We start from the raw sequence: 136,066 nt of genomic DNA, 5'->3' as shown, positions 1-136,066 counted from the left end.
CAATCACCAAAACAGCTGTTTTTCCAACCTCGTTTGTTATCAGGGCGCTTCCTCTCTCTCCTCCAGACACATTCTCGCAGTCGGACATCTGGGCATTAATGACGTCACCAGCCACAACAAAGTGTCGCCATATTGAAATGGGGGCAAAACACGAGTCACAAGTGGTTGCTCTGTCGTGCATTGTAGTATAAACGCGTTGAAGTTTTGTCTTATTTGCATTTTTTTTCCCCCGTCGGAATGACTAAAAGTTGCCGTGTTGCGGGTTGTAACACAAGGAAGAGTTCAGAGCGACATTTGAAGTTATTCATTCTTCCTCATGAGAAGAAAAGGACAAGCTAATGGCTGAAAGCAATCAATCGAGGAACAATAAAAGAAGACGGTTCCGTGGACCATTCTCGCCAGTGGGAACCTAAATCTAGGCACATTTACGTTTGCAGCCGACATTTTATTAATGGTGAGTAAACTTTAATCGATTTTTTTTGCCCCAATTTGCTGCTAAGATTCAATAGACTAGGTAGTGGTTATTATTACCGTAACCGACAACACGCAAAGCGTTATTTTTCTTTTGCCGTAAACTGCTCTGATCGGTCAATCGGTATATTATTGGTCTGGTGGGAATTGGTTATTTTGCCGTGACGTGTTCACGGCTAAATAACGCTTTGAGGCGAATTACCGGTAACGGCAGGAATAATCACTCCGTATATACAACCAGTTTTCTTAGTTCCACACAGTACATGTTCCACGTAATTGATAAAGGTCAACTTACTGACTTTATGAGGTAGTTGTAGATGTTTCCGAACTCCACTGCAGGCAATTCCTTTGGATTATTTATCCATCTATCAGCTACGACTTTGTATGGGCAGATTTGCAGGCCAATACATGCTAATTTTAAGTTGTATCGCCTCCTCGCGTCTTTGGGCAGTGACTCGTGATAATAAGTCATGTCTAAGACGTTTTTATGAAAAAAACGCAAAACACAGCTGAAATATATGAATTTCAGACAACGTTTGTCTACGGCTGTTTACCCGTGCGTGCCCCCATCTCAAAATGGCAACACGTTGCTAAGCGAGATGACGTCATCGTGACATCACGTCGACTCCGAGAATAAGTAGATAGATGAATGAAAAAAAAAAAAAAAAAAAAAAAAAAAAAACAAATAAACCCCCCAAAAATTAATGCAGCCTCAACGGGACACAGGCCAGTGTCCTACTTGCACCGGTCCCAAGCCCAGAGAAATGCAGAGGGTAGAAAAAAGCCTGCATTGGGGGTGCCCCCTCAAGATTTCTTAGTGCCCACTCTGGTGGGTAAACCTACCTGTAGATCCGGGCCTGTTTTATATACCATTCAGGTTAAAACCTAAAATTTCATAATCAATTTAATAATCGTATTAGTATATCATTCCAATTCTTAATGAGCATTATACAGTGGGGCAAATACAATAAGTATTCAGTCAACCACTAATTGTGCAAGTTCTCCCACTTGAAAATATTAGAGAGGCCTGTAATTGTCAACATGGGTAAAACTCAACCATCAGAGACAGAATGTGAAAAAACCCCAGAAAATCACATTGTTTGATTTTTAAAGAATTTATTTGCAAATCATGGTAGAAAATAAGTATTTGGTCAATACCAAAAATTCATCTCAATACTTTGTTATGTACCCTTTGTTGGCAATAACAGAGGCCAAACGTTTTCTGTATGTCTTCACAAGCTTTTCACACTGTTGCTGGTATTTTGGCCCATTCCACCATGTAGATCTCCTCTAGAGCAGGGATGATTTGGGGCTGTCGTTGGGCAACACGGACTTTCAACTACCTCCTCACCCCGTGGCATCAAAATGATAACAAAAACGGTGAGCAAAAATCCTAGAACACCACTGGGGGACCTAGTGAATAACCTAGAGAGAGCTGGGACCACAGTAACAAAGGCTACTATCAGTAACACAATGCGGCCCCACGGACTTAAATCCTGCACTGCCAGACGTGTCCCCCTGCTGAAGCCAGTACACGTCCAGGCCAGTCTGCGGTTCGCTAGAGAGCATTTGGATGATCCTGAAGAGGACTGGGAGAATGTGTTATGGTCAGATGAAACCAAAATAGAACTTTTTGGTAGAAACACAGGTTCTCGTGTTTGGAGGAAAAAGAATACTGAATTGCAACATACCCACTGTGAAGCATGGGGGTGGAAACATCATGCTTTGGGGCTGTTTTTCTGCAAAGGGACCAGGACGACTGATCTGTGTAAAGGAAAGAATGAATGGGGTCATGTATCGAGCAAGGGCATTGAAGATGAGACGTGGTTGGGTCTTTCAGCATGACAATGATCCCAAACATACAGCCAGAGCAACAAAGGAGTGGCTTCGTAAGAGGCATTTCAAGGTCCTGGAGTACCCTAACCAGTCTCCAGATCTCAGCCCCATAGAAAATCTGTGGAGGGAGTTGAAAGTCCGTGTTGCCCAACAACAGCCCCAAAACATTACTGCTCTAGAGGAGATCTGCATAGAGGAATGGGTCAAAATACCAGCAACAGTGTGTGAAAAGCTTGTGAAGAGTTACAGAAAACGTTTGGCCTCCGTTATTGCCAACAAAGGGTACATAACAAAGTATTGAGATGAACGTTTGGTATTGACCAAATACTTATTTTCCACCATGATTTGCAAATAAATTCTTTATATATATCCCTGTTCTCTGTCCTGCTGTGGGCAGTGAAGGAAACAGTGGTTCCAGTAGTGATCGGGACACTAGGAGCAGTAACCCCCAAGCTGGATGCATGGCTCCAACAGATACCAGGAACAACGTCCGACGTCTCCGTTCAGAAGAGCGCAATCCTAGGGACAGCTAAGATCCTGCGCAGAACCCTCAAGCTTCCAGGCCTCTGGTAGAGGACCCGAGCTTGAAAGGAGAGACCATTCCGCCTGGGTGGGCGAGACAACAATTTTTATATATATATATGGCGGAAAACACAGACAAGACTGAAAAAGCAGTTTCTGCTCCTGCACTCCTCTTTAAAAGAAACTCCTGTATTTTAAGCCAAAATAACTGTTGTGTTTGAAAGAACTATATGTCTATATGCTGCCATAGCAGATTCATGCCACATTAAGCCCCCGAACTATTTTTAATTTGTCCATTTTACCCTTGAAACCCCTGTTTATAGACGTCACGCAAGTGCTTTTTTTTCAACTTAGCCATAAAAAGAAGGGAAGTAATCGTATTTATTATTCGAAATGTCTGTCATTCTTAGCTTAGAATCTTTAATTGATGTCTAATATTTAGTTTAGAAAAAACAAACGACTTTAAAAAATTATTCATTCGCATATTTTAAACTTTTAAACAAATTACGTCACAATGAAAAAATTGGTGTCTGTAAAAAAGTCAGATATCTACCTCATAACTATCGCTTCAATGTTTTGTTTTGTTTTGTTACTCTTGCATTTTCTCAGATATGTTAGATGATAAATAATCGATCCAAATAAAGAAAAATTGAAAAAAAAAAACGGTTAAAAGGGTAAATATATGAAAAAGAACATCTCTACCACTCATTGATGTCTGCGATTTCTGCATCGCGACCCTTGTTATTTTACCATATTTCACCCATAAAATCTCCCAAAAATCCAGCTGTGGCCATTCACAGCTGTGTCTTGACACTCAGTGTGATACATGCTACATGGAGTTTTTGGAATGAAACAAGGTAAGTACGCGCTAATATCTGGTTAAAGTCATGGCGTCTGTAATTCTGCTCTCGCGTGCTCCCACCTCCAGATAGGGTTTTGCCGTTTAAATTTTTTTTGTTTTTTTAAATGCCCTCCTGTTCAAAATTTTTCTTCCCCCAGAAAAATGAGATTTTAAGGTTTCCAATGACGTATCACAAATGCATATCGGACAATTTTGAAAGTTAGCCAAATTGGGGGTCTCAGGGCAGAACTTCAAGTCACCTGAGTGTTTTCCGCCATATATAAATATGAGCATATATTACTTTGTATTGAGTAAACCATCCAAAGTGCATCCAGCTCTCTTCAGGTCATTGACCAGCTGCTGCCGTGTAGTGGTAGGCTGAGCCCTCACTTTTCTCATCATGAGTGATGCCCCACGAGGAGAGATTTTACATGGAGCCCCAGTCCAAGGTAGATTATCAGTCATGTTTAGCATTTTCCACTTTCTAACAATTGCTGCAACTGTAGATAATTCTCACAAGGCTGCTTTCGAATTGTCCCATAGCCTTTCCCAGCTGTGTGGAGCTCAACAATTTTTTTCTCTGGTATCTTTCAAAAGCATGGTCTGGTCTTTCCCATGATAGCAGTTGGATTATGAGATTTAGGGGTGCACAGGTGACAATATTGAGCTCAAATGGGTGGCGGTTGGGTGGTTATACATGGGGTAAAGGTGGACCTTTTTTTGTTTTTTGTTTTTTAAAGTAGACTGACAACTCTTTGTCATAATTGTTGCTGATTCTCAGGGGAACAAATACTTATGAACACCAGTAAATTACAAATATTTTTTTTAAAAAATCATACAATGTGATTTCTGGATTTTTTTAGATTGTCTCTATGATTGTCTCTATGATTGGAAATGCATTTATGATTGAAATTTCAAACCTCTCCCTATTTTCGAAGTGGGTGAACCTGCAAAATCACAAGGAGTACTAATACTTCTTTTCCTCACTGTATATTTGTTTATTTCACCGCAAAGGCGTGGCCTCCATTCTTTTAACTCGTATTAAAATTGTTTTTCAAAAAAAGTTTATTGAATCCTGGAATGATTTTATGTTGTTAAAAATTACGCAGTCCTTGTTTAAAGGAGATGTAATGTTTTTTTTTTTTTTAACATAGAAATGGTTGGTTTCTGTATCTGTATCTGATTAGTGGAACCTACTTAGTTGCTTGCTCCAATAGTTGGACGCTATGCATTTGACTGTGTCCCCAACATGAGCCACACGAATGAATACACTCATTGAAAAGTGTGAATACTGCGTTTACTTGTGAAAATAAATGTAAAGTCTTTAAGACGTCTTGCGTTTTTTTTTTTGTTTTTTTTTCCGCTTTAGTCAGTAGAGTCACCATGACTAATACTGAAGTGTACTAAACAAGTCAGGATTAGTTAAGCAACAGAGTGTGAAGTCGCTCGTTTCTTTGAGACTGATCCTCGACCTCATTAACTGGCTACATTCTGGGAGGATTTAAAAATGTGTAAATTTTAGTCTTGGCTTGTTTTGGAAAATGTATACAACAATTACAGTAAGATAATACACCTGGAAATTCATTCGTGACCAAAAATATCGTCTCCAATGTCCAGAAAGGGCATATGCAAATGTGTCATTAAAACATCAATTCAATGTTTTCCGTTGAGTTTATTCATTAAAGTAAGTGACGATCAATGAACACTAATTTTGTGAAAATTTAATTTCCTTTTTTCTGACCTTAGTGCACCAGCTTTTTTTTTTCTTTTCTTTTTACACAAATGTCTGATGATCAACAGTTTAAATACCATATGTTTATTGGCCTTTACTAGAATTCATGACATAAAATAATCCTTTCAGGAGGAGAAAAAAAATTATATCCTTGACAGTAGCAAAGAAACAAATGAGGCTTTTTTTATGCCTGAAATGGACGGCATTCATTATGGTGGAAGTTAAGGCCTTTTTTTTATACTGGAAAACACATAGAAAATAAACCAAGTGCATGTCACCATTATAACAGCAAACAGTTGTGCATGACTTTAAATGTGACCGCTAGAAACACAATGTCAACATGGGCAGAGTGTTAAATGTTTATGCAATTGTCATGTTGGTGACCTCTAATTGATAAAAACAGGGAGCAATGTGTTCTTTTAAACAAAGTCCAGTTACACAAACCACTTACTAATTTTCACTGTATTAAATATTGATATTTTAAAAGGGCGACAGCAGTGCAATGCTGAACATTAAACAACATAACTGGCCATTAACCCGGACATCCGCCACACTTACATTGTCAGACCCATTTTCCCCGGTTTTTGACATTGCAATCTGAAGTTGAAATGCATAAACAACAGAACTTTCACACTCAGCTATGTAGGTCTATGCTCTCTAAACAAATATAACCCCCAAGACGCAGTCAATATCACAAATTTTAAAGAAATGGATGGAAAATTGATGAGCAAAATACATCCAAAGGTCAAACAATGGCTGCATCACCGGCAAAATGGGCAGCTTTGATTCATAAAATAAAGTTGAGGTAAAATACTTTAACATGCAAGAACAAAAATGGACTCTTTCAAGCAAATTACTCACTTTATCCTTCAACTAGGTTGATGTTTTCTCATACAAAAAAAAAAAAAAAATCTTGCCCAAAAAGTAAAGCCATTCAATTGCACACAACACTTATGATAAATGCTAGACTATTTAATAAAAAGTATTGAAACTAAAATGACCTACCAAACAAAATCATGTTTCCTACAAGACATGCATATGCAAAATACACCAATGGGAATATTAGTATTACAGTATATACTTATTGCATCGTACTATGCTTTGTAATGCGTGTATTTACATATAAAGATTTCTGTGTACAAACGCAACATTTGGAATGCTGCACAGAAAACATCTAATAGCGAGTGAACGTGTACCAGCTAAGTTGGTAACATGCCACGGCTGAGGTCCGTTAGGTGGTCATGCGCGGTGAGGCCGAGGTGCTCGATGCTGAAGTGAGTGTTGACTGATGCAAAAAAAATAAATTAATGAAAATAAAATCCATCAGCCAGCTCCAGTTCAACAACATCTTTCACCCCCGCCTCTGTAAAGGTACAGGGATGCAAGGCACCACATTACTGCTTCAGTTCTGAGGTCTGTTTTATTTCAGTAAAAGTCAGATCCTAAAAGTTGAAAAGAGAACTTTTCAAGCTAAGCATGGCACAAAGATGTGGGGAAATTCCCTGGTGTCCTTTGAATATTGAAAATTGGAGATAAATTTGATGAAAACTGTAAACTGCTGTCTATAAGCACATAGGTGAAGATGAAACCAGTCGTAAGAAAAACCCAAGAAAGACTAAACTACAGGATCGGCCACAAAAAAGTAAAAAAAGGTCAATTGAATTATGTGTCTGTGCTGCTGGTGGCACTTGAATCAAAAGACAAGATGTTCAATGAGTGCTCTTGGGAAAGAAAAAAGAAAGGTAGCTCCACACTGCTCTTCCCGGGGGGAAATAAGCAAAGTCCTTTCTTCATCTGACCCTGAGGGGGTAAAACTGATGCTTCAGTGTGTGTGTGGATTCTAGAAGGGACTGTAGTCTGCAGGGTACATAACCGGAAGCCAGTTTTCAGTAAAGGTGGCACAGTGCATCCATTTGAGGTGCCGCATGAGCTAGAAAACAAACAAACAAACAAACAAACAAACAATACAATAAGTGAGCGCAAAATAGTTGAAAAGTTAAGTCTGGGTATCAACGAAGAAGCTTTTAACTTGTTTTTGTTCAGTGACATTTTTATGTTTTCTCATACTTGGATGCAATTCTTCATGTTCTCTTTGCTTGGCTTCTCCTCTACCATCTTGGAAGCATATTTTAAGGCTCTGCCATACATTTTGTTCACAAGGGCGTGTTTGTAGGAAAACATCAGCACCTGCAATAAAATAAGAAGCTCATTCAAAAGCAGTCAAAACAAAAAGGGATCAGGTTTGGAGTTGTCGGATTAGAGTGTTAATTTGATCAAATAGTTATTCCACAAATTAATGCGTTATGAAAATTATCACAATTAATTATGAGTAACAGTGGTGGCAAGCCAATGGAAAGACCCATAGGCTATTTGGCCGTGCAGGCGAACAAACAAGGCAGCTCACTCAGGAGCATATCGACAGCTTCTTCTCTTGCTCGCAAGTACCTGGCTACTCCTGCATCATCTGTGCCATGCGAAAGGGCAGCATTACGCTCAGACAATGTAAACAAGCTTGTTTGTCTGAGCAACTGTCTGAAGGAGAATGTTGTCTGTTGTTAGCTCCTGTCACATTAGTTTGGTGTGGGTTTTTGATTTAAGAGGTTGATATTGTAACCCCAGATCCCTTTGGCAAACTATGCCATGTTGTCATGCCCCTGACATACCTTCTGTGTCAGCCCAAATTTGGCCTAAGTACAATAAAAATGGATTTGAAATCTTCTCTTCTTATTGTATGTATCACGTTGTCAAGAGTTAAGAATCTGCATTGGACAAGGTGTTGATGCTGGAACGTTTGTTTGGTGCTGTTCCAGTGAGATTTACAAAGATGACTGCCTGAAGAAAACATCAAAATTCCCTCAGTCCTTAATGATATGGGGCTGCATGTCAGGCAAAGGCACTGGGGAGATGGCTGTGGTTAAATCTTTAATAAATGCACAAGTTTACATTGAAATTTTAGACAGCTTTCTTATCCCTTCAATTGAAAATATGTTTGACATTTTCCAAGATTACAATGCATCATGCCACAGAGCTAAAACTGTTAAAGCATTCCTAGGAGAAATACTCATCCAGTCAATGTCATGGCCTGCAAATAGCCTAGATCACGTCCCTATTGAAAACCTGTGGTGGATATTGAAAAAATTGGTCCACAGCAAGGCTCCGGCCTGCAACGATGATATGGCAACTGCAATCAAAGAGATTTGGCACCAAATTGATGAAGAATACTCATCAAGTCCATGCCTCAGAGACTGCAAGCTGCCATAAAAGCCAGAGGTGGTGCTACTAAATACTAGAAATGTGTTTTGATTATTTCTTCGTTTTGTTTCTCATGATTCCATATTTTTTCCTCCAAATGGAATGATTCCATATATATTTCCCTTCACTTGCTCTGTAAAAGTAACATTTACTGAACACCACAATGTTTTTATTCATTTCTTTTAATGTTTCTGAATGCTAAAGAGTTTCACTTTTGAACTAATTGATTATTTTTTCAAGCTTTTTATCTGAGTTTGTTCTACATGATAAAATGTCTGAGTGAGTGCTCGTCCAAGACTGGTGATTCCATACTTTTTGCAAGGGGTTGTACACTTAAGGTACATTTTTTGACAATTTGATACTGAAAAAAAAAAATCAATAAATAATAATAAATTATTTGATTAGTAACATTAATTCAGAGGAAAAAAATGTGCGAAACAATTTGACCCCCCCCAAAAAATGAATACAACAAAAATGACAGTGTCATTGGACTGCACTGAGCAACCTGGTATGCTACCTTATATGAAGCTAACAGTACTCACTGTTTTACTGATATAACACTCACAAAGCGGGACAATTGTTGGCAATATTTGGCTTGCTTTTGGAAAAAAAAAAAAAAAAAAAATCAAGCAGGTCTTAAGTCTCTAAGTGACGTCTTATTTGATTTGGCTTCATGCTGTCCGTTGCCAACATTTTTAGACACCATAAACATACAGGTCTTTCCTCGTCTCCCACTGTATTAACAGAGAAGCCATAAGCAACATACCCTTCAACATATTTCCTTGTCTTAGCTCTTCATATCTCCGTGCACATTGCTGTGTGCTTTTGTTTGGTTCAAAAATAATGCACACACTCCCAAAATGAGAGCGCCACTGCCACCCACTGAGTGGATGTGCAATTACACTTTATTCTGGTACGGCAACAAGTATGTTCCCCGAGGTCACATGCACCCCTGCCCCCGACATCGATTTGCGCCCCACTATTTGAGAAGTACTGCATTAAAATGAGATTAATTTGATTAATTAATTACAAATCCTGTAATTCATTATTAATAAAAAAAAATGAATTGCCTGATAGCACCAGTTTGGACTTGACCCTAACCCAAAACAAAGTGGAAAAAAAACTGTAACCCACCTTCGAGTCTGTCAGCTCTGCCCACTTCTGGACCTCCCAGAAGGTTTCCGTAAGACTGTTGGCTAAGCTCTGCGGTGCATCGTCAGAACTACTCGCCTCCTTTTCACCAACTTCCTCGGTGTTGGCTTGGGCAGTGGCAACAGCGCCGGCGCTATCCTGAGGTGCGACGGTCACGAGCTGGTCGGCCAGAGCGCAGCCCTTCCTGCACAGCGCATCCAGCAGGGATGACCTCTGCTTCTCCATATCACTGAAACATATAATGCACAAAGAACATTCAGTGAGCTGCAGTTTGCAGTTTTTCACAAATGCCTGTAAAGAATATTATTGTCCATCTATAAGTGTTGCTGGACTGTTTGTGTTTAAATCTGCATTCCTTAAATCACACAATGCATTATATTCTTTGTTTTATGCATACTTTTAGAGTAAACCTTAAGTTGACGTGGCAATAATCAGCTTAAAGCAGGCACTGGGTCACTTTTGTTTAAGTGTTTGGTATCTGATGCTTGTGAAGTTCTGTCACAGCATGCCCTCCTAACTCAAACATTTGCTCACAACTCTAGAAAAAAAAAACATTGGCTGCATTGTGGATCGATTGTTGGGTTGGCAAGTTCTTAATAAATGAAACGTCATGCGTTTTGATGTCAATTTTGCATGAGGTCTTCTTATAACATGGCAAACTCTTTAAATTTTCCAACTTAAAATTATTTTATAGGAACTGTTTCACATCTCTGCAACCTCACTAAGGACCGACATTTGACATGCTGGATTGTGTACTTTAACTGGAGGGTTAGGGAATGATCTAACTTAATGTTTATGGGTCATTAGAATGTCACATACGTCTTAATTGAAGCAGCATCAGGTCGAGGGTCCGTCTTCATGGTGAAGTAAACAGCCAGTCCTGTCTGGTCAATGTGGGAGATGACCATGTCAGCTGCTGAGACCACGTCTCCAAGACGTTTCGCACGCTCCTAAGCAGATAAGGCATTTGATGTTAGATTGAACGAAGTACTTAAGGATTTAAAATATTTAATATATTTTTATAATCATTTAACGTACCATGTAAAGTGTGACCCATTCTTTAATCCAACTCATCGAGCATTTACTTTATCTAGAGTCATTTGGCACTTTTTTTTTAAATTGGTCGGTTAAAATCTATTCGTTTATTTCATGTTATTTGTCAAGATCAATAAATTGGTTAATTGCTCAATAAGAAATAAAATGTTTTTATAGTCCCTTTCACAGCACTGAAACAGCATTAGTCTAAATTAATAACGGCCTCGTTGTAGCTTCCGATTCTGGTTTCTTGCTCTCCTCAACCTCACAGCTATCTATGACACCATTTCTCAAACTATCTTCTTGACATTCTTCCAGTGCCATCACCCACACATGCCATGCTTGGTTTACCTCCTACTTGTCTGACCGCACACTATTTGTTAAATTTAGCCCCTACCAATCCGAATCTCTCAGTCTTCACTGGCGCGCCCCAGGGCTCTGTCATAGGGCCGCTCCTCTTAATCCTCTATATTGTCCCTCTCAGATCCATCTTACGTAAATATAACATCCACTTCCAATGCTACGCGGATGACACCCAGCTGTACATTTCCTAAAATCCAAACTCCCTTCACCCTCTGCTTACAAGACATTAACTCTTGGCTCTCCTCATACTTCATACTGCTCAATAGCTCGAAATCAGAAGTCCTTCTTGTAGATTCCCACCCTCGATGTTCACTAATTACAATAACTTTTATACTACCATCAACAATGTACCCATTTCTCCTTTTACCAAAGTTAAGTCTGGGTATCATCCTCGACAACACGCTCTCCTTCTGTTCCCATATTAATGACATCACCAGATCAGCCTACTTTCATCTTTGTAACATTTCTCGGCTCCACCCTTCTCCCACCCCCCACACAGACACCATTCTTGTCTTAAGTCTAGCCACCTCCCGTACTGCAACTCCTCCAAAACTCAGCAGCATGCTTTATCAGGCCAACCCCCAGAATACACCACATCCTCGTTCAACTTCATTGGCTTCTAGTAAAAAAAAAAAAAAAAAAAAAGAATTACAAGATTTTCCTCATCACCTTTAAATCTCTTCACGCCCTGGCCCCGTACTATATATCTAACATCCTTTGTATTAATACTCCTCCCCATCCACTTCGCGCTTCTTCTACCCTCCACCTTTCTGTGTTATAAAAGGTGCTTCAAAATAAAATTATTTATATTCTAGTAGTCAAATAAACAATTTAATATATCAAACACCCCTATTAACCTGCAGAGGAAAATGATTACTGAAAATGGAAGCATGATGAGTATTACCTTTTCAGAGTCCAACTGATGTAATCTTTGAACATGCAGTGGAAGATAATCAGAGTACTTTTCCCTCAGCTCATCATAGAGTGAGCAGGAATCCAACCTGACAACAGAAAGACAAATAAATATTTGTGCCCTCCAAAGCCCCTCATCCAAAAAAATGCTCACTTTGTCATCCACTGAATTTTCAAATCTCTCATCGCTTCAGCAAACTCCTCTTTGAGGTCTTTTTCTTTGTCAGCATCCTTATCTTTCTCCTTCCCTCCATTCTTTGTTTTGTTGGGTGTGGGGATTAAGTGGTAGATGACTGAAACAATATCCTGCACAAACACAAATAGTCGCAACATCATATACCAATTATGTACAAGTTAGCATATGGAGGTCTAACTCCCATACAATAAACAAAAACTAGTTAGCACAAGCATTTTATATTATTAGTATCCCTTAACTCTTTCAGTGCCACTGACGATAACAGAATTCTGCAATCTGTGGCTCAGGAGCCACTGTGGCTTTTTTCATCCTTCTGCTGTGAACTTAAAATACCGTCAATGGCAGCCAATGAGTTAAGTTGAGACATGCACAATGACATGTACATTCTGGTATTGGTCATGTCATAAAAAGAGAGTTAAGGACAATACTCCCTGAAAACCTGGGCACCCTGTACAACAATGTCTGATAATGTGGATCTTGCAATCTGACCTCACCTAGCATCTTGGGCCTATCTAATCAATAAACTAACTAATCTTCAGCAAGGGAATAATCCCTTTATTTTAAGAAAGCTCGCATACAGAAACCAACCGTTAGCTCTGACAAGAAGGAGAAAAAATATTGGGTGTTCATAATGTCAGTACTGTAATCATTTTACTCACAAGTCAGAATAACAAAAAAAAAAGGGACATTGACATTCTGAAAACAGATCGAATGGAAGTAAAAACAAGTCGAAGTTATGAGTATCAGAGCAGTAGGCTATGTTGCACGAAGTTTCTAGCTCAATCAGTACCTTTTTAAACTTTCTTTGTCGTTTTGCAGAGGACTGCCCCTGGTGGTCAGAATAACACACAGTAAGGAAGAGACAACACAAGCATACCAAAAAGGATTTTTTTTTCATTTTCTTTTGATTACATTCTGTCCTCACTTATGGACTGGAAATCCAGCAATCTACCTGGTCGACTTAAACCTTTCAAATTTCATCACCTATCCTCAGACCCACCATATATGAAAAAAAGAAACACAGAGCACACCTTTTTAGTAAACACAGAAAAATGAAGTTGAGCGTTTCAATGCAAACAATGCTCTTGCATTGTTGCCACTTTGAACTTAAAAGAGTGATCCTAAAAATATTTATGGAAAAATTGAATCTACTAATACAAATATAACGCTATTGAATCTTCATGATAGAAATTTGGGGGGGTTCTATATTATAGATATATACTTATATAAGTGATTTGCGACTATGGTTGCAGCACAATGTATCGTGTGAAATCATAAGACCTGCTGTGGTAAACGATGACAATTATAAAATGAAAGACAGAAAAATTAAGTACCCTTTTAATATATGGTCCAATTTACCGGTGTGTCCAACCATGGCCATTCATACATAATGTTAATGTATTTCTTTAATAAAGCTGGGGAAACACCGTTTTTCTACAACATTGAACTTATTTCCTCAAATGTCCTATTTTAGAGGTGATTCCCCATGTACCACACCAACTCCAACAAAGTTGGGATGTTGTGTTGAACATAGATAAAAACTACAATAATTTGCAAATCATGTTGTACCTAGAGGTGAGTAGTGCCATACTCATGTATCAGCGCATGCGTCGAGCTCACTGGGCGAAGTCTCTTCTCGTGCACATCCAGTTTTTAGAAAAAGTCACATGACTAATGCAGTCGCTGAATCACTTGCCAAGCGAGTTCTCAAACTAAACCTAATACATAGGAAGCGCATTTGCCAGCCATCAATGGGATGGATAGTATCAAAACTACTTCTGAAGTCAAATGTAAACAGGTTGGTGCCATGATTTGATATAAAAGGTGCTTCCCGGAATTGCTCATCCACAAGCTAAGTTGCAGTGAGGGTCACCTTTTTGTGAACAAAAACGTGGCAAAATAGTCGAACAGTTTAATGACAATGTTCCTCAGTGTAAAATTGCATGGAATTTGGGGATTTCTTCATTTATGATCCATAATATAATCAAAAGGTTTAGAGAATCTGGAGAAATCACTGCATCTAAGCGACAAGGCTGAAAAACCATTCTGGATGCCCATCATCTTCGGGCCCTTAAGGCACTGCACCATGAACAGATATGTTACTAAGGCAAATCACAGAATGGGCTCAGCAATATTTCCAGAAAACCATTGCAAGTGAACTCAATCTACCATGCCATCCGCCACTGAGGGATGAAACTACAGTTAAAAAATGAAGTCATTTCTAAACAGGACCCAGAAGCACAGGCTCGTTCATTCAAATGTAGTGTGCTAAAGTGGAAAACTGTTCTGTAGTCAAACGAATCTCGATTTGAAGTTCTTTATGGAAAATTGGGACGTCATCCAGACTAAACAGTCCAAGTTGTTATTTCAAAGCCAACATCTGTGATGGTAATGGGCTGTTAGTTCCAATAGCATGGGTAACTTACACATCTGTGAAGGCACCATTAATACTGAAAGTTACATAAACGTTTTGGAGAAACATGCCGTCATCCAAGCAACATCTTTTTCATGGACACCAGTGCTTTTTAGAGCAAGACAATGCCAAACCACATTCTGAATGTGGCAAAACAGCATGAGTTTGTAGTAAAAGAGGTACTAAAAGAATAATAGACTGCCCTGTCTGCAGTTCAGACCTGTCTCGCATTGAAAATGTTTGCCCCATTATGAAGTGTAAAATACAACTACAAAGACTCCAGAAAATTGAACAGTTGTACATTAAGCAATGATGGGAAATAATTCCACCTTCAAAGCTTCAACAAATATTGTTCCCACTTCCCAAATATTTATTGAATGTTGTTTAGTAAGGTGATTTAACACAGTGGTAAATATGCACCTTTCCCAGCTCTTTTGGAACATTTTACAGCCATAAACTTCTAAGGTAGTGATTATTTTCTAAAAACAAGGTTTATCAGTTTGAACAATTAAAATGTCATGTCATTGTAGTGTATTCAATTAAATATCGGTTGAACATGATTTGCAAATCAATGTATTCTGTTTTTATTCATGTTTAATACAACGTTCCAACTTCTTTCGAATTGGGGTTCTAATATCTTCTCTTTCTCTTCATGACCAAATGAACATTAAGCTAAAGATAAGTTGACAAGTCAAGTTGCCGCAGAAATACAACTAATAATGTGTCATGTAATTATAGCATAAACCAGCAAAACCAGATGGGTTGAGGCAGATGGGCGACAGTTATGTGTTACATCAGATGCCAGGTAAATGAGTAAATGGAGGAAAAAAAGTGACATGCAAAAAAAGCAGACCCATATTAACCCACCGATTCTTGACAACAACAAGCAGTTGCGAACTCTTAAAGAAAACCGCAAAAGCTTTTGTGGATTACATTTCAACCCTCATCCTCAGCATCATTTATTTTGTGATGTTTCATATTTACTGTTATATGTTAATACTCAATCAAAATTCAGTTGAAAATTCTGAGGAGTAGGACTGAGTACTGGCTTGGATGACAGATAACAGACATCCCAAGTTCCAAAAACAAATTTCAGGGAGATGTTTATCAACCAGTGGTGATTGGTCTAAGACGGCAAGGGAAGCTCTGCTTCCCCTAAGGTGTCCAAAAAATAAGTGATCAATTGTATACTGTTGTGTGTACATGTCATGACTAAACAGGTACTACAACGCACCCAACTTTTGTTCAGAATTAGCTTCTAATCACTGTTTACGATGCGGCTTGCTTTTCATTCATTCGCGCAGCTTCAAACTCCTTTAAACAGTCCTGACTGCGCTAAGTCTCCAGAGTTGAGAGTACATTGTTCCACTAGAGCGAAACGAGTCGAGTCATTGGCTAAAGGCTGGGTTTATGCAGCCCATCGGACGATCGGTGTCTCTTGAGGTCTATGGGCACTAGGCGGGGCTCGGCTGGCATGGAATATGCACTTTATGCATGATGATTGAATGATCTGTCTGAGGGTGAATCCCTTTTTGATATACAGGGAAATGAGCGAATCAGCGATATTGTGGTGAAAACGTCCGTGGTAACATTTTTCAATTTTCATTCTGTTGTTCTGAGTTGAACTTTTCCTAACAATCTTAGCGACACTTTCTTTGTTAAAACAGACTGGGGAAAACCTTGCCTGGCACGGCCAGACTGTTCTCCCTGTGTTTTTCACACACTGTGAGAATCGATCGCTGGAACAGCGTGAGTCTGGAGTTCCAGGCTAGCGAAAACCACGCTTTTTTTGTGTAGCTGCTTGTGTTTGGAGACTGACCTTCATCGCGCGGCACCTTCTACCGAGCAGTGGGTGCCACTGAACCTCTCCACCTCCTCACAAGGCAGCACTCACAGGCAGACACACTTTGAGCTTCCCCTCATTGAAAGACCAGCATCCGCCACTGTTATCAAACACCACCGTGCCCCATATATACACGCTTAAGGCCATTTAATTTCTCCATTTTTAAAAATTACTAAATCAATCATAATGATGAAATAAATAATATTTATCAATAAATAATTAATAATTTATTAATGTAACTAAAAAGGCCCATTTTTAATGAATTTATCCTACGTTTTGCTTAATTTTATGTCCGTCTTTAACCTCAGGAAATGAAATGCAGGTGATGGTGTGATAAACGTAGCCCATTTTTGTCTTTTACAATCATTAAGTCCACAGTGGACAATGCTCAAGTCACTGTTACATACAGCGCACCTCGCCACAGCATACATATATACTTTCGTATATTTTGCTGTAGTGTGAGTTTTATATTTTTGTTTCTTACTAGAGCGTTCGTTCTGCTATCTCGCGGGCTGCCCTTATTGAGTGATAACTTCATTGACAAGAGTATTACTGACTAAACCGTGCAGAATCAGCGCGCTCTCTGTCAAGCAGAGACAAGTTATTATTTTATTAACACTCCCTTGCAAAGTTGAAAAATCCAAGTTATTTTATCTGACACACGGGCATCATAGGTCTACTATCAATATCAGGGAGACTTTCGAAACTTCCGGGAGACTTGGGATGTCTGCCATAAAAATAAAAAAAAAACTGAAATCACTCACTGCTTTCTTGCCATATTCACTCTTCGCCACAACAAGAGACCCTGAAAGATAGCATCCTGGACTTGTACCTTTGGGAATCCTGAAGGAAAGAAAAAGCAAGAGAATGAAGACCGAAATAAAACAAGTTTTTACCGGGTAAGTCTGCTAATATAATTAACATTTTCACTTTTTCAGTGATAACTGGTGGAGCGCACTCTGGTTCGAGCACAGTGGGCCTGGTGGTCAGTACATTCATCTTACTGTTCAAAAGGTTTTTCTAATCTGTACAAATACAAAATCAGAATAACAAACCATAAACCAATGTTAGCAAACTTACCTTTCAAGGTGTCAGTGTGGGACTTGATATAGAAATTGATCCGACTATAATTCACAACAATCCATGTGTCTGTCGGATACTAGGAATCGCACAGTTCTCAAACTTTGTGGGAGGGTAAGCCAGAGGAAAAACGTTTTTTTTTTGTTGGGTTTTTTTGTTATTTTTTGGGAGGGGGTGGTCATCAAATGGGCTCAAAATCAGTTAAAATATTATTTTAATATGAGGATTCAAAGTATTCTGAATTAGTAAAAGTATTAGAAGGGTTTATACTATTACTGTACAGGGAACAGTAAAAACATTCAAGAAGTATTCCTGACTTATTTATGTAAAAAATATATATATATTCAAGCAGTAGTCAATCAGCAATAACTGTATATGATGTCAGCTACATGATGGGTGTGTGTTTCTGTGTGGGATCTGAATTTCAACACACCAAACCGGAAGAGCCGCTACAAAATGAGAGCTAAATGTCTAAATCTATACAATTAATACTGATAACTAAAAATAGACAATATTTAATTAATTCATACCTTTTTGTTTAAATACCTTTTCACAACTTCCTTATTATACAGCACCCTTTAATGACCAGCGACCATTGAACATTTTTTCGCAGTTATTTTTTAATTATAAACCGCTACGCCCCAGTTTATTTATGGATTTTAACAGTCTAATGACCTGCATTCGGCACATTCGGCTTATAGTCCAGATCTGTTTACAAATGAACAAATAGACTTCCTTTCAAAATTGTGCTGCTTATAATCTACAAATTACAGTATGTTAACTTCATTCACAGATTTGTTCGCCTGAATATTAACTTACTTGTCATCTGGCAAGGCTGTGACATAGAAATTTTGTGAGGACCCTGGTGACAAAGTGACAGAATTTGCTTTCTTCTTGGCCATGAGCGCCACGCGGTGTGTCTCGTAGACATCGGGGCTGAGGGTGGCAGATAGACGATGGGAGACAACAAACGGCAGGTCTTTAAGGCGCTCTAGCTCACTGGACAACTCATGGCGCACCTGCAGGCGCACTGTGTAGTCGCCCTTTTCCAACTTGAGAGAATACTGAAGGTCAAGAAAGCAAGGTATTTTGTAAAACATTTAGACCTACACAGGTGAGCTGGTTAGGTTAAAGAAAAATATAGTGAAGTCACCTGATGTGGATAGGCATCCCCTGACCCTAGTAGTCTTTTGTTTTGATCAAATAGCATCCACAGCTGACTGTCAAACTCAGACTCATATAGCAGTTCACACAGCAATGGGCAGCTGGGGGTGACCTCACCACTCTTTGGCTGTACAAAGAGAGAAAGTTAAGAATACAACAAGATTATAAAATCCAAAAGTGTTGTATGTTTCAGACATTTGGAATACCTGGTGAAAACTGTAGGTGAGAATTATCTCGTAAAGTTGTCTGTTGTTAGGCAGAACATCCCTCCGTCCCAATGGCTTTATCTTTGAATTTATGGGCCTGGAGGAGGGGACAGTATTAAAACAAAAACAAACTATAGTAATAAAATAAGTAATAAGGTTTTTACTTACCTGAGAGGCTGAACCCAAGACTTGAGGGTGATAGTCGGAGACACTTCCTCATACCTCAACGGCGATGACACATCAAAATTTGTAACACCCTCTGACGCATGCTAGTCAAAGAGAAATAGAGGAGTCTCTTTTACTGTGTCTAAGATGTTATTTTACATATATGTGTATATGTGCCTCACTCACAATGTGCAGTGGTGAAGGAGAAACATGGAGCCCGTGAAATGAGATGTTGTAGTCCACTGTGACATCTCCCAGACTTGCCCACCAACGTGCAATGCACAGTTCAACAACCTTGCCTGACTGCAAGAGGGGGAAGCAAAAACCAAGTAATTAGTAACCAGAACCTAATTTTCATGTGTGGGGTTAAGTTTTAAAGGGGAGGTCGCACGTAAATTTCACTTTAATGAGCTTTTAATCAAGCTATATGGTCATTCCTTGGTGAAAAAGACATTCGGCGCAGTTTTCTGAACCATTCACCTATGTTTGAGAAATCATCTAATGTTTCCTGTCTGCTGGTGAGGGCTGCTGAAATGCTCGATGGTACCTTCCTCCGCATCCTACTCCTACCTCTTCCTGTTCTGACGAGTGCTGCAGTACTCTCCTCCCCTGTGCCTCGCCTCCCCCTCAAGACAAGTTTGCATGTAATGCTTAAGCTTGGCTAACACTTAGCGCTAGGGCCAACTACAAGTGGGAAGAAAAATGCCCATAAGCAGTTTTTTTAATCTAATAATTTATGTCGTTATGAAGGTTAAATAGTTACTTGAATGTGATGTTGAATTATACCATTTACCTGAAAAATAGGCGAGACCCCACCTATCTTTAACATATGTTTTCTTAATGCTGTTCTTTTTTTTGTTGTTGTTTTGTTTTTAATGCTCAGGCAAAGAAAAATTATCCCACTTATAAATTTTACAAACCAGCACAGAGAAGGCCTCAGTTAATGAGCCTTTTTCCAAGAGTGACGAGAACTTGTAGAATTCATTTGCTCGGTACGCTTTCTGTTTGACGAGGTGCACCGCATGCAAAACGAACTTTGAGGACACATCTCCAGAATGAGAAGTCAGCGTGATCTCTGCAAAGCAAACAGCAGGAGACAGAGGAGTGAAAAGCGGATACCAGATGTTTATGCTTATTTTTCTTCAACAACTAGAGAAAGGAGATCATGCAGGATCAACCAGTATTAACCTGCCCAGGAGGCTCCCTGAGGCACAGTGATAAAGTGGCGTTTTATCTGTCCTGGTCTGAAGTGAACATCTTTGAAGCACAGCTCGTAGTTTCGACTCTCATTTACCCTGTCGGATGAAGAAGGGAGACAGGGAAAGACAAAGAGCACAGTGAAAGCAACTTTCACAAAATTGATCCTGAGAGAAGATTCATAAAAATGTAGCACCTTACTTGGTGGGAATAATAACTGTGATGGGGACTCTAAACAGTGGCCCACAACCAGGCGCCGCTGTGTCATAGCCACATACCTGAAAATGATGTGAACACAATTAGCTGTCAGTTTGTAGGATCTCCACTATTTGTGCCTACCTCCGTGTAGTGGACGCCTTCCCGCAGGCCCAATGGATCTACACGGACATTGACATGACGACATTGGTTCATCAGCTCTAAATGAGCTGGGCACTGAACCCATGGTGCTGCACATGTGAGGGCCAAATGTAGCTGCAATGATATCCGCTCAGTGTTTTCTGAAATTTAGCCCAAAATACAAAATGAACATGAACACCTCTGCTCTGGCATAAATATAATAGACATAAACCAATTTAACCAGTGAACTGCTACAATCAATAGCTAAAATGTGTTTCATCCTAATCCATAATTTCTCTGAAAGACAAAATTTTAAAAAGATACGAATCTCAATATAACATGGGCAATGCAGCCAAGATGATTCTTTCAGTATGGACTTTATATGATCATACACTTTACAAACTCCACAAAGAACGGTAAACAATCCCACATGGATGGTTGTTTAGGAGAAAATACCTGTGTTTTCTGGGAAGATCGGTTCTATTCCTACTCCGTGGTCTGAGGGGGACAAAAGTTGCGCTGGTTCCCTGAGGTAGATGCCCCTCTGTGTACCCACAGTGACTGAGAAACCCAGATACCTGGTGGGTAAGGAGGCGTTTTGTATGAGGTAGTCTAATGCCCTGTCCACCTAACAAGAGAAAATTGAATAAGAAAAGGGTAAGACAATATAATTAAAAAATTAAAATAAGAGATAAAGAAAAATGAAAATAAGCATCACCAGTTGCTGCAGTTACCTGAATGATTCCATGGCCCTGTGCAAACACCTCAATGTCATCAACCTTCAGCGATGTGTTTTCCAGTGCTCGCCTCACTCCAGGAACAGAGGTGTGTATCCCTTGCTGCTTTAATCCTGTATCGTACAAAGTAGAGTAACAAACCATTATTAACGGCACCAAACACTAGCGTTTACCATGAACTCCGGACCCACCAGAGAGGATGAGAGCAATGCCTCCACAGGCATTGGGGGATGACATAGATGTGCCATTCATCAGCTGGGTACCACGCAGTGTCCAGTTGGGGACAGATGCAATAGCCCCACCAGGGGCACTTATGCTGACCCCCAGTGCTCCATCTGTACTGGGGCCCCTGGAGGACCAGGTGTACTGATTGGGGGGCAGCTTCTCCCTCAGGGAATACTCAGCCACCATCATGTCTGGGGTCACATAGGCTCCAACCCCTAAGCAGACAAAGTAATTTAAGCGTGTATTGTGCAATACTTCCAAAGAGGGGCATTCAAAAAGTAATGCACTCAAGTGCGTTGCTCGTACAGGATTTTACCAATCTTGTTTATATTTGGCACAAACATGATAGGACACACCTTTTTGCAATTGTTGTATGTGTTTTTCTTATTTTCTTATTTTTAAAGTTTTAGCTAGCTTCCAAAATGGCTGCCCCTCTTGAAGCTTGTCAGAAACAAAGAGCTGTAATCAAATTCCTTGTTGCAGTGGGAGACACCCCTCTGAGGATTCACAACCGGCTGGAAAATGTCTACAAGGATACCATATACTATAGACTGTTAAAAGATGGGTACAGCGATTTAAAAACAGTACTGAAGACCATGAAGAGGGGGGTAAAGCCAGCATAGCCGATAAGCCCCGTAGTGGTCGCCCATCCACCTCTGACGAGCTTCAAGAGGGGCAGCCATTTTGGAAGCTAGTTTAAGCTTTAAAAATCTGAAAATAAGAAAAACACATATAACAATCGCAAAAAGGTGTGTCCTATCATATTTGTGCCAAATATAAACAAGATTGGTAAAATCCTGTACGAGCAATGCACTTTAGTGCATTACTTTTTGAATGCCCCTCGTAAATGTTTTTGTTTACTATCAGGCTGCCTGTCTGTGTGGTCAAAGGTGTGCCAGTGGCTTGCAGTGAGCTTTTCATATGTAAAAAACACTTCAGATTTACCAATGACACTGCTGGTGGTTCCTCCAGGACACCCAACTGTGGAGAGGCAGGGGCCATTGTTACCTGCACTTGAAACAAATATGACATTGTGCTTTTGGACAGCCTCTGTGATAACCTCACAAATCCTCCTGAAAAACAAGATGACAAAAGAAAATGACAAATCACTTCATAGAAGCCCCCCCCCCCCCCAATGTCACAACACTTACCCTGAATTGGGCCAGTGGGTGGCTTCCCCATAACTGTAGTTAACCAGGTCACACTTGTAGTTGATCACTTCAATCATCTTCGGATTGCAATTGTGAACAAGAAAATATTGTAAAAAAATATATATATATTGATTCACTGTCAACGGGGAAAATGATAAATGTCTACATTCCAGTAGCATACCGCTCGAATAAGTCCTGTGCCAGTTTCCATTGTACTGAGTCGGGTGTCTCCAATCTTCAGAGCTAAGATTTGAGCGCCAGGTGCTACCCCATTACGCTCTGGTTCTTCTGGAAAGTACCCTGCTGCGATGCTTGCAACATGTGTCCCATGAGCTCCTATCAACACATTTAAAAAATCAGTGTGGAGCTCTCAAAGATTTGCACAATCCACTTGAAAAGTAGTAATTGATTTTAATTGGTAAATGGTAGCATGTTTTCAAATCCTTTACCTCCACTAGTGACAATGCAGAGTGTGGTTCCCTCATCATAAATATTGACGGAGTAGTTCAGCATTTCAGCATTTCCTAAAGTTGCATACTCTTGTGACTCTCTGTAGGAGCTCAGGACAATGCACTGTGACAATTCACCACACTCAGAGGTGTCCATTACAGCCCTTAATAGAAAAAAAAACTGAAATTTCAGCATATTCTGAAGTATATAAAAAACAATTAACACTGCAAATGTTTAAACTTGCCTCCAGGTGACACCATCATGCCAAAGAACACAGTCATATACAGGGCCAGGATCACTGTATTTTTTTTCTAAAGAAACCAGCAGCTCTGATTGACTTTGCAACTCTTCCTTCTCTAACTTTTCTGCCTGGAGACATTAGGCAGAATAAATGACACTGAGGCAGCTTGAATAGATTATTTCTGCAATGGACCCCCACCCCCACCCCCTCCCCGTTACCTGTGATGGAGTTGGGTGTGAGAGATCAAACTCCTCTGTCCTGCGACAGCATTCAGCTAATGCTGCTCTATGTGCTGGGTCCCACATTTTCTCCTTTCTCTCTTTCTGGTAGTAAAAGGCAAAAGAAAGTTTTTGCTTATGCAACAAGACTGCCCTATTATCTGCATCATTTGAATCACTGTTGCTTGGAAATGCTATCAGAAAGAATTAGGGATGCACCAATAACTCCTTTTTGGACTAAATGCAATTACTAACATTTGAGAACTTGCCATTACAGACTACTGATACTTGATGATGCCAATATTTCTTCTAATTGTGATGTAAAAGTGTTTTATATGAATAATATATTTTTGAAAAACAAAAACCTTCCATGAGTATTAAGATGGAATGTTTCACAAAAATATCTCACTCTTAGGGCAACAATTTATCATTAGAACACAAAATGAAATATGTGACAACTAAAACATTTAAATAACAATGTAATTTCCCCTCTAATCTCTCAAAATACTGCACATGAATAAAAAGATGCACTTTAATCCAGTGTATTTGAACGCAACTCACGAAGACGTTACGTGACTGCTAGTGTAAACAAGAATGCAGTAAGCACTGAACACTAAGCCAGCAGGAATATTAAATTAAAAACAGGTGCACTGTGCAGTGTTCATAGTGCAGTGTTGAGCAATACAGTAACATATATCCTACCTGTATTCTTTCTTTAAGGGCCTTAGGGAAGAACTCATAGCCATTTTTAACTCCAATGTGATACTTCCCTGATGGGTTGACCCAAGCAGGAGGGATCTGGTTGACATAAAAAGATACTGTATGAGGCACACTTCTAGGATACTGCAAAAAAAGTACTGGCTTATGTCAAAATCACAGATGAATACAATATACAGTGGTACCTCGACATACAATTGCTTCGACACACAATCTTTTTGACATCAGACGTAAAATTTGACTGACCATTTGTTTCTACATCCGACAAAATGCTCAAAATACGCCGATTTATGAACAGCGCCACAGTTTCTTTGTTTTGGCACAAGATGGACGCATGGCGGATTTTCAACACGGGTTCCAAGAAAGTTAGTGCAGGTGGTGAAAAAGGAAAAAGGTGACGCTTACCATTGAAATGAAGATGGAAATGATAGAAAAATATGAGCTTGGTGTGCGTATACGTGAACTGGCTCAACAATACTCCTCCGACTTCCGTTCGCCAGTCTTTATAAGTTAAGGTGAAAATTTATTATTGTGGTACCATCGCCAAAGATACCGCCAGCTTCATCAAGATTTTCTGTTCACTGCAGTTGACGCCAGCAACAACAGAACGTTAAAGGAGAAAGTAAAATCTGAACTGCACCTTTCCTCATTCCTTCACGTCAGCCACGCGGTGCATTCAGGTACATCACGCAAAACACATCCGCCACATTAGAACCCGATTCGTTTCATTATTACAGGAATTATCATTATTATTATATTATTATTCCATTTTTTTTTTTTTTTTTTTTTGTTTTGCTATGTGTAATTGCCATTTGTAATAGTACCAGTAATATTTATTAAGGATTTAGTGTTGGTGTTCAGGCTGTGGAACGAATTAATTGAAATATAATGTATTCTTACGGGAAAATCCTGCTCGACATGCGACCGTTTCGACTTAAAAACAAAGTCTTGGAACGAATTAACTTTGTATGTAGAGGTACCACTGTAATAGTTAGTATGTAGGCTCCAGATGAATACAGTCAAATTTGTTGTTGATTTAAACTTAACACAAAAACAGATATTGTCAATTTAGTAACTAGTAACCATCTACAAACCTTCAATATTCTACCAGAGAGGCCAGTTATTGTCCCTTCTTTCGGTTCCACCACTGTGGACATGTTCACGTCACCACTGCCTGTTGTATCAATGATATCAACAATCTTTGGTTTCCCATCAGTTGTCACCTGAATATGACAAGACAAATAGGTGACATAAATTAGAATAAAAATAAAAAAATAATAATAAATAAAAAAAACATTTTGATTAAGCAGTAGAATATCCATAGATTTAAAGAAAGCTATGATTTATGCATAAACACTTTGCATTATCTGAAAAGTAAATATTACATGGTGTGAATTGATAGCTCCCCATTTGTATATTAAAGCAGAGCTGAGCTGAGACATCGCCAATTTTATAAAGGGACTTAAGTTGATTTATTGGAAATATAGAACTTGCGTTATTCATTTCGTACAATTTACAGTAAGTTTACGTCATGATAATAAACAATGGTCGTATCGTGGGCAGTGTTTCCTAACTGAATTTCACAACTTAAAATGACAACAATAACTTTAAAATTCCTTTTATCTAAGTAATTATAAAAAAATAAAAATAAAAAAAAACGTAAAAACTTAAATAGTCAAACAAGTGAGTCACTATTTAAATGCTAAGCTATTGTGCGAAAAGGCTAACTAGATAAACGTTCAGCAAGTGCAGTAGTACTCTGATAAACAAATGTGCGGTTACTGACAAGTGAAGATTTTGTTGGTTCTTTGTGCAAATGAAACTGTCATCCCTATTCTAAACTGTATACATGTTGCTTGTTTATCCTAGCAAGTGAGCTAGCTAACTAGCTCGTGACTGTACAGATTATGTGGCCTTTCGCTTCATTTGCTCACAGTTAGCTTGTAGCTAACTGGCGTTGTAGAGACCGGGTCACTCGAACCTGCATGCCGGGCGCCCCTGGGTCGACGCCCGTGTCCATAATCGCAATGAGAACCCCTCGGCCATCACACTCAGGAAACCGGCTTAGGTAGTTGGCGGCGCCTGTCTCCTTTTTGGGAAGCAGCCCGTGAAAGGGGAACGGCTCTTCTGTCGAATGGGTAGCCATGACTAAAAGAGCGGCTGTGACAGCAGCTAAATGGGAAGAGGCGAGCGTAGTCGGACACAAGCAGAAGATTCGTTTAAAGGGCACGTAGCCGGCACGTGATGTGACTATCTAGTTCGTCTTTACTCAACGTAACCAAACACACTCGAAACACATTCTATCAACTCGTAATGTGAAAAATGACAAAACACCTAGCTAGTAACTACAAGAGTTTAATTAAAAACACCTTAACTCATTGGCACTGAAACATGTATTTTAATCGCCAGCACTCTTCAAATGAGTTAGGCCGTCAACAGCAGTAAGTCTTTTTAACAGTCAATTCCCAAATTTGCATCATGTTTCTGTCAAAATATAATGACTACTTTACACACTTATTTGCAGCGTGCTATTTCTGTAAACCCCTAAAATGTCACAAGATGGCGCCAAATATATAAAAAGTTATCAAGGAAAATAGCAATTGAGGTCCAGGAAGGACAACGAACGCCCAATTTGCGAGCCTTGGGGTTGCAATCTTTGGTATTTGCCTAAAAACTCACTCAGTGGCTGTTTTGTGCTCAAGCCAAACCCAAAACAAAAAAGAAAGTAATTTGGTGTCCTCATAAATGTCAAAATAAAGTCCTCTTGCACTGGCTATTTTTTTAACCTCGTCAATCAAGGTAGGATTGATTAGGGTGACCATATTTTGATTTCCAAAAAAAGAGGACACTCGGCCCGGCGTCGACATACTTAAATTTTACTCGAACTTCATTCAAGATGCCTATATCACTTTAACCCTTTAAGGTCTGGGCCTATTTTGTCTGATTTTGCATGCCTTTGAAGTTGCCTTTATATTTCAAAGAAAGAATTGTTTACGATGACCTGGTTTGGTCCCTTTTTTTGTGACACCTTGAACTTCATGTCCAAACTGTTGTTTCCTTCACTAACCAATTATAAATCATCATTTTGGGCCCAAAAAGACCAAAAATTCCAAAATCGTTTTGTCAAAATTTTTAATATTGATGTCCAATTGACAACCAAACATGCGTAACGAACCGTTTTGAAACTTTGTAATATTTATTCAACATGTTAGGATGAACATTCAACCAAAAAAAATTAGAATAAATAGTCTTATATTTGACAATTCAACATAAACAACAGGTATAGCCATAGGCGTTTTTTGCCTTTATACATGCTCTAGTCAAAACAGGTTATATACAGCAGACCAAACAGTGAAGAACAGTGAAAAAATATATACCATCTAACACAAAAAGTGTTTAGAGGCCATCTCTTTATGAGTTTAGGTATTGCGGCCCATCACCTGATGAAAACTATGTACACACAATCAAGCTTCTTGAACACACATTTATATACACAAATTGAGAATGCTGATTGTGGGGGAAAAAATATATATATAACATTGGGGAAAAAAGTATTTTCAAAAATATTTACAATAAACAAGTTAAATTTTTGTCAGGCTTGCCACTCTGAAAAGCAGTTTCGTCCTGGAATTAGACACAGGGCTACATCACACAGCTCACACTTCCATGGGGTGTTGGTCCTCTTTCCACCCTTCCATTTTCATTTCACTTTACTTTCATTGTCACTATAAATGTACATGAAAAAAGTCAGTATTTATGAAAATAATAAAGTATAAAATAAAAATATATACAGCAATAAATAATAATGGAAATCTATATGTATGACAATAGAAAGAATACCATAGCTGAATATGTGCTACATCCCTAATCTTCATATAGAAAGTAGAACACCACAAATTATAAATTCCTGCCTGGGATACCCACAGTGCACGTACGACTTTGATCTGATATGCACATTTTATTATTATATTCACAAACACACACTTATATTGCATCAAAATTAACTTTGTCTTGCAATATAAAAAGAAACTTTCAAAAGAAACTTTTTCATCATAAAAAAAAAAAAAGAGTGAGTTGGCTTACCTCTGCTCGTCGATGGCGTCACCCACGTGTTCAAATTCACTCGAGGACTCTTCCGAAGAAGACGATGATGACGAATTTGGACCATCCTCTTCCTCAAGTTGATCAAAAAGCACAATTGCCTGCGCTAAATTTAGTTTTCCGTTCATTGTCAAAGTCACACAAAGTCGCTGCTCGAACCAAACGGCCGTCGCTCGCCACCTCGCTGCTTCAGAACACTCCTCCCCTCTCGTTCGGTAGAACCTCGCGCGGCAGTTATATTTATAAAAAAAATAAATAAAAAAAAAACACATTTTTTGCTTCCACTGTGACTTCGAAAGGGTTCGTTTGATTTGTGTTTTTTTCATGGAGCTTCCGTTTTGAAAAAGGACAAGAAATGATGGAAATATAGACATAAACAAATGATCCATGCAGCGTTTTAATGTTTTTTTTGAGAGGACAATAAAACTATAAAACTTAAATGACAATATCTCACGTTCTAGTTGGTCGATTGACTTCAAATAATAACGAGAGTAAACCGCAACTTCCGCACTTTAAAACGAGACCAACCAAAGGCATAAGGGTGACGTAATTAAAACGTGAGGGCGCTTCAAAGACGACATGCGCTGAGGACGCGCCGGCGCGTCCTTCGACTCTCAAGGGTTAATACATTTAAAGCGTGCCGCCTCTGTCTGGATAGAAATATTCATTTTTATTCAAAAAGAATTATAGCCATATAGTATATACCCAAAGACACAAATTCAAATTCTAAGAGGTTACTCAACAGGCTTTATTATTCCAAAAAAATAAAAACGCAAAAAACAACAACAACAAAAAAAACCTTGCAATTAAATAATAATAAAAAGATAATATAATACAAATGTAATCCAGTCAATACACACACACAGTAGGCTATGTACCAACTAAACATTTTTATTAATTACTATCACGACAATTGTCATTGAGAAATTGTTATTCCCTCTCAATCGTTATTCTCATTTAAAGTTCTGACAAACGATTTAACCAGCATGTTTCCAAACCCAGCAGTTTAAAACTATATTTCCCATAATGCCTAGCGCGGCTTAGCTCACTGACAGCTAGCGAGCACCGGTAGCCGAGACAAATATCAAACATTACTATAAAAGTTTACAATCATCGGCAGCATAACGATGCGACGCCAAACGGGATTTTACACATCACACAAGTACAAAGCTCCGACAGAAGTCAACAGTTGCCGAAAAGTAAGTTTAGCAAGAGTACATACTGATAGCATGTGAGATCCTGTTGTGACGAAGGTTTGTTTGTGAATGACAATTGACAGTTGACACTATGGTCATGCCAGCCTGTGACTGCGCACACACGCGCAAATTTGTATCCAAAGTTTAAAAAAGGTATTTTCGTCTTAATTGCTCTTTTGGGTACATGACAATTTGATTATATACATATTGATTGTAATAAAAGTGTTAACAACTGGGCGGGCTCTGTAGGAGCATGTTACAGGCAGCACAGTACCATAGTATTCTGTGCAAAGCATCAGTCAATTTTAACACACGCTAATTGGTCACGTGAACAATAATGAAAACTGGACATTTTCATGAATTTATAAAAACCCGCCGGACGCCCCGGACAGGATGTGAAAAGTGGACATATCCGGGCAAATGAGGACGTAGGATCGATGTAATTTGGAAGGCTGCATTTATCATTAAATGTAATTATTGACACATGAAAGTCCTACATGGACATACTTTAGGCTTATAGTTTGTTGTGTAGTCACAGTTATGTGACTACACCATCCTGGTGTAGTCAGTCATCGGTTCAGTTTCCATTCAATACTGTGATTCAAAACAACTGCTATGTTTGAAAAAATAAAGTTTGATTATTTTCACCAAGAAGTTCTTTAGATTTCCGCTTGGCCTCATAAGGTACGTTTACTGACATGTATGTTTAATCCTCCAATTATCTAATGGCAACCTACCGAAAGACAGAAAACTGGTTTGTTTTTCTGTTGTTTTGGTCGTTGGAGTATAGTCTAAAGCGCCTCCCTGCAGATGCATTGATGAAAACACATAAGCAGTTTAAAAATAACAAATGAGATTATCCTCCTAGCACAGTTCACATTGGTCCTTTTGTTCATCACAGATCAAATCAGATTTTGAGGAATCTACTCTGATTTGTTTCAAGCCCTATATGGAGAATAATACTTGAGAAGATTAACTTGGTACATGTCAAACACCATCTGTTCCATTCCCCACTCAACTATGAAGTACAGTTATGTACATTATGGACAATATGGGGTGCTGTGTTTATGCTAGAATAAACCACAATGGTGTTGCACAGTTAATCTAAGTGTGACAACACCCTCACACGCTGCGGTGGTGGTTGACCAGTATGTATCTTAAGCAGTCGCATACTCACTGACCTGTTCGAATTCAGAAATTAACATTTCTTCCCTGTCTTTGGCTTTACAATTTCAGACAAATATCCATTTTAAGATGCATATTCTATTTTCCCTGTGAAATAGTTGAGATACTTGCATCCTTGTTGTCAAACAGTTTCAGCAAAAAGTGCGCATAATTTTTCACTCACAGGCTTGTGGTCTACCACAGGGCGTAGTCACAACTGCAACGTTGAAATAAAATGTGGTTCGATGCATTATTTCCCTTTATAATGCAGTATGCATCTTAGATGCAACAGGATGTGGCTACATTGGTAAACCTACACACTTACTGTTTTGTTGCAATTGCAGGAATCTGGGCTCACTCATGGTGGTACATTTGGCTGACTTAGGTTCAAGCAATGTGGTTTAATTCCCACTCAATGACCAATTCGCTGGGACAGGCTCCAGCTCACTTACGATTCTTAACAGGATAATCAGCAAAGAAAATGGATGGATGGATGAATGGGGTCTGGCTAATGCCCCTTTTATGCAGCAATTATATTACCAGTATTATTTTTGTTTGAAAATTGACCCAAAGCTCCAGATATTCATGTATACACAACTTTGTAGCCCACTGTTTTGTGGCGAGTGTGATTTTTGCTCTCAGGCATGTCTAACAGGCTAAAAGGGATGCAGCCTAATTAGCTTTAGAGCTTTTCACAAGGAGTTGCTGCTAATCTCAAAACTGAAGCAAACTGTAATTTCTGATAAAGGAGAAGTCCAACTTGTCTTTACACTCACATCTCTGGTTTGACAGTCTGAGTTCATATGCTATGCACCAGTGCCAAGTTATTTTTAGAATGGTTGCCATTATGGTCTTGTAGGCGTGGCCCAATGGGCTCAAGTACAAGTTGATAATAGAACTCCCTGGGCCTTCCACCTGAATTGATCCTTAATCCCTCTCTGACATACCTCCCACAAGTCAAGTCAGCACTGTAGAAAACCTTCCATCTGTTAAATTGCTCCCAATTTTAGGGGCAACAGGAATAGTGGATCACTATCTTGTCAGGGCTCTTCATGTTCTATATTACCGAATTCGTCAGTACTTTATTGAAGTTGATTCAGTACAGTATATTTAAAGTAGGGACGTGCAATTGGAAGAAAGTTATTGAGTCAGATCCATAATATCATCAAAAGATTGAAAGAATCTGGAGAAATATCTGCATGTAATCAGCAAGGACAAAACTAACAAGGAATGCCGGTAAATTACAGGGCATAGCATTCAAGCCCTCTGGCAGCACAGCATTAAAAAGAGAAAAGAGACATAATTGTTTAAAGGATACTGCCACTTTGGCTCAGAAACACCTCAGAAAACCATTATCAGTTAACACAGTTTATCACTACATCCAAAAATGGAAGTTGAAACTCGACTCGAAACTCGAAAGCCAGCAACAACATACATATAGGTAAGCACCTTCTTTAGGTCCAAGCTTATCCGAGCTGCCCTGAAGCAAATTAGAAAAGTGTAATGTGGTCTGATAACTCAAAATTTCAAATTGTTTTGGGAAATCATGGATGGCGTGCCTCCAGGCAAAAGAAGGAAAGGCGATCCAGATTGTTTTTAGTGCAAAGTGCCAAAGCCAGCATCTGTGATGATATGTTTGGTGTTTGTGCCCATGACATGGTTGATTTGTAAAGGCACCGTTTATGCTTATCAAGTATACAGCTTTTGGAGCATTATATGCTGCCATCCAAGAATTGTCTTTTTCAGGGATGTCATTGCGTATTTAAGAAAGTCAACGTCAAGCCGCAATCTGCATGTGTTACTTTGTAGCAAAAGAGTATGAGTACTAGACTGACCTGCCAGCAAACCAAGCCTATTTATAATATATGATACATTATGAAGCAAAAAATACAAAGTTGGAGAGCCAGACTCTTGAGCAACTGAAGATGCAGATCAAGCAAGAATGGGGAAGAATTCAACCAATAAAGCTTCAACAATAAGTGTCCTCTAGCCTGGAACCCCAGACTCAACGCTGTTCCAGCCATTGAGTCTGGCCACCATTCAGCGGATAAAATTTCCAGGGCAGAGCAAGCCACAGCAAACAGACAGTGGAGTGGACCAATCAGCGACGGGCGGACGTGACGTTAGTAAAGCGACGAGGGACTTGCGTGCGGAAGTAAACATACGAGGAGAGCGGCGTTTATTCAACATGGCGAGCGCGAGACAGACTGTTGTCAATGATTTGTGTCTATGTGTTTTTGGTCATTTAAAACTGATTTTACCGTGGATTGGAACATATTCTCGGCTCTCCTGTTCGCCATCTGTTTTGTTGTGGAGAAGACTTCCGACGTGTAAGAGTGACGTTGCTCGTTGAGAACACATCATGCAAATAAACAAATCTGATTGGACGGTTGATTTTGTTCTTGCTCAAAAGGCCGTTAATGGGCTGGGTCCCAGACTATTCTCACAGTGTTGGAAAAATGCAGGGAGAACAGTCTGGCCGTGCCAGGCAAAGTGTCCTCAGTTCCCCAATGCTTATTGAGTGTTGTTAAAAGGATAGATGATGTAACACACTGCTGAATATGACCCTGCCCCAGCCTTTTCTCAACATCTTGCAGACATCAAAATAAAAATGAATGAATATTTGCAAATAAAAAAATATTAGTTTAACATGAAAAAACACATTATAGCAATTTATATAGTTAAATATATACTGTAGGTTCAAAGTGATCCACAAATAATTGCATCCATTTTTATTCATGTATTGCAAATAAGTTGAACTGCAGTTTGTTAATGTATAGGCACATGTGTTTGCATATCTTTTCGCTGTTTAGGAAAAATCTGCAATTGTAAAATACATATATTCTAAGTCAAATGTTTTTTCATGACAGAATACTTAGTTTGGATGAGTGAAGGATGGGGGCACACTGGTAGGCTTTAATCACACCCTATACAATGCAACATCATAATGATGGCTAAATTATATGGACATGGAACAGCCCATAATTATGGGCTTTTCAGAAAGTATAATTTTAGCTGTTGGCAAGGTTGGTAACCATGCCCGCATACTTGAATTTAAACCCATCGCTGAGCTTTGGCAATGAATGTTTCCTGCATCTTCAAGTGACTTGACTGCATCTGGTTGGTAACTATCATGTAAAAACATTTGATTTATAATATACAGTGAAGAAAGTAAGTATCTGAACACCCTGCCATTTTGCGCGTTCTCCCACTTAGAAATCATGGAGGAGTTTGAAATGTTAGGTGCATGTCCACTGTGAGAGATAATCTAAAAACAAAAATCCAGAAATCACAATGCATGATTTTTTTCAAACAATTTATTTATATGATACAGCTACAAATGAGTATTTATGCGAAAAATAAACGTATGAATCTGCAAAATCAGCTGAATCCTTAGTCCTTCTCATCCAACAGTACGGCTGATGAAGAGGACTCCTTCCTCCGTACACGTCACAGCACCCTCTTTCTCAACTCGAGACTGTTGCCGGAAGTCACTCATTTTCATGGCGCGGGATTAAAAAAACTAAATAAATATAGCGATCGCTTAAACACACATCCAAGCGCTCCATATCATTCAGGAGCATAAAATACCACGTGTATTATGAAATAAACATGCTTTTTTGTGTCACAGGCACTTTAAGTTGGATATCAAAGGTATCAACTAAATGCTTAATAGACTTTCCATAGTATAGGACAGCGTTCAAGTTTGATCCATTGCAGGTAATGATTGCAACAAACTAGAACTATACATTAACCTATTCCTTCTTAAATAGTGGAGCAGGACTTCCAAGAGGATGAAATGTGACGCCAGGGGAATGCCTGTGACCCTAGGGAATTTTTTCTTATTTACCATCTGAAAATACAAGTTTATTTGTACATCCACTACAGTGGATGGCAGTGGCACTCTCTTTTTGAGATTGTGTGCTCGGGGTATCAGGCCCATGTGTAGTGTTTTTTCTTTTTTTTTTTTGCACTGAGTATGCACATTCAAAAGATAGAGTGGGACACATGAAACCAAGTGAACAAACCATCATAAGATCATTTGAAAAAGTGCTCAACAGGGGTGAAAAGAAAGTAGAGAGAGATGAAATGAGACAAAGAACTGTTGCCCAAAAGCTAAGATAGGGAAATATTATTTGTGTATTGAGCTTGGCTTCACATTGACTATGGTGGGAGAAGAGGAAAGACTGGTGCGTTCACTGTGTCTTAAAGCAGCAGACAGAATGAAGCCAAATAAATTAAAGCACCATTTACAGACATTAAACCCCATTCATGCTTATAAGCAGGGGTGAAAGTGGCTAGAATTTCTTGCAGGAACTCCCCGACGTGAAGGTCACCACGGAGCCAGAAATTTTGTTTATTTATTTTTATTTATTTGTATTTATTTTCTTTTGGGGGGGGCTGCTAAAACTACTGAAATGCAAATAAAACTGTTTTGGCACAGTTATTTCTATAAAACATACAAAAACTGATTTTCATTCAAAATTGTATTTTTTAAATGATTTGCAAAATAAAAGCTAACAAAAACAGCAACAACCCCAACCTCCATCTCCTAATTTTTATTTTCCCTCATTTCCTCACATACTAAATGCCAAATCTAAATTTTAACTTCTTATGAACATAGAATGTATATTAAAATTGAAGTTAATGTACACATTTACTTTCGCTTTTCTTTTTTCTAATTAATAATAAAGATATAAGTAACATACATTCAGAAAAATACAAATGACTTATATAATGCAGAGTGAAATGGAATATATTTTGAAGATCGCGCAAACACTGACTTGTTTAAATCATAAGGAAATGAATAAGGAGCCTAATATAAATGAGCAAATATAAGTCCAAAGTGCACATTGACAGCTAAGATGTTCTGAACCTCCCCACAAGAGCAAATAAAACTAAATATGATAAATAAGCCTCCTCAACTCTTTCCTTGCTCTTAAAGACTTGATCCATTTTCTGTTGCATTGCCCTTTTTTATGTCGCATCAATTCAAAAAACTTTTTTTGTTGTTGTTGCTTTTCCAGAAAACATGCACTAGCTAGCTAACTATCTCTGCTGATTACGTGTCAGGATGTCAGCCAATTGAACGGATAAATGAGTCCAGGCATTTTGCTTTGCTGCGTGCATTCGCGTATTGACGTGACTCATCATTGTCAGACTCTGACAACTGCAGCAGCTAGGGAAACCTCCATGCCGTCCGTGGATTAAAATAAATAATAAATATCGGTGGAAACGGATTACGCTACACAACCACTTTATTATGCTTGTTGTCAACACTTGTGTATGTAAATCTGATGTTGGTAAATTGTTTTCTTCTTATAGATGAAATGCATGTGTGGCAGCTCAGCATTTATTTATTTATTTATTTACATAATGTTTTGACAGTTGCCGTCATATTTTTGGACGGCCCTGAATCTTATACTGGAACTGCGTTCCTGCCCTGAATCTTATACCGGAACTGCGTTCCTGACCGTTCTGGCCCACTTTCACCCCTGCTTATAAGCCATCCTCGCTTATGTCAAAATGTCTTCTTTACCATGCCAAACTATCCAAATAGGAGTCAAATGGCAATGATTCAGTTTTAGTTTTGTGACGAATAGCTATAGGATTTCAGTGTCTACTATTTAGCTTGTGCATAAGGAATCGAATCCGCGCCTGTGTCTACTTTTTATTTATTGTTTTAGTTCATTCAGTGCACGCATGTTCTCAGTTTTACTACAGAATGTGAGCACGTTTGCCTACTCTAAAACAGTAATATATCTGTGTCAGAATTTCAGGATCCAATTCTAATGTGCAGGTTGTTGTTAAAACTGTACAACGTCCCGCCCTACTTCCACAGCCACCCATTTGTGGGCGGAGCTCGGTGAAGCCACACCCCCGCCGCTGCTGCTGCTGCGTGACGGACGCGTAGCGGTCCTCTTGTTCTCAATCAGTCAACGGCTCGGAGTGTGATAGCTGCTATGTGTGCATAGATGTGCGAAACCTCTGGAATATCCCATAGCTGGAGAGGCTGCAAGCGACCAGCGTGGAGGAACGAGTCTATTCTACCGGCTAGAAGGAACTAAGGGACGGCGAGAGCATGGCGGTAGAAGAAGAAGGTCTGCGGGTTTTTCAGAGCGTTAAAATAAAAATAGGTAAGAGAGAAAAAAGAAAAGAAAGATTCCCTACCCCCAATCTGAGCGCCTCGATGGATGGCTCCTCATTAATGGGCCAGACAGGCACCGAGGGCTGGAGGCGCGGGACAGATCTGTCTTGTTAATGTTATTCTAATTCAAATCACATGCGTTTCTGTGTAGACTGTACAACAAACGACCATGCACTGGAAAAGAGTTAAACAGCTCTATGGGGGACTGTGGGAATGTAGCAGCTGGCATACAGGATCCATCCGTGTACCATTGCAATGCCTCAATTTGTATGCATATTACATTTTTCCACATTACATTCAAACATTCAATGGCCATCGTAAGGATCTCCATTCCCAAACATCCACCACAGTCTAGTCATTGATTGTTGGGACAGCGTGCTATATTTAGATGTCTCCAGTGGATATCCTGGTTTCCAAGAGACATGTAAGTGCATGCACCGTATTTGTTATGAATGAAGCCATTAATGGTGAATGCATCTTGAAAGAAAGCTCTGTTAGAGCTTTCTTGACCCTTTTAGAGATGATCATTCCAGCACATAAAGCATATTTCCCTCATGGCTACATGTGTACCGCATAGCTGTGCATAATAGGTTATAATAGTCTATAATAGCTCCAGTGATAACAGTATAAGGAATACAGCCTTCTTTAATAGAGGTCTGATGTCTGTAAACCAATTCATGATTTAAAAAAAAAAAAAAAAATACACCGGTTATTATATCAATTTGCAATGCATTGAAATATCCTGTTTTACTAAATAAGATGAAATATTTAGTTTAAGCCTATTCATTTCAGTTTTATTGTAATTATTACCATGTCTCAAATAGTTAATATCCCACAAACCCCGAGTGTTTTAACTTTTTTCCCCTATAAAAAACATTTACCCCCCCACCCCCATTAAAACGGTTCATTCATGTGCATAATATTACATGCTACTCGCACAGGGGTGCTCTGATTGATTCTTTTATTCTGTCGGTCTTTTTAAAATGTATTCAACAGCACATTCATTTCCTGCGTATGCTCTAATTGTTATTCCTGGTCAATAAGGAGCAATCTCGCTGACATCTGGTACCCTATTCTTTCTGGCTGTGCTATTCGGATTGTTTTGATTACAAACGTGCGACAGAAGGGAGGCACAAAAAAATAATAAAATGATGAAATGCGCACTCACACCCACCCACACACAAGTAAACACAGACACAACAAAAACATTAGAATGGATATTAGGCAGCATTTGTGAAATGCCCTCCTTCCCATGCTTGAGAAACACCATATTTATCATCAATCATGTGTTGACAGATAAATTAATTTATTTTGGCACAATGCTGCTTGGAAGACCTCCTTCAATGAGTCCTGTCAGTAAAATAGATTATAATCGTGGTTTAACAGTTACACCTTTTTAATAACAAGTATTCCTGTTGTTGTTTTTGTTATTATCACTTCCAATCTCAGGCTGTGTGACTTCCACCTGAAATATCATGCTTTGATGACGGCAGAGTTTACACGGCGTAATCACCTAGCAGCCGTCATGTTGCATGATGCTTACTGGCCTGTGCAGCCCTTTCATCACACCGTTTTGTTGCATTGTGTTTGGCATTTATTCAGCTGATGACTCAAGACTTTGACATTTTTGTTTAGGAGGCAATGTACTATTGGGACATTCTGTCAGATGATGACTCCACCAAGTTTCCTGGAGAAACACATGACTTTTAAACACTATGCAGGGATACTGGGAGTGGGAGTCCATACTGTCTGTGAAACAGGAAACAGGAAACTACCCCCCAATTCACTTCCTGATTGGCTGCACTAGACTACAGAAGAATTGTGTTTTTTCCTGCATGGCATCAAGCTAATACGTAGCAGATGTGTTGGGACACCGAATGACATACAGGAGCTGGCTGCATTTTGTCTGTCAGTGCTTCGACAGGCAGCAGGATTCTCAGTGGCGCAACTGGATGTGAAACTTTGCACCAATTAACTACGACACATGCATTTGACTGATCTTTTACTAAAACAATTTGACAAAGTCAAGACAGGAAAGCTCTAAAATACATGAGAAAATAAAATGAGACTCAACCCAGTGCAGATATTCTCTAAGGACTAACTGTAAACTTAAGTGAGTGATTTTGTTGTTTTCTTTTCTTTTTTATTTTTTGTCTGTATGTCAGCCAGTCATTTGCTGGTTTAGATGGTTGTACCATACGAGTTTTGGTTCTGGATTTGGGGAAATAGTGAACTTTACGGCTCTAAACCAGTTGTTCTTAACCTGGGTTCGATCGAACCCCAGGGGTTTGGTAATTCTAAAGGGTTCGGCGAAGATAAAGAAACGCAGAACCCTATTTTCGTACTCTGATTATATCTAGGCCAAAGTGGCTTTTTAGACCAGGTTTTGGACTTGTTTGCTCCCAATTTACAGGCTTAATCCTTTTCTTTTAGCCGCTAGTCCTCAATCTGATGGTAGGAGGAACTGTTTTGCTCAATGGAAGGTTGGCACCCACTTGGTATGAGGGAATACAACACACCAATGGGCAGTGTGGTCTCAAAATTTTACCTGTTTATAAAACATTAGTCAAAATGAGAAGAATTTTGAAGGCGAATTTGCTAAATTATTAGCTTGCTTGCTTAGAAATATCGGTTTTGAATTTGAAAAAAAAAAAAAAAAAAGTTTTATTAACTAATTCCGAAGGGTTCCATGAATCCACATGTGAAACTTGTGGGGTTCGTTACCTTTAGCAAGGTTAAGAACCGCTGCTCCAAACCCTAAAAATTAGACCTACAATTTAAGTTTTCTTTGTGGTTTTGGTTTGTTTGTTTGTTTGTTTAGATTAGTTTAGACAACCAAATGTATTCAAGGTACGATTTGAATGATTTTCCCAGGGGGATTGTTTGGTATAAATCAGTGGCATGACTACAGAATAGGTGACCAAGTAATTCGTAGTGACCGGCCGGGAAATAGTAGGTAGTGGGTCAAGGTTGCAAAGTTTCCCACTTGACACTCACTTCTTTTACCCTTTTGTGTTGAAAGCACAATTGTGGCTGTCCCAGTTACTTCACCCCACACCAGTGCTGTCAGATTTGGTGAAAAAATCTCCCAACACGATATGGGTAATTTTATATCAATATATCAATATGACACAATGTAAAACAGGGGTCCCCAAACTACGGCCCGCGGGCCGGATACGGCCCGCAGCCACATTTGGTCCGGCCCCCTGAACAAAAAAAAAAAAAAAAAATTTGTAAAAAAAAAAAAAAAAAAAAAATTTTTTTTTTTTTCCAATAGAGTTATTTATGTCCTGGCTTTTTTCTGTGAAGAACTGAGCAATGGTTATTTGGTTGTTATCTATTTAATTAATACAGTATTATTATATTATATTACATTACATGATATTATATTATATTATATTATATTCCGGGGTGCACATAAGTGGTCCGCACATGCGTACTGGACGTAGACAAATGCGCTGGCCCTCAACGGCTTCCATACGCTTTTGCGTACCGATGGCTGACCACTATTTGCGGCGGACACGAGAAAATAACTTCTCAAAATGTCGATGAGGCAGGCCACACTGAGTAATTACTTCCGTGTTCCCCCACCCCCGTCAAAAGACAGACAGACGACAGAGACGTCACCGGAGCTACCGAAAAAAAGGACTTTTGCTGAAAAGTGGCTACAGGAGGTACCATGGCTAGAAGTGAATGATGCTCGCACGGAAATGCGGTACAAAATGTGCCGTGAGAATCCCAATGTCGCCGATTAGAGCAACGCATTTTATGTAGGGTCAAAGAATTTCAGCCATCCAAACTTTGAAAAGCACGAAAAAAACAGAGAGCATGTGGCAATTAAGCAAACTATCGATGTCAAACAGGACCCCACTCGCCCTATGGACATGTGGCGGAATAGGGCGGAATAAAGGTAATGAACAGCGACATGCACTGACAAACGTGTTTTTGCTCGCATTTTACAAAGCTAAACATACACGTTCAATGAGGTCTTATGAGGAGGACATCCCACTTTTAAAAAGGCTTGGAGTTAATGTGGGAGCCGCATAATGCCCTTTATTTTGAATTGGTGCTTTTATGTTTATTTCTTTACATTTCACTTCAAAGTAATGGCAATTTTGTTGTGCCAGTTGATGTTAATCAAGCATTAACTGTTAATATAATTAATCAAAGTTAATTGGCTCTAAGTAAAGCTTGTCATAAATTTATCGCATCAGGTGGGTCGGCTCTCAAGCTCAATGAGGACAAAGTCACATCTCCAGGTCCTCCTCTGAGAACCTGGGCAAAAAAATTATGTGCACCCCTGATTATATTATATTATATTATATTATATTATATTATATTATATTATATTATATTATATTATATTATATTATATTATATTATATTATATTAAGGGCTGTCAAAGTTATCGCGTTAACGGGCGGTAATTAATTTTTTTCATTAATCACGTTAAAATATTTGACGCAATTAACGCATATGCCCCGCTCAAACAGATTAAAATGACAGCAGTGTCATGTCCACTTGTTACTTGTGTTTTTTGTCTCCCTCTGCTGGCGCTTGGGTGCGACTGATTTTATGCACCATGAGCATTGTGTAATTCTTGACATCAACAATGGTGAGCTACTAGTTAATTTTTTTGATTGAAAATTTTACCAATTTTATTAAAACGAAAACATTAAGAGGGGTTTTAACATAAAATTTCTATAATTTGTACTCAAATCTATCTTTTAAGAACTACAAGTCGTTCTATCCAGGGATTGCTTTGACAGAATATTAATGTTAATGCCATCTTGTTGATTTATTGTTATAATAAACAAATACAGTACTTATGTACAGTATGTTGAATGTATATATCCGTCTTGTGTCTTATCTTTCCATTCCAACAATAATTTACAGAAAAATAAGGCATATTTTAGAGATGTTTGAATTGCGATTAATTACGATTAATTTTTAAGCTGTGATTAACTCGCTTAAAAATTTTAATCGTTTGACAGCCCTAATTATATTATATTATACTATATTATATTATATCATTTTTATTTTATTTACTTTGGTTCCGTGAAGAATCCAGAAAGGGTTATTTGATTGTGGCTTTCAGAAAAACAATACATTTTTACATTTAGGCACTCCTGCAATCGTCACACTTTTTCTGTTACAAACTGACCCCGGCCCCTCATCAGAGAAGAGAAGGGTTATGTGGCCCTCACAGGAAAAAGTTTGGGGACCCCTGATGTAAAACATTTATAATTAATTGGTAGAAAAGGTTATACAACAATTATGACAGATTTCCATTTCCCCCCTCACCTTATATTTGATTTGGCAATAAATTCACGTGCCATAAAATGCTTTAAGAAGTGCTGCAACATAAACTATCCATTGTATACAGAATCAGCACAGTAGCATGGATATTTTTGCTCAAATGTAATGATATCAAAGTATCTACAAATACACACCTAACAATTTAACATAGATTAAACATACCTATATTTTATAGTACAGAATGCATTTCAGTTAATGTTATACTGTGTATTAACTAGTTGGACAGTTGTACCATTTCACTTCTACCCATTATTTTTGATAGTACAGGGGTAAATTGGGTGGTCATTGCACCTATGAATGTATGTATCAGATTGGGAACATTGCTTTATCTTTTCAGAGTTGAAAAGTAGTGGTGGGACAATAAAATGATTAGACTGGATATCCATTCGTAAAGGCAGGAGATATGAACTAATCAATAGCCGGTTCCTCAATCACCCAAAAAATTCGCCTGTATGCACGAAACTTTACATCGTTTTCCATTTTAAAACACTGTGAGCGCTCATGTAACAGTCCGCACACATGCTCTGTTGCATTCATGACCTGACTGGTAGTACTAGCAACTTGGCATGTGTCGGTATGAGATTCTGACGGTATGATAACTTTAAGCAAAAAAATCACGGTTTCACAGTATCACGGTATTGCAATTACAGTTCTAAAATGTGTTACTTTGAGATATCTGGGTTAAAAAAAAACAACAACAAAAAACCCTCTTTTCCACTGAACAGGATTTTTATTTTTCAAAACATATTACCAAATTGGAACATAAGTATGAAGTTAAGTTAAAATTAAAAAAAAAATAAATAAATAAATAAATACTCCAAATAAAATTACAATAAATGCGGTCCTTTAGGTAAGTGTAAACCCGCAGACACAGCTTAACATTATTATCATCAGAACAGAAATATTTGAATTATTTTCCATAAAAAGCCGGTGTCAGCGAATCGTATCAAGTTTATATTATACACACACTCTTTTTCTCAACACAGACAGTTGCCAGAGACAACCCCCCCCCGCATGTTTTACCACCGTTAGACACATTAAACACGCTGGAGTTAACTCTCGTAGCTGCTGGGAAACGTTCATGATAGGGTTTACTAACCTTTCATTTTATTTAAATGCAACATCAATATTGGAGGTATTGCCTCCTCAGCAGCTACTGTCCGCAAACATGTTTTACATGTCGGTTGGCCCTCCTTCTCTAAGCCGCGGCCATCTTTAACTTTTATGTAGCCGAAGTATTCCCATACCAGCGATTTCGTTTTCTTCAATCGTGCCATCGTGTAGCACAGCTGACTCACTGACACTGAGCAACAACCAGTGGGGGAGGGTTGAGCCTTGCAGCTGCAAGCGAGGGATTTCTCCCTGCATTTATGGTACACAAAAAATAGGTAATACCTTAGGGACGGTATGATTAAAATTTTTTACGGTTTTGAAATCGTGAGATTTTCTTACCACGGTATACCTTGAAGCCAGTTATCAGCACATGCCTACTAGGAACATAAAAGTAGCAAGTAGCTACATGACTGTGGTTACCTACAGACGTCAAAGTGATTGTGAGGTCCACTTTATAAATATAAACCGACCTAGGCATTGCTACTACGTTGTCCAAAACCTACTAGGATATTATTTTAAGGTCGACCTACGGTATATGTGTTTCTGACATCCTTGTTGCAGCAGCTTCACTTGACTGGCCGCCAAAAATTCCCTGCACATTTTGCGACGGCTTTTCTTTTTCAATCATGAGTCAATATATCGTCTTTTACGTAAAAACGGTCCGTGTAACAATAAGATTGGGAACGATTGCCTGTCAGAACTGTACTGTGAGATAAGACTGTCCAAACATTGCATATTAGGGCATTTTATTTTTCCTCTTGTCTGATTAGAGAAGCAGGCTCATCATTCAGTATAAATCATAGAGATAGAAGTCCGATCCATTTTGACAGGGAGGGCTGAAAGTAAGGCTGCAACAACTAATCGATTAAATCAATTAAAATCAATGAATAAATTAGTTAGATTTTTTAAAAAGATTTTTACTGGCAGATATTGCCTGTATGTAATGTGAGGCCGCACGCGTGTGCCAGTCATTAGAGCAAAAGAGAGAGAGTTCATTGCTACACTCAGGTTTGGTTGCTGAATCAATAATATTATGAAGTGTCTAGTGTTAGATTGTCTTTTGTGTTGTTAGATCCAGTGTGCGTCCGTCAGAGGTAAGTAAATGAAGCCAATTGTATTGTTGTATTCTTTGTTGATGATACGTTACCACTTAGCACAGAGTGCTAAGCTAGTTAGTTATTATGTTTATCAGTGTTTTAAGTGTCCGTTTGTATTGTTTTGATGAAGCATATTAGCACTTGAGTTGTTGTTAGATATTAAAGTTGTCTCATTTCCTTTTATGAAAAAACCACACACATAAACCCATTCATATAACAGCCTAGAGTCTCCATTCAACTAAAACTCAAACTGTAAATTCTCAAACAAGACAGAGTGCTTTGAAAATGGATTTGAATTGTATTTATGAACAACTGTTTGAAAAAGAAAATTGATTCATTGCAGTCTGCTTCATCCTTATTTGATTTGATTGTTTAGTTTGTTTGAAGAAAATAAATGAGTCATTGACACAATTTATATCACCACTTTGCCCACAAGAAAAAATGTCAATCAACAGCACTTTTTTATTTGAATGAACAGGACTTTTGTTTGATTTGTATACTGAGAAGATCTTTATATGTCTTATACTCAGAACCTTTATTAAAACTTTAGCAAGTTTTTGTACTTAAAACAGTACAGGTGCAGACTACAATTAAGTCAGGAAGCTGTGATTAAATATTATTTTTGAAGGAACTATAGTCATCCATTACTTACAACATGCATAAAACCAGTTGAGTGGTGAAGGTAACTGAAAAATGTTATATTATTTCGATTAATTGATTCATTGTTTAATTTAATCGTCCCATTAATCGGTTATAAAATAATTGTTTGTCACAGCCCTAGCTAAAATCAATTGTTCACAGCAAGCATGCCTCCCACAGTCAAAATGGAGTGGAGATGTAGTGCCATCAATGGCAGCCATTGCGTTCATGTTATCATGCTTGTATTGAATAGCAACCCATACCAACCCCTATCAAATCAGCTTCATGCCAAATATTGTAGTTTGAGGAACTTTAGATAGAGCCTACATTAGAGGTGTGCAAAATTTCCGATTCTTAGATTATTCACGATTCGGCCGTGGAAGATTCGAGAACGATTCACAAACATCCAAATTCCGATTATTGAAATATGCCAAGTAAAGCGGAAGTACACAACACTCAGCGCGCCGCGCGGTCTTCGGGATGGAACGGAGCGGGAGTAGCTAAACATCTTGCTTCCCATTACCCGGCCCCTCGGGTAATGCCAATGCTCAACTCACGGCTCTAGCTCAACTCATGCAACGAGATAAGAAAACACAACAACATACCTGACTGCTGCCGAAAAGCTGCTACAAAGTTTACGGTGGATATCATTTATATAGGACTAGATTCATAATAGATTTGGTAGTGTGAGCAGCACATCTACAAAAAGCTAGATGCAGGTTTATAAACGGCCGCCATCTTAAAGCAGTACACTTCCCTGCAAGGCTGTTGTAGCGAACCTTCCAAGCAAACCTAATTAACTTTTTATCTAAAATACTCCTAAATCGGTAAACTATTGACTTGGATCTATCTTTAAAATAGTTTTAAAACTTTCACATGTCGAAAGTAGACAAAAGGGAAATTATGGAATAACGGGAGCAATTTTAACAAATTTAACGGTTGATTCACAACATTAAATTAATTGAATGTAGTTTAAAGCTGCTGATACAGAATGGGGACTGGAGTTTTTTATTTAATGTTATTTTTGTAAATTTGTTTACTGCTATATGTTAACTTGATACTGATAGTGTGGTTTAGCCTGAGAGTATTTTTGAACTTTGGAACTATTGTACAAAACATTAAAAAAAAAAAAAATAAAAAAAAGAGAAAAAAAAAGGAGGGGGGTGCATCAATAATCATTTTATAATCGAATCGGAGCCTCTGAATCGTAATCGTAATCGTATCGTTAGATGCCCAAAGATTCCCAGCTCTAGCCTACATAAGCGATTCAAAGTGCACCCAATACTAATTATTCACACCAGAAATCTGTTATTCTGCTATCGTGGAAGTTACCACAGATTTCAATGCCTTCAGTACAGTCCGCAGAATACAGAGCGAGTTGCAGAATATTTCATTTTATTTTGTCTGAACTTTTCATCCGGGTTGCTAGATGTGCTAAAATAATGCCTGCCATTAGCGATGCTTGTTATGGAAAAAGAAGATAGTTTATTTTTTATTTATTTTTTTTTAATTTTATGGTTTATAATGCTTTCACCTTATTTACGGTGCCCAAATGTTACAACACATTATTGGTGTTTATTAATTTATTACCACAATGATTCGCAGTGATTTGGTATTACAAAGGATTTCATTAAAAAAAAAAAAAAAAAATCTTATGTCATTATTGCTTTAATTTGCTTTATACCTGGTCACTTTTGGGTTGTTCTTAAATGCCCGTGGTATCAGGAATGGCTCTCAGCAAAATGCAGGATTGGTTTTCACGGAATCAACACTTTATTGCTGCTAATCGCTGGATAACCTAACTAATGGCCACTGGAACATCCAAATGGTCAGGAAGCTAACTGCTGGCACACTGAAACAAAAATAGTTGACTTGGGAATCATTAAAATAAGCAAAGTTTAAAGCTATTCAAGGTGGATTAAAATCAGGTGAAATAATGAGTGGAAACAGATACTTCAATTCAGTATAAATCAGATACTGTAGATCTGACACAAATACCCGTATTTTGATTGTAGAGCAGGATTAGGGTTTGATGCCCAATACGATTTGCACGATTTCAACTCTGCCTGGCATTAGTCCAGTTGGTGTGGGTCAGTGTTGTTGTTGTAATTCCATATAATCTTTACAGTTCAAGTGTCATTTGGGAGTTTATGGAAACACAGTACAGTGAAAGAAACTGGATATTTGAGGTGTGAAGCAGTAGTGTATTAAGAAATCTAGAAGTTTGGCATTCCTAGTAAAGAAAAGTGTGTTTCTTTCGACAGAAACCTCTTGACTCCCCTGCCCCACCCCCTTCACAGCTGTCCAGCAGAGGTTCCCAAAACCCCCCCTGTCCAGACTGAACAGGAGGCATGGAACGACTAATGAATGCCAGTGTAGCAGTCCTTCTTTCATTCCTGAAAAGACTATTTGAGTTATAATATATTTGCCTGTATTGTCATAGAAAGCCAGTTCTCTGGGAAGTGCAGTAGTTTAGTGTAAACATTTGTGTTGACTCTTTAGACACAGACAGTGTTTCAGTCTAGGCAGCGGTAGCCTGGTGGAATAATCCAGGTCTGGCACAGCAGCTCTTCCTCAGTAATCTATCTGCACTGAGAAAACTGTACTTGGAATAGTGGGAAATTGCCACAGTAGGCCCAGCATGCAGTGTCAGAGGGGGTAAATAAAGGGTTTGGATTGTGCCGCTCCATGTTGTTGCCCTTCAAATGCACTATTAGAGATGTGATCCCTCCCAAGAGTGACCTCTAGCTGTTCATCGAGTCATAATAAACATAAAGACTAGGGCTGTCAAATGATTAAAATTTTTAATTGAGTTAATCACAGCTTAAAAATTAATTAATCGTAATTAATTGCAATTTAAACTTTCTCTAAAATATGCCATATTTTTCTTTAAATTATTGTTGGAATGAAAGATAAGACACAAGACGGATGTATACTGTATATTCAACATACTGTACATGAGTACTGTATTTGTTTATTATAACATTAAATCCACAAGATGGAATTAACATTATTAACATTCTTTCTGTTAAAGGGATCCACAGATAGAAAGACTTGTAGTTCTTAAAAGATCAATGTTAGTACAAGTTATAGTAATTTTATATTAAAACCCCTCTTAATGTTTTCGTTTTAATAAAATTTGTAAATTTTTAATCAAAAAATAAACTAGTAGTTCGCCATTGTTGACATCGCCGAGCGGTGACGTCACATAGGCTCCCTGCCGTTCTTCCACAGTGTCTTTAACTACGTAAGGTAGTGATTGAAATACACCACTAGGTGTCAATGGTGAGTTTTAAATGACTAAGAAATCAAGCCAATGAGTGTGGTATGTCCCTCGACTGACGCAGTAGTCTCTTGTTTACTGGTACTTCACGGGCATTTGAGTGCTGGCCTCACAACGTACGAGACCTCTGATAGTTTGTATATTGTGACTAAATATTGCCATCCAGTGTATTTGTTGAGCTATATGAAATGTGTGAATAGAGTTTGACCAAAGTCTGAGTAAGTTTTATGTGTATTTTGCATAGCTATTTCTTTTTGTGAACATTATAATTTTTGGGAGAGATAAGAATATTAATTTTGTTGTGGTTTCACTAAATGATACTTATGTTTGCTGTGAAGGAGTTGCCAAAGCTTATGCCAATAAACGGTGTGGTCCAATGAACGCCCGTGTCCACTCGCCTTTCTCTGTCTCTTAGCTCTCAATGTGCAAAAAACGGCGTCATTGTAATCTGAGGCCATGCATGAGCGGGTCATTCCGCGCATGCTTTAAATGCGTCAAATATTTTAATGTGATTAATTTTAAAAATTGATTACCGCCCGTTTACGCGATAAATTTGACAACACTAATAAAGACCTCACTAAATAGTGTTGTGAATAAGATGGAACAATGGCCCTCAAATATAGCAATAGCTTCCCTCAAGCTTCATAGAACCTACTCCACAGAAAATTATCCTGTGTGATTGCAAACCATAGCATCTTTGTTAGGGGTGTAACGGTACACAAAAATCTCGGTTCGGTACGTACCTCGGTTTTGAGGTCACGGTTCGGTTCATTTTCGGTACAGTAAGAAAACAAAATGCAAAATATAGATGTGCTAGTTGTTTATTACACACCTTTGTAATTTCAACAATAGGAAAATTAGCCTATAAAAAGCTAGAATTCTGCTCAAAAAGTAGCGGGTATTTAAAGATAATCCAACAACAATTTGCCTTTCAGACCCTGCGTATTGGTCAGCTTTCTTTCTGAAAGAAAGAGGAAAAAAGAAGTCCTGTGCGAGAAAAGCAATCCCATTGACATCATTTTACAAATGAAATGCCTTAATGAATCATTTTTTTTTCTTGTGAACGGTTTTCAAAAGCTTTATTGGTGGTTTTTCTCAAGTTAAAGCGCCACACAGAAATTAATACATTTAATTGTGTAAGCAGGATCTATGTATTATTCTTATTATTTAATTACAGGTGTTTTTAGCTCATTTCAATTTATTTTATTTAAATGGGCTATTATTTATTTTATTATGTGTTGATATTTTACAAATGTGATGTTGTATTCATTTATTTTGTTTATTTTATGTTGTATAACTTTAGTTCCTATGTGAATATTAGTTCCTACTTATTTTGTTATGGTAGGAGGGTTTTGTATTGAACACGGGGCCGTGTTGGTTATTATTATAGCAGAGAAGACAGCAGTAAATCAACAAAGACAAGTCAACTGTGCCCCGATCTACCACTCAAGAGATCTGATGGACTCAAAATTGGGTTACGATTGCACAATAGTTTGAAATCGACCGGATCCACCGTATTTTTACGTGAGTGACTTCCAGTCTGCCCGATCCTAGCTACCGGTAGTTGTATTGACGCAAGAGGGTCGCGTCTCGCGTCAAATAATAAACTCTGCCATTGTTTTTGCGTGCATCGTGTTGAGCCGCTTCTGGGACGCGTCTAACACGCGGCCGCACTGCGACTGGTGTGCATTGGCTGATTGACTTTAACGCCCGCGTTTCACTGCATTCTCGCGGCGGCCACATTGTCGCACCGTTGATGTTTCTGGGTTATACTGTCCTACCGTGTTGGTCCTCATTGAACTAGAAAAGACGGAGTAAAAATAATCTACACAAAGAGACTGTAACCCGATCGACTCACAGCCTCGAAAAGTAAGTGTTACATTACGTCAGAAACTCGTTCGGTATGCCTCCGTTCCGAACCGAGCACCACGTACCAAAACGGTTCAATACAAATACATGTACCGTTACACCCTTAATCTTTGTTTATCTATAGGATGCCTATTTCCAAGACTCTGATGTACCTATTTTCAGCACCTTTCTTTCTGAAAGCCCATATTAAGATAACTACAAAACAATTGGATACCCTTACATTCTTACATTTAAACCCGTCCTTATTTAGTGAACTTGCACAACATCTTTGCACAAGTATGTTTGAGCGCATGTTTGTGGTTGTGTATTTTTGTCTCACTCAAGTTTTCCATTGAGACTTACCAGATTGGTGTGAACATTAGCTGTTGCTAGCACAGCATGGGAATGAGTTTGATCAGTAACCCAATGCCCCCGCCCCAGAGACTATGGTGTGCTGCATGAGCAGTCATTAACTGTAAATAACAAAGAAAAGAAAAGAAGAAAAGGTATGCTCAGCAACATGGCAAGAAAATAATTGTACATGCAGGACTTAAGTTCTTCCTCAGAAAAAAATCTTCAATACATCAGACAATGTTGTAAATTGTTCGAGGCCATGTCTTGTAATACTGGTTAAAGAAGTTGCACTGTAAATTGGATGCATCGGGCCCCACATGCTTGCTTGCAAAACACATGCACAATGACACCTATTCTTTAAGTAATACGTTTCCTGCATACATTTTTTATTACAATTAAGGCGCTTGATAATTTGTAACAAAAAAAAAAAAAAATCTAGTCCAAGATCATTTTTATTTCCGCCATCACAAATTAATATTAAATGAATATTCATCCAAACCATGATTATGATCATATGGTTGCCCAACGCTAGAACCAACACTTCATAACTATTGACGGGTCAGAATCGACGTTCACCGCGCAACGCCTTTAAGGAGGGGGCCGCCCTGAAGTCCGCTTTAGTTATTCCCTGTCGGTCGCCGAGTTAAAACATGCAGGATTTTAATACGGCGGATTTAAAAACTACGAAAGCTGTACCGCATGCAAACAGGAAGGATTGTCTTAGGAATGATTTGTCCGAGGATTCAAGGTAATTATTATTATTACATTTTTCGTACCATGCATGCATTTTGAAACGGGAAAAAAATCAATGGGAGAATGGGAACCGCTACGGCATTAGCGTCATTCTTCGACATATTTACGTAAAATAGATGTGTAACTGCCCAGTTTATTGCTCTTTTAATAAAAAATCGAGACTGTTTTACGTTCATATCTATGAAGAATTCGGGAATTTAAGCATTTATTCACAAGAATTTTCAATGGAAAAAGCTGTGTTTACAAATGGCGGCCGCTGCATTGACGAACAGACTAGCCTTGTACTTCGACATATTTATGTAAAATATATGCATAACTGCCCGTTTTTTTTTTTGCTTTTTTAACAAAGAATCGAGAATGTTTTACGTTCATATAATAAGGAATTCGGGAATTTAAGCATTTATTCAAAAGAATTTTCAGCGGAAAAAGCTCTGTTTACAAATGGCGGCCGCCGCATTAACTAACAGACTAGCTTCGTACTTCGACATATTAACGTAAAATAAATGCGTAACTGCCCGGTTTTTTGCTCTTTTAACAAAGAATCGAGACTGTATTACGTTTTATCTATAAAGAATTTGGGGATTTAAGCATTTATTCCCAAGAATTTTCAACGGAAAAAGCTCTGTGATTCCACTCGGTCAGCTTTGACAGCCACGCCAACAATGCAGGCCCCCTATTATTCGGGCCCGCGCCCCGTGTCGCGTCAATAGTTATGAAATGTATGGCTAGAATTGGTTTTAGAACTGGGGTAGATGAAGCAGTTGCGTAATTTACATTCCATGGCTTTGGAATGACACTGACATTAATTGAATGATCCTAGTGATGACATAAGTGGCCATCTAATGTAAGTTCTCAAAGGAAAATGTGTGGTCTAAATCAAAACAGGGGTTCAAACGTGAAATTCCAAAGATGGCGTCCCTTCTCTGTTCAATTCGAGTTTATAAGTGCCCGACAAAAGTGTGTCAGTGTTATGCATGGGTCTAATACTCCTTTTACATATCGGGTGATGGCAGGAGATGGCATCTGGGCCGCATTAAGTGTTCCACAACAAAAAAAGTTTTCAAGTATTAAAAGTACAGCTAATACAGTCTATTCAGTCTTTGTTTATAATATTTCAAAACATTAACTGTTCTTCAGAACATTAGCATTATCGGTGACCCTGTCCCCTCTCTCGTTGCTCTGGTATTCTTTCGTTGTAATTCTTGAGTATTGTGATTTTCTCCATGCAAATAAGACATGTAAACGGTGTTCAACAGCAAAAAAAAACATTGGCAGCCAAGCTTTCTCTTCACGATTTGTTTGGAAAAAGACATGACTGGGATTCGGTGACTATATACGTAATTTTCTTCCCCATGGTGTTACCTCAGGATTAAGTATCAACCAAGTGAATTAAATGACTAAATCAGGGACTTGTCGATTAACACTGCCAAAACTAAAGTCTGAACCAGCTTGTACTGTAAGAGAGTAATTTCAAAAGATGATTAAAAATATATACGTAGATTAACAGAAAACAACAAGGTCAAAATAATTAAAAAAAAACAAGGCCCATACTAACACTAAACTTTGATGTCCAATAGCAGGTTGTAAAGTGTTGTCCCATGGCCCTAAATTGGCGCCCGTTTGAGAACTCTATTGTAATTGGTAAGGATTGTTTTGTCATTGTTGTTCACCTCACATGACCTTGGTCTGAACTAGTGAAGCTTGTTCTGCTTGTGAGTTTGGTCCAGTGAATGTTTACCTGTCAAGAAGCCTCTAACAAAAGGAAATGTCAATCTGCATGATTGGAATTGTCACATCAGGAGTTTAGAGCCAAGGAATTTAGACACTCAGAGTGGATGTTTCTACAAGACTTACAGTGCATCAAAAAGTGAGTACACCCCTCGCATTTCTGCAGATATTTAAGTGTATCTTTTCATGGGACAACACTGAATGACACTTTGACACAATGAAAAGTAGTCTGTGTGCATTTTATATAATAGAGTTAATTTATTTTCCCTTCAAAATAACTCAAAATATAGCCATTAATATCTAAACCCCTGGCAACAAAAGTGAGTACACCCCTTAGAAACTACGTACATCCCTAAATGTCTAAATTGAGTACTGCTTGTCATTTTCCCTCCAAAATGTCATGCGACTCGTTACAGGAGTGCTGTCAGCATTGCTGCAGAGATTGAAGAAGTGGGGGGTGAGCCTGTTAGTGCTCAGACCATACGCCGGCACTCTACATCAAATTGGTGTGCATGGCTGTCACCCCAGGAGGAAGTCTCTTCTGAAGACGGTACACAAGAAAGCCCGTAAACAGTTTGCTGAAGAAAGCCCGCCCGTCTCATCAGACCATAGGACATGGTTCCAGTAGTCCATGTGCTTTGTTGACATGTCTTCAGCAAAGTGTTTGCGGGCTTTCTTGTGTACCGTCTTCAGAAGAGGCTTCCTCCTGGGGTGACCAATTTGATGTAGAGTGCGGCGTATGGTCTGAACACTAACAGGCTGACCCCCAACTTCTTCAATCTCTGCAGCAATGCTGACAGCACTCCTGTAATGTGTCACATGACATTTTGGAGGGAAAATGACAAGCAGTACTCAATTTGGACATTTAGGGATGTACGTAGTTTCTAAGGGGTGTACTCACTTTTGTTATTTTGTTGTTGTTTAGATATTAATGGCTTTGTTTTGAGGTATTTGGAGGAGAAAAGAAATTAACTCTATTATATAAGCTGCACACAGACTACTTTTCATTGTGTCAAAGCATCATTTTGTCAGTGTTGTCCCATGAAAAGATATACTTAAATATCTGCAGAAATGCGACGGGTGTACTCACTTTTGTAATACACTGTATCTTAGTGGCCTGAATACTATTAGGGTGTCGATATTGTTTGACATTTTGGAGTGCAATATAACCCAAAAAGTCAACCCGCCCAAAAATCCATCCTTCCCATTTGTTCTGCTTATTTGGGTCACAGGGGAAGCAGTTTAAATAAGGAAGCCGAGACTTCCCTCTCCCCAGCAATTTGATCCAGCATTTCCAGGAGTATCCCATGGTATTCCCAGACCAGCCGGTAGATATACTGTAGTCTGTCCAGCGTGTGGGATGTCCCCAGGGCATCCTCCCGGTGGGACATGCCAGGAACAACTTTGAAAATGTTATTGTGGAACTCGCTCTGAGCAGCAGTATGCCCTGCCGATTGTGATGATTAAAAAAAGAAAACAAAAATCTAAACTTGTGGACATACAGTACACTGGGTCACAACTGTGTTTTTTTAGTTGCTTTCAAACTACATCTTGGATCCAGTTGAAATTCCTTTCTCCTCATCTCATTTCCTCTTGTAGCGTTCTCCAATGCTAACTGTTCTCCACTCCCCTCTTTCCCACTTTCTCTTCGACAGTTGTTGTTCTTCTTCTGCAAATGATTTTCTCTCACATACATTACATTTTCCATTTATTTCCTTAACCACATGGCATGTTAGAGCCACTGAAAATATTCATGCCTGCGTATACTTGAGTGTGTTCACGTCACCAGGGATTAGAATAACATCACCTTGCTGTAACTGTACACGCAACTGAGAAAGAAGATCAACAAAGCTACACATCTCACTGAAACCTTTGTTTGAATCACTTGTGCTTTCAAGAATATAGCATACTGAACATCTTCACCTCCCGCAGTGTGCAGTACTGTAAATAGATGGAGAATTGACCTACTGCTCATGTGAACCAATTTCAATTTCTGTCGGGTATATCTGTTACGTTTTTTTCTGTAATGAGTGATCATCTAGTTTTGCATTTAAATTCCACTTTGACGCACCTTACAAAAGGAGCCTGTGTTTTGTTCTCATACTACGGCAAGATATGCTTGAAGGACAGCAACACTGAGGAGCTACCTTTGCATGGTGAAAGGAGAAAGCTGTTTTTTTTGTGAGCTTATTTTTAATATTGCGGGAAGCAAATGATATCCAACCCCTGTAGAGAACGAAAAGGGCCTTTGATGAAAAAATAAACAAGGTTTCATCTTATAGCTATGAAAAAGAAATATGGAAGCAATTTAATGACATAAAAGCAACAATTAGAAAGACAATTAGAAAGCCAAAATAGAAAGGATTTTTTTTTTTTTTTATGTTAGACCAATCGATTTCTCGTTGATTTCAAGTGAATTTAAAAATCCAAAACTATTGAAAGCATTGCTGTAAGCTGACTCTTCATGCCATATTAATTAAGAAACAAAATAAATCACATGGCCAAATATACGTACACTATTGAGTTCCATAAAGTTATGATGTTTCTAAGCATTTAAGACAAACGCATATCAGACAAACAGTTCTTATATATGGTGTTCTTGGATGAGAGGAAAACTCATTTTGGAGGGGAAATGAAAATGAGGGATTATTGCTAATGATAAATGACTGTGAAAGGATAAATAAGCAAAGTGAAACACAAACAGGGTATTGAGTTGGAGAGATCTAATAATGTAAAAGACAAAAAAAGCCTACAATGAAAATATGAAATGCCATCACTTAGATGCCAAAGGACGGCTTTGTTAGTATAAAGAATTTTTTTTTGCAGAGTGCGGTAGGAATCTTAACGCTCGGTTGTCTTTCATGTATGAATGATTGTTGTTGTGAACTGTGATGTATGACTCAGGCACCAGAGTGTCACACATTACCTTAGGTTGCATTGTAACATACTCCTGGGGGAGTTCTCCATCATCCTCTCGTCCCTGTGCGGTTTGTATATTTTTCTTCTGTTTTAGAATTGGAACCTAATTTTGTTATAATTCATAAGAAGGGGTATACATAAATGGTGCGCAAATATGCACCAAGCATTTTGCATGTACAGTACAGTTCTTCACCTAGATCAATGATGGTTTGGTCAAGTTGTACGTTTGTCTGAATTAGGTGCAAGTTCAGTTACCACTTAGTGAGAGTGTGAGTGTGTGTGTAAATGTTAGTTATTCTGCAACTGACAGACGACCAGTTCAGGGTGTTGTCTCCCTTTCGTCCAATGTCAAATGGCATAGGCTCCAGCAACCCACGACCCTGAACAAGATAGGCATAGCAATAGATAGCAATGGATACTCTTCGCCTTTCAACATTAATGAGGTATCCTTTAGGGGGAACTAGGCCTCTCGCGATAACAAATTTTAGTATGCGATAATTTGTCTCATAAATTATTGCGATATGCGATATTATAGCGCCCCCCAATTTTTTAAAAAACCAATTTAGAATAACTCAGTGAGAATACAGTATATATTAATAGATCAAGTACACCCATTTAAACGCGATAAATATTTACTCCTAAATTAAAAAATACTTTTTAAGAAATCACAACTAAAAACAATAGACCATGCCTCTTAAGTAAAAGACAACAATATTTATGCCACACATAAACACAGAATAAATTAAATGTGTTTTTCAAGAAAAGTAAATAAAATTGCACTTAATAACTTAAGCATTTAGGCAAATGAAAACTTTTCCCCTCATAGCTTCTGCTATGGTGTTCCATACGGATGCAACGATACAGTTCGGTCACGGTCACGGTTCGGTACGATTTTCAATACGGGGGGACATGATTTTCGATTTGATTCAATACATTTAATGCTCTGAAAAGAAAATAACAAATGTAATTTTTGTTTTGGGTATTTATTTTTATTTTTATTTTTTTGCTAACGAGCAAAAATTAAATTGCCATCATTTAAACATGCATTTTAGTGCATAGTATTTATGTGCTTACTTCTTACTGATCTGGAAAAAATTTGTATAAAAGTGCTGAGAACAATCTTTACTGTTTGTAAAGTGAGGCGGGGCACACTGTTGATTGCTACAGCTCTCTTAGCAGCTAGGTTTACTACATGGAGCAAGACATCCTATTTGTGGTCCGAATCCATCTGTGTCACGTACTGAATTAACAATATTTGCAGCATTATCTATAGTCAATGGTATGGATTGATTTGGCCTTCTTAACTTCCATTCAGTCATGGCGGTTTATGATTCATCAATGTAGTATATGGACTACGTGTCCCATAATCACTCTGGGCTGACGTAGCCAATGGCATGGGACGTAGCACATCTAGTTTGCTATTTCATGATATCTAGTGTGTGCGCGCATTAAAAAAGTTAGCCAACGCCACAGAAGTCACGTCTGCTCATTACTGTACAACACCAGCATATGACAATTGACTTTCATAAACAGGACGAGTTTGAAGTACAGCGCTCTTAATTTGCCACTCAATGTTCATCATGTCCGTTGTCAAAGCGAGGTTGTTCGTAGCAGCCAAGTCGGTAACAATGTTTTGGCGGACTTCGTTGTAAATATCCGGTGTTGTGCCGAAAAATTGCCGCCCTGCGTGAAATGTCACCCCTGACGGGAGCGCCACACGTCAACAACACCGGCACGCGGGAGATGGTCCGCAGTCAATCCGGAGCACTTATGCGGCCGGTATACGTTGAACAATAGGATATAATGGGAACGATTGGCTCCAGCGCGATTTTTTGCCGGACCTGGAACGAAGATGCATTTTGCGCAGTTGGTAACAAGGAATCCGAACTTTTAACAGCACGTCTGCCGCTCGCGCGCACGCACGTGCACACGAGGCGATAAATCGCAGCGGAAAAATTACCGCCTTCATTTTTATTTATCGTGCGATAAATGGAATTATTGCATATTGCCACAGGCTTAGGGGGAACGTTTACTGAACAACACCGTCACACTTGTTCTTGTGAAGGCAGTCTTCAGTGAGTCAGGTAATTTTAATAATATTAGTATAAGGGCTGGGCTGGAAAACTGCTCCCTTGGGATGGTGCTGTCTTCTCTACTGTAATTTATCCTTGAAGAGGTGACATTGCACTAGCAGAAAGTTGGTGCCAAAGAAAATAGGGCAGAACATGGGCCCGAGGCCATCTGAACAGTAGTTGGACCAGTGCCTCAATCTAAAGAGCAAACAATCTCCTTCTTTGTTTTACTTAATTGCCACACGTTGCAAAAACCTCGGCAAACTTACTTCTCATATCTGTTCAACAGATACAGTAGGTTCAGGTTATCATTATGCCCTTTAAATAAGTATCAAGTTGCTAAAACAATCAATAGTTTAACAAAAAAAAAAGATTAATAAATAATTGTTGATGTCAAATATCTTTAAATAGGCCATTACAAGAACCAAATGTATTTTATTTTATACAATATCTCAAGTGCACAAACATATTTTGTCTCGTTTAAATGGTAAATAAGCCTGGCAAGCAAGATGGTACTTCCTGATTCAATGATTCATCATGCAGTACAGTCTGGCAAACATCAACTGTCCAACCACTTCCCCGGTCATCTGATGTTCGGGGTATTCACGAGAAAAAGGCGATAGCTGCAAATGTGACTGCAGTGAATTACAACCGAATTCGGCTTCAACGCAGGCGAGGTAACCAATGTAGTTGGATTTCACCATTTAAGTCAAAATTTAAGTAAAAATACATCATATAAACAAAGTAAAATACATTAAAATAAAAAAAAAAAAAAGATCCTGTACCATTATTGCTGAGAGGTTGATGAAGAGTTGGCGTTTTCAATGGATTATATGCAATCAAAGGCACGGAAAACGACTAGTGATGCCAACAAAATAAAACCAAAAGTCAAAACAGCCTTCGCACCCACTCGTCCACTTCTCCCTCTCTTATTCCAGGAGCGGTGTGTTTAGGGACAGCCAAGAAAACAACACTCAACCCATCAACATTACAACCCCAAGCATGCATGCAAGCCAATTCGTTACATTACTGTCTTTATTTTTACGTTACGTGAACTGGTTTGATTTGATTTCATGGGCTGAAAACAAAACAGCTTTTGGCGACAAACAAGGCGTTTTCGCGCGACGTTTAAATTTGGTCTGAACGCAGCTTATCTTTACCAATGTTCGTCGATGTCTCCTTCTTCTGATCCTTTTAGGATGTTAAGCTTCGTTTCCATCGTAATTGCTTTTGTTTTGGCTAGACACGCATCGCTAAAAGACCCAGCTTTCTTCTTTGGGGACATAATGTGAAAAAAGGAGAGCGAAAAAGGCAAATATACTCCCTGCGATAGAACACAGACAAGCACTATGCACTATGCTAAGCAGAAACATAGTTGTTGGGGACTAAATGGACAAGACGTGTGCATCGTAAAGTCGAAACGTCATAGGTTGAAGACATCGTAACCCGAGGACTCCCTTGTTGCGTTCCAAAAACAGTTTGAGACGCCCTCACTCACATGCCCTCAGCCCTTGCTATGACATCACACGGAGGCCCCTTGGAGGGCCGAGGGAAAGTGGGCGGGGGGTTGAAAGAGGTAAATGGAATACTCATTCACTCACAGGCCAGACAATCATGTATCAACCACATGTTGTTGAGGTGGCGCTATACTGCCTATTCCAAATCACACAAAATATACAGAGAATTATCAGAATTATTCGTTTTGTCTCAAATTTTACTTAGGCAATTTCCATTATTAATTTATTTGTCTTTGCTTTATAATTTGTAGACAGATTTGTTTTTTTAAATCCATTTAACCTACTTTAAGTTTAGTTGACATTAGTTTTAGTTGCAGTGCCTCCCAACGCCATTTGTTTGACAGACCATGTAGAAGCCTAAATAATGTTTAATTAATTATTCATGTTCATGGTGATTTATTTAGGTTTAAGGGGACTAGCTTGTGACGTCATGTTTGACGTCGTATGATATGTACGCGGAAATGGCTGTGATTGTGACATTTGCGCGAAGGCAGAAGGAAGAATAGAGCCATATAGTTCTTTTTTTAACTCTCTCTCTCTTTACTCTGTTTTTGTAATTAACTCAAAGTGGACAATTTATTGTTTCTTCATTCTCTCAGTTTGCTCTTTTGTCTATGTTTTGTTGGATTAAATGAACGAACTCAGAACGAGCAGCGTGAGAGTCTTTTTTTTAGCCGCTGTCCAGCGGGCTGGTGAGGAAGACAAGGAAGAGCGCGTCGAGCTGGGCTTTTTACGTTTTGGAACCTACAGACCATTCTATTCGTTAAACGCAAAATAGAAAAGGCAAGCGAACTAGAAAAGTCACTGACAAAAATTGTCATTGTTTTTTCCTTTTGTGATTTTTAATGACAAAGGTGAAAGTCAATAACAACATTTAGTTTTATATTTTCATTTATTTATTTTATTTTGGCACTGCTGTGATTCCATATGTTCTGCCATAACTGCCACAGACAGTCATTTTTTTAAAACAACAATGAGGAATTTTACAAATCAAAAGGCAGTTTAGTATACTATTCAAACACCGTGCTGGCTCCTTAATAAATGTTCTTCTTCTTTGGTGTTTGAGCTTCATTATTGCCACCGCATGGACAGCCCATCCATCTCATCAGACCGTAGGACATGATTCCAGAAATCCTTGTGCTTTGTTGACATGTCTTCAGCAAACTGTTTGCAGGCTTTCTTGTGTACCGTCTTCAGAAGAGGCTTCCTCCTGGGGTGACAGCCACGCACACTAATTTGATGTGTAAAGTGCGGCGTATGGTCTGAGCACTAACAGGCTGATCCCCCACCTCTTCAATCTCTGCAGCAATGCTGACAGCACTCTTGTCACGAGTCACATGACATTTTGGAGGGAAAATGACAAGCAGTACTCAATTCGGACATTTAAGGACGTACGTAGTATCTAAGTGGTGTACTCACTTTTGATGCCAGGGGTTTAGATATTAATGGCTATATTTTGAGTTATTTTGAGGAGAAAATAAATTAACTCTATTATATAAGCTGCACACAGTCTACTTTTCATTGTGCCAAAGTGTCATTTTGTCAGTGTTGTCCCATGAAAAAGTATACTTAAATATCTGCAGAAATGTGAGGGGTGTACTCACTTTTGTGATACACTGTAACTGCGTGTGCAGAAGCAGTCAATATACTGTTACTCACTTGAAATACAGTACAAGTATGTCGATAAAATTGTCGGTAATACTCCCAGTGGAAATGCAATTGGAAGTGCAAAATTGATTAATATCGTAAGTACGCAAGTACTGATGAACCAGTTCACAAATCATGTCCTTTCACAGAGGGAATCTGTTCGCTGTTTTACAGCTTGTAATTCAAGGTCAAAAGTCAACTCTCTCCCTATCCCCAATTATGCACATTGAAACATTGCAGACTATTATAGCTCAGTAATTCTTTTGTACTGTTTACATAAATTCCTAGATTGATCACCTAACTTATCACCTATTTCTCACTGAAAATGAAGTTCGTTCAGCGCTGGTTGTATGACTTTTTTCCACGATTACCTTTCAAATGTAAAAAAAAAAAAAAATCCTGAATCCAAACAACTTTTATGTGACCAAACGAGTAGTCGTGGTCACTAATAGCACTGGACCAGTGGTCACTTACAGTAAATATGTCCTTATTATGGCCTTATTAATTGAATTAAACAATTACTGGGGATTGATCTGTTGTAGTGCAGTTCCTGAACATAAGAAATGGCCACAGACATGTGAGTAAGGCATGTTGAGCAAACATTTGTAACTAATACCGTGGAGCACCGTGGGTTGCCTCGGCGAAGGCAAACACAATGCACCCCTGACTTAATTTCATTTGAGGAAAATAAATTACTCATGAGGAACTGGTACACCACCTTTGTATATGAGGGTGCATGTGTTTGTGTGTCTAATCATATGTGTTTGCACATGTGTGCAAGCTTCTGTTTCAATGTGGGTGGTTGGACCACATTCTTGTGAAAGGGAGTGCTATCTGTCACATACTGTATTTGAGGAACACACAGAGCGAAGGAAGTGTCCCACTTACTTCCTTTCATGCACAGATCAAACAACAAACATACACATGAATGTTTTAAATACCCACATTCACACATCTTTTTAAATGCCAATTTTTCATTTTAGTGTGTCTCAGAGCCTGACATGACGTGTGACCTCTTTAAAAGTATGCATTATCAGACTTAAAATCATTATAGTTTTTGTGGGATTGGATGATGTAATTATAATTTAGGTATGTGTTGAGCTCATGTGTTCCATTTACAGGAACAGGTGTACACAAATAAAGGATTTATTACTGTCGCTGGTCTTAAATTATAACTTTCAGCAGTGTGCAAGACTAAATACAATGTTGTTGCTTATCTCACATTAATTCTCTTTATCTCTCTCAATCTGCAGGAGAAGCTAAAAACATCCCTCCATACCCAGGACCGAACAGGATGAGGGACTGTTACTGCACTGTCAACCTGGACCAAGAAGAAGTCTTTAGAACAAAGATTGTTGAGAAGTCCCTCTGGTATGCCGCCATCCTGCCTCTTTTTGCTTCCTGTTCTTTTTTGTCTGTGTGGACAGGAAGTTGCAATAAAACACACCTTTCAACTAACATAATAGAAATGTTACCGTCAATTAACCCTTATTATTATTCCCTCATGAAGTTGGTTGGTATTCCCTCATGAAGTGGGTGGATGGGTTGGTTGGTATTCCCTTATGAAGTGGGTGGGTTGGTTGGGTTGGTCGGTCGGTCGGTTCAACCGAACATGACATAACACACTCAAGAAATTTTCATGATGTTATGCAGTTTTATAATTAGCCTTATGTGTGTGAATCGTTGTTCAGGTCCTTCCTCTACATCCTTATACAGTGTTGGCCAAAAGTATTGGTACCCCTGCAATTCTGTTAGATAATGCTCAATTTCTCCCAGAAAATGATGGCAATTACAAATGCTTTGGTAGTAATGTCTTCATTTATTTAGCTTGCAAGGAAAAAACACAAAAGAGAATGAAAAAAAAATCATTATAATTTTACACAAAACTCCAAAAATGGGCCACACAAAAGCATTGGCACTGTCAGCCTAATACTTAGCACAACCTTTAGACAATATAACTGCGAAGAACCGCTTCCGGTATCCATCAATGAGTTTTTTACAATGCTCTGCTGGAATTTTAGACCATTGTTCTTGGGCCAACTGCTCCAGGTCTCTGAGATTTTAAGGGTTCCTTCTCCAAACTGCCATTTTCAGATCTCTCCACAGGTGTTGTATGGCATTCAGGTCTGGACTCATTGCTGGCAACTTTAGAAGTCTCCAGTGCTTTCTCTCAAACCATTTTCTAGTGCTTTTTGAAGTTTTTTTTTGGTCATTGTCCTGCTGGAAGACCCATGACCTCTGATACTACATCGATGAATTATAAACCGCCATGACTGAATGGAAGTTAAGAAGGCCAAATCAATCCATACCAGTGACTATAGATAATGCTGCAAATATTGTTAATTCAGTACGTGACACAGATGGATTCGGACCACAAATAGGATGTCTTGCTCACGTAGTAAATCTAGCTGCTAAGAGAGCTGTTTTTTGTAGCAATCAACAGTGTGCCCCGCCTCACTTTACAAACAGTAAAGATTGTTGTCAGCACTTTTATATAAAATTTCGTCAGATCAGTAAGAAGTAAGCACATAAATATTATGCACTAAAATGCATGTTTAAATGATGGCAATTTAATTTTTGCTCTTTAGCAAAAAAAAAAAAAAAAAAAAAAAAAAAAAACCGAAACAAATAATACAATTGTTATTTTCTTTTCAGAGCATTAAATGTATTGAATCAAATCGAAAATCGTGTCCCCCGTATTGAAAATCGTACCGAAACGTGACTTAACTGTATCGTTGCATCCGTATGGAACACCATAGCAGAAGCTATGAGGGGAAAAGTTTTCATTTGCCTAAATGCTTAAGTTATTAAGTGCAATTTCATTTATTTTTCTTGAAAAACACATTTAATTTATTCTGTGTTTCTGTGCGGTATTAATATTGTTGTCTTTTACTTAAGAGGCATGGTCTATTGTTTTTAGTTGTGATTTCTTAAAAAGTATTTTTGAATTTAGGAGTACATTTTTATCGCGTTTAAATGGGTGTACTTGATCTATTAATATATAGTGTATTCTCACTGTTATTCTAAATTGTTTTTTTTAAAAATTGGGTGGGCGCAATAATATCACTTATCGCAATAATTTATGAGATAAATTATCGCACACTAAAATTTGTTATCGCGACAGGCCTAGATGTACAGTAAGTAATTACAAAGTAACCCTGAACATGACTCATGTGCCTCTCATTGCAAATATTTCTGCAATGGTCATTTAAGTGATTTGATATGCTTGCGCCACTGGCCTCAAATCGGACAACTGTTGTCAAACATGCGATGAAGTCCCAATGATTAATCGAAGCATAACTGATAATAATCAGTCGCCTCTAGGCAAAGATGATGTTCAGAAGAAAAATAGGGGTTTTCCTTTCTCTGTGATGTCTCCCTTTGTTGAATATTTTAACCATCTTGCCTTGCCTGATAAATTCTATCTATTTCTAATACTTTTTAGCTCGAGTAATCCTGTTTTTTTGGGGTGCCATTTATTATGTTGTTAGTTTTGGTGGGACAAATGCAATAAAATTATAAAAATTCTGGAAACATTATAATCTGAAAAATGTCTAACTTTGTTTTTGAAAGCAGCTGAATTTGATCCTGGTTTTGTCATGTACGAGATGGAGGAACCAGTTGCGTATCGCAGACACAGGATTTTATTGATGTTGACAGACAAAGAAAACCATCAGGTCAAGCGATAATGGCTAGTTGACATGCAAACGTATGCTGAATCGCTGACGACCTGTCACTGAATGCTGTGTGTTCGTGCCTTACTGTTCTTAGTTGTTCTTTGTGACATATTAAAGAGTACACAGACCTTGTGATGGAAGCTTTGTGATAAAATATGCTGGTACGTTGGTACATGACAGTTTTTTGTGAAATTGCAACTGAAGAATTTAAATTTTGTTGTGTTTGTGAAAGCTTCTCTTGCATTTTGTTGCATCATATTGTAATTTCACCTCCTCTAAGTATTAACATCACGGTTTTTAAATGCTCTTATTTAATGTCTAGGATTTACTTTAGCTGTGACGTTTTCCTCAATTTCACTGTTTTTTTTTTTCTTGTGTCCGTTTTTCATGCAGTCCGTTCTATGGAGAGGACTTCTATTGTGAGATCCCGCGGAGCTTCAGACATCTTTCTTTCTATATATTTGACAGGGATGTCTTCAGGAGGGACTCAAGTATTGGTAAGTAAAAAGCTGATTTATATTTTTCAACCACTGTGCCGCAGCACAGCAGGCACATAGCGTACCACGGCGTAATGTCTGGTATGCTGCGGAAAATCATCCACTTTCACGTAATAATTAGGTGGAAAGTGAAAATCATCCACCTTTGCCTAATAATTAGGTGAATTATTAGATGCAAGTGGGTGATTCCACGGCACACCACACAGTACGCCTCGGCATAGTAGTAGTGTGCTTTGGCACAGCAGTAACACTGAACTAAAGCACTCTTCAGCTTCAACAAAATAGCTAAGCTAGCATTAGCTGTATACAGAATCGGACGTTAGCAGTTGCGGCTTTGTTGGCTGTTACTATAGACGTTTTTTCAGGTGGTGTCACTGCACTTCCGTCCAAATAGCGTGCTGCAATTCATTGTTGCCAACTTGGCGACTTTCACGCTAACTCCGGCAACTTTCCAAAGCCTCCTGGCGACTTTTTTGGTCAAAAGCGACACATCAAGACTTTTTCGAATGTTTTTTTTTTTTTTTTTTACACAATTTTTGCTTCTCCAACGACGTTATTCCTCTCTCCTACAACGTACATTACAATTACATGGAAATTAGCAGTTATGCAAATTAGGCAAAGATGATCATCTAGCGACTTATAGGACAGCCAATAGCTACTTTCCTTACTGGGGAGTTAGCAACACTGCTGCCGTTTATAGCGCTCGTACACACGTTGCACCATAGTGAGACTCTAAAAAAGTTTTTGCGACTTTCTACTTTTCATTCCCTACAAAATTCAGTCAGCCAGAAGAGCAACAAACCCTAACCCTAAACGCGGGAGATCTGTGTTGCATTTGGCTGCACAAATCGGCAGAATAAATAGAAAAATCTGCACTTTTTCTGTGTCCCGAAAGAGAAGGCGCGACGTGAAAACTGTTTGGCTGCAATTAAAAGGGAAAACTTTGTGTTTCATCAATTACAACAGTTGAATGCATATACAGTACATTGGAGTAAACCAGAGTAATAAATACCATGCAATGGGGAAGAACTTTCTTTTGTGGTGTGGAATGGTCGGTACATCAGTACACAACAGTCTGCCCGCTACTCGTGTCTCCAACAACGGAAGCCTCCCAACTTCCTTGCAAAGAAGTCGGGATACTCGGGGTGCCTGTCTTTGGAGCAGCGCAGCGAGCAAACAAAGAAAGCAGAAAAGAAAGCACGAGCTGGCAGGGTGATTCCGCACGCTGCAAAACAAATTAGTTTTGAGCAGCATTTAGGCTAATTCAAAATATAGACAAAATAGAGAGTAATGATTATTGTGCCGTCCCATGCATTTAATACACCCTCTTAAGACTAACGTCTGGCGAATGGTCTGCTTAGCATTAATGTACGTGTGCAGTGTACTTAAATTCACTCACCTTACTGCTGATAAACATCTGGGGTGTTTTTCACTAATAAACCCTCCATAGCAAATTATGCAACAAAGTATTGGTGGGCCCCGAGGCTTCTAAAGGCTTTTAAACACGTTCAAGTTTGTACACCTTGTATTTAAAGGTGCACAATGTAAGATTTGCAGTTCAATTATTCATGAAATTGCCAGAAAATAGTTCAATAGACATTAAACATGTTTTTTGGATTACTTCTAAAACGAATCTCAATTGTTAAGCGAAAATTTTCCCGTTTTAAAATAAAATTTGCATGTCGCAAGTTTGTTCCTGTTTTGCATCCGTGTTCATCATCAACCAATCACAAGATGAGTTTCCAGTCTCCGTCCGGGTTGCCACAGCTCTGTAAACTAAGGCTGCGCCAACTTTGAGAAGCAGTCTGAATTATGTCCACCACTCAAGCAATAAAAACGTCGTTATGAATCTCAAAGGATTCAAAACAAGAGAAGCAAAACAAGGATTTGCATTCATTTGGCGTGGTTGTGCTACTTTATTTAGCATGTGGCTCCATTGACCGGTGCTACGTTATTTAGCATATGGATCCGTTGACCGTGACAAAGATAAAGTCTTTACGCGTGTATATAATTAGACGGTAATTGAAATTAAAATGGATGGCGCAATTAAATCGTCTTTGTGGATGTTGTCAATGCATTACCAAATTGTATTTTTCTTTGCCAGTGTGCTTATACATTGAGAAAAGTTGCACTCCCTCTCTACGGTTATGGCAGTGCTTCTCAATTATTTTCTGTTACGTCCCCCCCAAGGAAGACGTAAATGTTTCGCGCCCCCCCCCCCAAACTCTGTCGCCACTGTAAATAGTATCATTTGTCTATTACTATTATAAGTACGCCTCTGCCTCACATTGTATCCTTTTTTTTTCTATTAGAGAAAATAACAGAGATCAACTTATAAAGTACAACTTTATTAACATTGTTTTGTTTGTAACAGAAAAGACTTAACACGCAGTTATTTGCCTGAATTTTAAAAAATTAAAATAAAAAAATCACATCCAAATTGTAAAAATACACTCAAGGTACATTTTTGACCATTTGATACTGAAAAATAAAATCAGTAAATACTAACAAATTCAAATTGAATTCAAAAAACAAAACTGAATAGAAGGGAAAAAAAGTGTCTTTGGACAGAAGGACAGTTTTTATTTTCGCTGCTCCCAGTATCACCTCCAGTTTGCAATGACGTGGGGTTATATTGCACTGAGCATGCTAACAGTGCTCACTGGTTTACTGATATAACACTGAAAAAGCGGGACGATTGTTGGCAATATTCGGCACGTTTTCGCTGAAAAACAACCAAGCAGCTTATCAATGAGATTGGGGTCTAATGTCTTTAAGCGGCGTCTTAATTGATGTGGCTTCCGGCTGTCCGCTATAATCATTTTTAGACACAGTAAACAGTGGTCTTTCCTCGTCTACCACTGTATTAAATGTCAAAGCCAAAAGGCAAACGGCCCTAAAAAAGCGCATTCTCGGCGGCCGAGGGAGAACCATAGGTGAGGGCGGTCGTCGTGACGATCCCAAGCCGAAAATGGCACTTTTCGGGCGGACACGAGAAGACAGTGGGTTTCTGTGTGAGTCCGGTGTAGGTTCACACCGGTGTTCTGACAAATTTTGCAACCCATCAAAAATTGCTACCTTGTGGTTTTGCACATGCGCGCAATGTTAAAAATGGCCGTGAATGCGGCGATTCCAAAGTAAACACTATGAACTTTCTTTAAAGAAAGGAATATTTACTTAGGTTTGATCATGTAAAGACATGTACAAAAGTTCTCAGACACATCCTACCATGTTAGCTGCACACAGTAACTGCACTCCGCGCTCTCACTGTTAACGACTTCGCCGTGTCGTTAAGTATTAATTTACGCCATTTTCGTGTTGCACATGTATGTTTATAATGTATCTAGTTTAGTTTGCACCTTTGGATAACATTGAGAGTCCAATTGAATGTAAAGGAGGGCTTTTTCAGCACCTCAAAAGCTTTGGGAGCAAAATTTTATAAGGGAGCAAATTTTGACAGAACACCGGCCGGAAAAACGGCTTTCAAAAACGGCGCACAGCTCTCCAGCTCTTCATTCATGAGTCTCTTCCGTGTGCTCTTGCTTACTTCAAAAATACTGCGCGCACTTTGAAAATGAGAGCGCCACTGCCACCCACTGAGTGGATGTGCAAGTACACTTTATTCTAGTACGGAGAAAAAAAAAAGAAAAAAAAAAGCATGTTCCCCGAGGTCACACGCGTCACCCCTGGCATCGCTCTGCGCCCCCCTGGGGGGGCGCGCCCCACTATTTGAGAAGTACTGGGTTATGGTGACATAAACTAACTTGGACCTCGTATCACGGCTCTTTTACTCGTCACTACTAAATGTTGGCACTATTACATTGAAAACATCTTGCATGAAAATTACAAAATATGATATACCTTCTGAAGAAGATTCGTCGCTTGCCACTAAAAGTTCTTTTCCTGCAGGCTCTCCAACATGAAGTAGTATACTGGCAAACCCGAAGGGGGGCGACATTATGTGCTACTCAATATGTTTATCTAGTTGCAGTACCATTTTTCACCATCCTACATTGCGTAATCCAAATTCGACACCTCGGAAGCTGACATACTGTCCTTAAAAATGTTAGATGCAAAAAATTTGGCTCTGTATGGATAATCTTGTCAATGTATCGTTTTCATTGAATGCCTAGTAATTAGGGGCTTAACGGTACTTACAAGTCACAGTTCGGTACGTACCTCGGTATGGGGTCAAGGTTAGGTTAAGGTTCAGCTCAACAGGAAGAATAAAAAAGGTTTTTTTATCACAGCATTTGAAAGTTAACAAGTTTGTTTTCTTGGCTAAAAGTATCAAGCAGCTCTCATTAAAGTGCAAAATAAATAGAAGAAAACATCAAACTTGTGAATTTGTGATTTCATTGTTCCAACATTCTTTAATTTACAGTATATGTTAAAAAATAAACAATCTAGCCTTTTTTTGTAGGGATTGAGCGAAGTAACAGTTTAAGAAAGCACTAGGCAGCTGGCAACCTTGGTAACCTTTTTTTTTTTTTTTTTTTTAAATAAAAATAAGATACTACCATTTTCAATGTTCGATTACACACAGTTAACTATAAACCATTACGAGTGAACAACATACACTCCCACTTAAGATATAGCCTATTTTTGTATTGGCTTAAATAAAATAAGAAGTGCAAATCATGCCAAAACTAAAAAAAACATCTCTTGAAATTGTGCAAAAATATACACTGAGTTAGTGTGTATTTCCTGATTTGAAAATATGAAATAGATATGATAGTTGCTACTCTGTACATTTGCCATAACTTTCCTAGTAGTGAGCAATAATAACTTCTTCTTCATCTGTTTGGTTTGTCATTTTCCGGTATTGTCGGTTGTTGGTTTAGGCACATTTCCTCTACCGCCCCATGGAGTAAAAGAGGACATTAATTTTTTTTTTTTTGTGTTTTTGCTCGAGCGTATTCGTACAGTGACGGTATGAATAGAAATACCGTTGCACTCTCACTGATAATCGTTGTATATTTTCAGATAAGACAACAATTTCTATTTTTTTCCCCATGTAGACTCACGTGGAGTTAAATTTTTTTAAAGACGGCAGTTCACATCCAAAATATTTTTAAAAAAATCTTTGGGAATGTAAAATTCTATGAAAAATAGAAAGAGGTGATGAATGTACCTTGCAGGCAGAAATGTGGCTAATTCAGCATTACTTGTGAATCCTTTCAGCGACCTGAGGTTCTTTCACTATAGTCATTGCTCTTGCCCTGTTGTTAGTGAAAATGAAATTGCTGTACAGTTCTCGTAAAGCTCCTAAAGCCCAAGCTTACAGGTCAGCCCAAGGCTGACTGGGTGGGTGGCTATTAAGGATGTCAATTAACAATTTTATGACATTTCGGTAGAGATTATGGACAAGACAGTAATTGCCGATATTACAAAGTTAGCCACATTTTGATTCAGTAAGAGAGCATACGGACGATTTAATATGATGTTATTTACACATTCAACACAATTAGTTACATTTCACTAAAGCAGGGGTGGGCAATTAATTCCACAAAGGGCTGCAGTGGGTGCGGGTTTTTGTTGCAATCCATTAAGAGCACACCTTTTCACCAATCTGCTGTTTTACAAGTGCAATCAGTCGATTGCAGTCAGGTGCTTCTCATTTCTGCTGAAACCGCATTGGTTAAACTGTCTGTGATGGGTGAGTTGGAACAAAGACCAGGATCCACTGCGGCCCTCGAGGACCGGTTTGCCCACCCCTGCACTAAAGCAATATAATATATACAAAGACATATAGATGTTTTTGACAATTTAATTAATTTCAGCGTTTGAATGAAAACTAGGCCTGCACAATACATCGTTTGAACATCGCCATCGCAATGTGTGCATTCAGTCAATCAGAGTCCAAGTCACCTGATTTTGATAATCTGCCGATACGGAGTCCTGATCTGATACCGAAAAGTTTTTTTTTTTTTTTTTTTGCTTCGACACTCACACTGCCGAGAACAGCCTCTCACTTACACAATGAATGAGTTACCACAGCGCATTTCAGACTGTGTACCAAGCCTAACGATGACTAAACCAGGAATGAATGTGCCTTTGATCGTAATTCTACCAATGCGTCTCTGGCCAGATCAAAGCTACAAATCGCAATGTCAATTTTTTTCCAATATCGTTCAGCCCTAATGAAAACCATTCATTTTAATAAAACGGCACATATAAAAGTTGATAATTTTGATCGATTTTATTGGATCGTTGCCTAACCAATCAATGAACAATCAACGATGCATAGACTTCATAATACACTGAAATGACACGGGGCGAAGGGCCGAGCCGTTGGGGGCCTATTTTCAAAAATTTCAAGTTCAAATATTTTCAAAACCAAAGCTGCTACCGACCTAAAACCAAAACAGGCACCTACCTTAGCCATATATGAGTCCCCATGAGCAGCGGCATCAAACATTTCAAAGTTGTTCCCTTATAAAATCCCTATCAATTATTTTTATATAGGTATAACAAATTTAAAATGGCTACAAAATTCTCAGATTTTACAGTAGATACACAAAAATCACCCAATTCAGAGATAATCACCTATATTTTCAGGATCAATAGCAATATTTAACATATCATATAGGTTTTTGCCCAAAATAGCGACTTACATTTTTTTCAACAGCTAATAAAATAACACAATTTTTACATCAGAAACTTAATACTTGAGGAAAACATGCAGAATCAATTATAAATAATTTATAAATAGATTATTAATAAATTCTATATGCAATCACAACTTATTATAGAATAGAAAAGCCCTTTATAGTCATTATACAGTTGTATAGTTAGTTATATAGTTGTAGTGAATGAGGCTAGTGGCCACCTGATGCAAACAGAGCTTTTCTAGTGAAAATTCTTGTGAATAAATGCTTAAATCCACGAATTCTTCATAGATATGGATGTAAAACAGTCTCGATTCTTGGTTAAAAGCAAAAAAACCTGCAGTTAGCGTTAATTTTACATAAATATGGTGAACTATGATGCCAATGCAGTAGCTGCTGATTTCTGCTGATTTTTTCTCAGAACGTTTAAAAATGCATGCATGGAACGAAAAATATAATATTTACCTTGAATCCTCGAACAAATCACTCCTGAGACAATCCTTCCTGTTTGTATGCGGTACAGCTTCCGTACTTCTTCAAAAGTCCAAGCTTAAATCCGCCTTTGACATGACCGTGTGCTCTCTTCGAATAACTATTACTAAATAAAGCTCAGCCCCCTATGGTAAGGCGTGACACAAAGAATGATGAAGTGTCAGGTCAATACAGTTTCGAAGTCTGTAAGCAATGTATTATTACACTCATAGTTGCTATACTAGTATGTGTTTCTGAAAAGCTTGACACCTTGTTTGTCACCCCTTTTCTTGTTTTATACCTATTTTAAACACATGCCAGTATTTAGTTTTAACCTGTCATGTTTAGAATAGAATAGAATAGAATAGAATAGAATAGAATAGAATAGAATAGAATAGAATAGAATAGAATAGAATAGAATAGAAAACCTTGATTGGCATTTTAGAGAGTAAAGCGAGATTTAAAGCGTCGCCATAAAATGCACCGCATAGGTGGAAGAGGAAGTTGAGCTGCTGTCTGTGGTTTTTTACTGTACAACAGAAAATGAAAATGGAAACCTTGTCAAATGGTATTGATAGAATCAATATACACCACGAAGGCAATCTGGGTGTTTGTAGTGATTTAGAGCAGCGCAGGACAATTATAAACTTTTTTTTTTTTTTTTATCTGTTGTTTCTGACACGCAATGATGTGTGTAGGTAAGGTTGCAGTGAAGAAAGAAGACCTACAGAAATATCACGGTAAAGACACCTGGTTCCAGCTCCAGCCTGTCAGCGCTGACTCAGAGGTGCAGGTCAGTACAGAGCGAGAAAATGCACAAACTCTAACTGTAACCTACACCTCTAAGGGAGGATTTTCAAGAAGTAAAAATAAAAATTGTAGATAAATTCACTGAACTCAATATTATCAATAATATTAGTATTATTAATACAGTTTCAAAAACCAAAGCACTGTCAGCCATAGAACTATGATGATGGGTGGGGGTTGATCGTGAATGGGGATAGATACATCAGATCAATGGGCATGTTTAAACAGTCAGAGCTGTTAACCAGCTCATTCTGATTTTAATCTGGATACCTACTTTACTGTACAATGTCAAACTGGCTGAGAGCAGTGACAATGCTCAGGCAGCACGGCGATCGCTGTGTTCTTTTCCATAGAACTGTCTCCATGCGTGATGGGAGTTTGCCACATTAGAAGTGAATGAGAGAAACTGCTTTGATTGGTGCTAAAGGAGGTCGACATTACATTTTATGATATAACGTCCTTTCTATTAATCATTGGTAGGCATTGACCTTGTACAAATGAGGTGAGGGACACAGAGTATAATAGACGACCAACTACGCCATGTTAAACAATATCCAGAGAGTGGATCCCCCAAACAATAGGTTAATGTGGGTATTATAGAAAAATTATAGATTTAAGAATTTAGCCATCTTAGCGTGGACATCGCCTCAATCCACCTTTGACCTCTCGTGACGTTTTTATACTTGTTTTACTTGCTGTTTGAACATTGTTAGCTGTCCTTTTCTCCTCTCACATTCAAAACAAAAAAATAGCTTGATGGTCGACATGTTTGACCTTTTTCCTTTTCCAAATCTACAGTGGGGAGAACAAGTATTTGATACACTGCCGATTTTGCTGGTTTTCCCACTTGCAAGCCATGTAGAGGTCTGTAATTTGTATCATAAGTTCTCTTCAACTGTGAGGGACGGAATCTAATATAAAAATCCAGAAAATCACATTGTATAATTTTTAAATAATAAATTTGTATTTAACTGCATCAAATAAGTATTTGATACATTACCAACTAGTAAATATTTCGGCTCTTAGTTCTTTTTTAAGAAACCCTCCTGTTCGCCACTCATTACTGGAAGTAACTGCACCTGTTTGAACTTGTTACCTGTATAAAAGACACCTGTTCACATGCTCAAACAAACAAACTCCAACCTCTCCACAATGGCCAAGACCAAAGAGCTGTGTAAGGACATCAGGGATAAAATAATAGACCTGCACAAGGCTGGGATGGGCTACAGGGAAATAAGCAAGCAGCTTGGTAAGAAGGTAACAACTGTTGGAGCGATTATTAGAAAATGGAAGACGTTCAAGTTGACGATCAATCTGCCTCGTTCTGGGGCTCCATGCAAGATCTCACCTCGTGGGGCATCATTGATCATGAGGAAGGTGAGGGATCAGCCCAGAACTACACGGCAGGACCTGGTCATTGACCTGAAGAGAGCTGGAACCACAGTCTTGAAGAAAACCATCGGAAACACATTACGCAGTCATGGATTAAAATCCTACAGCGCACGCAAGGTCCCGCTGCTGAAGCCAGTGCATGTCCAGACACGTCTGAAGTTTGCCACTGACCATCTGGATGATCCAGAGGAGCAATGGGAGAAGGTCATGTGGTCGGACGAGACCAAAATTTAACTTTTTGGTCTAAACTCGGCTCGTCGTGTTTGGAGGAAAAAGAAGGATGAGTACCACCCCAAGAACACCTTCCCAACCATGAAACATGGAGGAGGAAACATCACTTTTTCGGGCTGCTTCTCTGCCAAGGGTACAGGATGACTGCACCGTATTGAGGGGAGGATGGATGGGGCTATGCATCGCCAGATCTTGGCTGACAACCTCCTTCCTTCAGTGAGAGCCCTGAAGATGGGTCGTGGCTGGGTCTTCCAGCATGACAGTGACCCAAAGCACACAGCCAAGGCAACTAAAGAGTGGCTCCGTAAGAAGCATCTTAAGGTCCTGGAGTGGCCTAGCCAGTCACCAGATCTGAACCCGATAGAAAATCTATGGAGGGAGCTGAAAGTCCGTGTTGCCCAGCAGCAGTCCCGAAACCTGAAGGCTCTGGAGAAGATCTGCATGGAGGAGTGGGCCAAAATCCCTCCTGCAGTGTGTGCAAACCTTGTCAAGGACTACAGGAAACGTTTGGTATCTGCAATAGCAAACAAAGGTTTCTGTACCAAATATTAAGTTCGATTTTTGTGATGTATCAAATACTTATTTCATGCAATTAAATGCAAATTTATTATTTAAAAATCATACAACGTAATTTTCTGTTTTTTTGTATTAGATTCCGTCCCTCACAGTTGAAGAGAACTTATGATACAAATTACAGACCTCTACATGCTTTGCAAGTGGGAAAACCAGAAAAATCGGCAGTGTATCAAATACTTGTTCTCCCTACTGTACATACAAATGTTATTTTAGTTAAATTGAAAAGAAATATGTTTGATTGTCAGATTACACTGACACTCTACTGTTTTCCAAATCTTCATGTAGGTGAGTGAAGGACAATTACAGTAGATCAGTCTGCCTCTGTCAGATGTCAAGACTGAGGAAATGCTTCTTTGTGACACAGAGGCATGCCATCAGTGTAGCTGACGAAAACTTCCTGTTACTGTGACTCACTGTTGAGCAACAGCAACAGACAGACTGAGAAAGACTGACCTGGACTACCGGGTTCAACTTTACTATCTTTTCACTTATCAGTACGATTCACGCACTATGCCCTTCTTAAGGTGAGGGGTAAAAATGTTTCCCACAGTATATCTCAGGACAGTCAACAGTATTCTAGAAATGTTGGTGTCCTGGTTGTCTTTTCAGGATTTAGCTTCGTGTGGTTGTCCCTAAAGCTTTACTGTTCCGCTATTCACTATTCAGCTGTCTGGCTCACCCACACAGATGTATGCACAGTCAGGAGTACACCCACAGCCACACATACACACCCAAGTAGTTCCTCACAGATGCTCTCACACAGGATCCTAAACACTGTGAATGCAATGGTAACATCTGCAGACAGATGGGTGTGTGTCGCCCTGGAGCAGCACACTGAAACAGAGACACATTCATCCAACGAGGCGTTGAGCGGAAGGATGTGTTAGAGAATGAGAGTTAAAGAGAGTGTGATGGATCAAATGAAGTCAGAAGATAGTGTTTCTCTTCTCCTTTCAATAGAGGACACATTGTTGGCCCCGTGCTTCAGTGTTTCCCGTCCTTTGCTCAAATGGCTCAGATGGAGCGTAGTGCCTCTGAGTTTGCATACTGATGCTGTTAATTAAATAAGCTTTGCTAGATTGCTTTACCACATCACTGTAATCATGCCATTAATTGAATAACTTTAGAAAGAAGATAAATTCAGTGTGACTGTTTTCTCTTATTGGAGTTATACCACTGTTTAGTTCAATTAATCTACTGTATAAAGAAACACCGTATGTTATGTACAGGGGTGCACATAATTTTTTTGCCCAGGTTCTCAGAGGAGGACCTGGAGATGTGACTTGGTCCTCATTGAGCTTGAGAGCCGACCTGCCTGATGCGATAAATTTATGACAAGCTTTACTTAGAGCCACTTAACTTTAATTAATTATATTAACAAGTAATGCTTGATTAACATCAACTGGCACAACAAAATTGCCATTACTTTGAAGTGAAATGTAAAGAAATAAAAAGCACCAATTCAAAATAAAGGGCATTATGCGGCTCCCACATGAACTCCAAGCCTTTTTAAAAGTGGGATGTCCTCCTCATAAGACCTCATTGAACGTGCATGTTTAGCTTTGTAAAATGCGAGCAAAAACACGTTTGTCAGTGCATGTCGCTGTTCATTACCTTTATTCCGCGACTTAGGGCCAGTGGGCGAGTGGGGCCATGTCTGACATCGATAGTTTGCTTAATTGCCACATGCTCTCTGTTTTTTTCGTGCTTTTCAAAGTTTGGATGGCTGAAATTCTTTGACCCTACATAAAATGCGCTGCTCTTATCGGCGACATTGGGATTCTCACGGCACATTTTGTACCGCATTTCCGTGCGAGCATCATTTGCTTCTAGCCATGGTACTTCCTGTAGCCACTTTTCAGCAAAGTCCTTTTTTTCGGTAGCTCCGGTGACGTCTCTGTCGTCTGTCTTGTCTTTTGACGGGTGTGGGGGAACACGGAAGTAATTACTCAGTGTGGCCTGCCTCTTCGACATTTTGAGAAGTTATTTTCTCGTGTCCGCCTCAAATACAGTGGTCAGCCATCGGTACGCAAAAGCGTATGGAAGCCGTTGAGGGCCAGCGCTTTTGTCTACGTCCAGTACGCATGCGCGCATGCGGACCACTTATGTGCACCCCTGATTATGTACATATCTCTTATCAAACTCCATACGTACTATTCGCACGTGATGAATGAAAACCTGTGGATTCAAATAACAGACTTTAATTAACAGCATTGTACAGTACGTACCATTGTGAGATGTATTTTTGTTCTAAATAATTTCTAGACTGAATGTGTTCCATTAAAACTAATGTTGAATTATGTGTTTACAAGCAAGGGATAAGACAGTTCTTTGTGAATAATATAAAGTATGGTGTGATAGGTAATTCCATTAACTTATTGTATAGGAGATAAATGACATTGTTTTTCAGGAAAAAAAAAAATCTTAATTTACTGCCATTGACAACAAAACATGATCATTCACTCCTAGCTAAATAGAATAGATGTCTATCGCTGTCAATGGCACTGATGGACTTATTTTCCTATTTTGTTTTTCTTCTAAATGTAGATTAAAAATTACTTAATAGTTAGGTTAAATTCAAGGTGTATTGAAATATTCTTGAGATCATTTCAACAGTTCCTCTTTGACAATTGTAACTTTTGCTTAAACTAAAAAGATTTACCCTTGCATTTTCTGCAGGGAAAAGTGCACCTGGAGCTCCGTCTCAGTGAAGTCATTACAGACAATGGAGTCATCAACCACAAACTAGCCACGCGGTAAGGCTTTGTGCATCCTTTGAGTTAAGACATTGGCCAAACACAAATGCTCAAGTTGTATAGTCCTGTCCATCTAATCATGCATTTTACTTAAAGGAACAGTGCAGTGGGCGTCAAGATAAATAAATTGTTTGATTGGGCCAAAGAAAAAAATGTGGTTTACGAGTGCGTCAAATTTGAATTCTTGAAAATAAAAATTGCAAATTATATGTAATAAGACTTCAAAATGGGGAAAAATAAGGCCGGTCTGTCAGGTCACAGGCACCGTAGGGCTGTGCTTGTACTGTGCCCCACTCAAGTGCCAGATGTCTACTCGTTACCATAGGTTATTGCAGGGTTTCATCAGGCCCTTGGCAGTATTGTAGCCGGCTATACGCATCCACAGCCAGCCGCCATCAAAGGAAGGACCTCTCGGCTGCCGGGACCCCACTGTGTTGCCTGTGGATAGCCATCTGCTACGTCGTGCATTATTACACAAAGCCCACATCACATAAAACACATATGAACCTGACCGAAGACTTATTTTGATGCCTGGGGTTGTAATTTATTGAACTGGAGCTGACCACAATGCAATCCAACATCGGCCTCCCTCATTCGAGGAACTGCTGACTGTGGGGCCTGCCGGTAATCCTGCGTTGTCGCTCACTCCTGGCTATATGTCTCTCCCTACGTTATAAGACAAATACTGTATCTAAGTAAATAACAAAATATGTAAACAGGTGAGAGATTATGCAGCCTATTTAGGGCATTGGAGCTGTAACTTGTCGGCATAGCTTGATGGTGAAATAAATGAGGACGTTGCATTTGTGCCGAATAGCCACTATCACCAAGAAATTATGGTTCTAGGTGATGTCACCTGGGCCTCTTTTTAGGTCCTCCTTGAAAAGCCTGGCAACAGAGGAACAGTTTTGTTAATAATGGCGTTAGAATATCACGGGGTTACTAAAGGCGTTATTTTTTTCAGTAGTGCATAATCTAATTAATTACTTTTCTCATCTTGGCAACACCGCTACCGTTAGTGAGGCGGGAAAGGCGTGCATTACTATGTGTTACCATGTTGGTTGAATGACGCGAGAAAAGTCTGAGAGAGATGGACTCACAGTGACGATAGAGCAGAGCAGGAGTGGGGAGGAGGCAAGGGAGTTGACGTCGTTACAAACGCGATGCTAGGTGGCTCCATAATACCTGACTATAGCCGATAGCCTACAAACTACGCCCACATGATGCTACTGTAGATATCACATATACATAGAACTAGATGCAAATGATAGACACGGCAGCATTAGCAACATGTATAAAGAACTAGATGCGTTAGTAAACAGCCGCCATCTTAAAGCAGTAGACTTCTCAGGAAGGCTCTGTTGTAGAGAACCTTCCTAGCGAACTTAAGTAACTTTTTATCTAAAATGCTCCTAAAACGGCAAAATCTTGACTTAAATCTATCTTTAAATGATGAAATAGTTTTAAAACTTACACATGTCAAAAGTAGACAGAAGGGAACTAATGCAATAACGGGGGCAATTTTAACAACTTCACCGTATGATTCACAACATTAAATGACTTCCATACATAGCAAAGGTTACTATCTAGTTATCGCAATATCCGCAATATCCCTGTGTTTAGTTAAGTTTAGGGTAAAGAATTGGGCTAGGGCCAATTGTCCCAAAAACCCTTAAACTTCACATTGTGTGACCTTTTTTTTTTTTTTTTTTTTTTTTTTAATTTAATTTAATTTTATTTTATTATTTTTTTTGAGAAAAAAAAAAAAAAAAAAAGAAAATTATCATCAGTTACTTTGCCAAGTAACTATTTACTCTTACATTCAGGTAACTGAGTTACTAACGCAATTACTTTTTGGGACAAGTAATTTGTAACTGTAATTAATTACTTTTTTAAAGTAAGATTAACAACACTGTTTAGGAAACCATACAAAAATTTCTTGCAGTAACTCAGGGATTCAGCACTCAATTTTCTCAGCCTTTGCTCCTTTTCAGCACTTACAGAATTTTCAAATGTATTTCATTTAGAAAAAAATCATCAAAACCACTGCACAGTCCGATTAATTCAACAGATACTATTACTAATACTATTAGACCCAAATCTTGAACTCTTATTTTTTTTATTTTTCGTAACTGTTTAAACAGGGCAAACGTTTGTTCTCCATTGAGTAGCCTCCTTTTCTAGTTATACGTGTTAAGTAGTGGCCAAGTTAAATGTTTAGATGGAAGTGACTTGTAACAGAGTACAAACCTGCAGAATATGCATCCACATCCACAGTATTGCATTAATTCGTGGCAAGACTTGCTTCCAATTCCTGTCAGCTGCTGTCACCTGCGGTTTAGCCTGAAGACAACCAACCCCAACTTTGTTCAACACTGAATTAGCTAATGGGTGGATTGGTATAAAATGTAGTCCACTGATGCCGTCCCAGATAACAATGATTCTAGCTGACAATGTCTGATTCTTTTGCTTTTCATCTTGCTTCCTCAAATAAACATTCTTGTGGAAGTTTTGACCATCGCTAACTTCCCTTGTGTAAAGGCCTCATGTAGACAAAGCATGATTATCAATGTACATGCTGCTGTTGTTCATCATTCATGTTACACGATATATTATACTCACAAAATTGATAATTGGTCACCAAGAAAACACACTTGGTCTGGTAAGTGGTTCGAGCTGGTGATCAATGACTCATATCAACATTGGTGTGTGAATGTGTGCGTATATATGAGCTAATGTAAAGTGCTTTGGGAATGGTGAAAATGTGTAGATAAATGGGGTATATAAAATAAGTACTCTCCATTTACCATACTGTAACGTGCAGTATTTCAGCTTTCACGAGCTTCACCAAGATTGAAGAGGAGATTGTATTTTTTCCTGCATTTATATGTTTGTATATGGCAACAATACCTGATAAACAAAACTGAGTTTCATCCATTTGCAATTTTCCTGTACAATAAAAACACGTACAGCAGCACTTTCCTAATACTCACAGGGTGCTGTGCTGTCACACAAATTGTTCAATTCTCTATCTCACATTCTTTCTTGTTGTGGTTCAGTTGGTCAGGTGTGAATTTAAGTTTACAAACTCAACCTAGTTGTTTCAAGCCAGAGAACGGCTTATGCCTTGTACATATTCCCCACGTTGCTGCCTGAGGGAGCAAGAAACAATGTGAATGCAACCTGTGGTAGTTTGGAATGGTGAGTCTGTGTCTCTTTTTTCCCCAATCTGTTCTCCTCTCTTTGAAGTAAGAGAATGCTTGTGATGATCCATCTTGGCGTCACTCCCACACACTGTGACGAAGGTACTTAGAGCCAAGGTACAAACTCATCTTGCTCAGCCCTTTTAAGACAGACTTGGATGACCGACAGAGCTGAGTCCTCTTAATGTTTACATTCACTACTCATTCAAAGAAATCCCTGCAGAGTGATCTCTCGAAATTTGATCCCAGTCACATATTTAGTCTTTGTTCTAAGAGTGGTAAATATTTGTGTTCTCCTGTGTTCCCCTTCGCATGTTAGACTTGGAGAACCTGTCTTATATCCAATGCAAGCAATCTTTTTTTCACGCCGGACTTTTTTGACAACAATTATTGTGATGCAATTCATTCATTCATCTTCACCCACTTGTCAGAGGACAGACTACCATGGCTACTACCTTGGTGGTGGCAGCTTCAGCAAGGAAGCACAGGTATTCCTATGCCAGCCGTGGGACATAATCTCCCCATCTTGTCCTTGGTCCACCTCAGGGACTCTTCCCATTGGGCCATTGTTTCCTGTCTGCCAATCCAGAGGCACTGTTTCCCTGATGTCCTCGCGTTGTTGCAGAGGCGTGTCAACCTAGGCAACTTCACAACATCTAGAGCCTTTTGAAACTCTGGGCGTATGTCATCCACCCCCGGGGCCTTGCCGCCGTGGAGCTTTTTAACCACCTCACTGACTTCAACCTTACAGATAGGAGAGCCCGTTTCAGTGTCCCCATTCTCTTCTTCCTCTTGGAAACACACTCACATCCCGAGACAAAGTGAGCAATGCCCCATCTCCACTATACACAGTGTTGATGGTGCACTGCTTTTTCCTCCTGAGGCACCGGATGGTGGACAAGAATGTCTTTGAAGCCGTCTGGAAGTCGTTTTCCATGACCAAACTCCTCCCATAAGAGCCGTATGCTTCTTGGCCAGCCGGTACCCATCAGCTGCCTTTCGAGTCCCCGAGCCAGGTCAGACCGGCATGTTCCCCACCATCGGAGCCAACCCACTACCAGGTAGTGATAGATTGACAACTCCACTCTTCTTTTCTCCTGAGTGTCCAAGACATGCAGCCGCAAGTCAGATGACACGACTACAAAGTCGATCACCGAACGTTGGCCTAAGTGAAGTTCACGTATGGACACACCTCTGCTTGTTCATTATGGACAATCTGCGCAAATGCAGAAGTCCAACAATAAAACACCACTCTGGTTCACAGGTGGGGGTGTGGGGGGTTCCTCCCAATCATGTTGCTTCGTGTCTCACTTTTATTACCCACATGTGCAGCTAAATCCCCCAGAAAAATAAGGCAGTCCTCAGAAGAAACATTCCCTAGCACCCCCTCCTGGGACTCCAGCAGTTTAGGTTGTTTTTTAATGCCCACGGAAATACAATTTACATGACCCAGAATAAAGAATTGCTCTCTGCAGAATTCAGGATTGTTCTCTGCAGAATCAACACTTTTTCTTTCACTGATTTTTGGGGGGACTACTCAGTGGGTCAGGTGCACAAAGAGCTGGGTAGCCTCTGAATACGAGGACTTTGGCAGTCCATTTCCAGGCTACAGAGGCTGGCCCCAAGGATGTGTAATGTCACCATTTTGAGAGAGAGAGAGTGTGTGTGGTTGAGAAATGCCAAATCGATTTAGCCAGGCTCACCTTGATGCACAGCTTAGGCTTTGGTTTCATTGCTCTTGGGAGGGGATATTTGAGTAGAGTTTCAAGTCAATCAAAACATGAAATTACTTTGTGGTTTCTCACATAAATTTAGCACGGTTAAGCACCATAGTGGCCATTTGGCAACCACTAATGTTGGACCCTGTCTGTTTACTGGAGTTCACCACAGGAGACAAGAGGGAAGCATTGATTTGCCATGCAGTGAGGGCTCAGGTGCTCACTTACAGACTGGGTGAGAAGCTCATCCTGGAGGGGCTCAGAGCAGAGCTGCTGCTCCTCTGCATCAAGAGGGGCCTAATGAGGTGGCCTGGGTATCTGGTTAGGCACCTTCTTGACTCTTTCCTGGTGAAGTGTCTTGGGCATGTCCAATTGGGATAAGGCCGTGGGGCAGACCCAGGGGATATAGGAGAGACTGCGTTGCCAGGGCGGCACAGGAAGGCATTGGCACCCCCAAGAAGAGCTGGATGAAGTGGCTGGGGAGCAAGTACACCAACTACTTTTGGCACAAAATCCGAGAAAAACACAATAAATTGAAGTGCATAATTTACCATGCCGCAAAATCTGGCTTTTAAAATTTGTATTTCTTAACTCATTTGCTGCCATTGACAGTTATATACAGTATATTTTTACCTTGGAGGTTCTGGCAATGAATGTTCAATGGTTATCATTGACAACAATAGACATCCAATCCCTTTTTGTTGGCCGCCAGTGATTTTTCATTAAGCACTTAATCAATAAAGTTCCCTTTCATTCAGAATTTCAAAGGGAATGTTTCCCATTTCTGATTTTTGTTGTTGTGAAATATTTTCTAGTCCATAGATCCATAGATCAGCTTCAGTTGTATCTGATCCTTTATCTGCCTCACTACTTCCTTGGGCTTTATTTTTTGAATCATGTTGGAGTGGGTTGTAATTCATTATCCTGATGTTGGAGTGGAATTTTTCTAGACAGGAAAACAAGCGCATTAACATAAAAAAAGAGTAGCAAGGACTGAAACAAATATGTCTGCCATGCTTTCTAAGCGGCATGTCAGAGCTCAGTGCAGCATTGAGACTAAGAGGGGGCCAGATAGTAGGCCAAGCAGGAGTTACATAAACAAGCTTATTTGACAGGAAGTGCGTTGGCATTAGAGATGCTTAACCCAGCCCTTATTCTTTATTAGGAATCCCTGACAGTGCGTGTGTGAGAGTGCGCGCGCACATGTGTTTGTGTGTCTCTGGGCTTGTTGAGTGATGTGCTGGGATTTGCTCTCTAATTTATAGGACCGTGTGACTAGTAGTGCATCACCGTGACACACAGGAAGTGATTCGTCCTGCCGGGTGTCTCGTCCTGAGTGGGTGCTAATCCCGTTACAGCATGATGTCATCTGGGAGCTGGACAGCTTAGTTAGGTCATTCATACTCACATAGGAAAATAAACACAGAAGACCACTACTATATATATATATATATATATATATATATATATATATATATATATATATATATATATATATATTAGGGCTGTCAAACGATTAACATTTTCAATCGAGTTAATTACAGCTTAAAAATTAATTAATCGTAATTAATCGCAATTAGTCGCAATTCAAACCATCTATAAAATATGCCATATTTTTCTGTAAATTATATATATATTCTGTAAAATAAATTGTTGGAATGGAAACATAAGACACAAGATGGATATATACATTCAACATACGGTACATATGGACTGTAGTGGGCATTTCACTCTACTGTCATTTAAATCTGTCTATGCTGTCCTCACTCCGAAGCGTCTACTTTTTCCAAAGCTAGACAGCTAGTGAACGACACCTTAGTAATCAGACTTCTTCCTTTTTCATCTGATTTATTAATAAAATGGCCTCAAACCATTGCCCTCTTTAGACCGTCGTAAAACTACAAAAAAAAGTAGACAAGCATTGCAGTAGCAACAACGTTAGCTTAGCACGCTATACAGGTTCACTAAACATAAACAAAAAGTGTCTCATACAAAAAATATAACATTTCGCTTACTAACATAATATGTACATTCTTTACAACAACCATACTTACGGACAAATCTTGTCCAAGGATCATATAAGCACAACATTACAACGTAGGCGTCAGCCCGAGACGTCGTGCAGCCATATTGAACTGGCAAGAATACAATAAACCATGTCGCAAAGCAACCACAAGAGTTCGCTGTTAGACAGCACAAAAAGCCTTGCTGTAAAACTTACCAATTTATGTGCAAAAATAGACAACACACCATTTTTTGGAGGGATCAACTGAGCTAACGGTTAAAGTCAGGTAGCAATTGCTAGCTGGGATAAAAATAGCATACTACCATTTTCAATGTTGGATTACACACAGTTAATTGTAAACCATTACCAGTGAACATACACTCCCACAAATGATATATTTTTAAATTGGCCAAAATAAAGAAAAAAAATAAAAAGTACAAATAGTTCCAAAACTGAAAAAGCATCTCTTGAAATTGTGGAAAAAAATGAATACTCACTCAGTGTTCAATCACTTCAGCCTCGGGCTGAAGCGAAAACATTTCCTGATTTGAAAATATAAAACAAATGCACTTTGTAAAAAAGTGTTAGTAATACTGCATTTGCTAGTTCTCACGCTGTACATTTACCATAACTTTCCTAATAGTGATCAATGATAACTTCATTGTTGGTTGTGCTTGTCTTGTTTTTCCCGTAATGTCGGTTGTTGATTTAGGCGCATAACTTCTACTGCACTGCTCCTTGGGGTATGTGTTGTTTTTCGCCAGTCTTTTTTGAAAACACTGATGGTAAAATACTGACAAGCATGCATCAAAAGTGTTGCCAGTCGTCTGTCAGTCGTTTAAATAAGTATCTCGGAAGATGCTTTCACGTTACATAGTTTTTCTATTTTGTGTGGGGACCATCACACTGATTAAAATTAGTGCTGTCAAACGATTAAAAAATTTAATCTAGTTAATCATATGTCAATTGTGTGATTAATCATGATTAATCACATTTCCCTCAGAATGAATAAAGTTGCTCTTCAGGAAAAAAAAATCTAGGAAAATACTATAATTGACTTAAAAATTGTTTTAAGATGAAATGTATGATGTGTGAATGAATTAATAATTAACCAAATAGAGTTTTAAAATTTTATTTAACAACTCAGCTCGTATAAAATAAAAAATCAAATAAATTGTCTGTATTATACAGCAAAGAGTTTTAACAGATTAAAGAGCCTCAGACTAACAATGTGGCTCAAGTACCGTTTGGCATATTACCCAAAATTGACTCCCACTTTAAAAAGCAGACAAGCACAATACAGTAACAATAGCTAGTATTTCAAAAAATGTGTAAACAACTTGTCTGTTAAATTCAACATTTGAAAACAAATAAATGCAGCACTTGCAGTTTTACACTATATGGCCTGAAAGCTGTGTGATAATTTTTTTTTTTTTTTTTTAAACAATTTTCACACACTTAACTGAAAAACATTACACTAACCTGTGTGCAAAGGTGTTTAGAAACACTAAGTTAGCCATACTCTTATTATTATTTTTTTTTAAACCAACTTCTCAGGCAAACTAGCTTGTTGACATTTTCAGATAGAGCAGATCTTTTCTTTCTTTTCTTTTGAACAATGTACCCTGTCAAAGAAAATAGTCTCTCGCAAGGAGGCAGGTGTGACCAGATACTTTTTTTGCAAGGTGGGCCAGCTTACTGTGGGCACTATTGTGCGCAGACCACCACTGTAGTGGACATGAGTCCATGGTGGCACTGCCTTGTACCTGTCTAGTGGTTTGTCATTGGTTGTTGCTGTTTGTTGTCATTGGATTTTCAAGGCCCTCGTCTTCGACTATGTTAATGGGTCTACACTTTACAGTCTCTGGCTACCCATGTAGCGATAGCAGTAGTCAACCTACTTGGTTTCTTTTTGTTGGCAAGTCCGAGTCCGCACTCTGCCAGTGAAGCTTGATGACTGTGGCTTGTTCCTGCAGTGTTAGCGTCATTGCTAACACTAGCGAAGATGTGCCTTGCCCGAAGGTGGTACTTTAGGCTGGTTGAGCTTCGATCCGAAGGACAGTTCATCACAGCAGTATGTGCACACAACTTTGGTTTTATCCAGGTTTCCATTAGGCAGCTTTTTAAAACGGAATTTGGCCATCATCCTCACTCATCATGGCTGGCTGCATTATGTCCTGCATTGCCGCGCGGAGAATGTAAACATCAACGTGTGGGACTACGGGAGGCAGTTGTGGCCAAACTTAGTGTGAGCGGTAAATTGCGTTGTTATTTTTTTTAATGCGTTAATATTTCCAGATTAATCATGGTCGTTAACGCGTTATTTTTGACAGGCCTAATTAAAATATAACTTTTGTCAAGGGAACAGCTGATATATAATACATGGTGAAACATCGTTTTCTTTTATGTTGACAATGACGTAAAGTATTTCATTTTCTTTTTGCATGTTATGTATGTACAGTATATCACTATCTTTGATGAGTTAAAAAAAAAAATCTCAAGCATGGATGGATGATGATATTGAAATAACATCTAAAATTTCACAATATAAACATATTTTTACTCTGTGGTCATTGTTAATTATCATTGAGGTTTTTAGAATAAATACCAACCTCTTCTCAGCAAGGTTGAACCCTTCTGAGAGTTAGTGAGCCAGGGGGGTTACTAAATATTTTCTCCGCTCATTTGTCATCAATTTATCAGCAACTTCTACTTGCTGCACACACGTCATCCCACAGGAGTCTTGTTTCACACTAAATCTTACGATCACTAACATTTCCTGAGAAAAATAAATAAAGTAGGCCTTTTTTGAAGAGCTCACGTTTATGCCCTGCTCTCCTTTTCTGCTTAAACACTAGTCGGCGCCTGATACTTGCTGGAAGCTGTGGTTGCATTCAAGAGGCGAGATGAGTGGAAGCTAAAAGCTTTTCGGAGCTGCTTGTCTGGGTGTCATTTTTCAGTCTTGACAGCACTTGTCTCTCATTTGTCCACTAATTAAATGCTAAATGAAAATTTAACAAAGCCTCATTAGTCCCAAGAGAATATCGGATATATCAGCATTCCGACTGCCCTATGGCTTTTAAAAGGGGTGCTTTTAAGTTACTTTATTTGTTTTGTTGATCTGCTTTATACTGTATTGTGATTTCTTTTGTTAATTGCAATTGCATTTTGGCAAAGGCATGCAATACAATCAGCACCTAGTAAATATCTGACAGGTTGTATTGTGGGTGGGTTCTGTACGAATATATTTACTGTATTTTTCGGACTATAAACCGCTACTTTTTTCTCATCGTTTACTCTGCGGCTTTTATAAGGAAGCAGCTTATTCATGGATTTTTTTTTGGGGGGGGGGCAAACGTGCTTCATGTTTTCCTGTGGGAAAAAAAAAAAAAAAAAAAAGGGGATCAATCGACATATTTGAAAAGAATGGCTTTCCAAATTTTGCCATGACATAGCTCTCAGCTGCTACACTAGCACCAATAAAGCTTGCCAGAAGCACGTCAGACTTTCTCAAAAACCCAGGATTTTATAGGTGAATATGGCTCCATCTGATACTACAGTATATGCTGCTTCAAAAGAACAATTCTAAATGGATGGGCATCCATTATTTGCTACGACAAGAGAACGCGATGCTAGTATTGATGCACGGTTTTCAACTGGCATTCGGAGGACTTTATTGCCACAGTATGCTACAACAAAGCTGCTATATAAGGGCTAGCGCTAGATGTTAACTGTTTTTAAGAGGATTTCATCCACTTCAAGTTTAGAAGGCAAGTTAAAGTGGATTATGTATCTTTGCAAATTATTTTAAAGTTAGTTTGTTTTTAAGCATTCAAAAACACAAGTTGGTGATGTTGATGTGTGTTTATCTGGTTAATTAATATATTTTTAATCAATCAAATATTTCTGTGTATCATCCAGGTAAATATCCAATGTTAAGATATGGAGACCTGTGGCTTATAGTCAAGTTTATAGCATATTTCTGGATGTATTTTAAAATCTTGTGAAATTTAGCCGGTGCGGCTTATAACCAGGTGTGCTTTTATAGTCCAGAAATTATGGTCTTGGTTTTTAAAAATGCACTTTCTGGTTTTCATCCCAACAGAGTGCTGGAGTGCCAAGGTCTTCCAATCGTCAATGGCCAATGTGACCCCTATGCTGCTGTCTCATTACTTGGCCCTTCCAGGTTAGAAAAACTAAGTACACACAGTTGTCACCGGTATGATTTATGAACATATGAAACACAATTGAATGCAGTAGAAACGCAATGCAGTTCTGGATCGAATCAGATCCACCAACAAAGTAGACATCCAGGTTTTTCCAAAACAGCAACATAACATTTGAATGATAGGAGTAATATCTGTAAATCACTCTGATTTAAAAAACTCGTTTCTTCTCTATTTCTGCTTTCTTCAGGTCAGAAGCAAAGAAAACCAAGGTGAAGAGGAAAACCAACAACCCGCAGTTTGATGAGACTTTCTATTTTGAGGTAAAGTGTGTTAGCTCTGTATGTCAATACTTAAGTGGTGTGATTGTGTACAAAGGCAATTCCATACCTTGGATGAGGCATTCACAGGTTCAGCACAAGAGTCGCTTATCTCATTATGCTGCATATTTATTCAGTTGATTGTAGATAGATAGATACTTTTCCAAACCAAGCAGAGAAGTCCAGTTGTGATTCAGTTCCCAGACATACAGACAGATAGATCTATTTGTACTCTATATTTGTATTTTAGTTAGTGTCCTAATCGTGTTTCTGTGTGTATAGATGCTCAGAGTTTCTTCTTGGATCATATTTTACTGTAATCTATTTGTAATAGAATTTATAAAGTTAAAAAAAAAAATTAAATGTATGTATGTGTATTGCATGTTGTTCATAACCAGGGGTCCCCATCTGCCGGGCCGCGGACCGATACCGGTCCGTGGCGCATTTGTGACCGGGCCGCACAGAAATAATAATTTAATAACGACCGCATTCTGGCCGAATTAACCCTGTGCCCCTGCTTAACACACCATTATCTCTGTCTGCTCTAGATATAATACTACGGGATAGATTACAATGTTGTCATAGAAGTCCATTGATTGGACTGCTAGAAGTACATCTTGTTTGTGTATATAATATATCTATGTGCGCTTGTCCTCGATAATAACGTATTACTAGGCCGCGGGCGCAGCACATTTGTTCCCGGAAATAATTAGCCCCCACACGAGCAAAGATAACTGGAAAACAGACGTCTTTTGAGATATTTTTACGGCAAAAAGGATATTTTTACGGTGAAAAGGGCACCTGATGAGCCTACAACCTCGAAGACCCACGAACTGCGAAGGAGTGGATTCGTGACCCGTTTGTGAATAAACAGAGAGATCACAAATGACGGCGACCTTATTAAACGTACATTCGAGACAACAACTCTACCGAGGTTCTGGATTAAAGTCATTCTGGAATATCCTGACATCGCGACAAGAGCATTGAAAACCCTGCTACAATTTCCAACATCGTGTCTTTGTGAAGCGGGCTTCTTAATTAATGTTTAACGACAAGGCGAAGTCGTTAATGGTGAGCGCGGTGTGCAGCTGGTGTGTGCAGCTTACATGGCAGGATGAATCTAAGGAGAACTTTTCTACAAGTCCTTCCATGATCAAACGTAAGTTAATATTCCTTTCTTTCAAGAAAATTTGTAGTGTTTACTTTGGAATCGCTGCATTTGCGCATTTTGCGGCTATGTTTAACGTTACGCTACGCGCATGCGCAGAACCGCATCGTTGCAATTTTTGATGGGTTGTTAAATTTGTCAGAACACCAGTCCGAGAAAAAAAAAGACCCAAATAACACCGGTCCGTGGTGCAAAAAAGGTTGGGGACCCCTGTTGTATACAATCCTAATAATACATGGACAAGGTCCACCAGAAAAAGCTTGAATTGTTCCCTACGAGCATTTTAAAATGCAATAGTAGTCAATAGCCCTGTTGACCCCATCCCCATGTGCAGCTCCTCCCTTTCTTCCCGTCTTCTTCAGGCCAGCAGGACAATAGTGTGATTGATTTCAGACACACACTAAACACTAGCCACGTGTACATGCTGACTTTTATTCATACCGATTCAAATCATTCCGAATGGAAATTTCACATCAGCTGTTTACATGTCACTTCATCTATTCCGATCCAGCGTTTACATGTGTCTGCCTTTATTCCGAAAGGACGTTTGACAACTGCCGTCTGACATGCGCAGATTAATCAAAACAAAGCGTCATGTTGCAAAACATGGAGATCGATCGTCAGATCAGCTGCTGTTCTAACTTTTCGAGTGGAAACGAAACTTCAGAATGACACGCCGTTCATTTAAAAAGTTGTGTGGGTGCGCTGTGCGTGTGCTTGGAAGCCATGTTGCATGTGACGTTACTTACGTCACCAAGTGACGTCACCACGTCAGTACGGAGCATGTGCAGAAAGAACGCAACCAGACACCATTCCGCCTCCCTGTTTACATGATATAGTTTTACTTCTAATCGGTTTGGGAAAAGGAATATTCCACCCCTGTGAATCGGAATGAAATTCCATTCGGTTTGGGCCTGTTCATTCCGAATGAGGTGTTTATATGGAACACATTTATTCGGTTAGAACAAATATTCCGATTGTAATTGGAATATTTGGCTCCATGTAAACGTGGCAAATGACGCATAAATATCTGGATTATTGAACCTTGCACACTACATATGTCCTGTTTTATTACGTAAACATCACATAGTCAGACAAGTTTATGTGAAAGAAGCTGAAAGACGAATGCGGCGAGTCAAAAAGTATATTTTGACCAAGCCCTGAGCCATGAGTGATCTCTGACCTTACAAACAGACAACACCATAAGAGCAATGAAAGAGGAAATTACCTCAAAAGGAAAGTTGTCTTTGAGCATGGACAGCAAAAGGGTGAAGGCCACAGGGAACAGTGACAAGAGATAATGAGACAAAAGAAAGTTACCGAAATGCTAAGATGAAGAAATATGACAAAGTGCATGGATTATATGGCTTACAGTTTAAATAAGAGGTTTTTGTGTGGTAATTTTAGGCAAATTTATGCACTTTAAATCTTTTCTGTTAGTGATTCTTGTAAATTGTTTGTTTATTCTTCTCTTTAATTGCTTGTGGGATACAATATTAGGCAGCGGTGTACAGATGACAGTAAAATCGGATAAAATTATACTATTTGTAATAGTGGGGGTGGAGGGGACTAACAAAATGTTTTGATTGTGGGACCAGAAAATAATTGCGATGTGCTGTATAAAATAGTTCCTTTCCTTTTAGGTTACACGGCCTTTGAGCTACACAAAGCGACAGTTTGATGTCGAAGAGGAAGATGTGGACAAACTGGCTCTGAGGTAAGAGAAGGCGACCTTGCTCAGTGACGCTACAATCAACTGAGTCAGTGTCTTTGAACCGTGGCCTCTGGTTCACTCACAGGGTAGACCTGTGGAATGCTAGCAACTTGAAATTTGGTGATGAGTTCCTGGGAGGAGTGAGAGTTCCCCTAAGAGTTCTGGGTCAGTCTGGAGTACATGATGCATGGTAGGTGTTTGACATGTCCCACACCAGTTAGGTTACACTTGCTTTGCTTTGATGGAGAAATCTTGTTAACTTAAACAGTCTCTTTAAACTGCCTGTGACACCATAAAAATCTTAAATAGAATTATTATGTGAATTAAAATAACATTTTGAGACTATTTGACTATATACAACAATATAGCAAAGCGCAGATAACGAGAAATGAGTCTTTTAATCTGCCAGTTTAGACTCGCCTGTCATAATAGCGCTCTAGCGCCTCCATCTGGGTGATGACGTCGGCAGAGTAACGATTTACACTGATTTAGAATCCAGCCCATTGAAGGGGAAGATTCAGAACGAGGAAAATGCGATAGAGAGCAGCAAAATGTCATGATTGTTTTAATCTCTCTACTCCATTATTTTTACAGGATATTCTTTTTACCAAAGTTTTTTTCCCCAATTGCTAAATAAATTGTATGGTTATGACAAACAACAGTCTTGTGCTAAATGGAATATGAAATATTAAAAATGCATTTTTTTCTCAGTACTAGAGGGCTAAATTACTGCATAATGGTCAAAACAGCAGACTTCTTAAACCTCCCAAACTGTATTTTATGCCACCGGAGTTAGTTCAGCTTTTGTCATTTCCCTTCGAGACGGAGGAAAGAGCGTAAACAAAGCAGGAGGTGTGAGAGCTAAGCGACATGCTAACTCGAACCGAGCGGCTCTTCGAAGTCTCTTTCTCATTTTTCGAAAACGAAAAATCACACACTATCTACCCATCTACCCTGACTCTGTCACTCACGGCGGCGGGATGATTGCCTCACCGATCGGCCAGCCGCGAGCAAGTTTTTGGCATTCTCGGTGGACAAACCGGCCGACGTTGGAGGGCGTGGCTGCCCGAGGCCAAGCCGAGTATAGCGCTTTATATGCAGGCACGCACGTCTACACAATCGAGAACTGGAGACAAGAGCGGGGGGCTGCCCGGGCCCAAGCCGTGGATAGTGTGCCTTTATCGGCTGGCGACCATACTGTGCGACAAGCCGCTGGTCGTCGGCCGAGTGGCCTTCTCGGTGGAGCATTGTCATCCACAAAATGTAAGCCACCTCCTTATTAAAACACATGATCCCAGTATTAGACATAATATAAAACCAGTAGTTTACTCATTTCGTCATCCGTCAAATGGTCTCTAGATTGTCGGACTTCTTTTGCCCATTCTTGGCGGTGAACATGTGCTCTTGGAAATCCAAAAGCCTCACACCACTCTATATGGCGTAGTAACAAAAGCCTGCAGCACATTGGGGTGGCGTGAAGCAAAAAATAAACAAATTAATCCGCAAAATCGGCTGAATCTGCGGTCCTTCTGCATACGATAGTAATGGCTGTATTGTGAAAATGGTTAGTCCGCTGACGTCGCATTTGCCTATTTCCTCAATCTGAGACCGTGGCCGGAAATCTCTCATTTGCGTAGTGCAGGATTTAAAAAATTGAATAAATATATCGATCGCTTCCACACACATCCAAGCGGTCCATTTCATTCAGGAGTAAAATACCGCGTGTAATATGAAATAAACATGCTTTTTTGTGCCACTAGCACTTTAACAGCAGTTGCAAAAATGAGCTCACTGAATGCGGAGTAAGACTGGTGTTATGTCCCACTACAGTATTAGTGACCTGCCCAATCTAATTCGATCCAATGCAATACTGAAATGTTTCTTTTACTATAAGTTGGTTATCTTTTTAAGCTTACACTAGAGGAGCAAATAATACACATTTAAGATCTTGAAGCTAATCAGCATGTTTTTAAAACATAAATCAATATGTCATTTGTTACTGACACGGAGTCCCTCCTCAGGTACTATCTCCAGCCTAGGGAAAATGGAGGGAAGTCTGTCAAGGTGGAAGAGCTGGGATCTCTGCGCCTGAACATTGTTTACACTGAGGACCACGTCTTCCCTTCAGAGCACTACACCCCCCTCAGAGATTTGTTGCTGTACTCTGCCAACATACAGGTGTGTGCAGATTCACGGGTCATGTGTTGCTGAGCCACATTTATATTGTTTTGTCCTTGGGCAGCCTGTGTCGGCATCCACGGCAAACATTCTGGGGGAGGTGTGTCGAGAGAAGCAAGAAGCCGCTATACCGCTTGTTCGTCTCTTCCTCCACTATGGCAAGATTGTGCCTTTTATCAGTGCCATTGCTCACGCTGAAGTTAACCGTACGCAGTGAGTGTCTAAAAATAATGCAGTTTTCTTTTGTGCAGGGGGAGGGTCTGTAATCACTTGAAAGGACGTGTTTTTAATGTGTAAATTGCCTGCAGAAAATAATATTTCAACAGTACTTGAGTCTCAGCCAAACCTAGTTAGTTCAATTAGTTATGCTGGGAGGTACCATTTAATGAAGAGCAAAACTGTTGTTGATGCTTGTTTTTCACAAGATGTGAATAATTAATTCAATTAGGTCAAAGAAATGAGATCATCAGGATTTACAGGCCTAGAAAATGTATTTAACCATCACTCGGTATATGTTGTTATAAAAGCTAACTTCTATTAATATCTTCAGTCATGACCAATTTCTTTTGATATTGCTTTTTTCATGGTTAACACGTACTGTATCTGTTTCCAAATGCTTTAGAATAAATCAATTACTGGTAATTCAAATCCCTCAGTATTTAAAAGTATTAAAGCATTAATACAAACTCAAATTCAAATATAACAAGCTTCTTTCAGTTGTAAACTAATATTTCGTGTTCAAATTAGTTTTATTAATTCATATTTATATTTTATTTAGACACTAGTTACAACTACGTAGCGGTGTAATTAAATTGCGCAGCACTGACATGGATTAGCATTAACGGTCTGTTGTGTGTGTGAAAAGACGAGCAGTAAAGCTGGCCGTTGATTAGGGTAACCATATTTTGATTTCCAAACAAGAGGACACTCGGCCCTGCCTCGAGATACTTAAATTTTACTTGAAGTTCACTCAAAGATGCCTTATCACTTTAAAATATGTAAAGTGTGCCTCCTCCGTCTGGATAGAAAAATTCAGTTTTATTAAAAAAAAAAAAGAAAAAGAAAGAAAATAATTAAAAAATTATAATAATTCGCAGAGGTTACCTCACAGGCTTTGTTATTCCTAAAATAATAAAGCACAAAAACACTGGAATTAAATAGTGATTTAAAAAAAAAAAAGACCTCTTCTGTATTGACAAATCCTTGAATCCTTAAACAAAATAATAGCTGTCTTTTCAATTCTTACTATACAAATAAATAATCTGAAACAATGTTCTAAATAATACCTTTTCTGTAGAAAATCCAGCTTTAACAAAAGGCTCATTTCTCTTTCCAGTGAAATAATGTAAATCAAACCTCAAGACTATCACCACAATTGTCGTTGACAAATTGTTATTCCCACTATTATTATTCTCAATCAATGTTCTCGATTGCATGCAAACGATAACCGAAATAAAAAGACAAACAATTCAACCCGCATGTTTCCAAAGGTAGAACTTCAAAACTACATACTGTATCCTATAATGCCTAGCGCGGCTTACCTCACCGACAGCTAGCACCAGTAGCCGAGGCAAAAATCAAACATTGCTATAAAAATTTCCAATCATCAGCAGCGTAACAATGTGACACCAAACGGGATTTTACAGATCACACACAAAGCTCCGACAGAAGTCAACAGTTGCCGAAAGGGAAGTTTAGCAAGTGTACATACCGATAGCCTGTGAGCTCCTGTCATCACGACTCACGAAGGTTTGTTTGTGAATGACAATCCACAGTTGACGCCGAGATAAAGCCAGTCTGTGACTGTGCACACATGCGCAAATTTGTATCCACAGTAGAATAAAGGTATTTTTGACTTAATTACACTTTTAGTTACATGACCATTTAATTTAAAACATATTGAACGCAAGTTTAACAACTAGGCAGGCTCTTTGGTAACACGTCACAGGCCTGACAGTACCGTAGTATTCTGTGCAAATTGTCATAAAAAAAAAACAGACAATTTTATGAATTTATGAAACCCTGCCGGACGCCCTGGACAGGATGTAAAAAGTGGACATGTCCGGGCAAAGGAGGACGTTTGGTCACCCTATCGTTAATCTCTGTTGGTGTACTTTTCCTTTGGCTAATTTGCTTTCTAACGCAGGGATCCAAACACCATTTTCCGGGGAAACTCGCTTACCTCAAAATGCATCGACGAAACCATGAAACTGGCAGGGATGCATTATCTGCAAGTCACTCTCAAACCAATCATAGATGAGGTTGGATGTCAAATCCTCTACTATATCTATACAAGTATTCTTAATTGACTCCCTTGACAGATCTGCGCAGAACACAAGCCCTGTGAAATTGACCCAGTTAAGCTCAAGGAATCGGAAAACCTGGAGACAAATCGAGTAAGGAAAAAAAAAACTTGTGGCCGTGTTGGCATTTGACAGTTTGTGTAACATAATGACATATCTGATTTGCCTTGCCTCTGCAGGAAAACCTTCGTCACTATGTCGACCGTATCTTTAATGTAATCACCACCTCTGGCGTTCGCTGTCCCACTGTCATGTGTGACATTTTCTTTTCACTGAGAGAGTCTGCTGCCACGCGTTTCCAAGGTAACTGACCTCCTGTATGATTAAAAAGCAAGACAGGAAAAGGCAATAAACAGCATGGTGTATTCAAGGACACTTGATGCAGTTCACTCAGAATTACAGGGGATTTTTATGTGAGGCTATCAGGCTATTGTATACTGTACCTTGTGTTCCATTCTCTGCTGCCTCCATGTGGCTGTAGAAGGCTTCTGCAGTCACACTCAACATTATGCCCAACTGAAGCTTCAGCAATTAACACAATTGTTTTTTTTTACAATTAATATCTCTTTGTAAATGCTACATTGGTCAAACTTCACCTCTTGTACATGTCACACGCAGGTGTACCTTATATTGTAATAAATAAATCAACACTGTGGAATGTCTCATGTCACTCAGACAACAGTACTTCATTGACAATTTTCCCACCTTTTTTTTCTTCATTCCTTCAGTGGATCAAGATGTCCGATACACAGCAGTGAGCAGTTTCATCTTCTTGCGTTTTTTTGCTCCGGCCATCCTATCGCCCAATCTCTTTCACTTACGGCCGCACCATCCGGTGGGTTGGAATTACTTCCTATATAAAATTTAGCATGCTAGGTGTGTAGTTTTCTATGTTAATTGTTCCTATTTCACTGTGCAGGACCCCGCCACCTCAAGAACACTTACACTTATCTCCAAGACTATCCAGACATTAGGAAGTCTCGCCAAGTCAAAATCTGTGAGTACCTTTCACAAAAATGTTGTTTATAGTCGCCGATAGTTAAATCGCCACACTTTATTTCTCCCCGATTCTTTTAAGGCCAATTTCAAAGAGTCCTACATGGCAGCATTTTACGACTACTTCAATGAGCAGAAGTATGCAGATGCTGTCAAGAATGTGAGTCTTTTTAATCGCATCTTATTTTTATTTGACTCCCATTAAACCCTACTGTTTTTCAACATCAAATGCAATATCATATATATTTGATTGTGGGAATAAAATGCAAAGAATTATGGATATTTGGCCTGTAACACTACCCATTTTTGCAGGAGTGTGTAGATGGGTTTTTTTGTCCTCTCCTTTCTAACTTCTGATTGAGTGTTATGATTTGGCCCTTGGTTTCTAAAGACTTGTCCTCATACTGTAAAATTGTAGTATTTAGCATATACTGTAAACAAACTTCCATGACGATAAGTATCAGTTGGTGACAAAGTTGTTATCATTCTCCAGTTTCTGGACCTCATATCCACTTCAGGGAAGTGGGATCAAAAGAGTATTGAAACACCTATCATGCTCAAAGAGGGGTAAGCAACATTTCTATTTGTGATGTGATAACGTGCAATGTTTCTTACTGTCTACAACTTTACTTCTGTTTTATCACTTACAGTTGAGCGTTCCCTTTCTAAAGAGGTCCGATATTTGACTATGGGATCAGTGCCCAGCTAAAATGATTATTTCTAAGATTACGTCACATTACATTTTTAACATTACAGGAGTCCTTTTGTACCTTCTGTACACTGTTACTCTATAAAGTTGTTTTAATTAGGCTTAAAACTAAGGATCCAACAATGCTCGTCTTTGTATTGAACCATTCGATACGCCCTCTTCAATGCAATACGCAAAAACATTCGATCCAAATGAAAAGCTCCCAAAATATTTTTTCCAAATTTATTTTTGTCTCTCGCTAAAATGTCCGGCGCAGCTTTGCCTTAAAAAAACAAACTCTACCGCTAGCAATCCCGCTCCTCTACTCCTCCCCCACACTGCCTGAAAGGTGGGAGGCGTGGCGCATGAGAATCATTGCTCGTGATAAAAGACAGAAACTTCATCTTTCAATGTGGTACAGATACGTTGTTTGGCAGCATTTTGGGTGAGCTGATATACTATGCCCACTAGTACATATTTAACAATATCTACGGATACATACAACAAAGTCCGCCAATATATTGTTGCCGACTTGGCTGCTACTAATAACATCACTTCGACAGCAGACACCTTAAGACCCTGGGACACAGAGTGCTAACTCACGGTTACATGATGAACAATGAGTGGCGAATTAAGAGCGCTGTACTTCAAACTTGTCCTGTTTATGAAAGTCGATTGTCAGATGCTGGTGTTGTGCAGTAATGAGCAGACGGGACTTCTGTGGAGTTTAATAACTTTTTTAATGCCCGACAACACTCGCGCGCACACACTAGATATCATCAAATAGCAATGCTACACAGACCCCTCCCCCAAGTCCTATGCCATTGGCTGCGTCAGCCCAGAGTGACCATGGGACGCGTAGTCCACATACTACATCGATGAATTAAAAATCGCCATGACTGAATGGAAGTTAAGCAGGCCAAAACAATCCATACCAGTGACTATAGATAATGCTGAAAATATTGTTAATTCAGTACGTAACACAGATGGACTCGGACCACTAATAGGATGTTTTGATCATGTGGTAAACATACCTGCTAAGAGAGCAGTAGCAAAAAACAGTGTGCCCCGCTTCATTTTACAAACAGTAAAGATTATTCCCAGCACTTTTATACAAAATTTCTTCAGATCAGTCAGAAGTAAGCACATACATATTATGCACTATAATGCATGTTTATATGATGGCATTGTTATTTTTGATTGTTTTAGAGGATTAAATGTATCAAATCGAAAATCGTGTCCCTCGTATCGAAAATCGTACCGAATCGTGACTTAACTGGATCATTGTATCCCTCCTTAAAACCAAGGGTAGTTTCCTGCCTCATTCATCAACATCCTCATCCTCTTGTGTTTCTGCTACCGGGAGTAGGAGTGTAAAGGTCACTATAAAAAGGGTTGATGGGAAGGGGTCAAAAGGCACCAAGGGCAGGTAAGACTTTCTCTATGCCCTTGTGACCCCTTGTGTGTGCACTGTAAATCCTCCTCAAGTGGTCCACCTCCTCTCTCGTGTCACAGTTAAATGCTGCTACATCTTGCTTTATATCGCTGGAGGTAAATCAGGTGACACCTTTGTATGACACTGTATGCTCAGCAAGCGGATGTGCGTGGGGTCTGCATTAGGGTCAAAAGTACAACGAGAGCTCTAAAGCCAACTTATTTTCCTCAGCAGACATTGCTAACATCGATAGCCCCTCTCGTTCCGCGTCATACCAGATGTGACAGCAGGGATTGGTTACTGTACACACATTCCTGGCTTCTCATATATCTGCCCACATCCCGACTCCTTTGTGCCCTTTGTATCTACTGTCACCTTATCGCTGCACATGAGACGCTCCAGCACAGCTCCAAACAGTTTTGGCCAAGTTAAAATCTGCATGTTTGGGGCTCAGGAATGTGACAAGGCTACAAGTCTCACTGTGGAATCCCGCTGTATCATTTCCCTAAAATAGTCTGGCTCTTACTTTTGAGTCTCTCGTATTCACTTTCCTCTACATGTTTTATCAATTAGCGTGACTATTACTATTCCTGGCAGTTTTCTTAAGTGCACTGTTTCTTATTTCCTCCTATTAGTCCAAGCACTTGTTGCCAGATTGTAAACATGAATTGGAAATACATTCAGGATTAATAATAAACCATTATAGTGATTTATTTGTCTTGCACTTGTGAAGAGATTTTGATTTCTATTTAGCTTCATACTTGTTTTACCAATGTGATCAAACAGTTGTTATTTTTACCATTTGAATTGTGTTTCATGTACAGTATTTCCACAGTACAAAAAATAATTTTAAGGTCGTTTTACGTGCCCAAGTATGGCTTTAACATGTATTAGGTGACAAAATGAGCTCACTCACAAAATAACTGTATAAAAAAGCAGAAATAAATACTTTTCAATAATTGCTGTACATGCCATGACTTTGGATTCCTGTATAAATGTCTTCAGTTTAATGTCTTTATTTCTTCAGATTTATGATAAAGAGAGCACAAGGAAGGAATCGGTTTGGAATGAAGAACTTTAAAAAAAGATGGTTTCGTCTCACCAATCATGAGTTCACTTATCACAAAACAAAAGGTAAAGTTAACTCTTTGTGTCCTTGTGACTTAGAATGTATTGATTTCACAAGAGCATAATGTACAGTGGTATGAAAACGTATCTGAACCTTTTGGAATTTTTCACATTTCTGCATAATATCACCATCAAATGTGATCTGATCTTTTTCAAAATTACACAGATCAAAAAACAGTGTCTGCTTTAACTAAAACAACCCAAACATTTATAGGTTTTCATATTTCAATGAGGATCGTATGCAAACAATGACAGAACGAGGAAAAATAAGTAAGTGAACCCTCTGCCTAATGAGACTTAAAGAGCAATTGAAACTAAGTTTTACATAACAATTTAAGTCAGATGTGTGCCCTGCCCACTATAAAACACACACTTGGTAAGAATTGTCTCGTAGAGAAGCATTGTCTGGTGTTCATCATGGCTCGGTCAAAAGAGCTGTCTGAAGACCTTCGATCAAGGATTGTTGATTTATATAAAGCTTTATCTTTAAAAGTCTGGATGTTCATCAATCGACAGTCAGAGAAGTTGTCTACAAATGGAGAGAGTTAGCACTGTTGCTTCTCTCCCAAGGAGTTGCTGTCCACCAAAGATGATGCCAAGAGTTCAGCGCAGAATATTCAGACAGGTAAAAAAGAACCCTAGAGAGTCTGCTAAAGACTTATAGAAATCACTGGCACAGTCCAGTATCTCTGTGTACATTTCAACTATATGCAAAACTATTGCCAAGAATGGTGTTCATGAGAGGACTCCACGGAGCAAGCCACTCCTGTCTAAAAAAAAAAAAAAAAAAAAAAAACATTGTTGCTTGTTTAATGTCCACAAAAAGGCACTTGGACACTCCACAGAAGTTTTGACAAAATATTTTGTGGACTGATGAAACCAAAGTTAAATTGTTTGGGAGTAACACACAACGTCATGTGTGGAGTAAAAATGGAACAGCTCACCAACATCAACACCTCATCCCCACTGTGAAGCATGGTGAAAAGAGCATCATGATTTGGGGCTGTTTTGCTGCCCGAGGGCCTGGACAACTTGCAATCATTAATGGAAGACTGACTTCAATAGTTTATCAGGATGTTTTGCAGGAAAATGATCCAAAACACAGAAGTAAATCAACTTCAGAATGGTTTCAGAAGAACAAAATACATGTTCTGGAGTACCCAAGTCAAAGTCCAGATTTGAGCACCATTAAGACACTGTGGCATGACCTAAAGACAGCGATTCATACCACACATCCCAGGAATCTGACTGAACTACAGTAGTTTTGTAGAGAAGAATGGGCCACAATTAGTCCATATCGATGGACCAGACTGATCTGCAGCTACAGGAAGCATCTGGTTAAAGTTATTGCTGCCAAAGGGGGGGGGCACAAAATATTAAATGTGATGGTTCACGTACTTATTTTTCCTCCTTCTGTCATTGTTTGCTTACTACCCTCATTAAAATATGACAACCTATAAATGTTTGGGTGGTTTTATTTAAAGCACTGTTTTTTCATCTGTATGATTTTGACTAAGGTCAGATCACATTTGATGGGGATTTTATGCTGAAATGTGACAAATTCCAACAGGTTCAGATACCTTTTGCATACCACTGTACAAAGTCAAAGGAAGACTTGAAAAAAAAGAAAACATTTTCTCAGTTTCTGTAATTTTTCACACGATTTAATTAACATACATTTATGTTCTACATTGCCTGCCGTTAACTGATACAATTTTTAAAAAAGTAAATAGAGAGCTAGTGGCAAATTTGAGTTTTGTCATCACCTGAGCACCATTCTTTTCTGAAAAGACTTGAATTGTAAAAGACTATAATGGATAATGGTCAGAACAGTATAGCATTATGTAACAGAAATTCTGTCTGCATATCTCATTGATGAATAAATGTGTGGTTACTAACTTAAAAACACATGTTCAAAGGACACTATCAATGTGTCACCTGCAGGTAATCATTGGTTACCTCTATTAATACATTACTTCTTACCTCCAGGAGAGGGAGCTTTGTGCAGCATTCCCATAGAGAACATTCTGGCTGTGGAAAGGTTGGAGGAGGAGTCATTCAAGATGAAAAATGTAAGGGCTTAAGAAAAAAAAAATCATTTTACAGATTTCAGGAAAGGTTTTAAATGACTCATGGTTTCACTGTGTTGTTCTGTGTATTCCTCTCTCTCCAGATGTTCCAGGTGATCCAGCCAGAGAGGGCACTCTACATCCAAGCCAATAACTGTGTTGAGGCGCGAGACTGGATCGACATCTTAACCAAAGTCAGCCAATGCAACCGCAAGCGTCTTAGCACCTATCATCCTTCAGCCTACCTCAACGGCCACTGGCTCTGTTGCAAGCTCTCTGCTGATGCAGCGCCTGGCTGTACGCCCTGCACCGGGTGTGTGGTGTTGTCAAAAAAAATCCTCTTGGGTGGTCTTTATCAGTGTTTTTCACTCTCACATTCCTGTGCGCATCTGTTTCTAGCGGCCTCCCTGCCAATATCCAGCTGGACGTAGATGGAGACAGAGAGACTGAGAGGATCTATTCCCTGTACAGCACATACATGACCAAACTTATCAAGATGCAAGGTCAGAACGGGAAAAAAACCCATTCTAATTCATGTTGGTGTTCAACAGTGGTTCATTATACAACTGATATTTTACCTCGTGCGTTCATTGTTGTTGTAATCTTCCACTTTTGACCCACAGAGGCCTGTGGCAGTAAGTCTGTGTACGACGGACCTGAGCAAGAGGAATACTCCAGTTTTGTTATTGACGACCCCCAGGAGACATACAAAACTCTGAAGCAGATAGTTTCAGCTGTGCAGACCTTGGAACAGCAGCACACCAAGTACAAACGAGACAAGTTCAAGAAAACCAAGATAGGCAGCCAGTACGTAGTTTTATTTGTTTGTTACATTCATCATGTTGTTTACAGCAGTGACTCTGAGCCATTGTACTTCCACACACTTGTGTGCTGTGAGACATCATCAGGTATCACATAATTGGTAGAATATTTATCGTCTTTCTATAAATAATGTGTTATTAACGATGGTTTCTATAAATACAACATAATCATAATGTTGTGATCAACAAAATTGCCCAGATTCACATATAATAAGTGAATGTCTAAATTCACATAAGAATTATTTCCAGAGGTGGGTACAGTAGCCAAAAATTGTACTCAAGTAAGAGTGGTGTTACTTCAAAATAACATTACTCAAGTAAAAGTAGCCATCCAAAAAAATGTACTCAAGTACAAATAAAAAAGTATTTGGTGAAAAGAATACTCAAGTAATGAGTAACATTGAGAGTAACTGCTTACAAATTTGTTTGATTCTGTTGTTACATTGATACTGTAGAATAACCCATTACATAACGACATTAAGCCGAAGTACAGTGGAGCAAATAAGTATTTAGTCAACCACTAATTGTGCAAGTTCTGCCACTTGAAAATATTAGAGAGGCCTGTAATTGTCAACATGGTTAAACCTCAACCATGAGAGACAGAATGTGGGGAAAAAAACCAGAAAATCACATTGCTTGATTTTTAAGGAATTTATTTGCATCATTTGTTGATCGAGAAGAGGACTGGGAGAATGTCTTATGGACGGATAGAACCAAAATAGAACTTTTTGGTAGAAACACACGTTCTCTTGTTTGGAGGGAAAAAGAATACTGAATTGCACCATACCCGCTGTGAAGCATGGGGGTGGAAACATCATGCTTTGGGGCTGTTTTTCTGCAAAGGGACCAGGACGACTGATCTGTGTAATAGAAAGAATGAATGGGGCCATGTATCGAGAGATTTTGAGTGAAAATCTCCTTCCATCAGCAAGGGCATTGAAGATGAGACGTGGCTGGGTCTTTCAGCATGACAATGATCCCAAACACACAGCCAGGGCAACAAAGGAGTGGCTTCGTAAGAATCATTTCAAGGTCCTGGAGTGGCCTAGCCAGTCTCCAGGTCTCAACCCCATAGAAAATCTGCGGAGGGAGTTGAAAGTCCGTGTTGCCCAACGACAGCCCCAAAACAGCACTGCTCTAGAGGAGATCTGCATGGAGGAATGGGCCAAAATACCAGCAACAGTGTGTGATAAGCTTGTGAAGAGTTACAGAAAACATTTGGCCTCCGTTATTGCCAACAAAGGGTACATAACAAAGTATTGAGATGAACTTTTGGTATTGACCAAATACTTATTTTCCACCATGATTTGCAAATAAATTATTTAAAAATCAAACAATGTGATTTTTAGGTTTTTTTTCCACATTCTCTTTCTCATGGTTGAGGTTTAACCATGTTGACAATTACAGGCCTCTCTAATATTTTCAAGTGGGAGAACTTGCGCAATTAGTGGTTGACTAAATACTTATTTGACCCACTGTAATATCATTGAATTCCGGCAAGAGAAAAAAAAAACAGCATACGTGCCCTCAAGTGGAGAAAATAGTTCCTAGTTTGAGAAGTGAATAGTTCCTTCATAGTTACTATTATGAAAATTAAAAAGATCATATCTTCGGTTTTCTGTAGTCAATCGGTGCCAAATAAAATCTGGAAGAGAGGTTAAAATCCACACTTTTGAGTCATGTTGAGAGCAGCGCCGTATGTCAAATACTTCATTTGTTACGGTGCTTTAAAGATGCTTCGTGATTAAACAGGCTGGCGTGATCATAGAACGGCAAGCTTGCGTTTGATTGGTATAATGGAGTCATGTGATTATTGTTGCGAAGTCTCACTGGTGAAATTGGTAGAGCTACTCTTGGCATCGCTGGCAAAAAAAAGAACAATAAAGAGAAAAAATGTAACGACTCTTGAGTAGCCCAAAATAGCGGAGTGACAGTAGTGTTTTTTCGTCACAAATCTACTCAAGTGAAACTATTGTTTGGTAAAACTACTGATAGAAGTACATTTTTCTCAAAAAATTACTCAATTTACTGTAACGCAGTACATGTAACGCGTTACTACCTACCTCTGGTTATTACAGTGTATTTTGATATATCTGGTCGACTAATGTGTCGAATGTAAAATATCTGCTTTGGCTGGAAAATGGTCTGGAAAGACTCACAGTTATTTGGTATTCCAGCCCTCAGTTTACCATAATATTCACTCACTGGCCATAATAATAGATAAATATATATATTTAATTCGGGGGTAGTTTGTCGTGTAGTAGAACTTGTGCTGTATAATACCAGGAGTTTTGTTTCCTTAGTTGTTGGGTTGGAATAAACACACAGTTGTTAAAATTAATGCAAGCCAATGTGAGACAGAACTAAGCATAAATATATTTGTTAACAATGCCGCTCTCACATTGCACTATGGCTTATTCGAATGTAAAGTTGTACACATACAGTACTGTGCAAAAGTTTTAGGCAGGACACCTGCCTAAAACTTTTGCACAGTACTGTATATTTTTGTTATATTATGTATATACAGGATATACTGTATGTATATATTTTCCCCAAGTGGAAGCTTCCATGATCCTAATAAATTTAATAATTAAAAAAAAATATATACAGTACAGTGCAAAAGTTTTAGGCAGGTGTCCTGCTTAAAACTTTCGCACAGTACTGTATGTCGTCAATCCTTCATCTAACTGCTAGTTCTCCTTGTTTCTTCAGAGAACATCCGATAGGGGACAAAAGTTTCCAGTGTTACATCCGCCAACAGTCAGAAAGCTCCACCTATTCCATCTGACCTCTTTGAGCTTTTTCTGTGATATTCGCAACCAGCACGCTGGCCATGACAAAAATCAACATTTGGAAGAAGCTTTCACTTGCCGTGCTGAGTTCAGGGGAAATACACAGAACAGGACGGAACAGTGGCGTGCTGAAGATGCATCACTCCACACACAGTATATGGAGAAACAGACGTCAGGTCAGAAAAAGAAAGGAGTGCAAGAACTTCACAAACTCTTCATCCTTTCTGTGATGTGATGACAGAACAAACCTTTTCACTGGACAGCTTTTACAGTGAACGACACGCACTTTAATTGCCTCCAAATTAATGCACGAACAAGACTCGTAGCACATTTTTCAAAAACTAAAGCTCTGGTTTGTCCTTGGTGTAATATTTCCTTTTACATTACATCTGGCTGACCAAAACCTCTGAATGATCAACAGTATTTCCTGTTTTTAATGGGCACCTACTTGCATAGGAATATCTTTGAGGACCACAACAAGGAATATCCGAGACCACAAGCAGCCCGGTACCACAGAGGTGTGAGAGAAATCACACTTGCACCAACTGTCAACATTTATTATCCATGTGCTAACAGATGTTTAGCTTTTAGTTGCTGTAGTGTTTTGATGTCATGCCCTGGCCTGCTGTGAGCGTTGAACTTAATCCAGACAAAAACCTGGAAAGCTATTTTGGTTTTCTCTGCAAGCTTTGCCTGATTTCATTGTTGGAGGTCTTAGACATTATGATGGAGAATGGTCTTAAGTTACATACTAGGTAAGTGCTTTACCCTTCTTCTGAAATCCTATTTTCAGGCCACCAGTACATAATACTTTTGGTAGCAGATTGGATGATCATTTATCCATGCAATGCATGCAGATAGCATATTTTGCAGAAAGTACAAAGGTCATCTGACTTCATTAACAAATATTGGTGTCCACAAGAGCGTTTTTGTAGTGGAATTGGAGTTTGGTCATTTCATCTGAAATTCCAACAAAGGTTGGGATACTGTAACTTTAAAATGTATGCAGAGATGACTGTGTAATGTGTCTCCTTTTTTTCTTAGTTTGAAGACAGAAGACAAACTAACCCTCAACTATGACCGTTGCGACATTTTCACATATTCTCAAGTGAATGAGAGATGTCTTAAGCTTTACTACTACTTAATACGTCTATTGACATTCAACCCATTTCAAATTATTATTGTGAAATGGTAAAGTTGTTGCTAGCTGTGTCGCCTATTGCCATCGTTATGACTTTGTTTTAGCACTGTAGCTGTGTGTTGTCATGGATACATTGGCCTCTCGTGTCAAATATATTTGAGATACTGCCTGTTGCCAAGCTTGCCCATCAGCACCTTGTATTCCGTTGAAGGTACTGGATTTTAATCTTGCTAACATTTTTGTGTCCATGTTGTCCCTGTAACCTTTCTTTGACTAATTCATCATCATTATTACATCATTATTTTTTTCTTGCCAAATCAGTGCATGTGTAGTCACCTCTGTGCTAGCAGGTGAAATGAGACCAATCACATCCTTTTTTTAGTATCTCCAAATGTAAGCACCCAGTTGTGTACCCTCAGTGGTGGTCAGTGCCAGTCTTCATTGATTTTATGTAATATTTTTTTAAAAACAAAAACTCAAATGCATTACAATTTATCTGTTTTTATGAACTTGACACCTTGTCATACAGACATGTTCCTGTGCATCTGAAGTGAATGACTGAAATGTTTTTTAATATATGTGCTTGTGAGTGTATGTGTGCATCAATATGTAACTGACTTGCCAAGTGAATTAACCCAGTGTTACCGGTGAGAAGGCAGTGTGCCAGTTGTGAAATATATTTAAAAACAACACTGCCTGTTTTGATTCTAATAAGACTACGGCAACTGTTTTTATTGGTTCAGTTCTTAGTACTGTATGTGGAACTACAGTTATAAACCTATTGATTCTATCCAAACATTTGACTTGTGTGCACTAACGCCTCAGGTTTTGAGTAGAAATCACACACAACTGAGCCCATTGAGTCACATTACGTTTTTTTTTTTTTTTTTTACAGTCTTGCAGAAATCAGCTAAGTTTTGGGGCAAAACCGTTAAAGGTAACGGCACATTTCCTGGCCCTGAAGCCAAACAAGAAGTGATTGTAATGCAATAATGTTTCCCCCCCACTTTGCAATAATGTTGTACTTATCCCATGAATTTGCAAATTAACAACACATATTTTGTACAAATATTTTAAAAGCAAACTGAGCTTATTGTAAGTGTACATGTATATATACTGTGGGATGAATGGTGAAATGTATTGTACTTTTTCCCTTAACAAAATGAAAATATTAATTCAAATGTGGTGTCTCATTTGTCAAAAAAGTGGGTTCAGCGACTTAGTTTGTTTTTTATGCTTTTTTTCAAATGCAAGAATTAGCTAACTGTTCAGTATGAACGTCACTTTGAATAACTCGTGCAACCTAGATGTTGCCATTTGGTCAGGTTTATTTTCAAATGCAAAAGAACAGTATGTAACATTTACAAGAAATAGTCTTTTAATTCGTGTCCTCATCTTGAGGCTATAATGTTCTCTTGTATTAGAAACAGTACTAGATAAAGTGTCCTCCTGTTTTACTTTAAACTGTTTAAACTACTTCATCGTGTTCTCTGATGACTTCCTAACATCTTTCAGATGATTCAAGGGCGGACGGGTTTGTAAAATGCTGGGCCAACGCAGTACATATTTGTATATATTACACAAGTCTTTGGACTTCTACTGAAAGTATGGTAAACTCCTTTAACCAGAAATTGCTGTTGTCCCAGAGAATACGGGTGAATCTGGAGGGATGCTTCCAACAAGGTGAATAAAAGTTAAATGAAATAATTAATGACTATAACACTATCCAATTAAAATATGTGTATGAATGTCAGCTGAGGAATCTAATTGGATACCGAGCAAGTACTCAAAACTCTGGAAAGTAAAGTCATGGTGTAATAGCTTTTACTGGCGTCATCTTACTTTTGCTTGTCTTGTGAAAAATCTAGTAATTTGTGGCCAATATTTGGGGTGAGATGAATCGTAACTCACCGAACTTACTGTGCATGTTCTTTATTTCCACTCTCATATATCTCGGAAATTACTGTATACATTGATCCCTTGCTATTTCGCGCTTCAAATCGTGGATTTATTTTATTTTTTTATTTTTTTCAATTAAAAAATAAATAAATGAATGCAGTATTTTATAGAACTGGCCTACGGTGGCCGAGAGGTGTCAGGCAAAATGCAAGGTCCAAACACTTTGCAAATAGAAAAAAGCACAAACCCCAATTGCAAATGCTTTGCAAAAGAAAGAAAGCACGAATGCAAACTGCTACAACACAATCCCCAATTCCTAAAGCGAGATTGCAAATTGGCAAAAGCACGAACCCCAGTTGCCACAATGCGACAGCAAATGGCTCGCAGCACGAATGCAAAAGGCTCGCAAGACGAATGTAAAGACCCGCAGCACAACAGCAAAATCCCACATCACGACAGCAAGAGGATGACCCGGAAGTAAAAAAAATAAATAAAGGACGACACTGTATATTGCTACATGTGCTTTGTGGCCATCTCTATGGACCTGCATGAAGTTGACCCCCCACCCCATCAGACGCAAATTTATATAAAATGATCATCATTTGTGCTGGTTTGTGCTGCAACGGTTTTGTAGATACAGTATTATGCTTTTATTGAGATATTAATTTCGAGTGGTGACGTCACTCGTAGCTTTTCCTTGGCTTAGCTCCCGCGGCTAATTGAGTGTACCGAATCGATCAATAACAGAGGGGTGTCCCAACAACTAGCACGATCACAACACAAACAAATTCAGGTTTATTTTGCAGTAAATTGGGAGGCTTGAGATATTAATTTGGAGTGATGGCGTCACTCCAAGCCCCTCATTTACTGAAAAATGGTCCCGAGGTTTGGGATTTTGCTGTTATGCTGCGGGTCTTTGTTAGTGACGGGATCTGTTGTTCACTTGAGTAAACGAATCCATTCCGGTTCGTTCAGTAAAAAGATTCGTTCAAACAAATCGTTCAACGAATCGTTCGCCCCCCTCACCTCCCTCCCCGCCCAAATGAATCGTTCGGTTAGTGAACGGGAAGTGACGTTGCCGAACGAATCACCAAAGACCGCTTTGCAGTATAACTGAACGGGAAGTGACATTGCTTGGTCCCTCCATCTCTTGCACACAGGCTCCTCATTGACCACTCATAGTAGTTTCAGAAATGAGTGACAGGCGATATCATTCTGCTTTCACAGACAGCCTCGTCTCCCTCCCGCTGCGGCAAAAGCGAGGGAGAACTTCCGCGTCGTCTGTCCTAGTTCAATGGGATCAAAGTCATGGCTCGTGCTTGCATTTCGATTTAGGACACGGTTAAACATTTTCCTTTCGTGGGGGGTTTGGGGTCGGGGGCGCACGGACTTTCTTTAGCATGATCTTGATCACGTTATACAATGCTGCTGCTACCATCCAACGCGGCATGCTCCCTGTCATGAAAATAAAAATAAATCGAAAGTTTAATTTCTAAATATGGAACGACCAACACATTATATTTACCTCTCGCTCTGTTGTATTTTAGTTTTTATGCTCATCACTGTTATTTTAGGTCACTATTGTTAAAACTAAAGTGTAAATAGCTAGTTGTCAAATGTGCTGCTCTGAAATAAAAACAATACTACATTTTGATATTCGACAGTTTAATTGCAAATCAGTATTAAGATGATCATATTGAATTTTTGCACTGGTATTAACAAATAAAATAATCCGGTCAGCTCCCCTGTCGTCCCCTCATCTCAGATCGTCAAATGCTGACGAGAAATAATTGTTTGCTCTTTACGATGTTGCCTTTCTACTCTCATTAGTCTGTTAAGAAAAATGTAGACATATTGCGACATCTCCCGTGTCCGCATGCGTTGTTTTTGGGCGCTTGAGTAGCACATGATGGACGGATGGACATAATTTGTCAAACCAACCAACACCTGACATGCTCTGACACGAAAAAAAATAAAACAGTCGGAAAAAATTGACATGTATATACAGTTTCATTGCAAATCAGTATTATGGTGATCATACTAAATATTTTTTTCTGTGCACATATGAGGTAAATGTCGCTGCCATGAAGCCTCCATATAGTGACAGTTCTCTGCCCCCTTCACTGCCGTCACGCGACCGCAGCTGACTTTTGCTTGCCTCGTAGCTACCCGTGGTTTTTTTTGTTTTTTTTAGCTACCCGTGTTTTACACTACTGTAAATTTGATAGTATGTTGTCAGTCATAGGTAGTCCCGAGTCTGTTGAGAAAAGTAGTACACTAAACCATGCTCGCTAGATTTGTGCGGTGTTTTGTCTGTTTGAGCAGCATTTGATAGGCTCCACATTAAAAAATATGTGACAAAGTCATTTCCTTCCATTTTTTGACTCGTTCACCGCATTACTGGAAAGTCAAGTTAGCAGCAAGCTAGGTCAGGAACCGGAGGACCGAGTCACTGAACGGGAAGTGACATAACTCAGTCTTGCCCCCTTGCGTGCACGCTGGCTGCTTATTGGCTACACGTGGAAGTGAGTGACAGACGCCCTGATTCTGTTTCCGCTCCCTCCCCGCGATGAGGCTGGCGTCTGATTGGTCGTGTGCGATGTCAGAAGACGCTGCCGCTTGCTCAACACCCTCCCACGCAGCGAACAAGCCCTAACTTCATAGAACGAATCAGTGCAGATGGTGATTAGTTCGGTCTCGTTCACCCAAACAATTCGTTCAAAAAGAACGAATCGTTCGCAACCGATAAAACACTACTTTGCATTCCTCTTGTGAGCCTTTTGCATTCATGCTGCGAGTAATTTGCTATTGTGTTGTGGCAATTGCGGTTCGTGTTTTTGCCAATTAGCAATCACGCTTTACCAATTGGGGATAGTGTTGTGGTAGTTTGCATTCATGTTTTTTTTCCTTTTGCAAAGCGTTTGCGATTGGGGTTCATGCTTTTTTCTATTTGCAAAGTGTTTGGACTTTGCACTTCGCCTGACACCTCTCAGCCACCGTACTGATCACGTAGTCACTCACTCTCGCTCCTGCCACTTTTCTTGGTCAGGCAGTGCACTGGAGTTGCTTATAAAGTTAACGATGATCAGAGGTGGGTTACGCATTACATTTACTCCGTTACATTTACTTGAGTAACTTTTGGACCAAAATTTACTTCTTAGAGTAGTTTTACATTGCAGTACTTTTTACCTTTACTTGAGTAGATTTGTGAAGAAGAAACATGACTCTTACTCCGCTACTTTGGACTACACTGGAGTCGTTACATTTTTCCTCTTTATTCTACAAATTGACTTTATTTTTGCCAGCAATGCCGACAGAGATGGTCTCATTTTCACCAATGAGACGTCGGAACAATAACCACACGTTCCGTTATACAAATCACAGGTAACAATTTTTTTTTTTCCGTTAGAGGGTGCTCATGCCCTTTGGACAGGGGATGTTTTTTTCCCCACGAGAAATGTTTCGTATATTTAATTTCAGTCAATATATAAACATATAAAGAGGGGTAAAGGAATCGAAAGAATTCCAAAAGTGGTTCAAAATACTGCATCAGCATGGTAATGTGGTCCCAAAAAACTAATGGTTGACATTGTTATCTCAATAAGGCGAAAGATGAAACGGTTACTAATGTTTTAAGATTAAAGGACAGGTGATGTTTCAAATGTTGTTCTGGTCTGAACTCAATGTTTTTGTGTCATCTTTTTGGCCTTAATATGGTAATGGTTACAGTATAGTAACCGTTAATATAGATGACATGCTGAGAAAAAGAAAAAAACATTCCCAGGGGTTCCTCACAATATTACTCATTGCTTGAGCATTCTTTTCAACCAATACTTTTTTACTTGTACTTGAGTACATTTTTTGATGACTACTTTTACTTTTACTCAAGTACTATTTTTTGGAAGTAACACTACTTTTTCTTGAGTATAATTTTTTGCTACTCCACCCACCACTGACGATGATTGACAGATGTTAAGGTTTGATCTTGCCAGAGATGCCTGGAAGCCGAAACTTAAAAGCGCCGCATGCGTTAATCATTGTTTAACTTGTTAGACAGTTGCTGTGGCAACTCATTGTGTGTAAGTGAGCAGTTTAAATGGATTTGAGTGGACTCACTCAATGAAGCATTTAATAAAGACAAGCATTTTTCTACTTTATTCTTGTTTTAAAAAATAATTCAGTGGGACTGTATCATGTTCAAAACTTATCATAATTATTACATTTGAAGAGCTTGAAAACCATTTATTAAAAAAAAAAAAAAAATATATATATATATATATATATATATATATATATATATATATATATATATATATATATATACGTATATATATATATATCGGAAAACAGCTGTCTTGAAGTTCCGCTGAGACCCCCAATTTGGTCAAATTTCAAAATTGTCCTATATGCATGTGTTATACATCATTGGAAAGCTTAACATCTCAATTTTCTGGGAGAAGAAAAATTGAACAGGAGGGCATTTTTAAGAACATTTTTTTATCCACTAAACCCTAACTCGAGGTGAGACCATGAGAGAGCATAATTAAAGACACCATTATTTTAACGACATATTATCACGTACTTACCATGTTTCGAGCCAAAAACTCCGTGTAGCATCTCTCACCGAGTGTCAAGACTTTTTGGGGATTTTATGGGTGAAACATAGTAATATAACAAGGGTCGCAATGCAGAAATCGCAGACAAGGAGTGGTCGATTTTTTTTTTTTTTTCAAAATTTTACCCTTTTGAATGTCAATTTTTCTTTGTTTGGATCGATTATTTATCATCTAAAATTCTGGGGGGAAATGCGACAGTAACAAAAAAATACAATTAAGCAGTAGTTTAATATTTACAGACAATATTTTTTTCATTGTGACGTAATTTTTTTAAAAGTTTAAAATATGCAATTGAATTTTTTTTTTTTTTCAAACTTTGATTTAAAAAAAAAAATTGATTTGATTGATTGATTTGATTTGATTGAGTAGACATCAATTAATGATTCTAGGCCAAAAATGATAGACATTTCGACTGAAAAATATAATTACTTACCTTCTTTTTATGGCTGGGTTGAAACAAAAGCGCTTGTGCGTTGTCTGTAAATTGGACTTATAAAACTTATAAAACAGCGTAAAACTCACAAATTTAAAATAGTTTGGGGGTATGATGCGCCATAAAACTGCTATGGCAGCATATAGACATATTGTTCTATCAAACACAACAGTTCTTTTGGCTTAAAATTCAGCTGTTTATTTTAAAGAGAGGTGGAAGAGCAGGAACTGCTTTTTCAGCCTTGTCTTTTTTCCGCCATAAACATACATAAACGTTTTTTTTTTAAATTATTTAATCATTTTAATTATTTAATTATCTATTTCCAATGCTAAATCTGAACAAATACACTGAACACACACACACATTTTTTTTTGGGGGGGGGGGGGGGCGCTACTTCAGGGTTTTTCACTTATTGCAGCGGGTTCTGGTCCCCATTAACCGCGAAAACCGAGGGATCACTGGGTTCTACTTTTATGTACAATGTACATTGTTGTTTAAATTCTCTTGTTAGCAGAGGCGTCGTGTCCCATTAGGCAAACCAGGCAATTGCCTAGCGCCCCCAGCCAGCAGGGGACCCCAGAGGGCCAACAGATTTAGCACAAGCAGCTTTACTGCACTGTCGCAGCGACAAGTGCGACAGTGCCGGTGAAAGCCTTGTGTTTGAGTTCCCTGAAGAGGCCCCTTCACTCGCTCTACCCCCCACAAAAGTGACTCAGAGTGAGAGTGAGCGGCGATTTGGCTTTTTTTAAAATTGGCGTATATTCAAAATGATGAGAAGTTATCCTTCTGGAAGTGACAAAAGAAAGAAAATAAAAGTAGAAGAGGTGAAAAGGAAGCAAGACAGTGGGGTGAGTGTACTATGTTACTGGAGTTTTATGTCTTAATGTAGTAGAAGCCGGGCACGTTGAGTGTCCTAAAAAGCGCTCTATGAGACCGAGGCGTTATCATACTTTTATTAAATATGCTATTACTCCAAGTCCAACTGTCCCCCTTACTTGCACACGATCGAAGGGCCCCATGTTGCTTGTTGTGTGGGGCCCCCGGGGACCCTTGCTACACCTCTGCTTGTTAGAATACTGTATGTCTTAACATTGCACATAATGGAAACATTGATTTACTGATCAATTCAGTTCTTGGCGACTTGTGAGACAAACAAATCAGGAATTGCACTGGCATGGAGAAAAAACAGAACCAGGCATTCATTGTCAGCCTTCCATGACAGAATGGAGATTTAACTTATACAACTATTTGTTATTAATGCTATTTTATTTATTTTTCATCAACTTTAGAGTGTGATAAGGGCCAAAACCACATAGGCCTATTCATGTAATTTTTTAAATTTTTTTAAATGGGTGTATAAATGTATATATTAATAACAATAAAAAATAAATAAATAAAAAAACAGATACAATTAATAATTTACAATATATAATTAAAATGGAGACATGGCGTATACACACAGTATGCAGGTATCACTTTACACCAAATGTTAATATTGGGACGTACATTACCAATAATGTGATCATGTCCACATACAGTAAGTGGACGGCAAGTTTCTACAGGGTTACAGTTTGTTTTGTTTTGAATGACATAAAATAGTGACTTGCGCCATAGAGGGTTAAAGACTTGAATCAGTGTCTTTACCTGGACTTTGTTCACACAAGCTCCTAATCGAGTTTTTCCAGAGTGGAGGTACTTTTGCTTTAGCTAGTATGGTTCCATTCCAATGAAGGGTTTGTTGTTGTCCGGCCCAATTGAAGCTGCTGACCTCCCGGCGTGCATTGTGTGGACTAAATCTGCTTTCTGCATGAGTTCCACCCACCAGCATTTATTAGTGCGCACACACGCACCTAGCTGCGTCCCCCTCTGCCCCCCTCCCACCCCAGTTCTGGTTTAGCGTTTTCGGGAAGAATAGGGTTTGAAGTCAGTCTTTTACCGGAGCCATGCGGGGCCAAGCGGGACTTCACAGCTCGACTATGTGGAGACAGAATCTTGTGCCAGCATGTCTCGTTTTTCTGCTGACGTTCGCCGACGCCTCGCGATGTAAGTTTGCGACCATATTCACTGCCAAACGTTTTTGTCTCGAGCGACTTGGGAAATTTAAATGACATTTTATTTTATTCACCCTAAATCCAAAGAATGAACACGATGAGTTTAAAGATCCAAACAAACAGCGCACATCGCGAGCTGCTTATACTAGCAAAAGGTCATTTCTTGGAAATCTCAGTTTCGCAATGACCTCTTTTTTTCCAGGCCAGTTCATATAAGCGCAATTTGGCTTGGCCACTTCATCCATGCAGGCTCATCTGCCATCTGTCAGGCAAACATGACTAAATTCCGGCCTGGATCACTCATATGTTATTGTAACATGAAGCTGCATGAATTCTTGAAAGAATCCCGTGTCCGGGAACTGCATGTTGTGCAAAAAAAAAAAAGCTCACCAACTTGTTTGTTGACACTTGTGTTCATCCCTGTGCTTTCATGCGTGTCCCAGTTCTGAGCCAGAGCAAAGCATCGCACTTCTTGAGCCGACACAAGAGGGCCAACTCTCTTTTTGAAGAGCACAAGAAGGGCAATCTGGAGAGAGAATGCATTGAGGAGCTATGCAACAGAGAGGAAGCAAGGGAGATCTTTGAGAACATCCCTGAGACGGTAAGAAAGGCCACCTGTGTAGGAAGAGGCCAGAAAAAACGCAAGCATTAACATGCAACTATTCTATTTTCGCTCTTGAATGAATTAGATTAGCTGGTTATGTGTCACCAGAGGTGGGTAGCAACATGTATCCGGTTACATTTACTTGAGTAACTTTTTGAGAAAAATGTACTCCTAAGAGTAGTTTTACTAAGCCATACATTTTACTTGAGTAGATTTGTGAAGAAAAAACGTGACTCTTACTCTGATGCTTTGGTCTACACAAGAGTCGCTGCATTTTTCGTCATTTTTGTGTTTGATAGGACAATATGTCCATATGCTGCCATAGCAGATTCATGGCGCATGAAGCCCCCAAACCATTTTTAATTTGTCCCTTTTACCCTGGTAACCCCTGTTTACAGACGTCGCGCAACTGCTTTTGTTTCAACCCAGCCATAAAACGAAGGTAATTAATTGTATTTATTATTCAAAATGTCTGTCAATTTTAGCTTAGAATCATTAATTGATGTCTAATATTTTCTTTAAAAAGAAAAAAAAATATTTACTCGCATATTTTAAACTTTTAAACAAATTACGTCACAATGAAAAAAATGGTGTCTCTAAAAAAGTCACTGATATCTACCTCATAACTATCACTTAATTGCAATTTTTTGTTACTGTCGCTTTTTTCTCCGATATGTTAGATGATAAATAATCGATCCTAACAAAAAAATGTAAAAAAAAAAAAATAATTGAAAAAGAAAATCTCGACCACTCCTTGATGTCTGTGATTTCTGCATCGCGACCCTTGTTATATAACCATGTTTCACCCATAAAATCTACATCATATTCGACATTTTTTTTTTTTTTTTAATTTAGTTTTTTTTTTTTGCCAGCGATGCCAAGAGTAAAGTCCTTTTCACACACACCGAAATGCCGTGAAAATCGCATTTAAACAGGTAACTCTTATGTGTGAAAACAATTTCCTGGGTTGACTGACACGGATTTTACACGGACATTTCACTGGTCGCGTCTTAGTATAATAATCTGGGACTTTCCCTTGGAAGCGGTGTGCGTGGGATGCGTTAAATTCCTGATCACAGCACGATAGCTGATGATGTAAATATCATGGCGGGCCGATCGTCACTTCCTCTTTCTTCGCAGTAAGACAAAAAGCAGTAAACAAACATCAGAATTATCAACACAGCAAGCTGGAAATAGCTAAATTAAACTGAAAACATCATAGAGCGTAGAGCAGAGGAAGAGAGTCCATCGTCCATCTTTGGAAATGTGTGGTTTATTTTGTTGTCGATGTTAGGGTCCGCTAGTGCGGAAACAAGGTTGTACTTCAAAACAGAAAACAACAGAGGGACGCGTTCATGGGTTTATTAAATACAAACAAAAATACCCCGATCGTGGAAAAGGGGGAATAACACAATGGATTCTTGACAGTAGGCCGACGGGGAGCAATAATACTAACCTAAGCGGTAGGCAGAGAGCCGATAAGAAAACAAAAGCAATAAAGTACACTTAAATACGTAGGGGATTTCAAAACAAGGGCGGTAGAGGTGTCGAATGGCGCTCTTGGATCGCCTGGGCTAAAATACAGTCTTGATGAGCTCGAAATGCCTGCAGTTATGACGTCGGAAACGCTCACTCTGGAATAAAACACAATTTGACCAACATTGTGACAGCCTATGCCGACCAAAAATGACGTAATGTCCGGGTTATAAAATCGCGCCGCCAGCCCTCACCGCACAGAGAGCGCCAGTGGGCAACAAGGGACAAGTCTGTGAAAGTGTCCTACCCGCCTCATTCGCGGGACATCTCTACATGCATGAAAGCAATGACGCGACTAAATCCCGCGTCACCTTACACGGGAACTTCCCTGGATATGTGTGTGAAAAGGACTCTACCAATTTCACCAATGAGACGTCGCAACAATAATCACATGACTCCATTATACCAATCAAACGCAAGCTTCCCGTTCTATGATCATGCCAGCCTGTTCGATCACGTGGCGTCTTTAAAGCATTGCAAAAAATGAAGTATTTGACATAGAGCGCTGCCCTCAACATGACTCGAAAGCACAGATTTTAACCTCTCTCCCAGTTTTTATGTGGCACCGATTCACTACGGAAAACCGGAGATATGATCCTATTAATTTCATAATAGTAACTGTGAAGGAACTAATCACCAATCGTACTAGGAACTATTTTCTCCACCAGAGGGCACTCATGTTCTTTGGACGAATAATGCTTCATTTCTGTCATTTTTTTTCTCTCACCGGAATTCGATGATTTTTATTTTTTATGTTTGTATTTCCTTGGATTAATGTGGTTATGTAATGGGTTATTTTACAGTATCGTTAGAATAACAGTTCATATAGATAACTTTATGCTGAGAAAAAAAATACCATTATTAAAAAAATAAAAAATTTAAGCAGTTACTCACAATGTTACTCATTACTTGAGTATCCTTTTCATCAAATACTTTTACCTTTACTTGAGTATTATTATTTTGACGCAATGCTACTCTTACTTGAGTAAAATTTTTGGCTACTTTACCCACTTCTGTGTGTCACATAGTTAATGTTTTGAAATGGATTATTTTAGCCTCATTTTTTATGTTATTAAATAAATACTGTAGTTGCTTTACACTAACATTATGCAATTATAATGTAATTTTGATATCCATGTGGCTACTACTAATATTGTTACCACTAGTGATAACTCCGTTCACACCCAACGATTAATGTTAATATGATTCACTCTAGTATTTCAACTTAAATCAAAATCTCTGTTTACTAAAACTATCGCACTTGCCTTACTTTCGCTGCAACATCTTAAAGAAAAACACATGTTCTTTTTCAGGAGTACTTTTACCCAAGGTATGTTGGTAAGTTTGCAAAGTGACCAATGTTCTGATAGATTGGACTATTGAACTATTTCTAACAATAAAAATCTATTTTTAAGTGTGTCTGGGCTCCCACAGAGTTGGCGCCAGCAGCGACAATTCTGATTCTGTCATCCCATCGGATCTTCGAACCTGCGTGAAAGGTGGCATTTGTTTGACAGTGGTATTGTTTAGTTCAGTTTAGTTCTCAAACACAATAATGTATGTGCTGTAGAAAACTCCAATTTTACCCAAATTGTCTGAAAGTGATCTAGCTGCGAAAAATGCATGGCTTTTTTCAAAATCTACTGTATCTTTACCAGCAACATAAAGTGACAGGAAAAAAGTTCCAATGCTCTTTCACTAAATGGCAGAAAGTGCATTGATTAACCTGTGTATGCAACTGTTTCCACCAATTGTCATTGCATACACTCACTGGATAAGTAAATATGTGAATAAACCAAGATGAGACACCAATTATTTCAGGACATAGTTTTTTAATGATATTTCTGTCGGTCTGCCGTAAGATTTCCCGAATGAAAATTATTGTTAATTATCCATGAACGTTCCTGATAAAAGTTAAAGGTTCTTTATTGATAAATTTCTGTTACAACTTAAAATTCTCCATGTCATTGGGCAGAAATCAGCAATCAATGCACGCCATTTCCATGCTACAGGGAAGGAACTGAGCGCTGCGTGGATGGTAAAGCCTCCTATACGTGTGTGTGCAAGCCTGGCTGGAAAGGGCAAAGCTGTGAGAAAGGTAAGTTTTTCTTAAAAACTAATTTTAATATGATAGTTAGCCTTGCAGCGTTTATACAATTTGTCCATTGCACAGACATCGATGAGTGTTCAGATTCCGAGTTTCCAGCAGGATGTAACCACAATTGTTACAATATTCCTGGAAGTTTTCATTGTACGTGTAAAGACGGCTACTATCTCAGCGACAACATCAACTGTGTGGGTAAGACAATTCCATTTTTCAGAAGTATTTGTTCAAAAATACTGTTTTCATATAGAAGTATATGAACACTACACAAAGCCTCAATGTAGCATTCTTTGAGTTTATGTGTGTAGTTACATTTGTAATTCCAGTGTATTGAAAAATTAAAATATAAATGTGCTTTTAAAAGATGAATATCAGGTTTGACTGACTGCTAGAGATTTAAATTTTCATTTATGATTTAGGTTGAATTCTTAGGTGCATCGAACCCTGATACATCATAATGAATCTTACACCATTGCAAACTGCAACGGAGATAATAAACATGTTTTGTTCACATATTAGGACAGATGATTTTACTGTGCCCCCTATGGTAGAAATGCAGCTGTTTCAAAGTGATGCTCAGTAACTAAGCAAATAACTGTCATGTCCATTCACCCAAGAATGCAAGTGTCCATCAATGCATCCATCTAGCCGTTCATCGATTTATACAACCATTCAGGCAACTATCTTGCCATCTATCCATTTTCTTCCACTTGAATGGAGTTGGGTTGTATGGGCAGCAACCTCAGCAGAGAAGCCCATCCTTCCCTCTACTCGGCCACTCCGTTAAGCTCTTCCTGGGATGTTACAAGGTTAGGCAGGAGAGACCGTACCCCATTTTCACGAGTTTTCCCTTAGACCGGCATCCGGTGTGACATGCCCGGAATGCTCCACCATGGAAGTGTCTCGGAGGAATTCAAGTCAGATGCCCAGGGCACCTGATCTGACTTTCTAACACCTTGAATTTCATGGAGCAGCAGCTGTGATCTGAGCAATCTCAAATGGCCAAGCTTCCAACTGGCTAAAAAGTCCAAAAGGACTCTAGTTGCCAAGTGAATGTATAGACACGCATGTTTGAACCTGTTGTTTGCTATAGACAAAGATGACCACATAAGTCCAATAACAGAAAACATCTTGGGTTGTGAATGGGTGGGCCATTCCGCTTGATTCATACTCCTTGAGGCTTCACTGTCATTACCCATGTAAGCATAAAGGTTTTTGGCAATTGTATGTCCACAACTTTCACCATAGGCAACTCCATGTGGAATAGAATCAAACTCCTCTCAAGAAGATTGGTAACAAAGCCCAAACTTTGTGTTGAGCTGAACCTGACTATGTTTAGTCAAAGCTTCTCGGCCTCCCTTCTAGGCAGGTGACATTGGCTGGCGATTGGTCTGTCAAGTTCCCTGCCTTCAGCCACCACTCCATTCTCTTAGCACCAGATCCCCTCCGTTGTTTATCCTACAACTTCTAATTGACATCATCCCTCTTATTTGTTGTTGCTTGCTGTCTCACATTACTGAATAGTACTCTAAGTTGTCACTGTTTATCTTTAGTTCAGTTCAAAGTCTCTGTAAACATACACTGATGCAGTGAGAAACATTTACTTTACTACATTTTCAACAGGTTCAGGATGTTTCCAAATAGTTTTTCCACTCTGTCCTGTTAGTTTATCTTCACTCAGTCTTTTGAGACATTTAGTTCTACATTATGTAAGGTTTGTGTGATGGATCAAGTCAAACGATCTGCGACTTACCAAAATTTAAACCTTTACAAAATAATGGTAAAACATCTGCAAGGTGCTCACAACCGGTAATTACCTGTATATGAGATGATAATAAATATGATCAAGATCAAATCAATGAAAAGATTTTTTTCCCTCTCTCTCGCTGTCTCTCATCTCTTTTCAGATATCAATGAGTGCCTAATGTATCCAAGTATTTGTGATGAGCCTTCTAAATGTGTCAATACACCTGGCATGTTTGATTGTGTGTGTCCAACTGGATTCAAATACAACTTCACTTCAAAAAGCTGCATTGGTGAGTAGAGTAGTAAAGCCTATGCAGATACAATCATGAAAAAATTAGGACACCCCATTAAATATTCAGTTCTTTATTAAGAAATGTTCACATATCAATGTCTGATCTTGTTTTTCTTTATCTCTGGAAAATAAAGTGATTTAAATGCAGGTAAACAACAAACATTAACACTGTTTTACTCATTAAATCAAATATATCAACAAAATTCATATTCTAACTGAGGAAAAAGTTAGGACACCCTACCACCTAATAGCTAGTGTTACCCCCTTTGGGTGAAATAACTTCAGTGAGACGCATTTTGTAGCCACTACCAGTCTTTGACATTGGTCTGAAGAAAGTTTTCCCCACTCCTTAACGCAGAATAATTTTAGCTGTGAGATGTTTGAGGGGTTTCTTGCATGTGCAGCCCGTTTCAAGTCACCTCACAGCATCTCAATTGGATTAAGATCTGGGCTTTGACTCAGCCATTCCAGGGCTCTGTTTCTTCCTTTTGAGGCAGTCCTTGGATTTACTGGTATGTTTTGGGTCATTGTCTGTTGCAGGGTCCAGTTTCGCTTCAGCTTGAATTTTTTTCACAGATGATCTCACATGTTCCTCAAGCACCCTCTAATACAGGATAGAATTCATGATGGATTCAATGATGGTGAGCTGGCAGCTGTAGCAAAGCAACCCCAACCCATTACATTTCCACCTCCATGCTTGCACAGTTGGTATGAGGTTCTTTTCCTGGAATGCTCGATTGGGTTTACGCCAAACATGTCCTCTGTTCTGGTGTCCAAATAATTCAATAATAATTCTAAATTCATCTGTCCAAAGAACATTATTCCGGAAGTCCTGGTCTTTGGCTACACTCAATCTGGTGAACTTCAGTCTGGCCTTCATGTTCTTCTTGGACAGCAAAAGTTTCCTCCTTGCGCACCTCCCATGAAGGTTTAACTTGTGAAGTCTCTTTCTAATTGCAGAGGCTTGCACTTTCACATCAACAGTTGCAAGAGCCTGCTGTAGGTCCAATGATGTCATTTTAGAGTTTTTGGAGACTTCTTTTAGCATCTCGCTGTCTGCTCTCGGGGTGAACTTGCTGGGACAGCCAGACCTGGGCATGTTGGCAGTTGTTTTGAATGTCCTCCACTTGTAGACTATTTTCCGGACAGTGGAATGGCTGATTGTATATTCTTTTGAGATCTTTTGAAATCCATAACCAGACTCATAAGTGTCTACAATGTTCTTTCTGAAGGCCTCAGACCACTCCTTGGATCTCACCATGGTGTCTACCCTCACTTTAACAGTCACTATTGAAAGTATTCTGCGTTGAGGAATGGGGCAAACTATCTTCAGACCGATGTCAAAGACTGATAGGCTACAAAAAGCGTCTCACTGAAGTTATTTCAGCCAAAGCGGGTAACACTAGCTATTAAGTGGTAGGGTGTTCTAACTTTTTCCTCAGTTAGAATATGCATTTTTGTTGATATGTTTGGTTACCTGCAATTAAATCACTTTCTTTTCCAGAGATAAAGAAAAACAAAATCAGACATTGATATGTGAACAATTTTTAATAAAGAACTGAATATTTAATGGGGTGTCCTAATTTTTTCACATGTCAGTCTTACGCTTAATTAATTCAATAAATCAAATATTCACTTTGAGCTTTGGTGAGATGTGATCAAGAAGCAGATTGAGGTCACGTGTGGGAAAAATACAAAAGTTCCAGAAATTCAACTCAAACTGTAGGTCTCAATTGTCCGTATCTGTCTAGTTCTGAATGAATTCTGAATTCATCATTGCAGATGTTGACGAGTGCCAGGTGAGCATGTGCGAGGGCACTTGCATCAACAATGTGGGCAGCTACAACTGTCATTGCGATGGCCGCCAGGGTCTCCGCTTAGCAGATAACAAGCACAACTGTGAAAGGATCCCAGTTTGTGTGCATTTGTCTGACTATAAATACGCTGAGATGTTGTACCTGGGGGAGCAGTTTGTAGGGCTTCCTGTGATATATCTTCTCTTCCGTCTGCCAGAGACAACAAAGTGAGTACAAAAAACCTTAGTCACATGTATCATGGAATTAACTGCACTCTATCATACAGGACAGTGGTACCTCTACGTAAGAACGTATCAACATACAGAATTTTCAGGTTATGACAGGCCTCAATGGGAAAATATTGCTTCTTGTTAAGAAAGAAATTTCAGGATAAGAAAGGCAGTAATACAGTATGGCTGGTACTCGCAGCTCCCAGAGTTGACTGAACGTAACATACTTATCTACCATTGGCTATTGACTAGCATTCTTGGCATCCAATTGGCTAAGAGGGACCTCTACTGTATGCGTATCTGTGTATCCCAGCGTCCTCTTCATTTGCCCCTGGTGTTCCATCAGCTTTACATGAGTGTATTAACTTTGATTATTTACTCTATTCCTGGTTTTTTACATTATGCACAACTCGGATTTTATGGTTATTGTGCAATAATCTAATTGTAACATGTACTTCTTACATGTTTTCATGCATTTTTATGCATTATAAAAGATTTATGTCTGGATTGTGTGGGGCTTGGAATGGATTAGGGCATTTACATGGAAAATGCATCTCTGCTTACAGAATTTTCAAGTTAGGAAACTACTTTCAGAACCAATTCATTTTGTAAGTAGAGGTACCACTATATATGAAAGCAAAACAGTTAAGTAAAAAAAAAAAAGTCTTTCTCAATTACTTTTTCACCACCTTCCTTGTGACATTATGAATGTACAGTATATGTTTTAGTGGGATGCCCATTAAAGTTTTTTTTTTTTTTCTGACTGCCAGGTTTGCAGCAGAGTTTGACTTCCGCACATTTGATCCAGAGGGAGTCATTCTCTTCGCAGAATCCTCCCAGGATTCGTGGTTCATGCTAGGACTACGAGGCGGCCGCATCGAAGTCCAGTTCAAAACTCAGCACACGTTAAAGGTCACCAGTGGAGGCAAAGCCATCAACGATGGACAGTGGCATGTGGTAAAAAAAAAAAAAAAATGTACACAGGATTAAAATGTCGATATATTACACATTTTTAGCATGAGTGGGAAAATTCAGTAAGCGTTCTAATTGCCAAAGTGTAAATACTATTCAGATAATAGATTGCTAATGACAGCAACACATCACAACGTGCAGATCTCTGTGGATGAACTGGAGAAGAGCATCAGTGTGAAGATCAGCAAGGAAGCTGTAATGAGCATCACCAGTCCAGAGAGCCTATTCACTGGGGTTAATGGCAAACTGGAGACTAAAGTTTACATTGCTGGTCTTCCCAACCGCACTAACAGCATCATAAAACCTGTAAGACGACACCTTAACGTGCACCATTTTTATGTGCGCTTTGTTGCATCTGTTATAATTAGTGTTGCACCGATACCATTTTTTGGCCCCGATACTGATCTCAGCCGTGCAACATCGGCCAATACCGATACCATACTGATACCACTCAGTTTATATATATTTTTTTTTCCAAAGAGCTACATATTTGGATGTGAAACAATTGACCACAGCATCCTGTTTCTCTGTTAGCCTCCCTCTTTGTGCACCAGCAGCAAATAACTCAAGTCCATCTATAGCAACGCACAAATGATTTGCTTTCTTCTACAGCACCTTTGAAACAGGTCTCAAATTACTGTGGCTTTTCTGTCAGTAAAACACAAGAAAAGTAAAGTACCTTTGACTTCGGGATGCTCCAGTTGAGCAGCAATGGCTTGGCCGGTGTGTGTGCGATCCCTTGAATTCATCGCATGAAGTACTTCGCTTTCTAGTCGGCTGTCAAGCTAAGCAAGGAAAGTTGGGAGACTTGGCTGCTCTAGACGTAGGTAGAAAAGCTTATGCCCCCTGCCATCTCCAGCTTTTCTAAAACATGTCTTGTTACTTCATTTTTTAGTGCAGGATAGTCGTCTCCTTAATTTATTTGCGACTTGGGACCTTATACTTACTGTAGGTACTGCAGCAGCCATAAAAAGCAGGATTCCCACACTTTCAACAAACAGAAGGGGAAGGTTACAGACAACAGTCATTTCAGTGATTTTTTCGAACATCTGGCTTGCTACTTCACTCTTCTCGTCCCACTGCCCAGGGATTGTTGCTGCGGTCCATCCCCAGTCATTGTACTCGGTGCTGAAATATTCCAAAACCGCCGACATTTTCTTCTCCTACTCCTAGTTTTGTTTTTCTTCCATATGAAAAATCTGCCCCGGCATTGGTTAAGAGCAACTGTTAGCCTGCTCTCATATGTCTCATTTGCAGGTCAATAGTGATAGCTGCTTGGTATGCAAAGTGTGGGCAGAAAGTGTCAGGAGAAAAAAGGCTGCGTTCAAGTGTTACCGGACCGGTAAATTGTGTCGGCGCCCTATTTGTTGGTACTCGCCGACACTATACCACTATTTTGGGTCGGATCGGCCCCCCTCAGCCGATACTGGTATCGGTGCATCAGTAGTTATAATACCAGCTTAAAAAGAACATAAACTGCATGAACAACTTGTCTGACTGATAGATCAACCCACGACTTGATGGCTGTATCCGAGGTTGGAACATGATGAACCAAGGAGCATCTGGGGTGAAGGAGGTCATCCAGGAGAAGAAAAGTAAACAATGTCACGTTCATGTTGAACGCGGATCATTTTTCACCGGTGAAGGCTTGGCACGCTTCAATATTGACTATAGTGAGTAAGTTAAGTCATACTTTATCGTTGCTTGTAGGTATTTTTGTTGTGTTTACCATAAATAAGACTTCCATTTGAAGTGCCAAAGTGTTAGCAAAGATGGGTGTGTAGTGTTATGAGAGGAAGAAGAGCATCCAAATGGTGCGCTTGAAATTCAATTGAGTTCCACATTTTCTTCTTGTCAACTGTTTGGTGCTGATGTATTTAAAGCACATATTTTTTTCTTGTGTTTGTTTGTAGATGACTCTGGAAGCTGGAAGGTGGATTTAAGGATGAATATACGGCCTTCAAGCAGTACCGGTGTCATCTTTGCTCTAGTTTCCAACAACAGAGTCCCACTGTCGCTGGCCGTGCTAACAGAGGGCGAATATGACGCTGTATTTTCATATTAAACATTTTTGTTTGTAACTAAACATGTTTAATACTGCCCGTTGACAACGTGCGTGAAATTGATTTGTTTCCCCTCTGTGTTGCAGAACCTGCAAGTTTTCTTGGACGGCGTTTCGGTGGCTACACTGCACTCAATGCTGTTGTGTTATCCTGACCGATTAACAGTGTTGCTGAGTGTAACTCAAACAGAAATTTCAATCTCAGCCAACTCATCGACTGTCAAGAAAATATTGCCTGATGCCCAGCAGGTGGCACTGCAGCACCTCAATTCCTCCATGCAGAACCCAGTCAGCACCTACATTGGTGGGATACCAGGTCAGTTACAAATTAACGATACATAGTTTTCTTTGTTACATAGTCAGTGACATACGGTGATCAAATAAAGGCAAATGTGCCAGCACTAATCATTTCAGTCCCATTTTGCCTTTGAGAGTGCTTCCAAAAGCATTTCAAAGCAAGCTTAAATAGTTACGGGAAATGTTCCCCCAAAGCATTTCCAAGTGACCATCCTGATTGATTCCAGGAAGAAATGGTCTGCGTTTCTTTGTGGTCTCATTAGTCGGATCTGCAGATGTAAGCAAGTGTAAGAATTTACACCGGAGGCTTTCTTTACGATGATGAAGGGAGATTAATTGTAAAATTCATGTAGGTTCATTCAGTCACAAAGGTCTTTTTGTGCTGAAAATGAATCCTAGTACAGTAGTTAACATTCGGTGACAAAATATGCATTCAAGCTGTTTATCATGAAAAAAGCATGTGTGGAAATGTTTTAAGTATGTGATAGAATGAAGATTAAACTTTTGTGTTATGTATAAGTTATATCAGGCTCCCCATATGCTTAGTAATGCACTGTCTTGGCTGCATATGCATGCATACGCTATGATCACTCAATATCTATTGTTTCCTCCCTCCCTCTTAGATGATGTCCCATTGGATTCCACCCCAGTAACAGCCTTTTATCACGGCTGCATGGACATCTCTGTCAACGGCCAGATGTTGGACTTTGACGAGGCCTTGAGCAAACACAACAGCATTAAGTCCCATTCCTGTCCTCCTGCTTTGACCTCAGAAACAGATGCCCCTCAGCCACATGGAGAGTGACCTTGATTAACACCCCCGCCACTCACACTAGGCAGCAGTGTCCTCTCGCTTGTGGGATATTTAAAATGTAGGACACGGATTGGAGGATGTAGGAGGTAAAAATTTATCAAGAAAAGGAGATAGTTTTCAAAAGTCATAGTTGAATTTGCCACACCTATAATGCTTTGTTTCAATTACGTGTGATGTATGACGACAGCTACTTTGCTGGAAGCTGGATGATGTACTTGTAACATTGTTGCAATCAAGGAATTCCAAGAAATGTTCGCTAACAGCAAAGCTCTGTAGCACGCATAACATGTGTTGAGCAAGAGAGTAGTGCTTGTTGCACATGAATACCAGGCTCTGAGGCCACCTGCTGCCTTGCCTCTGTCGCTGGTTGTCGATGTGCTTAGTATTCCCATCGAATCACTTGTTTGGATGAATAACTTGAAATAAACATTTTTAAAACATTTTTTAACCATCCAAATTTTTTTGTTTGTTGGTTTGTTGGGTTAGTTGCCAGTCATACTCAGTGTTGTTAATAACTGCGTTAGAGTATAGCAGCGTTATTTTTTTCAGTAATGAATAGTGACATACTTTTCCCATCTTTGCAACGCCATTGCTGTTACTGAGGATGTGAAGGGCTGCGTTACTAATTGATTTTGCCACACATCAGTTGCCTCCCTGCCTGAAGAGAGCAGATCGGGAGGAGGGAAGGGGGTGGTGATGTGATTCCAAACGCGATGATGATTAGCTGGGTGGGCAGCTCATGTCCTGCTTCACTGCACGCTCTCGCAAACACAACAAGAAAGCGATAATGGTGACGGGCCAGAGAATTTCAAAGGTAGCGTTCTCAAACTTGAATTATTTTCAATATTTAATATTGTTATTTTACGTAATATTTAAGGATAGTGTTCTGCTTATTGTGCAGTAGGCCTAAGAACAGTTTAAGAGATTTGCACTGCTTAATGGTCAGTTTTCAGTTTACGTTCGTGTTTTCTTAACAGCCTAATATATTTGATCCAAATACCAAATGTTCCAAAATACTGTATGTAGTGTTTTTATTCTTCAATCAGTTCATATAAACATCTTTGAGGTGAAAAATGTTGCGTGTAGAACATGAAAAGTAACGTCAGGTACTAATTTCTCTTACATGAGGTAAGTGAGTTACTAACTTTTTGCGTTAAGTAATTTGTAATTGTAACTACTTACTTTTTTCAAGTAAGATTAACAGCACTGCACTATAATATTATTCAGTCATAAAAATACCCAGATTGAGTCTTCAATGAATCCAAAGTAGCGTATTTTTCGGACTATAAGTCGCACCTGAGTATAAGTCACACCAGCCCATAAACGTGCAATGAAAAAGAAAAAAAACATATATAAGTCGCACCGGAGTATAAGTCGCATTTTTGGGGGAAATTTGACAGAATCCAGCACATAGAACAGATATGTCATCTTGAAATGCAATTTAAAATAAAAATACAAGAGAGAACAACATGCTGAATAAGTGTACTGTATGATAATGTTACATGATGCATGAGCAAAGAAATGTGAACGTGGCCCGTATGTTAACGTAACATAGCTATTAAGAGTTATTCAGGTAACTATAGCATAAAGAACATAATAACAAGTTTACTACCAAACCGTCAATGTCATTCCAAAACACCTAAATATCGTGTGAAATGATATAATAATGTGTTGATAATTACACACATAAGTCGCTCCAGAGTATAAGTCGCACCCCCAGCCAAACTATGAAAAAAACTGCGACTTATAGTCCGAAAAATACGCTACACATAAAAAAAAAACTAAGCATGCAATGGAGAGCATGCAAAGACCATTTAAGACTCCAGGGCCACAATTAGAACCCCAGCTAAAACCCTATTGTTCGGTGAGGCAAACGTGCTTCTGAACCAGTAATGTACATATTATAGGTTTAGCAATTTGATTGTTATGTTATTACATAATCAAATTTAAAATTCATCCTCGCAGGGTCAGAGTACTGGCCCTGAGTGTCCATCTTCTGATTGGTTGGTCAGGGTTGAACTTCATGCCAACTTCAAGCAAGCTATATGCACACAATAAGTGTAATATTCAGCATATGTGGTGAGTAAGAGGTGGATTGAGTACATATTGACAGCCCAAATACTCCTGCACGGCCTGCCAGTCTTCATTCTGTCAATTTGCTGAAAGGTGCAGAATTTAAAGTCACAAAATCGTTTCATTGCAGCAATGGCCCCACAAAGTTGTGCCACAAAATGTTAAGTCCATTTTGATGAAGGCCTGTTTATTTCATTTTCTAAATAGGCCTATTGGTTTTTGATTCTCTACCATTGATGGCGATGAACCTAAAATTCATTTTAAAAGAGTTAAAATAAATTTGACGTTTATCTCTGTCAATGGCAGTGAATCAGCAGTTAACCCTTTGTTAACCCTCTCCCAGTCCAAATTATTTGGACGTCTAGCACCGTCAATGGGACATGAGCATTTACAGCTAATCCCCCCAGTTTAAATGAATTGGACATTTGTTGTCATTAGCAGGCAATGAGTTAAATACTAAAACAACTGTACAGTATTGTTTTTTGAATATAATTTTATTTAGTTTTTTGAATCAACATTTTGTTAATGTATTTAATCATAAGATATTTATTTAAAATTAATATAAAAATACAATAATAATAAATAAAAATAATGAGACCTGGTGCCCATTTATGCTGACATGACATTTTGTAGGTCACTTTTATACCAAAGTTTACAGAGGCACAAAATTTATTTCCCAATATTATAAACTGTTGCATGTATATGTCAAAATTAGAGTGGGGTCTGGTTGAATTGTGTTATCTGTGTAGTTTTTTCTTTGACTGCAGTCGCATTTGCAAGTAAATTTGTTCTGCAAACAGTAGGTTTTGAAATTGGTCATGTTGTGACATCACACCACGCCTTATTACGCAAGTACCTGTCCTCTTTGTTCTTCCTCCACGCCCACTAATATGAGGATGGCTAAGCAGTGAAAAAAGCAATCTGGAAGTTGCCACTTCCTTAAACTGTGGCACATTACATTACAGTATATAAAGATATAAAGATATTCCTCAATCTGAACATGTGCATTTGCAGTGATTTTGTACAATAATTTGGTCTGCGACCTCCAACCCCTGCTACTGTTCGCCGTCTAGCCAGCCGAGCGGCACTGTGCTCGGCTTGCACGCTGGTATAAGTCGACTTCATCACCTGGTTCTTGACTTACTTTTTTACCCTGTGACCTCCACCTTCCACCTCTCTCCGAAATCTGACCGGACGAAAGGTACATTGCTTGCTGCAGACCCGGCAGCATGGGCGGGCATTAGGGGGCTAGGCCCGCCCTGAGAGACTGCTGTGCCCGCCCTAGCTCGATTAGACTGTACTGTGTATTTTTTTTTTTTTTTTTTTTTTAATCTTCCACAAAAACACACACACTGAGAAGACGAACCCTCTATTCATCCTATCTTGATCGGTCGTCATTCAATTCAACCAATCTGAGAAGCGTATGAAGGCAATTTTTGCCAATCACAGATAAGGGGGTCAGGCCGAGTAGCCGGCCATTGGGTGCTCATGTTTATCAGTGCGTATGTTATGTTTAAGCTGAAGCACTTTAGTTAAATAAATGCACACAGAACTGGACCATTGTTTTTCGCATACCTGTCAAGTTGTACTGTTTCGGCGTAATTTGTACAAGTGAGCACTGATTTTTAAATGTGTACACCGTACATTCAAAATCTGTACGTTTTTCTTTCTCCGTTCGGATTTTGTCACCGTTTTGGCAACGAGACAATGTGCGTTACGATGCGTTACTACGGTGGTTGAATGACGCAAGAAAAGTCAGAGACACTGAGAGAGAAGAGTGTTGTGAAGCTGTAGTAAACGCGATGCTAGGCTAGGTGGCTCCAATATTTCCTGACTGTAGCCGACAGCCTACAATCTACGCCTAGATATCAAATGCTTATAGAACTAAATGCTAAATGACAGACGGCGGCGTTAATTAACAGCCGCCATTTTGAAGCAGTAGACTTGTCAGAAAGGCTCTGTTGTAGTTAACCTTCCTAGCGAACTTAAGTAACTTTTTATCTAAAATACTCCTAAATCGGCAAAATCTTGACTTGAATCTACTGTATCTTTAAATGATGAAACAGTTTTAAAATCTAAACATGTTGAAAGTAGACAGAAGGGAACTGATGCAAAAACGGTAGCAATTTTAACAACTTAAACAGTTGATTAAAAACATTAAACGATTTCCAAACATATTAAAGGTTACTATGTTTTATTTATTTTTATTTTTTTTAAATTGAAAAAAACAAAACAAAACATGAAAGGTAACACCAGTTACTTTGCCAAGTAACTAATTACTCTTACCTTCAGAAAACTGAGTTACTAACTCAATTACTTTTTGGGAAAAGTCATTTGTAACTAATTATTACCGGTACTTTTTAAATTTAAGATTAACAACACTGGTCATAAATATGAAGTCTGCAGAATGAAAAGTGACGAGAGCCGAGATTTCATTCTGCCAATTTGTTGCCGAACACAATTTGCCTGCAACTATTGCTGATCACTTCTCAGAATTAACAAAAAAAATGTTCCCTGACTCAAAGATTGCATCGGTAAGTCTAACTACCTTTAAGTCAAACTGAATTGCGAGCTGAAGTGCTATGAAGTGCAGCCATCAAGACATAATAGAAATTGCCAAAAGTGCTACCTACAATTATAACAAAAGTCACTGTTAACATTTTAGTAATCATGATGTAGCTGAAGATATTGATTCTTTGATTGCACCTGGTTATATGTTAAAATATTACCAATAAATTCATATTATTTTAAAAGTTGAGTTTTATTTTTGTTTCAAATTGCACGCTATATACAACGTTGTAAGATTATTCACCAATTTGTAAGGGCATACGTCACTATTTGTAAGATTGCCAACAGCCTCGGGTTGACAGGTATGTTTTCATTTGTCTTAGAGATTTTACGATGAACTACCACTTGTGACTTCAGAAAATATTTCAGTGCACTGATGTTGTAATCTACAGGTAATAACGCCACTGTTCAGGCTAAATTTACGTTGAAGAAGTGTGCCCCTCCCAAAAAATGTAATGGCCCCCCCGTAATTTCTTTCTGCAGCCTGGTCTGACTTGCTGGAAAGAATCGGCCTCCTCGCCTGGTTTTGATTAACTCCTGTAAGCCTACACCTGGATACCTGCAAAATGACGATGACCACCAGCTTTGTATGGTGAGTGAATGTTTTTTTTCTTCCATAACTGAAAGCATGAGGGTTTTGAAGCTTGGTGTCATTGAAGAACGATTGAAGTGCATGTCCCTGCGACGCGTCAAGGTCAGTTTACGCATTGCCCATTAGTGGCCCACCAACCAATTAGAGCAAAGAGTTGAGATTACAATATTGAATATTCAAATTGGATCCAGTAGGTGCATATTAATGAAATTTCGGAAGTCTGCAGAAGAGCCCAAAAAGGACCAACAAAATAGCTTGAAAAATTACATTCTCGGCCCTTTCATCGGAAATTATTGTGGAAACCTAATAAAATAGCATCCAGTTTTAAAATAAAAAAATGCAATGTTAACCCTTACATTCATGAATTATGATTAATTCTTTAATGTTTTTATTACATTCATTTAGAACATGGTCTTGAACTTGTATCCGTGGGGCCAATTGTGGCTCATGGAATAATATTCTGCGGCCCCCATTTCACATCCAATGGTAGTATTTTGTGTTGGGCAATAGAATATTATATAAATAATTTAACAAATGAATTAATCGAAGTATCCATTTTGAGGGGGGAATCAATTGTTTGAAGAAGTCCTTAATGTAAAAGATTTTTGTTTTAAATAATTAAAATTGAAAGGTAACGAGTAATAGATATAAATATAGCTTAATAAAACAAAATTTTAAAAAAACAAAACATATTGTAATAAATGGGGCAAAAAAGAATAATAAAGACATAAATTCACATAAGTGTGGCCTGGATGTTTTGATGTGGGATTTTTTGTTTGTTTGTTTGTTTCGGAACTTCACATAACTCTTTGGCTGCCATTAACATCAATAGACGTCCAATCCATTTTAATTGGGAGGGGTTGGAAATGAATCGCTTCCAGCCCCTCATAGTTGAATATGGATTTGCCGTCAATAGGTGTTTTCAATATCAATTTCTCTCTTTTACTAACTACCACAACACACTGTGACATGGGCTGGCAGTGAATGAGTAAAAGCAATACTAGGTAACTTTTCAACCGTCATGAAATATTTTCATAACATTTGTGATGACATGTTGACTGACTAGTTGGATGACACCTTTTTTATATCTCGAGGGGGTCTGTATCTCTTTCAACAGCACTACTTAACTTTGAGGGGAGGGGCAGGAAACCTGCCACACAAAAAA

The 136,066-nt window shown here is 38.9% G+C and overlaps 3 protein-coding genes and 1 long non-coding RNA gene across 8 annotated transcripts; 2 read left to right on the top strand and 2 right to left on the bottom strand.

The window, feature by feature from the left end:
- Positions 1 to 5,849: 5,849 nt before the first annotated feature.
- On the bottom strand, positions 5,850 to 26,633 carry tpp2 (tripeptidyl peptidase 2). 3 transcript variants are annotated; one of them, XM_057849960.1, is made up of 29 exons: positions 26,437 to 26,633; positions 25,550 to 25,678; positions 24,441 to 24,536; positions 23,739 to 23,843; positions 23,524 to 23,648; positions 23,279 to 23,442; positions 23,011 to 23,165; positions 22,830 to 22,906; positions 22,624 to 22,751; positions 21,645 to 21,893; positions 21,451 to 21,566; positions 21,173 to 21,344; positions 20,720 to 20,877; positions 20,582 to 20,658; positions 20,372 to 20,478; positions 20,104 to 20,258; positions 19,370 to 19,486; positions 19,187 to 19,287; positions 19,019 to 19,115; positions 18,802 to 18,939; positions 18,468 to 18,712; positions 17,333 to 17,411; positions 13,103 to 13,141; positions 12,271 to 12,422; positions 12,109 to 12,205; positions 10,626 to 10,756; positions 9,789 to 10,035; positions 7,470 to 7,589; positions 5,850 to 7,332 (listed from the first exon to the last, which is right to left on the bottom strand). In XM_057849960.1, exons 1-29 carry the CDS (start codon positions 26,599 to 26,601, stop codon positions 7,243 to 7,245), a joined length of 3,831 nt encoding a protein of 1,276 aa, XP_057705943.1. In that variant the 5' UTR covers positions 26,602 to 26,633; the 3' UTR covers positions 5,850 to 7,242. The 3 variants fall into 3 exon arrangements, with proteins under 3 accessions (XP_057705943.1, XP_057705951.1, XP_057705958.1); XM_057849968.1 differs by lacking the exon at positions 13,103 to 13,141; XM_057849975.1 differs by lacking the exons at positions 5,850 to 7,332; positions 7,470 to 7,589; positions 9,789 to 10,035; positions 10,626 to 10,756 and adding an exon at positions 11,705 to 11,823.
- Positions 26,634 to 29,628: 2,995 nt separating this feature from the next.
- rasa3 (RAS p21 protein activator 3) lies at positions 29,629 to 110,122 on the top strand. 3 transcript variants are annotated; one of them, XM_057831173.1, is made up of 25 exons: positions 29,629 to 29,755; positions 62,607 to 62,724; positions 65,424 to 65,527; positions 73,308 to 73,402; positions 78,295 to 78,371; positions 89,403 to 89,483; positions 89,714 to 89,786; positions 92,595 to 92,668; positions 92,751 to 92,855; positions 94,687 to 94,843; positions 94,908 to 95,056; positions 96,990 to 97,104; positions 97,165 to 97,239; positions 97,326 to 97,449; positions 97,875 to 97,981; positions 98,066 to 98,143; positions 98,225 to 98,302; positions 98,636 to 98,709; positions 100,200 to 100,259; positions 101,293 to 101,399; positions 103,383 to 103,465; positions 103,567 to 103,775; positions 103,862 to 103,965; positions 104,086 to 104,269; positions 106,996 to 110,122. In XM_057831173.1, exons 2-25 carry the CDS (start codon positions 62,648 to 62,650, stop codon positions 107,069 to 107,071), a joined length of 2,466 nt encoding a protein of 821 aa, XP_057687156.1. In that variant the 5' UTR covers positions 29,629 to 29,755; positions 62,607 to 62,647; the 3' UTR covers positions 107,072 to 110,122. The 3 variants fall into 3 exon arrangements, with proteins under 3 accessions (XP_057687156.1, XP_057687139.1, XP_057687146.1); XM_057831156.1 differs by lacking the exon at positions 29,629 to 29,755 and adding an exon at positions 36,833 to 37,053; XM_057831163.1 differs by lacking the exons at positions 29,629 to 29,755; positions 100,200 to 100,259 and adding an exon at positions 36,833 to 37,053 and having other exon boundaries at positions 106,996 to 110,121.
- Positions 102,915 to 116,974, bottom strand: LOC130912980 (uncharacterized). Its single transcript, XR_009062683.1, has 3 exons — positions 116,809 to 116,974; positions 104,041 to 104,118; positions 102,915 to 103,925 (listed from the first exon to the last, which is right to left on the bottom strand). It is a non-coding gene; the product is annotated as an uncharacterized LOC130912980 (long non-coding RNA).
- Positions 116,908 to 130,127, top strand: pros1 (protein S). Its single transcript, XM_057831186.1, has 14 exons — positions 116,908 to 117,207; positions 117,659 to 117,816; positions 120,669 to 120,693; positions 120,771 to 120,854; positions 121,331 to 121,453; positions 121,529 to 121,654; positions 123,367 to 123,495; positions 125,280 to 125,520; positions 126,294 to 126,480; positions 126,637 to 126,801; positions 128,000 to 128,168; positions 128,409 to 128,545; positions 128,645 to 128,873; positions 129,478 to 130,127. Exons 1-14 carry the CDS (start codon positions 117,108 to 117,110, stop codon positions 129,657 to 129,659), a joined length of 2,055 nt encoding a protein of 684 aa, XP_057687169.1. The 5' UTR covers positions 116,908 to 117,107; the 3' UTR covers positions 129,660 to 130,127.
- Positions 130,128 to 136,066: the final 5,939 nt, after the last annotated feature.

This window comes from Corythoichthys intestinalis, chromosome 1 (genome assembly GCF_030265065.1).
Source record: "Corythoichthys intestinalis isolate RoL2023-P3 chromosome 1, ASM3026506v1, whole genome shotgun sequence".
Lineage (NCBI taxonomy): Eukaryota > Metazoa > Chordata > Actinopteri > Syngnathiformes > Syngnathidae > Corythoichthys > Corythoichthys intestinalis.
Note: the sequence above shows the minus strand (reverse complement) of the source record. Positions and strands in the feature narration are given on the sequence as shown.

Coding starts and splice junctions, on each gene's coding strand:
- tpp2 (XM_057849960.1), bottom strand. CDS start 26,601: ATGGCTACCCATTCGACAGAAGAGCCGTTCCCCTTTCACGGGCTGCTT. Junction 19,487..20,103: donor CTGAGGCCTTCTCTGTGCTG/GTTTGTAAAATT, acceptor CCCCTCTTGCAG/TCAGGCAAGGTTGTTGAACT. Junction 7,333..7,469: donor ACATGAAGAATTGCATCCAA/GTATGAGAAAAC, acceptor TTTGTTTTCTAG/CTCATGCGGCACCTCAAATG.
- rasa3 (XM_057831156.1), top strand. CDS start 36,999: ATGGCGGTAGAAGAAGAAGGTCTGCGGGTTTTTCAGAGCGTTAAAATA. Junction 73,403..78,294: donor GCGCTGACTCAGAGGTGCAG/GTCAGTACAGAG, acceptor CATTTTCTGCAG/GGAAAAGTGCACCTGGAGCT. Junction 103,466..103,566: donor AGTCATTCAAGATGAAAAAT/GTAAGGGCTTAA, acceptor CTCTCTCTCCAG/ATGTTCCAGGTGATCCAGCC.
- pros1 (XM_057831186.1), top strand. CDS start 117,108: ATGCGGGGCCAAGCGGGACTTCACAGCTCGACTATGTGGAGACAGAAT. Junction 120,694..120,770: donor CTTTTACCCAAGGTATGTTG/GTAAGTTTGCAA, acceptor TCTATTTTTAAG/TGTGTCTGGGCTCCCACAGA. Junction 126,802..127,999: donor CTAACAGCATCATAAAACCT/GTAAGACGACAC, acceptor TCTGACTGATAG/ATCAACCCACGACTTGATGG.